Consider the following 144,179-nt stretch of genomic DNA (forward strand, 5'->3'; position numbering starts at 1 on the left):
GCCTTCAAGTCAGAAAAAAATGGAAAATAAAATGAGCAATGTGTGCTGTAGGAGTATAATGATTTGTGTTTTGTTTTTGGTTTTTTAACAGGATTTTGCAATCAGACGTTTAAAGAAACCAGAAAATTGTTTTTGAATTGCTTGGGATCTCTTAAATTAGGTAAAATTGCATTTTTACACAGAGGAGCAGTCCTGTCATTGGGGGTTAGGCCCGAACAAAAGCAATAATCTTCTGGGCCCGTATTTATCAAGCTTTTTAGAATTACTCCTAAGAACCCTGCTAAGAGTTGACTTGTGAGTAAAAAAAATATTTGCTGAAAGCTGCCCTTAAAAGTTACTTATCAAGCGTCTTACTCACACTTTCAGCGAAGTGTAGTACTGAATCTTAACTGTCACTCTCAGAGCTGAATTATGACAGAACTATGTGCCGTAAACGTCACTTCCGTGTCAATAGAAATGACCAATCACAGAATTTAACAATTCTTTCTAAGAATAAAGAAATATCTCAAAATTATTTAAATGTGCAATGGAAGTGTATATTTTCACAATATTCTACAAAACAATACAATACATATTGCTAATGAATCCAAAATAAATGTTTCCTTGTCATTTTTTTCAAGAAAAAAATTAGGTTTAAACTCGGCTTCCATGGTGGAGCGATGGATGGGAGAGAGGGAAAGACGGCAAGTGAATTACTGCAAAAATACACAAACGCTGAGGGTTTTATCTCTGTTGATAGTATTTGCTGATTGCGATTCTGAGGAGAGATTTCCTCCGAGGAGGACGCTGCACAGCGATGGAGTGCAGAGTGTGGAGTGCACATGAATGCATCACCTATGTATTATCGGCATGGAGCTCGTTTACCTATAAAAACCCCAAAATTAGCATAATTGTTTAAGCTGCCAGTTTCAAAGCATGTGAAAAAAGTAGTGGCTTATAATCCGGAAATTACTGAAAGTTAGAAAGTTAGAAAAAAGTCCCGGTACGCTGAGGGGTAAAATGTAAAAGTGCCAGTGGTGTGCCTAAAAGTGATTCACTGCCAAAAAGCGCACACTGATTGGCTGTCGCTGGAGATGTCTGTTCTGTTCCAGCTGCTTATACAGGGATTTACCACCATAACGTACAGATATACTAAACTGTATGTACACGTAACAATTCAGGCGCGTCTCTGGGAAAGTCTCGCTTCCTGCACGCAAAGAAAATTGTGATTTAACAAGAACAGATGTGCTGCTCATAGCATGTCATGTTGCATGTCATTTACGGGTCAATAATTTATGTTTGAGTTGTCTGGTTTACAAGTGGAAAACAAACTACAATCAAGATGATTCACCGTTGGGTTACATATTAAATATAGAAATTATACATTTCATACCGCTTGTCTTATCATCATTATTATTATTATTATTATTCATACGTGATACAGTTTAGCATATCTTCCAATTATGACTGTAAATCCTGATAAAAGCTGCTTCCATGGACGGCAATCATGTTTGGCACAGCAGCTGTACTTGTGCATACCGGCCCACTTAAAGCACCGGATACCTTTTGATCGGCTGCTAGTTATCAAACAAAGCTCTCAGAACATTCCCGCATGAGTCTCTCACCTTAGTGCCGCCCCCTGCTGGCAACTCCTAACCACTTAGAAAACCTCTGGAGGTCTTTTAAATATCTGGGAAATTAGGAGTGATTGTTCGACTTAAAAACCTTGATAAATAGCTTTTATTCTTAAGTTTGGGAGTAGGACTAAATTTCTCAAATTCTCAGGCCATGTAAATCTCGGGCATGAAAAGAATACCTCTTACATGAACGCAAGCACATGGCTGTGATTGACGTTGACATGATGAATAGTAGTTTGAAGAATGCGATGTGGCCTTTATTATCACAGTGTGTGGACAGCTTGTCTGTCAGTGATAAAGAGCCGGATATTGCGAGGAAATCTTTTGTACACTAAATATATGCTTTTCCAGTCTATAAAGAAACTGAAGATTTAATGTTTGTGTGTGTGTGTGTGTGTGTGTGTGTGTTTGTGTGTGTTTCTGTCATCTAGGCCTGCGGGAGGTGACTGTCAGAAGAAATGCCGGTCCCAGGTGTCCTAGTCCATCACCACCGGGACCATGGCGACTCCTTGGCCAATGAGAAAAGAGAGGTACTCCCATGCCTGCCTTGCTAGATGGTCAGCATCCTCCTTGATGCTCCTATGGTTGCCCTGGATGTTACTATGGCTGCCATGGCCGGCCCGAGCTGAACAGGTGGGCAGCGGAGGGCACGGAGGAAAGGTACTTCATGGTTCTCTGTCGTCTCCCTCATCTTCCTCCACCTCCTCCTCCGCCTCGTCTTCGTCCTCGTCCCCTTCGAGCTCTTCAGCATTGGGTTTCAACACGAGGCAGAGCGGAGGTCAGCTGGACTGGCTGCTGTCAGAGAAGGGACCTTTCCACAGATGTCCGGAGTACACAGAGTTCAGAGAGCGCTTTCAGCAGGGATTTTCTACCAGATACAAGATCTACAGGTGAGAAAGCACTGAATCTGTGAGTCTGTGTGAGTGTGTGTTGGAGCCTGCACATTTATAAGATTAGCCACTTGAGGGGGGAAAAACATGGTGCCATAATTGAAACTGCTGGGTGTAGTAGGTTATCTACGTATTTGTGAAATTAAATGTTTTCTCTGTTGTCATGTTGCTCATTAAGTTCATTTCTCAACATTCCATCTCATTCTTTTACAAGCATTTGCAATTGTGGCATTCGGTTTTATAGCTTCCCTTGTCACAGTCACATTGAATCACAATTCAGTCTTGTTTCCTGTGATGCAAAACAAAAGAAGTTTGTATTTCATTATTTATATTTAACAATTATTTTGTATTTAACCAAATTGGTCCAATTATAAGATGATCATGACTTTTAGATGACCATCATCCCCTTCCAAATGAAAGGTATTTATAACATGGAATCAAACAACTGTTGTTGACATTTTCATATACAGTTATTGGGATACAATCTTTGCAGAACAGTCTGTAGTGTCCTTAGCGGTTTCCTCACACAGATCTGCTGCCTCGCTGATGTCACTCCAGATATTGTTGTTTTCATGCTCCGGTGATGCTGCTCCTCCTGTAGCTCATCATCATCTCTGCAATCCAAAGCATTTGAGATGCAGAATCTTAACGCTTTGGAACGGCTTGTTCACAACAGTTTGCAACACTTTTTTTTACTCCCTTGGTATGAACACTGTGTCAGCGTTCATTGTGCACATCTGACATTTCAGTCAGTTCTCTCCAGATCATGACCAGCATGTTCCTCTTGTTTCTGAGGCCCCCTTTGCTTGATTTTTTTTTTTTCATTCCACATAATGCTGGGAGTTCTAACGCAAACATAAAAATAAAACTATGTCACTCTCCCACACACACACACACACACACACACACACACACACACACACACACACACACACACACACACACACACACACACACACACACACACACACACACACACACACACACACACACACAATATTTTTTGCGTGTTAAACCTTGTATGTTTGTGTTAGGAAATATTAAAGTTCAACTTACCCCAAATTTCAAGTTGCCACTGAGTTGCAATAAAGTGTTTCTTTTCAAAAGAAGTACAATTTACAAGTGAAAAAATATTGAATCTCAAGGCAGGCCAACTGTTCTAAGTAAGAACTTGCATATCTTTTGTAATGTAGCATCAGAAATACCACTCTGATTGTTTCTCCATCACAAAAAAACTATCCGTCTCGCTACTGTTCTGCCAAAATAAAAGGAAGAAAAAACTATCTTGAGGTTCACAGAGGTGTCTTATCAAAGTCCAGTTGAGATATTAAGAAAAAGGCCATCACAAACAAATCATGAAAGTTTTAAAAAGCCAGTCCTTCATACGGTAACATATCACCCAGCAAGCATGACCAAGTCCACCAATCACAGTTCAGTTCATTTGGCTTCTTAGTAGATTCATCTGCACACAATAAAGAATAAAAATACACACACTGCAGACAATCACAAATGGATAAAATCACTATCTTAACACAGAGTTGCTAATTTTCCTCCAGCAGGATACATGATTTATTTCTATTCCTTGTTTGTTCCAAGAAGTAGATACTTTAAAAACCTGGTTCTGTGTGATATAGTTGGTTTTTGGGGGGGTTTTTTTGGTTGAAGTTTGTTTGTATGTGAACAAATTGCAGATGCTGGCACCCACTCACCACAGGTTAATTATAAATTATTCTTACAGGTGTACATATTTAGTCACAGTCACATTTATTTATTTTTTTGAATAAAAAACATTCACTAAAGTTAATCCTGAGCATACTGAAACGGTGAGCAGCCAAATACAGACTGAAATGTAAAAGGATGCGTCACACACTAAAATATATCGGAAATTCCACAGTGTGCATGAAAATCTTGTTTTCAGCTTGTTATTGTTGTTTTTTTTAAATGCTGCACTTCAAGAAATAAATCATGAAGTAAAAATACACGACTCAATATAAACTTTTGTTTAGTTTTCTTACTGGTGGGGAAAAATGAAAACTCAACTGTTTCTCAGAATATTCTTCATTGAGACTAGTGGTGGTCGCAGCATCTAAGTTTAGAGGTTTGATTATCTGATTAATTTTAAATGAGCTGCTTATGCTTGCAACTTGTGCCCTCAGTTTGGGGGTAAAACGATTTTAAAGTAAGTTTCTGCTGTGATCCATGCGGTCTTTGCTAATTTATCAACAAAAAAAATCGGGCACTTCAAAGAGTGACTAAACATGGATCTGTGGGAATGGTAAATGTATTTTGTCTGGCAGATTAAAGGCATGCTTTAAATACCCTCAATGTAATGTGTGGATAGATAAAAGAGGGAACTGCTCATTTCCAGGACAAGCACAGAATGGAGTGCAGCAGTTTGTGTAGGCTGTGCTCCAATCATGTTTGACTCAATCCTGTTGACTTTTTGCTCTTCTATATGTTTGGATTCCCTCTTAAATACATATCCTGTTTCTGGTCTTAACCAATGTTCTTCATGGCGTTTTCTATTTTCTTTCTTCCTCACACTATCTGTTCAGACCACCTGGGAGTTGTGAAAAAACACCCCGGTGTGTCAACTTATGCTAACAAATACAATGTTTTTTTGAAACACGATCCATGTGGAAAACGTAGCCCACTCCTGAGCTGATTGACTTGACAAAATATGTTTTTTTTCTTTATGAGCTGCTATTAGAACTTGCAGGATATATGATAATGAAGTAGACATTTATGATTATTCTAGAGGCCTTCAACAGGTAACACAATGCATCATAATATTGTCTTTCCTCCAGTTCAACACTCCAAACTTGGCAATTTGTGAGAATTTCAAAGAAAAAAAGATTTTTTTTAAATAGATTTATTAAGCGTGGCAGACACAACACAGAGACCCTGAGATGATTGCCGGCAAACTAGCATTAGCTTCAAAACCATGCAGAGAGTGAGTTTGTTGAGAAAAAAAAAAAACATGCATTGTGTATTTGTTTTTTTTAGCCATGAGAAGATATTGTTGGAATTGGCTCTATACTGAGATTGTTATAGTTTTATGCGTTAATTGTCTATTTTTTTAAACAGAAATCTAGATATTTTCCTCACGCTTACTTTGTGCCACGACAAATAAAAACATTGACATTTAAATTCAAAGTTTATTATGGCACTACTGTAGCAGACCGACCGACTCAAAATGAAATTGGGCTGTATGTTGCCCCTGAACTAAAAATGTGTTTGACATTCCTGCTTTTACAACTCAGTTTTGATGGCAACTTTTTCGAGATTAGGAGGAGGGCAACTCGAATTTCATTTTTCAATTTGGCACCTTTGTGATAGTGTTGGTTCGATTTAACTTCACTATAAACAGATGCTATTAGAATTTCCCTCATTCAGAATAGTTAAACATGCAAGTGAATGAAGATTGTTCTTAGTCTGTAGGAAGTCTAAAGTGGTTTCATGTGTGTGTTGCAGGTTACCATGACCCTATGGGACTTCACACACTTTTTTTGTACCCGACTTCACAGCTATTGGTTCCACAAAACTCTCCCATGTCAGTGCCGTCACGTGGCAATACCACCCACAGGCGCGGCTCCAATGGTGGGTCTTGGCAACTTTACATAGTGCGTCAGCTTCCAAAGACATAGCATGAAGATACGCTTAAATATTTGTTTTTAAAAGAGAAAACAAGCAAACAAACAACAATTAGTACTGCATAATTTGTTAAATAATATCTGCCTGAATAATTTCCTGCTGTGGAGGACAGTGTGAACTCGCTGTGTGTGTGTGTGTGTGTGTGTCCTGAGGCTGTCAGCTGCGTGCCATAAATGATGCAGTGCAGTCCTGCACTAGGTCTCAAGTTCATGTCGGCCCCTGTCACCATTATCATTACTCCAAATTTAATGCCACGTGTGATAGATTTCCTCGACTGCAATCATGTACATTCTTTTACACTCCGGGATCTCATTTCCTTTCTCTCCTTTAATGTTCTGTTAAAATAGATTCTGTCATGACCATTTGTTCCATCGCAAATGTAAATTTGGATGAAAGTGATATTGGCCAATCATTCGTTCTTTCGGTTGCTATCGGAGCTCACTGTGACTCTGTTTTCCAAAGACATGCAGTACATTTTGAGGTGACTCATAGAGACTCTGACTCACTATCTCACTCCCGCCTTGTTTCTGGCTGTCTTTTTGTTAACACAGGAATAGTTAGCTGAACTTCACCAGCTTGTTCACAGTGAGATCTGCTCTTCGCCAGTCCCAGTTTTAGTTTCTTCTCTGTCAAGTCTCACTTAAACATGAAGTATTTTTCTTTTACAAAACACAATATGTCTTTTTTTTTGCTTCCATCTATCTGCCTCCGTCAGTCCCCACTGTCTTCTCTTCCTTTCCATCTCCCTCTGCCTCAACTTGAATGAAATGGAAATGACAGCATCACTTACAGGTGAAGGGGAAAGTAGTGTGAAATGACAGGTGAAAGTTTTGTGACATAAGTGGGACAGATTGTCGTATGACTCCGCTTTTTAGCTGCAGGACACTTTGAGTGATTCCTTATCACAACTTTTCCAGAATTTGTTAGATACTTGATTTGAAAAAAAAAATAAAATCTGAAAAACTCAAAGCTGAGACAGAAGACAAACAAGTGAGTAAACATAAAGCTTTCTCTTTGCTGAGGCATCTTGGGATTCATGAGCATTAGATTGTCGCCTTATGCAACCTTAGGTGGTCTTTTCTGATTTTGTGTTTACAGGTTTTAGATTTTTTGTCATGCTGCATGGTAAATGATTCAAAAGCACAAGTCCACCCCTGCTTTGCACTATACAGTTTTGCATAATAGTAAAAAACTAAAGGACAAGAGACATATGTACACCCAAAATGTCTTGTATAGTTATCAGTTGTTTAATTTCTGGAGAATCTCCATGCAAAAAACACTATACACAAGAATACTTACACAAGAATAATGTAAGATGTTGTATTTATATTTTCTTTATGCATGATGACAATTCCAGCATGTCTTTCCAACTGTGAAGGACAAAAAAGTTAATTCTGAGCTGAAAATAGATCACGTAATGCAGAAGGGAGCTCTCTCTTTAATTCAAAGCTTTTATATCTTGGATACTGTATGGAAATTACAGCAGTAGGCACTGAGTGAAACTCGTTTCAGTTTAAAATGATGAAAAAAACTAAAAAAATAAACCCAAACAACAATTTCAATGCTGGTGAAGTTTTATTTTGACCCTGTACTTGACTTTGGAGAAAAAAAGGAGAAAAGCACCACTGTGTTTTAATTTTAAAATGGTATCATTAAAAGAATATGACACCATTTTACGATATCCCACCAACTCCCTGTTAATGGCTCGGTCACTGAAAGAACCCTTCGCTAATGAGAACTGAACCTCTATACCTGTATGGATATATCATGCATGGAAAATTCAAACCCGCACAGCAAGAACATACAAACTCTTTACAATGTTCTTAGAATTCTTAACAAAAATGTAACATTTATAGCTGCAGTCACACTTTCAATTCACGTCACAGTTCTGCTGCTCATGCTTCAACTGACTGTAATTGCAAATATGAGTTGACACTGCTTTCAGGGACAATATTTTATGTAGTGTGAAACCACAAAGTTTGATGTCAACGAACTTGTTTTCTTGATTCACTGACTGTCGGCTCATATACAAATATATTCCTTATTCATGGTGTCAGCACAAAACAACATGATTGAATGCTTTGCATTCTCCTCTCAAGGCATTTAAAGATTAGTGCAATATAAGAGAAATTTTAAGGAAAACCTTGTACTTTTTCTGTAGTATTAATACTTTAATAACATTTTGAAGGACCCTTTTTCATCAAAACAATTTTTTATTTATTTTGAACAAGTAATACTAAATGTACTTAGGAACGAAGAACCTTGAACACAAACACGATCCTGCCGTGATGCAATGATATCTTACAGTTTTCACTTTTTTTGTGGATGCCTGCCTCCTCTCATTTCTCCTCCACAATTGGAGAGTCACTGCCACCCACTTTGTGGGTGTACTTTTGAACTGCATTTGTAAATTTCTGGGATTGTTTTTGCTTTTTGGTATGATTGCTGCATCCCCCGCTACCCACAACAACAAAACACTACTTTTTAGCCACCGCTTTTGAGTGAAAGTATCCTTCAAGAAAGCTGGCTCACTTCCTCCCAATTTGTATGAAAACAATGACAGTGACAGTGAAACAAGGCCGGCGGGGGCCTAACGACATTACAGCTTCAGACAGTGCCAGGCCAAATTAAATGACTTACTAAAAGCATTCCTATATTAGGCTTTGAATACAGATGCTCATATAGTTCAGTTTAATGTTTCAGCTCAGAACTCTTCTTCGCTTTTTTTGGTTCTTTCTTAATTATCGTACTTTACAAATCAACCTTCCTTGTGACGAAATGGGCCATTTTTACTGTGGTGCCATTGGAAATGCTAATTTGTGTAATGTTGAATGAAATGAGCAACAACATATTGTTTCTCCAAGATCTGATTAGAGATGACAAAGATAATGTTCAAATGACAACAAGGACAAAATGAATGGAGACTGACAGTCCAGATCAAACACATGATGGCGTGATTAGATTGGAATTGTTATGAAATGTGCCATTTATTTTTGAGATCACTGATGAAGAATGGCTATGTTAAAACGGGAAGCATTGTGACTCCATGACATGTACAATGCACTTCTCTCTAGTCTCTAATTGTACTCCAGTGACCTTACTAATGCTAATATCTGATTATCATTAAGGAAAATAAGTGCCAGCAGGCTTTTCCCTGCATTAACTTTCTACAGAGCAGGAGTAAAATTGGCTGCTCTCATTAGCTTTTAATCAAGGGTAATGGAGATGGGAATACATGTTAGCCACATTTTCCTGGGCTAACCCTAATCCGTTAAATCCTTTAATCTCATCATCGCCTAAGTTACATCAGCTAGCATTGCCTTAAAAAAGCTGGAAAACTATCAGTGGTTGTGGTCGGGATGTCTGCCCTGTAAGTTTGCTGCCTGCACTTGCATGACTGAAATCTGTGGCGAAGTAATTCCAGCTCCACACAGAAGGGCGATTTGGAGGCTCTCCATTGGTGGTTTTGGCATGAAAGTCACGTTGTTATAGCCCTACTGATTGGCCGTTAAAAGAATAATGCTGATGATCCCCTATGACCTGCACGTGACAGTGAAAGTTTAGTTCTCACAACATCTTGCAACAACTGTGAGAAAAGTCATACAGTTAAAACCCCAAGCTCTTTCGGCTGCAACATAATGTTAACATGATATATTTGGGAGTTCACAAAATGTTTTGCAACATTTGCAGTGGTTCAGGATTCTCTCGCTTGATTCACAGACACTCGCAGGCAGATTTTTAAAGATGTTGGAACATTCAGTTCAAGTTTATAAGAAAGGGCAATAAATGAGTACTCCTAATCTCATCTGGAAGCTTCTGCATCATAATAGGCTGATCTGACATGACGTGATGATTGCTGGAATGGATAGAACCACTGTTTTGGTGAGGTCAAGAATTATCGATTGCTTCTGGGATTAATAAAGTACTTTATATTCTGTTGGAACACAGTAAATATGTTATTGTATCTCTTGCTCGTATTGTTTTGGGTGAATGCTGTCCAACATGCATACAATCTCTAACTCGTCACATATTGTTGCAGTCCAGCGAGATCAAGATTTTAGGAACAGATGATTAGTTGACAGGTCAATGCCTGAGCAGTGCTCAGCATCACTACCCACTGACAGTGGCCTGATAACTAATGACTAACTGAGAAGATGTTTGCTTCAACAGGCTTTATGTTGCAAATTACAGGATTTATCTGCAGTCACATCCCTACATTACATACCACAGCAGGGTATAATGGTTACATGTACAATCTTTCTAGCTAATCACGGTTCTTCAGCAATCATTGATTACTGATATAATCAACACATGGCTATATTAGCCCACATGCAGAATTCTTTGTGGGGGGAAAAAAAACTGTTAAGGCAGCAAACCTTTTACAGTGTATATCCAATAAATGTTATTATTTTGTGTGTTTTATGGATAAACTGTGCCACTAATGGTTGACATGATGATTTAAAGGTTAGAATTTCACCATACTATATTTTCATGGCCCAATAAATGAAAAATATCACACAAAGAGACACAAAAATCTTGTACTGCAATTGGGTTTTATCCCATTTTCACTGGTTTCTGGAGACATATCAGTGATAACTCTACTGGATTGTCTGTTGAGCTGCTCGAATTTGCTTCAGCAAGTCATCGCAAATTGCACAAGGATTTGGCTGGTTTTTACTCCCAAAAAGTTCAAAAGTTTGCCTAATGAGTCACTGGGGGGAGCTTTCCCATTAAAGTAAACAAAGTACAATAAAATAACCTCAAAACCTGACATTGTTACTTATTTTGGACGACAAGCTTTATCATATCAAATAACTGTTGGAATGAATCACATGCCGTGTGAATACATTTATAATAATCACTCTAGTATTTATTGTAATCCAATAAAACTGAACAAATATGAAAAAGTACAGTGGTTATATGTCTAACCCACCTCTGTCTAATTGTAATTAATCTAATAGTAATTCAATTGGATTTCAAAATGCTTCATTTGTCCCTGAAGGGCAATTCATAAAGCAGGCAGACTGTGAACATAACAGATTCAAACATTGTTTAAGAAACATGTGTCGAAAGAAGCAGAAAAACTGTAAATTAAATAAAAAGAAAAACAAGTTAAGAAACAACAACATCAAAACAATGAAATGATAATGGTGTTATTTTAGCTGTCGTAATTGAAACTATGAACCATGAATAAACTGTGCACAATATGACAGGTGACAAGAAATCCATACAGTTTATTCACAGAGATGTAAAGTTCGAACTAAGTTGAAAAGCAATTTTATGATTGACAGAGTGAAGAAATCACTCAATCTAACTTTGGATATGATGATGTTCAGCCAATCAAATCTTACATCACGTCAAACTGCAGCAAAGACGAGTGAAAGGTGTCATCTGGTTGAATGTGACTGTGAGAGAGAAATGCACTGTGGGGAATAATCAAGCTCTTTTAAAAATTGCATCCGTCTGAAATGATAAAAGGATATGTGATGCAGTTCCTGCAGCGATAGATAGGGGTCTACTTTTGTTTTTTTACTTGTGCTTCTGTTGGACTTTGAGACAACAGATGAAACTGGGTGGGGGTATGTGAGCATGTGGAGTAGGCAGGGAGTTTCGGGGTAGCAGGGCTTAGATTGCGGACTCCTTCTGTGGCCCCTCACGTCGGAGATGCACAAAGCTTACTGTGAAAAAAAAACAGCAGGGTAGAAACAGGCCTGTGGTTCTGTGATGGAAACAGTCAGGAGGCAACAGCCTGCACTGTGGGGGACATTTGCCTCTCGTGTGCGTGTGTGTGTGTGTGTGTGTGTGTGTGTGTGTGTGTGTGTGTGTGTGTGTGTGTGTGTGTGTGTGTGTGTGTGTGTGTGTGTGTGTGTGTGTGTGTGTGTGTGTGTGTGTGTTGCAGCTGACCAACACATCTCTCACAAATCAAATCAACATAACACAAATGTGAGTCTCACACTGCCACAAACTGGACTGAGAGCCTTTGCAGTTCTCTTTGATGTGTTAACCTCTCTGTTTCATAAAGGGATGAAACAAAAGAAGCACCAACTGCTGCGCCCATTACCACTGGTCTCCAACACCAACTGGGTTCAAATGCTCCCAAAGAAGTACAGCAGAGAGAGAAGGGAGGTTTTACGGGAGTACAAAGAATAACACAAACCTAACAATGTTGAGAGAGGAATATACACTTTAGCAATTTTGTGTGGAAGTTGTCATAATGACAGCAAAATGTCCACAAGTGACCTGGAAAGAATATATTCACATGGCAGAGTAGTAAAATCTGCTTCCAGACCCCAACTCCCCCAATTTTTTATTTATACAAGGAAACCCCAAAAAACATGACGCAAAATAACAATTTTACAATAGGGATGATGCACACTGAAAGATGCATTAATTCATACATTTTGTCATTACATGCAATCTTATAGTCACTCAGATGGCTACCATAGGACGATATTTAGTATTCACCCTGTATATAAGGATATCTTAATGAGTACAGTCCTCTTCACTATCCTCTACTTAAGCTTCCAGCCTGGTAGAAGATGAAAATGCTACAGAATGTATATCTCTGTCTCTAATGAGATAAGTCCATCCACTGGTCAACTGCTGGCTTTGGGTCAAAATTCACTGTGGTCTATATTGAGTCTATCAAAGACAGGAAAAGATGTGGAATGTCAGATGGTCTATAATATATATTTTATGACATACCATATCTGTTCTTCTTGGGTTTTTTTTTTATTATGTTGAGGTGTGAGAATCCTCATTTTTGGACCATCCATTCTCTTATACAGTATCTTACACCTTGACCAAAATGACTTTCTATTACATGAGCTCATTTTTCATGAGAATTGTAGAGCATTGTTTTGCCAAAATGATGGAGTTCTCGTATTTACAGAAGCCAAACTAAAGAACCTAACACAAAGAACGCCGAATGACTTGAGAGAGCCACATCTCATTTCAAACTCTTGAATTATCGTCTCAGTAAGTTTGCCTTGTCCTGGTCAGTGTCGGCATTAAAACCAATTTGTCATAGGAGATCACTCAGCATCAAGCAGGACAAACTCATATGGATGTACCCCGATGTTGATGTTATCTCTGTTCTGTGCAGACACGCTGACACAGACGGCCTCCTTGTCTGTGCATACACTAACCAACTTTGTCTTCCGCTTCTCCAAACCTTTCCTGAAGAACCTTCAACGTCCCTCTGGGATGTTCTGCACGGTGCCTTCTGCCCTCAGTATCATTATACCAATCATTCCTGATGTAAAGTTTCTGTTAATGGACACAGACACAATGTAAACAATCTCCAGCTCGGTTGATGCGACGCCCTCGGATCCAACTTGGTGCTCAAATGCACACTTGTTTGTACACTGTTCTCCATTATCCATGTTCCTGCTTCATTTGGATGATATACACCCCTACATTTATCATAGCTGCTTCGTCAGATATACATCTTCAGTGTGGGAACACCGGGGATGTGGGTGTTTTGCTCCTCTCATGTATCTCAAAGGAAGGATGACTGAAAATCTTTGAGCCTGTATGAAACGCACCTAAATTGTTTGCCAGATTTGGATGCGAGCGGCATATCTTGCAGCACATTTCAGTACTTTTCTTCTGCTCCGCTCGGTCTGCTGCTTCTTTCTAGGTGGCAAAACGCCAACGTAGCTGCTTTAGTTCGCACAGTTCCCCTGCCTCACTGGTTTCACTGCAGCTATCATTGCTCCTTTGCTCCTGTTCCACCTGCTCCTTCATACCAGTACATCCTTGCTGCCAGCCAAAGTAAATGCTATGCAGCACTTTAAAGCTATGAAACAGTATTTCAACAGTATCTGGCACCTCATCATTACCCCATGAGTATGTGCATTGTACATTATGCTCAGTTTGGTGTCTGCTGACTACATCCAGTGTGTTCCTCTTTTTCTCAAGCTCCCATACTGTTGTTATGCAGAACTTGACACCGTCGGGTGAATATTAGACCTGTAATACAAGTCGACGCCAGTTTTTCATCCCTATCAACAAAGGAAAAAATTAAACAAAAGACATCCTATATTCAAACAAATCTGATATGTATTTTTTGTCACAGATAAAAACTTCTCAGAATTGGTGAAAAGTGAGTGAGTGTTGAATTAAGGCTGCTTTCAAAAATGATTGAAATACTCAAAGTTGTCCTGATATGTCCTGACAGTCGGCATCAAGCTGTGTCTGTCTACAACTCTGCCTCGCCGGATTTATCACAACACTCCAAGACACCTCGTCGAGCCTTATAGATTAGAAAGAGAAGATGAATAAGCCCACCGCGCTTTACCACTGCTGCTTGCAAGAGTGAAATTGTGTTACTTTAAAAATTATCAGCAGCCTTTGATAGTGGTTTTGTGATGGCATGAAAGCTGAGAGTATTTTTTTACTTAAAATTTTGCAAATTGAATAATAGTCAGATTAACTATTTGCATTGTTCAGCACCTCTTTGTGCATACAACAGATTAAGTTGAAAATTACACATTTTGTTTCATACATGGTGTAGCTTTAAAGCATCAAAATATAATTTAATCTTCTGTATGACAAAATATGCAAAATATGACAAAAACATCACCTACTAATGTACCTGATCATCAGCAGAATAAGCAGTTCACCTCAGCTTATCATACTGCAGAATAGAGCTTAAAAAAACCAAGGCTACATTAGAGACTAGTTTAATGAATTTTGCTTTTGCACTCGAGGGGGATGGTCATAATTACTCACGTAATACTTTTTTTGTATAAAGCCAAAAGGGATTTGCAAAGCAGCAGGTGAATGGGAGAGACAATTTGATCTTACATACTGAACGAATACAAATATATGCAATGCTCCATGTGAACTAAATGTCACTTAACCTTCCATCTCATGTGCTTGGATCTGAATGTTTCGAGTGTAACGAGAAAAACTCAACCTTCCTAGACTCAATTATTTTTTCAAAACCAAGAGTGGGACAAAAACAAATATGTAGTGTGTGTGGGTGTGTGCTTATGCAAATATCCTTTTGCATTTGGCTTTTATCAAGTTTCAAAATCATGAAAGTTCCTGTCAGAAAAAAAAAAAAATTCTCCTAAAAAGACCGAGTTCTTTAACTCCAAAAGTTTATCCAAAACAGACTGTAGAATTTAAAGGTGTATGCCACTTTAAAGCTTTTCAATGTGGAAATGTCACCCTGCCAGCTTAAAATGTGGCTTTATAAAGTTGTATGCTTATTTATTCTTTGCAGAGGTCAGGCTTTGAATTCATACACATGCACCGAGAACAACAGATTGTCGTGAGAAAACCTGCATTCAAACTACCCACAGTCCGCTTCTTGGTCAATGGCTCACACTGCCAGTCTGTTCCAAACAAACACTGAAAATGAACTGCAAATCCAATTCAAAAAATGTGCGTGCAACTCTACATTTTAACAACGCACAATGCTTTGCTATTTTCATTGAAACACATTTCATCCTCAAACTTCCCAACATATGGTTGTTAAAAGTGAAATATGTGACTATTTAATGATGAAAAACTAAGTGTTGCTAAATGGAGCTCAGTTAGATAGCTTGGCAAAAGTTAAATACCATAATTGGGTATTAAAATAGCCTTTTATATGGGCAGAGTTTTTCATCTTAGATAATCTATATCGGCATGCTGAGGAGTAAAATGTTTTAATAATACATTTATGAATGCAGTGTCAAAGATGCCAAAGGTGCAGTGTAATAAGGTACAATAATATTCCTCTGTTGCATTGTGCTACCAGGCAACAGAAATGATTGCTATAAATGTAAGCTGCTGAAGTACATTTTGGCCACATTTAATCCAGTAATTAGAAAGATAAAGGTGGGAATTGTATTTGCCCCAACAAATACAATAAAGCAAACAACATGCCCACACAGCTCTGAAAACACATTAATCAGCCATGTTAATTAAATACTCATGTGTGGGCTTACCATGTATAGGCTGTGTGTTTTTAACAAAGCCTTGTCTGAAAGCCTTCCCATTTTATCTGATAATAAGAAAGTAATAATATGACATCGTATGATCTTCAAAACAATTTGAAGCATGCATATAGTTTTGTCCAACACCAGCTATTTTTATTCCACAGTATCACCATGTCATGTAGTTATTGAACAAGTTGCTTGGACCACCAACTCTGACCCAATAATAAAACACGTTTGACACCAATGCTATGGAGCCTTTTAAACACAGCCAGAGGAGTCCAAAAGTGCCGCCCTTTACTCTTGCCATTCATTTTATTGACTGCACCATAAATGTTTGATTGATGGGCTGGTTTCTCAGAAGGTTGCCCATCTCAACATCTGGAGCAGCATGGAGAACTGACAAAGCCTGTTGGATGGTATTTGAATGGTCTTCAAAACCCAAAGCAAGTCCAGTTGCTTTTTTAAACAAGAAACTAAAGGTCTTTCAGGTAGTTTTAACTTCTTCCAGGGGCAAGCAGTAGATGATGCTACATTGAGAGTGTGTTGTTAGAGAAGACAGCTGCCTGTTATTAGTGATTTTAAAAAAAATCAGCTGTGAAAAATGTCAAATAATTCAAATACTTTCTTTATTTCACCTAAAATTCAGGAATCTACTGATATTCTGTGTCATACTTTGTGTAGGCACATTAAACTGGATACTGACGGCATTATGAAAATAATTGAGTGTGTGAGTGGAGAGAGGAGGAGGTGTTGAAACTACATCTCCAAGTTGTGATGTAAAGATTCCCAGTAGGTCTCTGTATGAAATATGCGCCACACGGTCCCTTTGACTGATGATCAGACACTCAGACTCAAACATGTACTTAGAAGTCAACATATGCATGTGTGTGCATTTGCGTATGCATGTATGCGTGTGTGCCTAGGAAGAAATGTAGCTACAAAAAAAAAAAAAAAAACCTAATAAAACATCAAAAAGAGCTCTCCGTCAAAGAAGAAAGAAAAGACGATAGATACAACACCGATGGGATGGAAAACCAGGCAATATTTTCCTCTTTTTTCATCATCAAAAGATTAGGTTTTCTGAATAAAACACTCCTCCACTCCCTCCGCTCCCCTCTAAAACAGACTTATTCAGATAACCACAGCAGCACATGCTCCACTCGTCTCCCAGTGGCCCTTCTTACTCTGTCTTTTCTCCCCTCTCTTACTCTATTCATTCGTTTCTTCTTTAACAAACATGCAGAACAGGGGAGATGATAAAATTCAAAGAAGCGGCTGATGCGATTAGAGTTTGAGTTTGATTAGCAAGTAGTTCACATCAGTTGGAAAAAAGGCTGTTATTAATATGATTTAATTTAATCACAGTGGGACATATGAAGATATCTCAACTTTGGTTTCTTTTGCGTTCCCCGTCTTTACAAATTTTAGCCAAAAGAAGGCAGAATTTATGCATTTCAAAGGCTTTTAAATGCACTGCTTAAACTTTTTGCTTCATTTTGTCAGTAGGTTTGAATAGAATTGCTGATCTGTTAACCATCATGTTGATCTTGAAACTGAGCTAATAATCAAACCAATAAATGCAGTTATATGATTTGTTATCTCACCAATATTAGAAAAACTTCACTTTATTTTAATGTTTTATGAACGAGATCGTTGGTTATCGGTTTGTGAGTTCCTTCGCATTCACTCAAGAGCTGGAAACGACTAGCGGTAAATATTATTGAACAATATATTATTGAACAATACATCAATTAGCAAGAGGTTATAGGATTGAATGTGACCATTGTTAGGTGTAGGTCAATTGAAGTCAGTTCTTATTTAAATGGCTACATTTCATATTTTTAAGTCGTAGAACTTGGGATAAAGGTTTTCTGTTTAATTGTGGGAGCAAATAAAATAGACTTGTATCATGAAATAATTAATTTGTCATCAGAAATATTCGGAAACTATTTGCTGAGAAAGGGCACTGCTAAATTAAATGGCAATTAATTCAAATTCTGGTTTAACGTGACTGTATTTCATAGCATAAGGATACGAGCGCTACTGAATCAACAATTAGCAGTGATGTCATCCATGTGATATGCACGCATCCTCCACATACTACGAAAAGTGTTCTTGTATAACAAGTGAAAAAAACACAGAAACGTATCACTATAGTATTGAAGCAACTGTATTATTTACCAATATGCTTTTAAAAGCATATTCTAGTTCAGCTGTCACTGACTTTCAGTTGCATCTGGTTAACAGAATTAGTGAAGTATCTCAATTGCAGGATTATTATGTCAGACTTTAATGGTGTCCCAAAACTTTTTTCCACCACTGTTTATACCCTTGATTCACTGCAAGTTTGAAAACACTTTGAAAAGTATGCAGTGGTGAAATGCCGGCAGCAGTTAAGCAGCGGGCAGCACAGTGGAGCTGCGGCTAACTGGGTTAATAAAGAGGCTGCTGATTACTGGTTGGCACCATGTGGTGGCCATAAGAGTGTGGGAAGGTGGTTTGAACCAGGGAGGAGTTCCCTTTTGAATTGAAATTGGAGGAAGTTATAGCGATGGACAGAAGCCAAAGGGCAAAGCTTCAGTGGAGTAATGATTCTTCCTCCATTTATCTGATCTATAAATTCCAAACGCTTGCCAGTAGACATTAACGATATAGGAGTATGACAGAAAAGCGATATTTGCTTTTGTAATTTGTGGGATCAACACAAAGAGTAGCACATTACATTCTGTTAATCATCATTAGTCTTAACATTTTTCTGTAATGCAAGCATGTGCCCATGTGTTCTATGTGTGAATTTATGTTATTGTAATTATACAGGCAACATAAAAATTTCCAAATGTGAAATTAAACTCATAGAAACCCATATTCAAAATGCTGTCTGAATCATCTGGAATTTGGGAGAAGTCTTCACTAACACGTTTTCTGACTTTTCAGAAAGAGCCACTGACATTTACACCCACATGAAAACACATAAAGCTCTTGGAAAGAGATCAAGGCGGCAGCGTTATGCAGCCTTGTGGGAAGGCTTTGACTGCAAACTTTTCTCTATCGAGGTTGGCCATTCCCTACATGTATAAACACTTTTGCCTTCACACATAGATGAAGCATGTCACAAGAACATGATTTTCAGGTACGACTCCAATACAATAGGTGCAATTTCTGGATCACTCACAAATGTCATACCTATTAGATTTTTTTCTGTTTTGATTAATTTGATGACTCATTTTGGTTGGATCTTCAGCCTCTTTCACATGTTTAGAATGTTTCAAATCCTTGAACGATTACAGGTCCTGTGCTAATCTCAGTTAAAAACGAAGTGCCCTATTTCATGTCCATTGCATTCTTGAGACGTAAATGCAGAATGTTAGCCTGCACTTTTACCTATGTGTTACTTATTCCAAACCAGAATACAGAATTGTTTAGGATACTGCTTTTCCTCTTTTCAGTTGTTCTGTTGGACAGTAGCTGTCATCTATCTTTAACAGTTTTTTTCACTACTGGTTGGAACAATATTGATAGCAATATATTTAGATATGATGATATTTGACAATGTATCCAAATAATGCCAATAAAGGAGAATAGGTACAGCTGAGAGGATTTGCTATTGATGCAAATGTAGCAAATTGTTAGACCTACCCTGGGTAGTGCTTGGCCTATTTTCAAAGGTTCAATTTCTTTAAACTCCTATCAATCCCCTAAAAATGCTTGTGACTGATAGGAGCAAATCAATACAAGGCAGAGCTAATAGCTGCACACAACTCAAGTTGATCTTGAATCAAGGTTTGTTATAATCAGATAAAACACTGATAACCCTAACCATAACCCCAAATAAAATCACCATGATTCCTGTTCTGATTTTGTTCTGTAAAGCCCGGTTTGTTTGTACAACCCTTTCCAGGCAATCAAAGTTTGTGACCACTTTAAACGACAGCAGGCTGATAAGTATGTTTCAAAACCTCATTTAGTCCATCTAACATTCAGGAAGAAAATGTTCACTTTGTTGTTTGGAGGTGGGTTATAAGTACATGTCAAGTCAGAAGTGCCATCCTTTTAAATTCTGTGTTGCCAGGTTTGTCCTCTTCAGTCGAGTAACGGTGCTGTGCACAGTGTTACCAATGGCAACTGATTCCAGAGAAGCCCCAGTTGGGTCTTTCACATCCATGTTCATTGGCATCTGATGTTATTTTAGCACTATTATACAAGCAGGTTGACAGCTTAGTGCTCCATGCTGTGTCTTATAACTGAATGAGTCACGATTTGGCAGAAAACAAAATATGCGAGGAACAAGATTTCATTGACATCAGTTTTTGCAACCCGTCTTAAATTCTGTTACAAGGATTTGCAACTGTGCCAAAGAGAATAAATATTGAAAATCGACAATCTACTTTTTGTCAAAACATTCTGTGAGACTATACATTAATCACATATTTTGTCAAACGACACAGGAAACAAGCAAATGACTTGCATAGTCTATACAGAAAAACAACAGACTTTTTTTTCTTGTTATTTCTCTTCCCATTTATAGCCTGAAGTTATAGCTGAAATCATTTTGCTGTATTATGTTGGCTTAGTTCAGGCCTCCCATGGTCCACAGACAAATCTCTGGATGGAATAAACTCAGTGGCTGTAGAAGCAAATTGGTTGTGAAATGACAGGCAAAAGAGCTCCTAAAAAGGCAATAGGAATGCAACTAAATAATCAAGTCTTTGTGTGGATGTTAGCAGGTCAAAAACACATAAATGGGGAAAGGATAGAAAGAAAGAGGTGCAAGGTAAAGAGGTACAAGGAAGGAAGCCATTGAGAGGAAAAAGACTGACAATACGAATTAAGAAGCTCTCGGTAAAGAAGGGAGTAGGAGGAGGGCAGTGCCTTTTTCTGGGAAAAAAGTAGGGAAGGCTCTATGAGTGTGTGTTTGCACACACACTCGTTTGTTTTCACTTCAGTGTGGGGGCGGAAGACAAATTGACCATATGGATAAGAGCAGACGGTGGCCAGGTTGTGCTAAGAACTGGTTAGGTCTACCACATTGTGTTGTTTGGCAGTACGCCTAATGCTTGGCACTCTGGGAACTGGCAAAGTAATGGAAACATGCAAACTGCCACAGCACTCACTTTTTAAGGCTTCTAGGACACTGTAAGGGGCATTTCCTGGCACTGTGTGACTTGATCCAACACAAAAAAACAGCTGTGGAAAATGAACTCTGATCAAGTATCTACATAAAAAAAGTCAAGATGACATGCCATAGTGAAGATGGATGTTGTTGAAGTTTGATCGGGATTGCTGTGTGATGAGTTTGCATTTTTAGATCTCCAAAAAAAGGCAGCTTGAAGGTGTCTTCCTCTTTCTTTATCACATGGAACTCACAAGTGATACTTAAAACTTTCAAGAGCAAATCTTAATTTTTTTTTTGAGTCTGGTATGAAAGCAACAAGAATAGAATATTTAAATAATCCTTCTAAGTTATTTTGGCTGTATTCAGGATCTCAGCTGCTACTAGCCAATGTGTAATGCATTAGGGTTCTAACTTTCTAAATGTTACCAGTTTGAAACATCAACTGCAGTAGAAATAATTATCTGATCCCCTGCTGAATTTGTTGGTTTGACTCCTAAAAGAAATTGATGAGCTATAATTTCTTTTCTTTTTTTTATTTTATCATAGGCTTATTTTAACAGAGAGCAACAGACTGTGAACAACAAATCCAGAAAAAAACCCCACAGTGTATAAAGGTGATATTTCATTTGATGAAATGCAAATAAACGTAAGTATTTAATCCTCAAGCAAGACATACATTCATATTTAGTGAAAAAACTCTTGTTGGTGACCAGAACAGTCAAATCTTTCTTTTTGTTCATGTTTGCAATCATCTCAGGAGGAATTTTGATCCACTCTTCTTTACAGATCTTCTCCAAATCTTTAAGGTCTTAAGGCTGTCGCTTGGCAACTCAAAGCCTCAGCTTCCTCCAGATTTTCTATGGGATTACAATCTGGAGACTGGCAAGGCTACTCAATTTGATGATGGGCTTTCTCTTGAGCCACTCCTGTGTTGCCTTGGCCATGTGTATTGGGTCATTGTCATGCTGAAAAACTCATAAACGAGCCATGTTATTGTTGAGGAAAGGAGGTTGTCATTCTAGTTGTTTTGACATTCCTTCATTGACACTTCAATGTGCTGAAGTGTTGTTGTACCCGGAGATAAACAGCCCCAAGGCATGATGCTACCACCTCCATACTTGACAGTGGGGGTCGTCTTCTTGGGATCATAGTCTTCTCCCAGACCAGACCAGACCATTTTTCTTTATGAAGCACTTTGACACAACCATGGCTGAAAGAAAAGTAATTGGGACAAGGAAAAAAGTCTGAAGAGCTATAACAGGGGTGTCCAAACTCCGGCTCGCGGGCCAAATCAGCTCTGCATTTCCAAAGGACGACCGCTCCGATAAAAAAAAAGGGATATATGTGTCTGTGATCACATCTCTCGTGACAGAATTTTCTCAGCCCTTCCAAGATTGAAATCAAGCTGTTCGCAACTCCCTTCATGATAAATGCAGATGAAGTGGAAGAGAGTCTGCAATTAGAACGTATAGAAATGCAGTGTGACGATTCTCTTAAAAATCAGCATCAGCTTTTCTCCCTACCTGACTTTTACCGGAGCTTGGAGGAAGACAGGTTTCCTCTAATGAGATGTCACGCAAAAAGAATGATGAGCCTCTTTTGGCACAACATACATATGTGAACAAACATTTCCTCAGATGACCCTGAACAAAAGCAGACTGAGAACTAAAATGACCAACGACCACCTCTGTGACGTCCTTCGCATCTCAACCACCAAACTGACTCTCGACCTGCCAGCCATCCTGCAGGCCAAAGCGCAAATTTATTGTTTCCACTGAATGCAAAAATGCACCCGTGAGTTCAAAATATGTCACACATTTAATGTGTTACAAAGCCCTATTACATAATAAATGTTATAATTCTATGTTGACAGCACTTTTAAAGCAAATAGTAGCTGATCTGTTAATAATCAAAACTTGTTTGCACAACAAGCTTGAAATATATAATATATAATTAGTTTTTATCCACATCCTCTTCTCATACAGGTCTGTCAAGGAAGACTATCATCCAGAAGCAATCAGAGGCAGCTATTTTGAGAACTGCCACCATTTTTTGTTCTAAAATAATAGAAATCCCATTCATGAAAAGTAGTGTTGTAGGTGAATTGATTTATATTACTTATATAAACCAGGTGATAATATGTATCACCTGTATAATATATATGCAATATATACCTAAAATCGAGTGAATGGACCTGCTGTTTGTGTACATGTCCATATAACAAGGACACCATATACTATTTCCAGTACATTTATTTACATTCAAGTAATTTAACTGGATGTGTCTTATTAGAATTTTCCTCACCACAATACAGACGTCAAATTTTCCAAGTCTCAAGATGCTGGAGGCTGTGCAGGATTCTCGGTCCAATCAGAAATACTTCAAATACTGAAAGTAAGCCTGACAATACCATACCACTTCGAAATGGTAGTATGAGGGAAAAGGGAATGTCATAATGGACATCACACGGAAATAACTCGGGTAATAATATCTGCTGCAAAGAAAGCCGTTGCAAAGCACTGGAGGGATCCTGCATCCCCCACAACACACACGGGATGGTATTGTCACTTTTGGAGAGATACAGCATGGAAAAAATAACTTTCTCACTTTGCCTACAAATAGATTCACTATCCTTTTGCGATTAATGTACTTCTTGGATACAAAGCCTATAAAATAAATTATTGAAATATTATCTTATACATTTAACATGTTAAAGGTTTTTCTGCGCTCATGCTACACCTGAATCTATTTCAATAAAATATGTTAGTGTGCGTGTATATGTATATTATTGGGCTACATGCCTGCATGCAAATGAGATGGCAAAATGGGCATGCACAAGGATATGGTCAAACTGTGATAATGAATGTTATTGTATCTTTGTATTAATGTGCCCATTCAATTATATCATCCCAGCTGGATTTAAACGGTGAAAAAAGGAAGAAACCCGAGCAAAAAGCACATTCTTTGGTACGCTCTTGACTTTTCTGGCTTGACAGTAAGACGACAGTAAAAAGCAGAATAAGTTGCATTTGTATGCTTGCCACTCGCACTCTCTCTTTCAATTTAGCAAGAGTCAATTTGAATTATAATTCCAAGGTTCGTTCTCAATTCACTAAGTGCTTGGTGGGAGTTGGTGGTGGAGGTCGGTATGGGGGGCAGGAAGATCCACCCGTGCCTCCAACAGTGCCTGATCTAATTTGGTTGAAATTGTCCCTATTACAAAATAAGAAAAAAGTACTTTTTTTTTGCTTTGCTTTTGGCTGCAGGGCAAATTATTACGTTCCCTGACAAAGCAATTTTGTTTGTCATGATAGGTTATGCTTAAGAGGCAGAAGAGGGACAAAGGAACAGGCAAACTGCGCCAATTGAGATATCATCCAAACTTTATATTTCAAACAGATTAACTTCTATAAATGCATGATGACCTTTCAATGGGTGCAATTAGATTCCAGTTTCACAGCAGTCACCGTTGGAACATCTCTCCAAAATCTGATTCAAAGTGCTATGTGTAACTCCAGCCATGTCAGAATCAGATAACACTTCATCGCCAGCTGCTATTGAAAAAAAAACCCAACATTTTATAGGACAGGAGTATTTGTCTACATTTGAACTTCTATTCTGGAAGAAAAGGTTTACAATATGTATCCTAATGTTGGTTAAAAACATGTGGTTAATACGTTAATCTCAAGATTGTACATTTCTGATCAAGCACTGTTTTTTCTGGCTTTTTATATGCCCAATTAGTACGATTTGTTTTAGTTACTCTTTACGAGTATAATGCCACTGCAGTTTTTGCTTAAAACAATATTTTATGCAAAATATTAGAATATTTGGATAATTTCTACTTTTTTCAAATGAAAGCCAAAATTCTAGAACAAGCTGATATCAACGTAACAAACGAATCCAGCAACATCAGTAAATAAATGGATACTTGAAAGTCCACATTTGATCAATGATTCCACATTCTAAATTAATTTTTCATTCATAAGTGAGCTGACGTTTTGTAGCTGACTCAAGAAGGTGAATTGCTCAACAGGCATGGTGACCGCTTCAACATACAAAAGCTGGAGGCTTCGTTGTGCTGAAGATCAGGTCTGATCTGAATTCCAGAAATGGTCTTGATATTCTGTAACATGCAAATCCCATCACCTCTGACATAGGCTGGAAACTACTCCAGCATTTCATAAAATAATGATTGATCGAATGATACGAATATCTGTAACAATATTGTTAAAAATCTCTTGAAAAGACACATGGCAAACTAATGTTGATGCATATTTTAACCCTCAAATTATTTTTAGCCAATGATCATATGATCATACGATTTAAGTGAGCATTTCAATACAATCGGCCCCATAACTCTTCAGAAACTTTTTTACTGGGTGATTCAGAGATACCTATGCACATCAATAAGTAATATCTCCTATGCAGTAAAAGTTATGAATTATGCAAGTGCCCATATAGCCGTGTCTTCTCAGAAATGTATTACTGGAAAGTGGCAGCAGTACCACATAGAGACAGGCAGAGCGAACTTCAACAGATTAACAGTGGCAGTGCACTTTTTTATGTCAAAGACACCCGAGATATTTAATCCCAGAGTCTTTCAGAACAATTATTCAACCAGAGAAACAATCAAATTGAGGCTTTCTCGTTCAGAATGAATTCATTTTAGTGCAGAAAGGGTTTTCTCATGCTGAAGTAATAGACCTCATCTCTCTGTTGGGAGCGAGACGGGTGGATGCAAATATTAATAAACCTAAAACCTAGTTTTTCCCGTTTTGAAGGGAAATAGGACACATCAGCCTCCTGTCTCTCTTTCTCTCTCTCACACACACACACACACACACACACACACACACACACACACACACTCAAAACAGCTGAAGTTTAACAGCTCCTTGATTCTCTGGGATGATACGAATACGGGCAGGCAGATAAATCTGCAATCGGATTCACAGCACGTTGCAAGTTCTCAGGGTTAACTTTAACTTGTTATTTTTTTCATTGCTTAAGCCAGCCTGTACAAAATATGTTATACTGATATCAACTTGGCACCTCTGAATCAACACCATATCAAGCCTTTATTATTTCAATTTGCCCCTTACCAATGAAGTCAAGGTAGAAGACCTTTATATTAAGTGCTTATCATGTTTTCTATTTAATTATGTCTGTATATAAATATAAGTATATAAATAAGTATATGTATATAAATCTCCCTTTAAAAAAAAAAAAAAAGAAAACATGGAAATCAAATATACTCGATCACGGCATGTGAATATCACTTTTTCATAAAGCTGTGAATAAAAATGTGTATGGTGTGCAAGGCCTTTGGAAAATGACCCATTCAGGACATAATTCTTTTCTTTTTTTTCTTTATTTTTTTTTACATACAAAGCAGTATATCATGTTTTCATATCATACAAATATTTCAAGGTCATTTAAGCAAAAGTCAAGAAAATAAGAGAGGAAAAAAAGACAAAAAAACAAAACCCCACAGCAATGAAATGTGGGCACCTTGAAATAATAATAGGGTCAGTTACAATAGCAGAGGAGTGGTTTGACTGATTTAAGGAATAGTGATAGCATGATTATTACTCGTGTTGGGTTTATTTCCATCTTAGAAAGGTTTACAGTCCCCGATATATAATTTGTGGCACTGGCTAGGACTTTCCTTAATTTTTGATCTGGTTTTGATAAATCTTTAACTTATAGATTAATCCTCTATGATAAACAGTCTGCAGAAAATTCCAAAACAAGGCAGGGACAAATATAACTTCTCTTAGACAGGGTGAACTAAAGCCTTATTCTTATGTGATCACTCCCTGTAGAATCATCAATTCATGGGGATTTAAAATTATTTGGTTTATTAGGTGTTTACTAGTCTTTCCTGGGTTTTCCTTTAGATAAATATGCACACACATTTTTATAAACTTGAAATAATGTAGAGCTCAATGTAATGCATAAACTATTCCAAATAATTTCTTAAAATGAATCATTTTTATTTTAATCTGAATATTTTGCCTCAAGTCTTTTCAAGCAGCCTAATGTAGTATGTATTACACTTAATTTTGACTAAAAATCAACAATTATTTAAAATTGCTGCAGTGCCATTGACAAATGTTGTATATATTTCAGTATCTCAAGCCAACGAGATTCAGCTGTAGTGTGACAAATTTTAAAAATAGCTGACAGAGACACTCAACCCAGATCTGCCAGCTTTGTAAGTAGGCAGGTGATACCTTTTACAGATTTAGGACACTCAGTGCAAATTTTACATCAACACCCATTAAATTGGTTTGACTTTCCCTCCACAGTATAAACTCAAAGACTTGGGCCTCTACTTTGTGAAAACTTTTTCAAAACTCTTGACTGCGTTCACCTCAAAGGGATGTCAAATCGACCATGGATATGTTGCAATGAAGTACAACTTCATGAATAGACTTTATCTGTCATCTCACGCCACGGCTCCCATTAGCTGTCATAATGGGATTGCCCTTTGGGGTCTTCTGTGGTGGATTTCCAGTTTAATTCCTTTCAAGAGATGTATAATGACTCTGATGGGAACAACTCAGACATCATTAAAAAATAATGCTCTGGTTTCCACCCTCCAACATGGGTGGTGGGTCTATTTCTAGTGGTTTCTCAAAAGACAGGAGGGCATTTTAATGAACCAAGATCCAAGGACAAAAAGATAGACTTCGTGATTTGGCTCTCTGGTAAAAAAAAAAAAAAACAACAACAAAAAAAGCAAAAAAAACTGAAGGAGACTACAGACCTAAGCGGAATAGCTTCATTTATTTAAATCATTTGGGAGTAATAACCTTTAGTCGATTGTTTGAAAAGACATGCTGTGTGGCAGCTTACAACACCCATATGACCAGGATAGCTCCTAACTGAGAGATGTATGAGAAAATAATGAAAATGTCAGTCATCATTCCAAGACTACAAACTTTTCTAATTTAAAGCAATTCAAGTCATTTTACATTAGCTCTTGACAGTGTGGGATTAGAAAGTGAATGCTCTTCATCCACAATGGTCACACTCTGTAGCTGGATTGTGAAACATAAGGTCTGCTGGCCAAAAGTAGCACATCCAGACTGTCTGGCACCCAGGATGACCGGCGTCCACTGGGTAAAAAAAAGAAAGAAAACAAAGACTGTATTGTGGATTTTCAGGTACAAACTATTAGAAATGTATCTAGCTGGTGGGGAACTGGAAAAAGATGAAAATGCCATTCTGGAAATAAAGAACTGGCAATAACTTGGATTTCAGCCTTTATATATACACACACACACACACACACACACACACACACACACACACACACACACACACACACACACACACACATATATATATATACATACATATATATACAAACATATATACATACAAATTCATAGGTTTAAGAAAAGAAAGAGTATAATGAATATAAGCATTGCCAGATGATTTATTTGCTGCTTTGCACTCAAACAAAACTCAAATTGTGTTTGCTATGATTGATAGGATGTAGTGCTATGTTTGTGGTATTCCTGCATCATCAATACTAGACTTCATATGGCACCTGGACTAAAATAGGTTTGACACCACTGCTGTACAGTATTCAGCTATGCAACAGTGTGAACTTTTTTTGATTTTTAGTCATATATAATAATGCTATATATGCTTCGCGAATACTATGAATATACAAGCTTAAGCCCTTCCTACTTTTAAACATTACTTTTGTAGCATTCATTTTACAACAACTGATCGGTAAGATGCTCCTTTAACTCCATTTAATTACACACGGGTAATGGATGCTGCTGACTTATAGGAAAGTTGAATGATGCTAAAAAGCTGCTCACACATGTGGTACTCGATGTTAATTTGCTTACCGTTCGGGAAAAGTTAAAGATACACAACATATTTTTGGGCTGTGCTGGTTTGTAAATACATGCAGATTCTTCTTCTTTTTATTAATTATTATTATTATTATCGTTATCATTATTATTATTCTTACTCTTATCCTGGACATATTTTAATCCCAAATCCAAGGCCACAAAGAAGTAGGTAGAATAAAATTATTACTTTATGAAGGACAAAAAGCAACAAAATGTCATTATATTGGAAGTTTACAATTGTCGTCATCGCTTTAGAAAAGTGTCCTTGTCACTTTCTGCTAAGTGTATTTTTTTAGATGCTCGTCTCAGCAGCAACTACGGCTCCATGAATATGATAAACACTCAGCAAAAACAATAAAAACATGTCAAGGATCAAGGCTCTTTTCCATGGGGGATTGGGTGAGAGCAGCAGGGGGTAGTTTTCACAGAAGCTTGGAAGGTTGTGCACCGATTCCAGAAATAACCTGTAGTCGTATGTGGGTCGTTTCTTATTAAGAGGTGAGACTGTACCTTATTCAGGTGAAATTGCTCATTATAGGGTTTTGTGCTCTCTTTGTTGGCCACATCACAAACCTCTCATTGCAGGTCAAAGCTGGGAACAAATAGGCATGTGGGGAACTACGTATCTCTCTCACTCACTTTCTCACCTTCTTTCCATTTATCTTTACTTTCAAGATATTGCATACAATTCTCAGCTAGATTATTCTTTCCAACTGATACTGTTGATTTGGGGGGGGGGGGGGGGGGGGGGGTTGTTCCCTGAAATGAACCTCTGGCAAAACCTATGCACACACACTCTCAAGATGCAAACTGCACAATCTACGAGGTACTGTCAAGATTTCACATTGAAGTGAGTGTCTTACTGTGTTTTTACCGTGTGATGAAATGGCGACCTGTCAAAGGTTAAGCCCGCCTTCGCCCAGAATTAAGCAGGATTAACTCCAAACCTTAAGACCCCAAGTGAGATATCGAAGACACTATTTACAATTCAATTAACTTTCAGCAAACCCGAGATTGTCAGAAGGCTTGTTAGATCAGGGAGTGTCTTTTTCACCATGTTGAGGACCGAAACAAAACTGAAATACTTGGAAAAATTAAGGCGAATAAAACAATCTACAGCATGATAATGCTGGTTTAGCATGTGTATAAAAGCTGTGCCAACTATACCAAGAATACAGATGTGTAAAAAAAGAATTAGATGGCTATGATTTTTAATTAAGATTATAACATCTGTTACCTGATAGGATTAAGCGCTGCAGCTTTATCTTCCATATTGACTGAAAGAAAAGAAAAAAACTTAGGAGACATATAAATGTTTTTCTGACTGATTGCTTGAAAGTTGGTCTGCTTTAGGCTGCGTACTGCAATCTGCAGTGATGATTGCCACTTATTTTAAACCTCAACTCTCAATCATGGTCATTTCGTATGCATTTCAAGCCTCTATGTGTACCCACATTGCACAGGTCATGAATTCATATGAATTTACACAATTCAGACAAAGTCAGTTATGTTCAGACTAATTATCTGCTGAAAGAGGCACAGAAGCAAATAACCTGTTTTTTTCCTCATTAGTTGTGTTTTTCGGGACATATCAATGACATAATTGGCAGCTTTTCCTTATAGATTATATTATGAAACTTAATTTTATTGCTGTGCACCAAAAAAGAAAGAAGAGCTTATCAGCCGATGGTTTGTTTTCTGTCATCACATCTGCTGTCAAAATGTGAATTAATTAACCATATTCTGTAGCTGTGATTTCAATAAAATCTTTTTTTTTTTTTTAGTTTTATTAATGCAGGAATAAACAAATGCATGATTCTTCCCACACTACTGTTCTATTGAAATATCATAACATAGGTCACATGAACAAATGCTTTTTCAAAAACATGCCAAAACCACCATCTGGTAATTACAGGATGCTTCTATTCCAGGTTCAGGTTATTGCAACCACCAACATGTTTTTGTTTAGAAACATGTAAAAACAAAATTCAGGCATATCCTACAATTAATATGAAAAATTATGGAAACGACCAGGCAGTTACTGTTGTAGATTGTCGGAAATAGGGAAATAAAAAGATACGTTTTCGCGGTGTGATCACAGCTTCAGGTTATATGGCATATGAAATAAAGTCAAAGATAAAGTTATAGAAGGAACTTTCTACAGCTTTCCATTGATGTGTGATGTCTGTGTCCACATAGACACCGCACGTTGAACATACTCGTATCCTTTTATTTTCAATGAAAGTACTGTTGTCCTGTATGCTGTGTACTTCCATCTGAACATAAAACAACCCACACAATAAATGTCTAACATTTAACCCCCTGCTCGAGACCACATCCGTGTATCCAAATGTTTTCAAATGACTAAGTTCTGATATGCTTCAAGATTGAAATACATCGCCCTGTGGTTGGCTGCTTTCGCAGTCACAGCTGCACTCGTGCGAAGCGTCTGGCAGATGCAGGGTGTATTCACCCCGAGAGCCTTCCAGTGCTAGCTCTCCATCTGATAGCTAATAACATCCAGGTGTGACTTTCCAATGTGCTGCAAGGAGGAACATCTAAGAGAAATGTGTGCATATCCAGAGACTTTTCTCCCTTTCATTTGTCAAAGCAACAACAAAAAGTAATGCCCTCTGCTTCAGTGAAACTGAGCGCCGGAGCTGCAGGTGCAATCAGCGTTGTGCTAAAACCTTTTAATTAACACCATCTATCATCATTAGCCAAACGGTCAGCCAGCAGTCTCACCATTAACTCTTAGAGAGCGAAGCGAGGAGAAAAGTAAATGATGCACTGTGCTTCTTTGCTTTCCGGCCGTGTCGCCGTCAGCCCCCCTCAGCCGTGCTCAGTCACTGCAGAGCGGCTCAGAAAACACATCAGTCTACATCAGGCCCATTTAATCAGCGTGCAACTACTGGCTGCCATCCTGCAACTCTTTGTACTAAATACTGAGCTAAAACCAATGCCTGCTGATGCATGTGATAGCTGCAGACTAATTGTAATAGTTTGCTGCATTCAAATGAGAGTGACCTTTGGTTTGGGATATTTGTCATGTAGCTGCTGCTGGGATTAGAATGGCTATATTTGTTACTGGGCTGACTTTGACCGTTCTGTTTCACTTGTAGTTGTAAAATGTTAGAAGTGCATGCATTTCAGTATTTAGGCAGTGTCACCCTCCTGCAATGATTTGAATTTAGTTGTTGATATATGGAAGTTTCTGAATAGAGGACAAGTAGAATAAAGACAAGATGTTAACAAGATGTTTAAAATAATTACCCGTTGTTGGAAGCCATGTTTCAAGACAGACTTGAGCATTATTCATATAAATAATTTGTTTTGGCATATTGTTGAATTTCACAAGTAGCCAGAGATATGTTTCAGACAATTTGTAGAAATTGCCTAACACTGTATAATGACACAAGAACAGACATTTCATAGCATTGCTGAAAAATTATATTTGTTCAATGATAAAAATAAAATTGGACATCAACAATTACAGATGTGTCATTAATGAAACATTGGCACATAATTTACTCTCAACTTTGTGAAGTTGTCATTTAGAGAAATTACAACAGACTTGAGGTCAGGAAATGTTGCTGAACAGGGCAGCCCTTCAGATCCAGGTCGCTCATCACTCTGCTTCTGGGTCACGCAGCCCAGACCGAGTATGGAGGTGGGTTTCTGCTTAATGTCCATTTAAAGGGCTGCTGATGGATGTTTGAACCAGATATGAAATACACACAAAGACCTCAGCTATTTTTTTTTTCTGTGTCCCATAAATACATGGCAGCTGGAATCAAACATCTTAAATCTGGGCTCATTTAATCTGGGCTCATTTAATCAAAGTCCAGCTTCCAGCTGGTGTAATGTCCATTCCTTTAGTCTCCTGACCCCAGCAGTTCTCCTCTTTTCATTGGTCTCTTTTCAGTGGTATCTTTACAGCAATTCCACCACGGAAGCTTTCGTTCACAGAGCCTCCTCCCTGCAGTGTGTTTAGATGTGTCTGCTGTTTGAAGCATTGATGTGGGCTCTAATCTGAGGTGCTCTTAATTGGTGATTTCTAAGGATGGAAACTTAAATGAACCCTTCCTCAAGAGCATAGGGAAGTTTTGGTCTTCTTTTTCTGGGGCGGTCCTCATGAGAGACCGTTTAATCACACCTTTGATGGGGTTTGTTTTTGCGACTGCACTTAAAGAAACTTTCCAAGTTCTTGAATTTTTTGGAATGACTGACCTTCATGTCCTAAAGTATTGATGGGCTTTCTGTTTTCTTCATTTCTTTCATGAGTTAGACTACCTCTGCTTCTTCAACAGATCTTTTTTTTTTTTTTTTTTTTTAACTTTTGTTATGTCATATCACAAATACAACATTTTCAACAGTAAGCCTTTAACCACATAATCTCAATGCTATTTTATGATATTTCCATCTGAATTCACATTCTCAAACTTATTCTGCAGCGCATCTAAAGTGTTTGGGTAAATAAACAGCCTTGGGTATATTGAATGAAACACAGCAGTGGGAATTCTTCAATGCATTGAGTCTTTTTGTTTCGATCAGGTCCGACTGAGATCACAAAAACACTACAGCACATACTGACATTTAAGTTCAGCTGTTTCAAAATTGTATATTAGAGTGTGATTAAGACTGATAGAGATGAAGCCATTCGAGAAAAGCGCATTTGATAGAATGGAAAAAATGCTGAAGCTATTTCATAACAGTGGTCCTAAGTGCCACTTGGTAACCTTGTAAAAGGGCCTCTTTATAATAACAGGTACAGAGAGGTGCACTAAAACTTCCAGAGTTGACAGGGTTCATTTATGCCTGTCTACTGAGGGGGTTTGTTTACTATAATTTGCTTTAAATTCAAAGCAATCCCTTGCACCACACAAATCACAGTCCCGGAGAAGACTTTCTTTTTTTTCTGGATTGTACCAGACTGAAATATATAGTAGTAATTTTCCTGCTGTTATTGTCCAACCAGTGTATTACAAATGAGGGGCAGTTTGAAAAATACAACGGTGTGTGGTTGCAGCAATCATCACAGATGGATCAGTGTGAAGGATGAGGCAGATATTGTTTTTACAGGGAGAACAAAGGGCAAAGCTGTACTGCTATCATATAGCTTAACGGTATCTGCCTGGATCGAGGGAGATGTCTTAGACTCTCTTCAAGAATACTGTGAAAATGCAGGTTGAAGAAAGAAAAGTCTTGATAGTGTAAGTATCACTGCAAAAATATCTGTATAATTTGTCACCTGGCAGGAGTTGGTGCTGATGTTTCAGGCTGTGAGAAGACAGACTGTATGAGTGAGTCTTAAAATCATAAAAGTGTAATGGGCTCACCAAAAAAAGTGACACTGTGCCTTTAGTGCTGCAACTGGAAATACAATTTGCATGTATAAATGGTTGTTTAGAGAATACATGTGTTAATTCTGTTAATTAAATGTACTGACAGAGTTGTACTTTACATGCAAAGATGAATAAATGTGGGTAATAATAATCATGTGTGACATTGATTCTACGAAGACAGCTAAGTATTCACCGTTTACCTTTTATTGCTGTATTTTATGCTGTTTCACAAATCACTTAAGAGATTTATAGTTTTTTTTAAGTGATTAGATTTCATTGCTGCAAAACCAGTCAGTTTACTGAGGACATATCATGTGAAATGATTCAAGTGGCAATGGGATATGGGAAAGCATCATTGTTCTTTGAGAATGCAAAATTAACAATTAAAATCTCTAAAACTGGAATATGATTTTCTCAGAATCTTATTTTTGAAGGAGAAAGACAATCAGTGCTGATGTAAAAGGCAACAAGAAGGAAAGAGAGCAAATATTAAATTACTGCTGAAATTAATGTACTGTATATGACAATGATTGTAAGAGCTTTATTTAAGATCTCTCAAGACAAATGACATCAAAGTTTTATGACAGTTTTATTGGATTATTCAACCAGAGAGTGATCTGGAATGTACGTTCCTCCAACAGGAGGAACGTACGTAGGGTGGAGTCCTGCTCCAAATTTGTAAAATCTCCTGCAGACATTTTTTGTTAATTCACATTGTGTGCATATTTCACGTGTATATATCATTATTACCCAGTCTGATATCTGACTAACTTATCATCCATTATTAGATTATGCCAGTCAGCATATTCTTAGTAAATGTAGTGAAGATATGGTTAGATAATAATCTGAGGTTTCAGGTCTAATTTGTATATTTCTGGTGTGTCTTTACCTTTTCAAGCCTTTAGTTTTCTTCCCCATTTCAGCAGGTTGTCTAAAGCCTTTGTTTGTCCTCTTTGTGGCAGAATGATGGCTTTTAGTTTCTAAATTCTGTATCTGTGGTGAATTTGCCTTTAAGCCTCTTGGTGAACAAAGCCTGGGGTATTTGGAAATAACTGATCCAGTTTCAGAAGACTTGCAGTGCTCTCGAAGAAAGTTTTAGTCTCGTCATCATCTGATACTCAGACGTCCCTCTTTGTGAAATGGGGGGGGGGGGGGGGGGGTTGTGACACATTTTGCGCAGTTCTGCCGTCTCGTTCTCCCACTTTCACAATCATCTTTAGTCAGCAATGTTCTGCTGGAAACTTTAGGCACAGCAATATTTCCAACAGCCGAACAGTGACAGCAAGTTGGTTTACTTGTGCAAGCTTCACCCTTTGTCATGATTTCCAGTTCAGAAAATATAACAAGCTGAGAGTCATTACAGTGGTTAGGCAAATCGGGTTCTTGTCTTGTATTGGTTCACATAGAGTGCAACATAAATCAATTCAATTCTATTAATAAATAATAGGTAAAATTAAACAAGTACTCAAAGTCAACCTAATTTATGTTTTCAACTTCAGCCATTTTTTTACTCACAAATAACACAATCAAAAGATCTGATTCATATAGATGAACAACAATACATCAATCTTTTTTTTATTACCAGCATATCATACCAATGCTGTCTGTAGGGCTAGATTATTTTATCTTCACGGTTGTGCATCTTCATCTAAGTGAAATTTTTTTTTTTTCGGACTGAATGAATCAGAATACTTCAACCACAATTGCAACTATATCCATCCACACAATGCTGTGGATGTATATTTACTGTATGTGCTGTAAGTCTCCACTAATGGCCACACACTGCAGAGACCCAAGCAGGCTGAGGGAAAAATCTAAACTTTCCCTTCCGCTTTTTTCGTCCTTTGTTTTTTGTTTTTTTTCACCCTACAAACATTTCTCTTGCAGCTCCAAACAGTGCCCTTGGACTCAGTTTCCCTGAATTGGCCTGACTGAACAATGTGGCTGAAGTTAATGATAGCTTGTACAAATTGCACCGCGTCTGTGGCCAGGCTACAAACATTAATTGGTGCATTATGTGTGAATGAACCTCCTAATGAAGGACTAGTTTGACCGTGTGCTCCCTAGGCCATTCCTTCTAACAAAAGCTTTGTCATGCTTGCTGCTAAATTGTTACAAATTTGAGCTCTTCTTTGAAGACTAATGTGCAACGTGGCACCCGGAAATAATTACAGCCCCATTGCTGGCTATACTGTAGTGCTTGCGAATGACCCTATGCAGATTTACGGTGTATTAGGGTGGGACTTGGTGTATTATATGTGTTCTACAGCAGCCCCTGAGCTGTCAACAGCGTAATTATAGTGTTGTGTTGTAGGTAATAGTAAACTTTTGACCACAGAAGGCACTGCAGGAGCAGCCTCTGGGAATCTGAGAGAATAATGCTGTATATGCAACTCCCTCTGTGCATGTTCCAGTCTTGAGTGTGAGTGCGGAAGAGAGTACACTCATGGGAACACAGTGTGTCACTGCTGGTATTTTGCTCATAGCAAATTTGAACACAATGAACTAATATACAACATTGTTTTCTAGCAAATGTATGCAGATGAGATGAATCTGGTCTTCCCTGTTCGTATTTGCATATCTTAACATACCTCAGGGTTCAACTGTGGCAGGAGGGGTAAAATTATCATCAGCCACTTGAAATGAATGCATTTTCCAGACATCTTTCAGCCTGCCACCGTGACTTGTTGACCATTTGTTAGGTAATCGCGGTTTCCTGGCATTTGTCTAGACAGCTAAAGAACTGGATTCACTTAAGGTCTACTATTTAAATGTCACTCAGTCTCACATATAGAGTGCAATTTATGTCATCACTAGACTTCAAATGAACTTAGCATTGTGGATGCCTCCAGTGTAACAGATCAGGGTGGTGCAGTTTTCTTTTTCCACCTTGTTTATGTTGAATAATACATACATTTAGCCATTTGGTCACAACTAAGCCTGTGGTAAATACAATATTCTTAATTTTCAACATATTTAAACAAAATGCCAAATAATAAAAAAGGTCAGGACATCCAAGAAGCGTTAAACAAGACTCAACATTTCTACCCACCAAACAAATCTTAATACTCTCTACACTGTTAACATGAACAAGTGCTTTGCATATTTGTTTTTTTTTTAAGTTTGCTAACTTTTTTCAATTTCAATTTTCAATTCAACTGAAATACAACAATGCAACTCCCTGTCACTGAGCTACACCAAGATCTCACATCATCCTAAATATTTCCCTCAGTTATTCCTATTAAACTAAATAATGTAACAAAAATGTTAGAGAGATGATGCCCAGATAGGTCAATTACTCATTGACTTGAATATTTCCATGGCCCACATTTACAATTTGATATAATTCTTTTTACCACTTTAATCGTGAGATATTATTGTGTTAAAAGTGAGCAAATAAAGCCAAAGTACCTCTGCACTTAAACTGCCCACATAATGTATTTCATAAAATATATACATATGGATGGGTGGATGATGTATTTATCACAAGTTTTAAAGAGAACAAATTCAAACTATTTAATCATCAATAATTAACAGGTAACTTTTTTTTTTTAACCTTCAGACCAACCTTTTTTGTTTTTTACAGAAGTGCAATGTTCTCAATTTTCTCTTACGACAACAATATTGCAAAACTTGGCAGGACAACATGACACTTTACTGTATATCACAGCTCTGGTCCCACTGAGCACACAGAAACAATTTGCTATGTTCAATGTGTTTTTCTTTTTCTTTGCCTTTCAAAGTTTTCTATATAGCAGCAACTGAAAGATGGAGTGATGGACTAGAAAATCAAACCAGATGATAAAATAAAGTCTGACCAATTGCGAGTTCAACTCTGATATTGATAGCACAAAAAATGATTTGTCTGGAGATGTTTTCTGTTGGTATGTCCGTGCATAAGAAGCCCTCGTACTCCAACACCAGTATAGACTGCAACTGTGCTTTTATTGATGTATTATTCATTATTTTCATACAATAGGTGAGACTAAACCTCAATTTAAAATGTGTTGTGTTAATTGTAATGCTAAATTGGACAAATATGTTACTTTTAGTTATGTTATATAATCAGTACTCAAAACCAAGAGCTATAAACTGAAAATTTGCACCAACTTTGCTATTTATGATTCACCCCTATTATACCCCTTATACAACTATTTGTATTGATGAAATAATTGCTTGGCTTTGTTTTGTGACATTAGCCACAAGCACAAATCTGTCTCCATTACTTAAGTTTACAATATCTTTGTAGATCCACTGATCACTACACGTTACATTATGTATCAAAATAAACTAATCTTTGTCTTTTCTCACTCGTTGCTCTGTATTACCTGCACTTGTTTTCATATATGGGAGTATATTGATAGTTGGTTGTAAAAACAGGCATTGTGCAACTTTTAACCTCAGTTTTGTTCTGCCTTTCCCTCCATAATCTACATAATGAATTGCATATTCATCTATTTCTGTGTTTGTCGTTGTAGGGAGTTCAGCCATTGGAAGGTGAACAGCCTGGCTACAGAGAAGAGAGGTTTCCTCAAAGCTCCAGTGCCCTTAGCTCCAGAGTTCCTACGAAACCTGCGGTTACTGGGTCGACGGCCAACCCTGCAGCAAATCAACGAAAACCTCATTAAGAAGTATGGGACCCACTTCCTAGTTTCTGCTACCCTGGGAGGTAAGGATGGACTGCAGGTGACACACACTCCTTTGTTCTCGGGTTAGAAAGTGTCGGAACACACCAAAAATAGAGGAGCTCCTAATTTTAACTCTCGGAGGAGTCACTGTGGAGCTACAGTTGTCTTGTCGGCATGATTCCTGAAAGGGGATATCGTGTGAAGAACAATTGCAACGATACCTTGTAGCTGCAGTTTTCAGCGAGGCTTGTTTCTCGCAGTGCTAATTTCCACACTCATCCTTCTCTTCGACAAACATTACACGCACCTGCTGAAGCCTTACAAAGCAGAAGAGGGATTAAACTGACCTGTTGCTACGTGTGGGTCTCTCTCTATTGGATTTCTTTTTAGCCTCCATCCTGGAATAGAGCAGAAACTCACAAAACAGAAATCGCCACCAGTATTGATTGCGCGTGCCTCACAAAAACAAGTCCAAGGCCATGTGTAACATTCGGGGCAACAACCTAGTGTTGTCGATACACTGCTGATCCCCGTCATCGCACGGCACAGCCCTGATAAATAGGTGCATATTTACAGTCGGCTGTGTTTACAGGACAATTTCGGGTAAATAGTATGAAGATCCATGTCAATAGATTCAGATGAAGATAGACAAGTCCAGAATACTCAAATTGATCAACTCTGTAAAATAGAGACGGTGAATAAAAAAGGAAAGGATTCATGCAGAAGTGATATAGTAGATTTTCAATTATGATAAAACAAAAAAAAATAGCTCATACATCTTTTCCTGGGTGTGTTGTCAGAGGCTTGCTCAATCTCTCTCTGGATATATGCTCTTCACATAGCCGACCCATTATGTGCAGTGTTCCCTAAGAACCACTCTGATATTTGCATCCACAGACGGCGAACATTGCTGCCACTTATCACTGGATGTATGCGCTGGAGCAAGAGCGTGGGAGACGGAACAGAGATGAATGCAGTGCCAGAGACTGATAGTTAGACTCTATATGTAATTAACAGCCCAAACTAAATGGGCAGAGCCAGTCTGCACAATAATTACACTCAAGCAGAGAGAAAGCCCACATTCCCGATATCTAATTCCTGCTTTTTTCCACGACTGTGTTCATTACAATCTGGCTGGTTTTTTTTTTATGTCAGCCTCATCTGCTATGGTTGTATTGATCTGTGATGTTGATTTTGCTAAATAGTTTAATTGAATACAGTTATCTAATGGTTGTTACAAATAGCCTGTAAAACCCTCAGAATATTCAATTTAGCACTATTAATGCACTGTATCGCTTTCAAAATCTTCATGCATGCATTTTTACAATACAAAAAATTCAGAAACATGCCGAGTGTCACAGTGAACTCGATACCCACAATTGTTAAAACCTGTGTTTGTCTCTTTGTGGTTCTCTGAGTGGCTTTTAAAGCCCTTTGGCGCTCTCTGTGATTAATGGCCATTAATAATAGAGTGCTTTGTTGGAGGCTAGGAAATTGTGATTTTGGTCAGATACAAACTAAACAGATGCTTGGCTCCATATTTGGAAAGAGCACGCATCCTGTAGGTGCCTGATTTAGATTTATTTCCACATAACATGTTTGTTATTTGTCTTGATAATTTTTGATTAAACAGCATATTAAATTATTTACTTCAAAAAGCCTCGACTATATCTGTGTGAAGTAGTTCCACTCTGTGTATTAGATTTTCAGGATTGTCAGACCTTGTATTAGTAGTATATTAACAAGTATTTTGTATTTTTAGCAAGATTCTATGGCAATGTTTCTTTAAAATAAGTCATATTTTGTAAAACGTGCTTTAGATATAGTCAAACAATCCAAGCAGTAAATATTGTGGTCCAAATACCTTGTAATATTTGTATGATTTTATGATAATAGTTTTTACACAGCTCAGTCACAGTTTTACCCCCTCCATGTCCAAAGATTTAATTACCTTAAAGCTTCATAATACTAGTGACCATAATAGTTTGGTTAATATAATATGTCCATGCTCTAATTAAAGCACTAAATTGCAGAAAGAGTTTGTGGGTTTACTGAGTTAAAAAAAGTAAATGATTTTTGCCTCATTATTCCCGGAGGAGGGAAAAAATCATACTGTTATCAACTCACCTGCCAACATACGACTGGACTAGATGCTTTTTCCCTATTATAATTACTATACGTTCATTAAAAAAAATCCCCAAATCTGTAGTCTCATTGATTAAAACACTGCCTTCACAAGCAGGTGAGCTCATTCTTGTACTATTGAAGTAGTCTCATACCTCCGGACAAAGAAGGATGCAAATGGGAATGGGGCAAGATTAACTTTTGTATACTTTACTCAGATTTCATGATAACTGCCTGCTTGTTAACAAATTGAGTTTGGATATACTACAACTCTCATTTTAACACAATCTGTGCAAATTTCACACAGAAAATTCAAGTCAACAGTGATTCAATTATTTATACATAAGTCATTAAGTCTGTGTAATACTCATTCAAACAGATATTGAGACTCATGTTATCATTTTAAAATATTCAGCTTATTTCAAATAATAAAGACTCTCCTGATTTGACTCGTAGTCTGAGCCACAATTTAACAATCTATACATTGAAAGTACTCGTATTTTCTACCTTTAGTGATGATGGCTGCACAACTGACTTGATGAAAGGGAGTGAAGCCAAGGTACATGAAACCTCATTTGCATTATAGCGCACAAACCGCAAAACCACAACGAGAATTTCAAGGTCTGCCAAAAAAATGTCAAGTACAAAACCAGAATGCCACTTTATGAATCTTCACTCGGACTGTCAGTGAAAGAAGCAGACTTAATTGTTCATAAACATCAGCTTCATTGATTGATTCTTGATCCACAGGAGAGGAGTCTTTGACAATTTTCCTGGACAAGCAGAAGCTGAATAAGAAGTCGGAAGGCAACAGCAACAGCTCTGTAGTGTCTCTGGAGCTGCTTCATCAGCTCGCAGCTTCCTACTTCACAGACCGGGAGAGCACCCTGAGGCGACTCCACCACCTCCAGATCGCCACCTCTGCTATTAAGGTACTGCTCTCCCTCTCACAGCGAATGCACCGACCGTATGTTCCCAGACACAGACAATTTGCCTCTGAGCACTGCAGAATAAAATATTTCCTTCAGCATATAGTACATATGTAAATGGAATGTTTATATAGCATACATACTGTATATTATACACTTTGGGTTGAAATTCTCTCCATTCACAATCCGACTAAGCATTGATCAACAAAGATATGCATAAATTAACACTCCGATATCTCTTTAAAGCGTGAGATTTTTTTTCAGATTATGTTACTTATATCAGTCCTCATTTAAAGCACAGTCGTTGCGCTGTAACCCAAGCTTCCCAGAAAGTCCAAATATATATTTTTTTTTCTCAGTGTATGCCTGCATAAGTATTCTGGACTGGGTTGCTGGTTTGTGTGTGTTGTCTTTTGTGTATGCATGTGCTTATATAATACATCAATATTGTTGAAACCACTTCAAACTCTCGATTTGAAGTGGGTTTTATATTCCTTCACAAAGCTCATGAGACACTTGTTTGGTTAATTCAGTTGATTTAGTGACACACTCAACCATCCACTCACCTTGATGCAGTGGATTATCATTGAGCCAAAACCTACCAACAGGTTTTTGCTTATTCTTGTCATAAATAATTGCATAGAGTAAACCAAAAAGCACACAAAACTAAATCCTATTATCGTCTCAGTGTTCCTATCTGATTGTAATACATTTTCTTTGTGCTCCTCCTCATTGGAAGAGAAGCAAAACCTGTGCAACACATTATTCTCCTCAGAACAAATCTGTGTGCTATATGTGATAGCAGCAGGTGTGTAGGTGGCTGGATCAAGCTTCCACGCTTCAACTTAAAGAGAAAATCCAATTGAAGTCATTGCGTAGTACCAATTTTACCTGCACCTTTTAATCTGGTGGCTCATTTTCCAAGTGCAACCACGGCATGCAAAGGTGTGATTCACACACAGACAAGCCACTTTCAGACATTAGCTTACTTTGGCACGAGGGTTTTGATTGGGTGTATGAGAAACAGGAAACACAAAGGCTTCCTTAACTCAGAGCAAATACAATGTTATCTTCTTAGAATTAATTATGGAGTGAAACCTTAATCGCTTTAATATATTTGTGTTTGCCGGGAGTGGAAGAACAATGAGTGACTGCTGCGCTGAAACAATTCATGGTCTTTTGCAAAAAAAAAGTGAACAATGGAGATAAATATGCAAGCGTCGACTATTAAGATCTTTTTACAAAATCAGTTAGCCTGCTTACCATCCATGCAGTGATAGTATGAGAAATCTGCTCAGGCAATTTGCAGCACAATTCAGCTATAAGCCATTAGTCCTAATTTACTTTGGAAGGATATGATAGTTTGTCAGATTTAGCAGATTCAGCTACTGAGTGGAGATGTTGAATCTCAAGTAATGCAGTGTTACAAAGAATATATGTGTGAGTTGTTTTTTTTTTTTGTTTTTTTATCAGAATTATCAGCATATTTGAAGTAGAACCCTTGAAGATTAGGGAGGAAGATAATTATAATGCCCTTACTTCAGGTAAAGAGGACAATTTTGAAGGTGTCCTAATAAAATGAGGTTGGGTTATCATCCTGCCATGTGAAGAAACACTGCACCTCTTTTTAGCATAGGCGCAATATTAGAGCTTCATTGCACGATAATACTGAATACTGAGGTTTATCCTGAGCTTTTACCACACTAACCCATCTTCAATTTACATTACATGAACAATTCATATACTGAATAGCAGTTAACAAAGCTGGTATAAAGTATAATTCAGTAGGCCACCTTTTTTGTGAGCCTCGGTCAGGCTATAGAGAAAATAAATGGAGGAAATCGGGTATCGCAATAAAACGCATGAGTAACACTAACTGCCAGCATCAAGGACACACCAATGACTCTCTCAAACTTCTTTCAAGAATGGGAAGTTCTTCCATCAGCTCAGACTTATGTATTTCAGCAGTTTTGTGGCAGGGGAAAGAAGAGCTCCAGTGTTACTCTCGATGTACCGCATGCCAGCAATGAAAGAAACCATACCCCTGGGGATTTGGACTGAAAGGAAAAAACTCTCAAAATTACACCTTATATGGCTGCTGATCTCAGGAGGGAATTTTGATATATACAAGGAAAGACACAAATAAGACACAGCTATAAGTAGATATGATAAGGTCATCAGTAGCTTTCGTCCTGTTTTGCCTGTTGGACATGGAATGTCTGCCAAATGTATTATTTACATATCATGTATGTAAATCTACGGCTGAAGCACTTGGCATTTAATATGCTGGACTGTGGAAATAGTATTATGATTGTACAAGAAACAATTTGAATATTTTGTTTTCATACAAACCACAAAAGCAGTTAAAAAATAAATGTTTGAGAGGTGTTGAAATCATTAAGTAAACTGGTCAAGATGTATAAACATACAACCGCAACAACTCACACAAAGAATAAACATCATGGAAAATACAAACAAATATAAGTTGATGCTGGTGAGTGTTAGAAAACTGCAATTCTGCCATGGAGAGGTGCATCTCACATACATTGAAAAGATATATACTTGTTTGATGCTTTCTCTTCTTCAGCCAACAAGTGACTCGCAAAACAATAACCACCACCCATCGTGATACTGTGCATAAGGCCGTGGGCTAGTCACAGTTTGATATAGTTGGTACAGTTTGATATAGGTGGTGCGAAGCATCACTTCAAATACTTTAATAATAAGACTAAAAAGAAAAGTCACTTTGGCCGACAAAAACGTTCATAGACAGAAACCTAAACTGAGTCAGTATTCAATTGAAAGTATAAACTTCAATCTGCGATCCAAATTAATTCTCTTTAAAACAAGGTCAAATCAACATTTTTATTTTGTTTAATCAGAGGGATTACAAATAATACAAAAAATGAATAAAAGTGCACATATTGTGTACATGTCACGTTACTGTTTATAGGATTGTATGATGTATATATTTTTAAATCTTTAAATTGTTATTTTTTAATATACTGTTACATGCCTTTTGCACTGTGGGTCTGAGAGGACTGAAATTTCATCTGTGCTGTATGTCATGCATATTAGCACACTTGACAATAAAGCTGACTTTGACTTTGACATATGAATTCGTAAGTTGGAGTAGAGTACAACAAGCCAGAAGAATCCAGATTTGTCCAAACGTTCAGTGATTTACATGCACGCACACACCCTCTCACACACGTTCATGTCAAGTTAACAAAGAGAGCAACTACACCGAGTGAAGCCCATGTTTCTGCTAAATGAGGGTCGCTGTATGCAGGCCACCTGCCGTGCTATGTTCTGCCACATCATCTTATCATCCAGGAGGAAGCCACACTGAGTGGGATGCTCTTGACCTGTGTCCATGTATGCCTCTGGGCGTGCTGCAGCACGGAGTCGGAGGCGGGAGCAAAATGCATTATCTTAATCTCCAGCAATAAACTGAAGGGAGCTCAATCACACAATCCAGTGCAGACTGCAGTTCTTCTGAGAGACAAAAGAAAAAAAGAAAAAAAAAGAAAAAGACCATCTGGAACTAGAATGTGTATCATTTGCTCTCCGGGAGTGAAAGAGAAGGTAGGAGCTTTTCAACACAATGCAGATGTCAAGAGCTAAAAGCAGCTGAACATCTGCACAGAGATAATTCACTCATCTATAAAAAAAAAAAAAAAACCTTGTACATGTTTTATTGACCAAATAACTACCGACAGTAGCCAGTTTCGTTAAGGAATCTCCACACTTTTGTGACAACATATCATTTTAGGTATGTTTTATGTTGTCAAAATTAGATTTAACAATACCATTGACAAAAAAAATTACTCCTTCATGGTGAATTCAGCAGTTTATATGCCCATATTAACACTCTGATTGGTATACTATGGAAGAAAGTCAAGTACTGCATCTGACTAATCACATTTCCCAAAGAGTAAGGCATTATTCTATATTTTCCTAATCTTAGATAATCCCATGCTTATGCTCAGTGTAATCTCATTACTGAACCACTCTCCTACCCTGTCTAATGAACGAAAGTCCATTTTTTAGACATCTGTGAAAAATAGGCTTTTAAATGTACAGTGGAAGGGAAGTCATATCATTGAACAGCTTTGCATGACAACATTTAAAAAAAACCTAAAATAAATAGTATAAAATTCTTCATTCAGTTCATTTTCCCAGCAGCTGGATGGTGAGTGTAGTGAATAGCAGTCTTCAATCTATTGCAAAAGACCTTCAATAATTCATGTTTCCATACACTGTGAATTTGCACTGTGCATATCAACACATTTAGTCAATCACTTGGAGCCATACTGCATTTGCTACGATTAACATCGTTGCAAATGACATGCTTACATGTGATATTGTACAGAAATAATTTGGAGGCTATAATGACCCTTTGAGGGAATGTCATAATTTAAAAATAATTATTTGGCAAATTAATGTATGGTTTTGGCAGGGAAAGTCAATAATTAGAAACAGAGTACCCAGAGGAAATCCACGTGCACACAAGGAGAACATGCAAACTCCACACAAGAAGACCTTCTCACTGTGAGGCCAGAGTGATGACCATGACTCCACCATGCAGCCCACACTAAACAACATTTATTACTATAGTCAATTCCAAATTATATATATATATATATATATATATATATATATATATATATATATATAAAAATGACCGAGCGAAGATCCTGTGGGACTTCCAGATACAGACAGACAGGATGGTAATGGCGAACCAACCAGACATTGTGGTGGTTGATAAAGGGCAGAGGAAAGCCGTGGTGATGGATGTAGCAATACCAAGTGATGGTAACATCAGAAAGAAGGAACATGAGAAACTGGAGAAATACCAAGGGCTCAGAGAGGAGCTGGAGAGGGCTTGGAAGGTGAAGGTGACAGTAGTGCCCGTGGTAATCGGAGCACTCGGGGCCGTAACCTCCAAACTGGAGGAGTGGCTACAGCAGATCCCTGGAACAACCTCGGACATCTCAGTCCAGAAAAGTGCAGTACTTGGAACAGCAAAGATACTGCGCAGGACCCTCAAGCTCCCAGGCCTCTGGTAGAGGACCCGAGCTTGAAATAGAAAAACAGGTGACCACCCGCAGAGGGCGAGAGGGGAATAAAAAAAAAATATATATATATATTATATATATATATATATATATATATATATATATATATATTAAAAAGTTGACCACATGCCATTATCTTTGGATCAACAAAACGTGTTTGGATTTGGGGAATATGCATTATACCCTGTTTGCATAATGCATATTGTAAAATGTATAAATAAATAAATAGATAAATAAAAACAGAATGGTCCAGGTTGAACGCTCCGCTCATTGAAAGGCTCTTGGGAGTTTCAAACAAAGGCAGAGGCGTGGGTGGCAGCTCTCAGGTGCTTTGTTATTCAACTTCTTCACAGAAGTTCCAAAAAAGCCCGGTGTGTATTCAATGCGATACGGCTGAAAGCTCTGATGCATTTATGGTTACAACAGACTAAGTGGCATATGTGTAGGCCTTGGGATATGAAACATAAAAAATTTTTAAATTACAAACAGCATTTAAAAAACATACAGCGGCCTGATGCATTAAAGGGACTGTTTGGTGTGTCCTTTGTGTTTTAAAAACTGTGGGCTTGAAAGTAACTCTCCAATTTGTATTCTGCTCAGCTTGGGTGTGTATTAATTGCCGTTTCAAAAACACAACAAAGCTCCTGAACTATTCCTCTTTTGTAATACCCAGTGAAATCCTTGGTTGCATTTTTGTTACACTCATTTACTTAGAAAACAGTTTGGAACCCTAGCTCGTGATGCACTTGAATGCATCACTCAACGCTGTCAGCTACAAAGTGGCGTTTTAACTTTTCAGCTGCACAGCCTTGTTGTTTTCAGAAATACTGAAGACCGCATCTGAGGTGGTACACGGTGCGCCCCCTGTTGAGTTTGCGCTCTGGGCAGCTGCCCACTATGCCCATAGCAAAATCCGCCACTGCTTCTGTTTTTGTATTGGATATACTTGATAATCCTTCCAAATGTGTCAAATATATTTTGAAATCCAATCTTTCAAATCAATAATGCCGGGGTTGCAGTTTTGTGGACGAGTTGTCCGTTTACCCTGGAAATTGCTTACTGCCTCCCTAACACATGGGAGGTGGTGTTATATGACAAAGGTACGCAATTTAACTGGACTATTGTCTGTGTTATGCTCAAACATTTAATCAATTTCTGATTGAAACCATGCCCCATTTCGACTGTTCCAAGTCACACCCCTCTCTTATCAATTCATCAGGACCAGTTTTTTGTTATCTGACTGCAATAGGCTTCCTCAATCATCCCACTGACTGTTAACTCTACATGCATGCCACACATGCATTTATAATATATTGTAATATCTAGATGTATGTATAATGTGTAAATTGTCTTGTTTTTAATTCATGTTTCCTATAAACACCAAAACAAATACCTCATATGCTAATACCTCACAATATGAATCTGAAATCATGTTGCCTCCATGGTGATAGGCACCAATATGTATTTCAGTTTGTCAAATTGTGGCCATTTCTAATTGATTTACATTGTCATAGAACAATAGCCAATAGTAAACTGAGAAAGCAAAGTGTGTCTCCATGTTTAATAATATATGTATTTAGAACAACAAAAACAAAGACAATTTAACCTCTGTTTGACATCTCGGTCAGGATTTGCCATGGAGCTCTACTGCATTGATATCAGTTGAGCTGATGTGTTTATATGTGCTTTTAGTCCTACATTAGTTGAATTAATGCAATCAACCACTTGATTCGTTTAATCTGAATGCCACTGGCTTTTATTTCATGGAAGAATTAACTCAAAGACCAAGAATGTACAAGTGTTGTTTTCCTTGATAGCTTTCGTTTGCAAAATTAAAATTTCACTTCATCTTTAGTCTGAATACCCTGAGAGGATGAATTGTTCCACAGTCAAAACAACAGAAGAATGGGCTCAATACAACCCCAGTGTGGCCTTTTACCCTCCCATAAATCGTCTTTCACTTCCCATCTTTATCTCCCACTAATCTGTAAAATCATCTCAGAATTATTATTAATTTTTTTACCCTGTTGTTTCTTCAAACAGATTTGACATTTCTTGTGCAATGTCAGTGTGACGATGTGAAGACCATGGCTCTTTTAAGGAGAGCAAATTTGCAAATGCTGCATCATTTACCAAATAGCTTGAATTAGATGGAAAATGGCTTTGCCAGAGGCTCTATCCATCTTTGCATTCAGTTATATGCTGGATATCCACTCAGGAAATTAACTATTTGTCAAAAGCCTCCTTTTTTTGTACCCTCTCTCTTGTGTCTTTATTACGTTTGCTTCTTATTCAATTTCCTTATTTATTCCTTTTTTGCCTTGCCTTTTACATTCCTTTTATTCTGTCATTTTCTCTTCTTCAATTAACAGCATTATAGTATTTCACATGTGATCCTCCAGATACTCCGCATGAAAGTTTCCATGTAGTTGCTCCAGAGGAATGAACATGCTGGGTAGACATTTTTGCCTTGATGGGTATTTTATTTATCTCCAAAGAAGAAATCTGACCCAAGGACTCCTTGGGTCTGCTTCCTGTTGAAAGAAAGTTCTCTAATTAAAGCCTACTGAAACAAAAATACAACCTAAAATGTTTCTTTCCATCTGTCACTATTTTAAAGGAAGTGTATAAGGGAGCCAGTCATGCATCAAATCTATGTTGAATGTAGACATGTAGTAAACCCATTATCTAAAAAGGAAAGATTTGCTTATATACATCATAGACAGAAATTAACTTTGCATCTGTCAATGAATTGTGTAATTTATTTTTAATAGTAGTCTATAGCATTAGATAATATGGGGTCAGAATCCATAAGTTATGTACATACATAGTTAAATATACACAAAACAATCACAATGTGAATGTGAGCAAGTTGAATGCACATTGAGAGCCTTTCAAAGAAATTAATCTTATTGACATTATGATTGGTGGGGAAATTATTGTGTGGCATTCACCAAGTTGTAATAAACTGCAAAAAATGTCAAAATGTACTCAAAACTTGAACCAATATTGTTTTTTATTCCTTTATCGTTTTTGTGGGTAGCCCTTTTGTCTTAGAGTGAAATCATCCCTGGTTCGAATCCAGGTTGGGCTTGAGGTAATTTCTATGTGGGATTTGTTTGTTCTCACTTTACATGCATGGGTTTTTTCAAATCAAATCAAACTTTATTTATAGAGCACTATTGCTACATACATACATACATGCAACACAAAGTGCTACATATAAAATAGAAAAAAAATACATTTCAGGATACTCCAGTTTATTCTGAGACTCCAAGTAAATTTTATTTTCGATTAGTGACCTTATTATGCTAGTATGTGGACGTGTGAATGCTTGAAACTGTTCCTCCACCTGTCCAGGGTGTTTTAAACTTTGTTAGCTGACAATTTGAATAGGATAAAATGCTATTAAAGATGTTTGGATGGTTATTATTGATACCATTGCAGTAGGTTTATATATCCATTTGTCCACAAGATTCTCATCTCGTCACATATTCTTTCTTCCATTACTACAGTTCTGCAAAGACAAAGCTACATTTGTTAGTCATACCATTTCGGTATCACAGTAACCATACTTCCCAAGTGATAGTAGAATAATTATAGTTTGTAAAAATCATTAAACTGCAAGTATTGCAATAGGCATCAATACAAGACAAATAAAACTGAATATATTCATTGCATTTTCTAAATCTTGACGCTTTGTAACACAACGAAATATAAAAGAGGAGGTGTACTGGGAGATGTGTTGTTTGCTTTGCACCGTGCATGACAGATGCGTCAACGGGTCTGAAAGAGTGGGAGGCAAAAAAAATGTTGTATATATTTTGTTCTACCTTTGAAAACTGGAAATATGTGTATAATAATATTGTTTGAAGGCACGGACATCACTTTTACTGGTTTTGAGGCATCTTGATCTCAAATATCTGATCCGCCTCTAAATATGCCTAATTTGCAGACATCAAACATAATATATAGAAAAATACTGTTTTCCTCTCTAGCTCCAGAATGCTTCTTCAAAGTGTGAAACCGTCTTCACAAACAATTGCACCTGCTTGCATTCTCACTTTTCTCTTCTTTCTCCCTCCTTGCTCTTGTTCTCTGAAAACAGCCCACACACTGCAGCCAGCTGCGGCTGCAGGTGTGGGAGTGAATCAAAAGATGGGGATAGTTTTCTCTGCTGTCAGAGGGCTCTGCCACATCCAGTCCTCTGCCTGCCTTCACACACTCCACCTGCTACATGCTGTGTAACAGTCTGCCAGGAACAAGAACAAACATCTGCCTCATTCACAGCTAATGTGGCATTACAAGATGCATACCTTCATGCAAGTAAATAGCTCTGTCCTTCCCCTGTTTCCTAGGTAACCGAAACAAGGACCGGCCCGCTCGGCTGCAGTAATTACGACAGCTTGGATTCGGTTAGCTCTGTGTTGGTGCACAGCCCAGAAAATAAGATCCACCTAAAGGGTAAGGCTGGACAGTACACTGACACCCGCATTTATATTCATTGTAAATGCATGCACACAGCCTTGGCCCTCTAGAAGAGATCCACTGACTGAATAGGATTCTACACACACACACACACACACACACACACACACACACACACACACACACACACACACACACACACACACACACACACACACACACACACACACACACACACACACACACACATCTATCTACCACCCTGCCTAGCCTCTCACCTCCTGTGTGTAGTAGTTGGCTGGGATGACCCTTTACTTTACGCTGCGGTAGTTTATATGTCTGTTTCTGCTCGACTGGCTTTCGGTCTCAAGGGGAATCTGTTATCTTACCAGGCTGCAGGTGGATCGTATGCGGCCCCGCTGACCTCAGTCTAACCTCTGCACTCACACCTGCTGCGCTCAACTCTGAGAGAAGCTGACGTGGTAACACATGGGCTGGCCTCCTTGTTTGAGTAGCCTCACAACCAAATTATCACTAAATCATTTTGGGTGAGGAACAGGAGTGGAGGTATAAAGCCTCTTTTTTACATCCAATCAGGTTGCAAGAAAAAACAATCACACTGCTTGTTAAATGTGCAGCACAGTGTAGTGTTGTGTGGGAATGGACTGCTATTTTAAGTAGTTGTTAGTGAGGATTAAGCCACTAGTTAATGGTACTTTTATTCAATAATCACTTCAGGCATTTATACAACACACAGTTAAGAAAACCTGGTTGACTGCCTGTTTCATAGTCTCGTGAGTTTTGTTATCACAGCATTTACAGTACAGACTAAAACTCCCATGCCCTTGCTTTTTCTCCTCTTTATCCACACTGAGGCTGGCTGCCAAGCAGTGCTGGATGCTCATAGTGACAGAGAGCTCAGATTACAAGTGACGAATGTGAGTACCGCTCTCAAGTCAGTACCTGGGGGTACGACACTGTCACCAAGCTGACAGACAGCAGCAGGTCTGTTTGGCTACCTCTTATATCACTAATAATAGTACATGATTGGAAAATTACAAAACAATAAAAGAAACTTGTCCTGCTTTGTGATGTATCCAGTCTGTGCCGTTAAGTGCACCTTTCTGACAGATGTTAAACAATGTTAAACAATTTAGTTTATCCAAAGAGGAATACGAAATGTATTTACTTACTGCCTTCATTGGATAAAGATGTGTAGGTGAGGTGTTGTTACTCCAAACTGAAATAAGTCAATGAAAACATAGTATTTGACAATATCAAGTTTTCTGTTTTTGTTTTAATCTTCTCAAGTGAACTGTTTCCATACCTCTGGAAGCAAGCTGGAGATGATTTTATATATTTAAAGTCAACTGCTGGGATTAAACTTTTATATTTATTCAATACCTCAAGGTAACATTTTTCTGATGATGAGGGGTTAATAATGTCAAACCCATTTAATCTTCTAGGGATAACAAGATCAATATCCCATTTCATCAGGATAAAGGACACCCGTTTACTCGTAGATAGAAGGTTACACATAAAATCAGACATGCTTACCAGCATCAAGGTGTCCTGCTCACTCTACATGTTTTAACATGAGAACCAGCATCTCTATAAAAGGGCACACGCTTATCTTTACAGTATGATTGTTTTGAATAACTCCCACTGATGTAATCATACATGCAGATTTGTTGTCACCTCCATTTTCAAACCTGAAAATTAAAACTACATCTATTCCTGGTCATATTCACCTAAGAAAAACAAGATTTGAGTATTTATCTTGTTTTCTAATTATCATGTATCATTTGCACACTGGTTTTTAATTACTGTCTGGGAGCTTTTGGAGATGTGATGAGAAATAGGGAACAGATCTCACCTCATGGCTCCTTCATGTCAGCAGTCATCCTGGTGGCATCTGCAAGGTCGCCCAGTCTTTTGTGACACTACATCCATTATATCCACACTCAGATTTAACTAAAGCAATCAAACACACTTTGTATATAATGTGTTTTCAGACTGACCTCAGCGATTAATCCATGTTGTTTGTCCAGATAAAACAAATGCGAGCTGGAGGGCACAGAGGAGTATGACACATTTGTCAAGCATAAAGCATCAACCAACATGCACACAAGTTAAACAAAAAAAAGAAACATTAATTTAGCTGATGCCAACAACACTGATAAACTGATCACATAATGGCAACACACTTCAGTGATATCATCTCACAGCCTTGAAGTAGTGACGCTGCAGCTTTTTGTTGCTGGGATGATTGTGAGCCAAACATTTATGGGTGGTCTCAGGACAACATGTAAATCTAAATGACTTCCTGGGTCCAGGCTCCATTAAGAACAAACTTTTTTTATGCACATTATTCACAAATCTATTATGCAGTGTGTATGAATGATGACAAAATTAAAAGAAAGAAAAAACACTGGCTCCAGTGAGGTCATTCATATGTCAAGACACACAAAATATAATGTCATCATCACAAATCTACAGCTACTTCATATGATGACTTCACACTTGTGAAGCAGCAAAGTGTGACTTCTGCTCATCTGGGTCATTTTTATACTCCCTGTATTAAAAGTATGTATTCAGCCTCCTTTTACATGAGTCACCACAGCAAGACGTTGCACTGTGAGATGGCTTTCTTGCATTAACAGGCAGACAGTGGTGTATTGATGTATTAAATATTGATGAATAATTTTAGTGTTCAGATATTGTGTCCAGGGATACATTTCTGGATATGATATCGCTGAATACAAACCCACAGTCTTTGCTCCTCACAGATCCACCTGAAATGTAACTATTCAAAGCAAAGAAAAAGTTTGTCACAGAGGCATACGGGCTTGGGAATGCTGATAACATCACAGTGGCTTGTTTGATGATGTTTTGCAGCAGCATGATTCATTTCTTCTGCAGTCCTGTTTAATAATATAGCAGATTCCCTGCTGCGTTCATGAGAGGGGATGATAATAATCAAGGAAAAAGTGCCTGTTTAGGCTAATTGGTGTTTTGCACGCACATGGAAATGATATTGCTTGAATCAGCCACCTCCGGAGCATACATTTGACAGTAAAAAAGACCCATTTACTGAGATAAGACATGTTTGTCATGAGATAATCTCAGATAATTGCAATATTATGTGTTTGTTATAAAGTAAAGTCATGTTTAGCCTCGGTGAGGTTCCCGTTGTCAGTATTTGACATATTACCGAGCCTGTATGGCTTACTTTCCCACTCATGGTGCTGCACATAATGCTTAAGATTAGTGAGTAATTTTCTTTTTTTGTCCCTTATATTTTTCACTTGACTTGAATATCTGTTTGCTTCTGAGGCAATGTTCTGTCATTAATAACTCAGTAGCTGATTCAACTTCTTTTATCACTACTTTAATCCCTGCTACACTAAAATGATGACCACAGCTTTGTTGAAGATTGTAGGGTCTCTTGCAGTGTGGTCTGAAAGTGTGAAAGCGGATACCGCTGAAGTTCATATTTAATCTCGAAAATTAAACATTATATAAATTTATTCCTCTCTGTTTTGAATTGCTTTTTCTATGAGCCACAGTATGAATTGTGGAGAAGTGTCAGCTCCACACGATTCTCTGATTGTTTGTGTTCAAACATCCAACTGAATGCTCATTGGAGCTGGAGTCAGGTGACTGGATGGAGTTCAATGACAGTCGGCATTACTTGTTCAGCCGATTGGTCTTGCGAAGCTTTAAGCTGTATTGTGGTTTACTTTTGCTGCATGTTTTTTTTTTACATCAGTAATGTAACAAGATGGCATGTTTGTGAATTTGTAGCTGAAGTCTGCTGGAGTGTGCTGAATGTAGCCAGATAAGTATCATAGGCTTGATACGCTGCGGTATGGCCTCCTGTTGATAATTTATATACAACCATCAGTTATGGCCTCAATTTCCAAGCATGTATCTCCCAGTGAATCAGACTTTTTTTTTTTCTCCGTCATACACTGTTAAATCTGGTATGATTTTCTTCAAGCGCACAGCCTTGTTTCGCTTCTGAAGAGGTTGTTTGGAGATGCAACTTGTCCTCCCAGACTACTCATAGACAGGACTCTCACTGATTGAAGTCTTCCATCTATTGTATTGCTAAATTTGTATCTCTGATTAGATTTCTTTTCTATTTCCTAGGAAAGCTGCGTCTTTTGTTGCTCAGATGTTCCTCTCTTTTGGTTTGCCTTGTTGTGCTTTTGTTACAAATGAATCAGTTCCTGCCCACCATGCAGGAATCTTTTTTAAAATGTTCAGTCTGCTCACTTTTATTTTTGGATTTCCAATTGAACGCCTCATACCCTTACTTAGTTGTGCTGTCATGATTTCCACCACTTAGTGAATAATGTTCTGCTGGGAACTTTAGGGATAGACATGGTTATATAAGGGAAACAATGTTTGCAAGTTGAATTTGTTGAGCAGGCATTGGATTGGCTGCTCAAATCTATCTCAGTATCATGTTAACATCACCTCAGTGAAAGAATGCAGCACAAGCAATTTTTACCTTTAGTAGAACGTAGTTCATACAGTCAGTGCTACAAACCAGTTAAATTTCTTACCGAAAAATAGTCAATCTGAGGTATTTGTCATTAATTTGCATAATATTCACTGACAGTGAAGTTTCTGTCATTGTCAAACCTTTCACTTTCTCAGTTACATGAATAACTCAAAGGTTTTCAATGTGATCTTAGGGTTTTGAATCTCACTGTATATATGATTATCATTAGATCCACTTTTGCTCTGTCATGAAACTACTTTTAGTTCAAGTTTCATTTTATGCACGATATAGTGGAAAAATATCAAAATCCAAAATCTTCTCAATTCACAGCTGTGCTGTTCAGTGTCACTGCAATATAAAACCATCATTAGAAATATGGGATATCAGAATATATTAAACATTTCATCGCAGATCAGTTGTATGGAACCTCATTGGATAGTACAAGGGCATACAGTGATACAGTGGTAAGCAGTCTACCCTCATGGTAATATCTAATTTCCCCATGTGGAGTTTGCATGTGCTCCTTATGCATGGGCTTTCTCCGGATATTTCAGGATTTATTCATTTCTGCAGTCCTGTTATGACCCGGCTCTTCGAGGAGAAGGTGTAGGCCCACCTATACCTTCAATCACTGGGTGACTTTGGGTGAAGTGAGGGTTTTATTGGCAGTTCTTAGGCTTATGATATTCAAACAGAAACCCAAGACACAACAACACAACAACACAACAAAAGGAGGGCCAAACAGGTACTGCCCAACAAAAAGGGAAAACGGGGGAATTAATTGTTGGCCAACTATACAATGATAGAGTTAATATAACAACAAGGCAGCTTCTCCTCGAGAATGCCATTAACTGAAGTTTCAAACAACATAAATCTACTATACACAAGTGGCAAACTGGAAACAAACAAAAATGCCTAATTAACTCAAAACAAAACAGCTGGTACCTTCACCAAACTGCTGGACAATCGGTCACATTGACGCAAGTTCAACAATCAAAGACCGGAGTGGAGACAAGTTCAAAAGATCACACATAGTAGTTCAAACACAGACAAAAGAGGCAGACTGAGCAGACACTTCCCACATCAGCCAACATGAGGAGTCTGCTGGAGCTGTTTAAATGGCCTCAGCTGGTGGGCGGAGCTGAGCCAATCAGCCGCCAACCTCCAATCCACATGCTCCACATCAGGACAAGAAGAGGAGGAAGTCAGTGAGGGTACCTCCAGTCAAACAACACACACACACACACACACACACACACACACACACACACACACACACACACACACACACACACACACACACACACACACACACACACACACACACACACACACACACACACACACACACACACACACACACAGAGGTGGAGGTGAGGCCATGCAGCCTATAGGCTGTAACAAGTCCAAAAACATGCATTTCAAGTGATTCTGTGTGACTCCCTGTGTTTGCTCTGTGATGGACTTGTGACATGTCCAGGGTGTGCCCTGTCTCTGTGCACAATCAGCTGGGTTTGGCTCTGTCCTTCTGTGACCTTGAAGTAAACAAAGCATGATAGGAGATAGAAGGATTGTACAAATGTATCTAATGCGGTGGCATGGAGAAGAATAGGCACATTGTGCCACAAAAAAGGATTGTGAATAGAATGTAAAATACACAAATAGAATAAAGAAAAATAATTGCATATCAAAATACCATTATCATGAGCCACCTGGCCTTGTTCAGTTCTTTAAGAGCTATCATATAAGGAGTAATCACAACAGTTGGTCTGTAGCCTCTCACAGGAAGGAAACAAACACAGACCAAACTTTCCAGGCATTCACATTAGGTCTCCAACAACGAACCCATAAAATGGATTAAATTTGATTATTAAAAGTGTTGGCAACGAAATTCATTATCGATTCGTTGTGTCGCGCAATTTATGCACCACTCGGCGTTTGCTCTCTCTCTAACATCAAAGTTGCGGCGTGGCACTTGAGCAAACCGGCTAGCTGCTGTAGCACGCTCCGATGCTCAGGAGGCGTTGGAGCCGACTGGTGTTTGCGTTCGGAAACAACACGAAAGTTGCGGTGCGGCACTCGAGCTATATATATGGTACATAATGATTTTATTGTGGGCAGTGCAGGCCCAGATGTATAAGAAGCAGGCTCATAACGGTAAGTTTGCTGTGTGAACTTGTGAATCACATGATCCATTGTATTATCCCGGACAAGAGCAACTGCAATGGACATGCACAAATTTCACTACACACAGAGTGCATTTGGTCTTGATTAGAAACTTCAAGCACCTGTAAAGATGTACAACTGTGTCAAAAAAAAGTGTAAAACAAAAAACTATGATTAGAGATGATGTACTGATAATATGTCATTCATGTAGCCATGCATATTTGTTTATTTATTTATCCTTTATTTTACCAGGTAAAATTAGTTAACTGGTTTTCATTTTCAATAATACTGGTCAAGAAGTGACACATTTTTTCCATCAATCTGTTATCTTTTTTTTTTCTTTTTTTCTGTTAAACCCAAGTTTGCTTTTTGTTGCTTTACTCAATGTATTCTTCATACAATCGGGCTATGTATGTCTTTCAGAAGTCAGTGGCTGTCAAAACCTGCTGTTAAAGGAATAACAACCATTGGCAGAAGTATTTCAAATGGCGAGTTGCTTTATGCTTCATCCTGTGTTGAAAGAAACAGTGTGACCAGGGCTACTTGTTATCTCACTGGTTGAAGGGCTCTTTGGTGAGTGGCTTTAGATTATGGTCGTTTTTTGTGACACATACTCTGAGACACCAAAATGTATTTTGCAGAACTTTGAAGTATATATAGTGGGTCATAATTTATTTGTATTTTTTTTATTCGCATTTGCCAGGTTCAGCCCGATTAGGGAGTTTTTGTCACAAATTAACGTAGATATTGCTTTTAGGTTGACTGTGTCTCAGCTTATACAGTTCTTTTTCCATAAATATTCATTTGAGATTGTGTGAGTGATGTGTACATTTTCATTCCATTTAATCATGGTATGTTGTATAATATGTGTTTGATATTAATTTTGTAATAGAAATAACCAGAGGGTAAACCTGCTACTCTATTCCAGGCAATTAACTTGATGTTTTCCATGTTTGGTTTTTCAGAGCTCTCTCAGGAGCCTGATTGCCAAACATTAGGTGATACAAGGTGTATTGGAATGTGTGGCCACATGTAAAGCTAATGTTTAATGCAGGTACATTTCTTAAAGATAGCTTTTTGCAGTCACTATCCACAACACGGCATTGCTTGTCGATGTCCTATCATCAAAGCAAAAACCAATTTGATCAACATAAGGCCTCATTGGCAAGGATCCTGTGTAAAGGGTGCAAGATTGTATGCTAACAAATAAATTGTGCCTTGTGTATGTGTTTTGAAGGTGATAAACAAAGGAAAATACCATAAACGAAATCCCGCAAAACAGAAATGATTCAAATCCATTTGTTCCTGTTTCCACTGTAAAGACAGTATTTACTTTAACATGGAGTAACTGTATGGAGCGCTGAGCTCCCACAAGCACAACCTGATATGTGATACCATGGAGTTGGATAGGTTGATGGAGAAAGATATCAAAATTACCAGAGTATTGGAGGACAAAATCTAAATGAAGCAAAGCAAAGCAAAAAAAAAAAAAAAGGTGAACTAAAAAAAACTAAACTAAACTAAACTGGAAGATAATAGGTCACAGAGTGAGAAAAGGTGTGGAAAAAGGAGTGCAAGAGATTGAGAAAAACTTGTAGACCTAGGAAGAGACACAACAATAATATTTAGTCAGAAATAGAGAGAATTATAAAGGGCGTGAACTCATTTTGCATTCATCTTTTAGCATAAACTCCAAACAACTTTACACATTCTGGAACACACACCTGATATTCATGAAGGCAAAGACACTCCATGAATTGTTTATTTTGCACAGTTAACACATTCATTCCTCAGTCTGTCCCATTGATAAATTGTCTGTGTGCATGCTATATAAAGTTAGGACCGATGTCTATACGTCTAAATCTTAAGTAGATCAGGCCCTTAGACTCTGTATTTCTCAGGCCAAGAGTAAAAGTATTTTTAGCTGTCATTGGACCGAAAAGTGTTGGATTGCATGTTGTTGTACGAGTGCAGAACTGTAAAGTGTAGTACTACGATTTCTCCAGGCAAGCAGTAAACCTTCTCACTGTTTTATCTTTTTCCTGAATGCTTCAGTGTTTCACTGTCTCTGATCTCTGATCCCTGATTCTGCGTGCGTGCACGTGTGCGAGCGCATGTGTGTGTGTGTGTGTGTGTGTGTGTGTGTGTGTGTGTGTGTGTGTGTGTGTGTGCGTGCGTGTGTCGAAGTTTTGCCCTGGTATTGTTTATGTTTTGGTGCAAGGAAGAACACTTCTGGGGTACCAGCAGTGACTCCTGTTTCCTCTTCAGTGATGGTTGATCAGAACAGCCTTACTTTAGCCTTCAGACAGAGTAATACTTTGAAATGCAATTGAAGACTCAGTATGTGTGCTTTTCTTTTTGCCCTTAAAATGAAAGCCTTTCGAATATCAGTTGTGTGGATTTTTTGAGTATGTGAATGTGTTTGAGTGTAGGAGGTGTATTTGAGTGCATCTGCAACACATCAAGAGTCTCTGAAACAGAAAATCACATTGCAGTATGCCAGAGTGTGTGGGACAAGGACTCAAAATTCAAAAAGTAGTGCAAAAGTCAGTTTAAGCAACCTTCACTTACTTTATTCACCATTCGAAGAAACAAACCCCACTTTCTATACAATACCCACTTTCTACACAATACCCTGTGTGAGCAGATGCAAGATGCTGCTGGAGAAAAAAAAAAAATTGGGCTGAAATTCTGCCTCAAGGCAAGTGTAGGTCTGATGTTCATCGAAACGCAGGGTTGGAGAGGACATGCCATACATAGGATTGATCCCTCAGGCAGATGTGGAGCTCGGCTACTCTTGAGAGAAGGTTCAAAAGGTCCTACAGTGCTGGAATGAAAATAATCATCTGCCCATGTTCCTTGGATCTTTATTCAACAGTCTTCAGTTGCCCCTAGTGTGAGATCGCTGTTTATCAGTAATTGTTACCAAAATGATGTCATGATTTCAATACATTTTGTTTAAAAAAAAACAACAACAAAAAAAACAAGAAAAAACTCCACATCTGAACTGCTTCTGCTCAAAACCATTGTAACAGATACACATTCATGCAGTGCGGCTATCTATTTGTTTAACTTGGAAAAACAACCTTTTTTTATTTGCATGGCTTTCATGTTGACCGTTTGGCTGCCTCAGTAAACTCTGCAAGAGCAATGCAACATGAAGAGCATAATGACCGGCCTCTCATATCAGCCCTTTCTGCCCACAGCAAACCCTTCATTGTCACAGTCACACAACAAATGCTGCACTGTTTTTTTCACTATCACCACAACGCATTGCTTGACTTTCCAATGCGGGTGGATCAGTGAGTACTTCAGCATGTTGGTTCCAATGATGCTGTGAATAAGCTGAGAAGCCTTATTTTCAGTGTCGTGTTTGAGCGTTCTTTGCCAGTATTTTTGTCTCAGTTATCAGAGCAAGCTATTGGCTTACTTTCTCTAAAGCAGTACAAAAAGTTTCTCCTTCGATTGCCTAATCTTACCTCCTTATTGTAAATTCTTAAAAGCAGCAACACTGCATTCACCAGTGACCTGTGGCATCAATTGTTCTTGTTAACTTTACATTGTAATTTCCAAATTTAGCAAAAAAAGGTTTTTGATTTGACCCTTGTTCACTTTTTATTAGTCTTTTTCATTTTAACCACTGGGAGAAAGAATGATCCAATGCATAATGAGACTGGATGGAGTTTACTGATCAAATGTTGCCAAAAACCAAAACAAATAAGGTTGAAATCATGCATGCAGGTTACAGCAATGACAGTATTTACTCCACATAGTTTTGATGGGAACAGCTGGCTATTGCCAAAATGGAAGCTTGAAAGCTACACATACACTGCCAATAGCAGAGTAGGGTTGATGCAACTCGGACCTTTGGGCAGTGGTGCTAACCACTGAGCTAACTGTGCAACCTACAAGAATGTCACTGAAAGCTTGACCGTTGACTGCTTTAAGCTATTTTGTGCTCCAGCGGGATCAGAGGAACTGACATGTTTAAAAACAAAAAATAGAGAAAGAAATCTAAGCCTTCATTTTTCAAGGTGTGAAACCCTTTCGAGAATATCTAGGCATTTTGCCAAATCTCGTGATGATATCTGACTACTATTCTGTAGCAGCTCTAGCAAAACTAGCTATTGTTCATGAAAAGAAACAGCCTAAAGTCTTCACTATATGGGCATGCAATCATCTTAAGAGCAATAAATAGTAAAAAAAAAAATAAATCTACTCATGCCTAATATAAAAAGAACCCTGCTAATGGATTTCAAATGGACACAAACAATGTTCGTCTGCTCAATAGTCACCAACACTGACTAAAACTCTACTTTGTTTTCCAAGTTGCTTCATATGGTAACTACTAGATTTGATGGCACAAACTGTAATCACAGTAGATGTAAATCAATAGGAATAGAATGCGCTTCCTGGGAATACTGGGCTGATCAACCAGCAAGCCACAGAAATCAAGTTTAACAACAGGCATTGTTACACTTTTGGATCAAAATAACAAAGACCACAAACTACATTAGACCTTGGCCTGTCTTCTGCACTGGCAGATACACAACTGTCAGTTTAGTGTACTTTGTGATCTTGTGGACATTTTTAGCCTCAAACACAGAGGTGATGCCAAAGAGTGAAGGTAGTCCATTTATTTGCAGCCTTTATGGGCTTTTGCACAAACCTTCCTGGTAACCTTGTTGCACATTACCCACTTATTCTGTTACCACATTCTCTTCTCTTTTTAGTCCAGCAGCTACATAATGACAAAGCCTTGAATCCGTCCACAGCCTCAGTGGCCCTCTTACATTTCGTTCTTACCGAGAGGCCACTTTCATGAGGACTTGCACAAGGTTTCACATAGTCCTTGTGCATCATTATAACCGATTACAATCATAGTCTCCTCAATACAGGTTAACTTTGATACCAACACACTTTGTCTGAATACAAAAGGTATCTCAATGCCAAGAAAAAACTCCAGAGAAGATAATATTGTGGCAGATGCATCTTCCCGCAGGTCCGGACACAAAGGCACAGAGTCAAGTTTCCCAATCACCATACTGCTATTGTCATCAATCACCAAACACATCACACACACACACACACACACACACACACACACACACACACACACACACACACACACACACACACACACACACACACACACACACACACACACACACACACACACACACACACACACACACACACACACACACACACACACACACACACACAGGCTCCACTGCATGGTGTGTTTCCTTTGCCTGTTACCCATGTGACACTGTGGCTCCTCCTTTATGGACAGAGAGGTGATCAGCACCGAACATGAGTCAGGTGCGCTGCCTCTACTCCTCTCCATCAGATGTGTATCCAGATCCTTTTGCAAAACATTATTCAGAGCAGTCTTGACCATACTAACGAGCTCATGAATATAAAAGCACATCCCATAGGATTAAACGCCACATAATCTGACAATTTAAAGTAATAATGACTGACAAATTATAGTTGTCTTCAATGCCAACTAACAAACCCTTCCTTTATTATGTTACATTCTGTTAGGAGTTTAATGAAGAAAATGTTAGCCTTGAGTAGATCTTCTTGGAATGCAAAATCAAGTTATCTCGGTACAGTATTATAACATTTTCAACATGAAGCTTTAGGTAATTAGTTTGACTTCTATGTGATGTGAGCACAAAGATCTAGTTTTATATTATCATTCAGAAATTATACAATTTCCTAATGACTGGGTGGGCTTCTTAGAAGAACTTGAGGAACCCTCTGAGAGATAGTCTCCACAAACACCCCACAGGAACCTTTCAGATCTCATTGGGAATTCTTGCAGTAGCAGGGGCAAGGACTTGTGGACAGATACTGTACAACACTTGTAGGTTCCTGCAGGGTAAGAGGGCTGTCAAGTGCCTCTCTCTGCTCAGGCCTAGCTCTGGGCAGTCATTGAAACACATTCTCTGTACACCAGCTGTCACTGTGTAACGCAGCATATAAATCTTTTGCCAAATTCTTCGACAGCGCCTGCTCTGATACCACTGCTCCAACTGCCGGTCTCAGATGTAAAGGGTGTTTAAAGATAATGAGAGACATCATTGAGAAGGAGGGGAGGGGGTGGGGTGAGGGTGGTGGCTATTGCCCTTTAAAGTGAAAGACGTACAGCACCTAACTGACTCCACACCGAGCAGGTCTTTTCTATTCCCAACCTTCCTGCCCTGCATTTTGAATACATCCACAATGTAGCTCAACCTTTCTGAAAGAGAACAAAAGCATCTTGGGAGAGCATGTAACAACCCAGAAAACATGCTGTGGAAAATGTGCATTTCAGTCTTTGCAGTCCGTCAAAAATGTTCAGTGACAGTCAGATAAAAATGTCAAAATTAAGAAAGAAATGGGTGTGTGTGTGTGTGTGTGTGTGTGTGTGTGTGTGTGTGTGTGTGTGTGTGTGTGTGTGTGTGTGTGTGTGTGTGTGTGTGTGTGTGTGTGTGTGTGTGTGTGTGTGTGTGTGTGTGTGTGTGTGTGTGGGTGTGTGTGTGGGTGCGTGCGTGTTGAAGCATCATGAGTCCAGCCTATGGACTCTACTGTATTTTGAAGCTGGGTCCATGTCAACACTGAGGCCTTGAGAGGAGGAATATAGTCCAAGGGTACCAAGTCCATCTCCTTTCCAGCCGAAAGTGCATTCCTGTGTAGTAGACCAAGCACTCACGAAAGTATAGTTTTAGAAAGTACACACACAAACACACACACATACACTGATAGCAGAGGGGATGGTGATCATGGGGGAGGCTTAAGAGCTTCAAATTGTCCAAAATGGAAAGTGTGTTCTCTGCAGGAGATTGAGAGATAGAAAGTGAGGAAGCCATGGGTATGCTATTTCTGGTCCACTGGGGTGATCTAAATCTGTGTGTGGATGGAAGCAAAGCCTCATGGGTAATGACCCTAAAAGCCACCATCAAAAGGCAACACCCACTAGCTTTTTTCTGAAATTATTGGTGGGCACCGGAGACAGGTGTGACAAAGAGATAAAACTGGAAATGAAATGCGAATACTGAGATCTTTCTTTAAACACTGCTTCCACACACAGTCACAATTTATAAAGGTCACACAAGCCAAGAAAGACTTTAATCTATAATCTTATCACAATCCAAAATGTGCTTAGTTAGTCCAAAGTTTGACACTTGGCTCACTATCTGTATGTAATTAAACTTTGTAACACTCACAGTATGGATGATTGATGACTGTTTGATTCATTAAGTGATTAAATGATTGTCTAAATACTCCCTCACAGAGCAGCATGTAATTAATAAAATGACACCGATGTTAGATTAATTAGAATTCAACTTAAGATAGGTTATAAATCAACTTGGAATACTGAGAAAGGTAGCAACCTGAAGCTCTGATAATGAGAGACTATTTTATGTGCGCTCCCTCTTTATTACCATGTTCTTTTCATAAAGATACACTCTGTCCCAGTGGTACATTCAGGAAAAGGAGTTTCTGAGACAGCATTAGACAATGATACACCCTATTTACCAATGTGGCTTCTAAATTTCATCCTCGCCTTTTCCTTGTGCATTACTACAATTCTTGCTGCATTGTCACCTCCAACTGTCAATCAATGAAAGCTGTGATACAAGAACGTGTATTGGGCATTGATGTGTAAAGAGTCACATAGGGGTTCCCCTTTGTTCTACTAGTTTCTGTAACTTGAGTTCTCAGTTGACATTTTTTTTATTGATTTTTTGAAAACATGAAGTGTACTCCTGAGGTTTGGCAAAGCTGACAACCACTTCAGACCTTACGATTAGAAACTCTGCCTTCAAAGATGTGTAAAAACTACTTTTCGGGGCCACATAGAAAACTAAAGCTCCCATTGAGGATGTTTATCCAAGTGGAACATTACCATCATGGCAGATGTTACTGGGGTGTTTTTGTGTATTTTTCTGATGTCTGTGTTTTAATTCCCAAACTGCTCTGTTCATATCACCAAATGAACAGAAATGAATTGTATACCGTAAGTGAAGCCCTTTTACCAATGACATACATGGGATACAATGCCAGGACTGAATTGTTTCCTTTAAACTTGCTGATGGATTCCTCTTTTGGGCTACTTATTATGTCAAACCACTCAGGTTTCCCAACAACAAATAAAAATATTGAAGAAACCAAATAGTGTATCCAGTGTATATGCTACAGTATCCTCCTTTCAATCAGTATGCTCCAAGCTTCACATTGTTTCTTTGAAAAACAATGAGCCGGGTATTATGAAACCCTCAAAATACATTAACATGGACAGAGCATAACCAGGATACTCAAAGAATATGTGATTGGAATAGCAGTAAGCATGTCAACACACCCAGTTGGAATTTGAATGAGGTTCCTTGACTTCTGAAGATAAAATAGAAATGTTCTTGTTTCGTTTCATCCTACTAGTAAGCAAGCTGGATACACTGCAGAGAGCCTGATATATCTGCTGATAGAAAACTTTTTGGAAGTATAAGCCTCTGATCAGCTTTCTAAGTTTCATCAGATACGCAGACACTGTTTCAGGTCCCAGAATATGGTATCACAGTGATGAATTACAGACCTGTAAAACAAGGATGAAATGAAGACACAGTTTGTCGTCTCGGTTTTCGACTGTATTCAGCAAGTCACAATATAATCACACAATGCACATCTGAGTGTCAATTTCCGTCTCCCGTATATCACTTTGTAAGAACAAGCTCATCGTACCAATTACACCGGCAATGTGGTGTGTTTCTACCATCTCAAATAATGGAGGATTTTCAAATACTTCATTTTTGAAGTTAACATAAGTGCATGGAAAACACTGTCATACTTTCTTCTCTTAGTAAATCTTTGAGCAAGTCTTGGAAGTTTTTCAACACAATTATTAAAATTCTAACTAATCGCAAACAAAGGAATATCATCTGTAGCTCGCTTTTCCTTTTGTTCCATACATCCATCCTTCCATCCATCCATCCATCCATCCATCCATGTTCTATACCTCTTTCATAAAGACAAAGTTGTGTTGGTAATGGTAATTATAAACTGAAAACTAAGACTTAAGTCCCCATCATGATGTCAAGCATAAATCTGAAGGAAAAATAAATATATAAAACAGCACCCACTCAATCAAATCCATTCATTAGCGAGTCTGTAAGCAGGCTTTAAATCTTCATACACTGACGTTGTGAAACTTATTCTGAAAAGTCTTAAATCATCTGCCAGAATCAGTCCAATAAAAATAAAGAATGCACTGGTGCATATATTTCGGTCATGCTAGGGTTAGTACTCCTTTATGTTGAAGCGATTTGCTCAGTAGCTTGTTTTTGTCCAAGGTGGGAACCCATGAAAGTGAAAAGACACAATGTTCCATTTATTCATCATAGTTTATGTGGCTAAAGTTTCAAGCTCACCATGATCTCACAGATCTCCTGATGTATAAATACGAATGTGTTTTAATAGGTTGTCTTTCTCTCTGCATCTCTGTTTTTATGTTTTATAATCGTATTACTATTAATTTTAAAGTAAAAAATAAAAATACAGGAAATTAAAAGGAATGGTCACTTTCCTGATGAAGGTTTAACATGAATTGGTAAAGACACATTGTGACATTTTAACTTTCTTTCTGCATAAGCTATGCTTAACATAGAGTTGCTGCTCACTGAAATTGGCAGTTTCTTGTAAAAGTTGAAGAAGACACAGTGATGTGCAAACTTGATTGACTTTCTGCTGAAAAGTTTTCCTGTTGAAATGCTGGAGGATGTGACTCCTTTTCAGCTAATAATCCTTTCTAAGCTTATGTGCATTGAACAATTCAAAAAGAGTCAGGATGAAGGCCCTTTTTAAGTTAAATCACTCTGCCGTATCATTCCCACCTCACTAACATCCATTCAGCCTTAATTGCATCTTTGGTGCTTGCGTGTCTTTAGAGGATTTTGAAAATACCAGCTCGAGGCCAATGTTCACCATAGACACATTTTGCAGCACATTCAAGTGTGTTTTTATTCATTTCTGATTAGCAGATGTGAGCTGCATGTTGATCAAGGCAAGCATTTTCAATGTGGGACTGCAGCTACAACGTGTGTGTCAAAGGTGAGGAGCAGCAAGGTTGAGAGGAGGTGGAGTCCCTGACAAATGCCTGCCTGAAAGCCAAGCTGAATAAAATGCCTTCATTTTCACGCTGCACTGATGTTATGTTTTCTTATAAAAACCGTCCATCCACCAACTTGTATTAAATAGAGAGAGCACATTGCTGTGCAGGCTCCAGGTTGATGCGGCTGTGGCGTGCCGTGGATGGCAGCTGCCTCCATTGGTGTGTGAATGCATGAATGTGATGAACAATGTACCGGTAATGCACCTAGGGGACTGCTTACGCAGTGGAGAAGTGCTATGTAAGTGAAATCCATCACCATTTAATGTGATCAGTATCCACACCCACCAAAAATATATATTTTGTTTGTCAAATATTTACAAAGAATAAGGAGCAGCCCTACACACATTAACAATACATAATGAAATAAATAATTTTCATACATGATACACAGCCTCAGAACCTTTCAGTTTTTCAGTTAGCTCAATACCTTCTATCAGTCTCTCTCTCTCTTTCTGTGTATATTTGTGATTTTTTTTAAATTTATTATTATTGCTTCAAATCAAAATCCATATCAGAATTTGTATGTGCAGAAAAGACTTCTTTGCTTTAAAATAGAGATTTACCCAATTTCAAATAATCAATATTGTTTCATCAGTCTTGGCTGACATTAAGCAAGAGTTAGGCACATGAAAGAAAACATTTTTTTTTTTTTTTTTTTTTTAACTAAGACAAGATCCTAAGGGAAATGATTAATATCTTAATAGTGCTATGGAAAACGGAAAAGGAAGCAACAACTAATTACCAGCATGATTAAGAACAGTGACCAACTAAAGCGATGGTCACAACCCTCCCTGCGTGTTTTTCGTCCATATGTTTTTTGGGGAGGCCATGGCTGCCATGTTTTTCTGAAAACGTGGGGAGGGAGTGACAAGAGCAGGGATGGAGTACATCAATGCAAGGTGTAAATACATAGCCCGCAGGCCACACTTGGCCATGAGCAGTTGCGTGCATCATACATTGCACAACTGGTAAGTGAGTTGAAGGTGCTCACATCTACAATTGCCATGTTATCCTATGGAGGCCGTACTTATACGTACCGCTCATGTACGTTGTCCTTACTCACTTGCATGTTTTAAGTACGTGCAAGTGCGATGAACGTGAGTTTTTCCAGATAGAGGATTCCCAGATAGAAGACTTATTCTAATCAGTGAATTATTTGTTACATTTCAGTGACCTAGGATAAATAGTGATGTATTTATTGCACACATAGTTTAAAATTACAGAAGGGGAAGTGAAAAAAAAAAAGCGGTCTTTACATTTTCAAATAAATGTGAGAAATCCAGAGAAACGTGTGTTGTTTTCATCATCATGACACATTTTTTGACCGATGCAATAAATACATTTATAGGGATTACTTTTGATGAAAAGCTCGGCTGGAAGCTGCATATAACAGCATATAAAATATTGGTATAATGTGGTACATTGATAATGATTATAAAAGTGAACTAACGGAGGGTGAATGGACAACTCATCCACGGATGAGATTTCAGATTTTTTGGGGAGAAAATAAATCTTGTACAATGTAGTTTTACATATTATTTCTAATTGATATTTTATATATATTTAATTTTTCTAGTATATGCCCATATATATTTACCATAGTATCATATGACTTTGTTTCTCACAAAGAATAGTCTTCTTTGCGCACAGGACGCCCCCCCCCCCACACACACACACTCCAAAACTGGGCATACACGTTCCACCTGGCTAATGACTGTATCAGTCATATTTAAATCATGTCTTTACACCTTTACAGACACACTTTGAAATCCAATCCTTCAAATCAATAATTCTGAAAAAGCATGTGACGTCGCTCTGAGCCCGGCAAACTCAGGATGTCAAAACGACAGTTTAACCTGAACGCATCACTCAAAGCTGTCACCTTTGAAGCTGCGTTTTAACTTTACGGCTCATTTGTTTTCAGAAATACAGCTGCTAATGTTTACCATTCATCCTTGGCCAGTGAAATGTTTCATATAATTCACTTAACAACATGCTTTATTTATTTTTAAATTTTTTTGCTTCCCCGGTGCGATTTTAAACTAAGTTTAAAATGTAAAAGACTCACAGAGTTAGTGCGTTGTGTGCACATTGGCTGTAGAAGGCAAGCTCATCACCCGTACAGGGGTGAATCCATAGCCTGAACGCAGCAAAAGTTTCTCATGCACGAAAAGTGCTACGGCGTGTCTGTGTACTCCAAATCCATACGGAGGGATGGACTCACCTCCTACGGATCCCCCAATTTTGGCCACGTTTTTGCAGGTGGACAGCATGTACTTGCAAGTCTGGTGGGTTATGATAGTCTCTTTAGGAGAACTGTTGATGATGCTGGAAAAGAAATCTAGGGTCCAAAAAACAAACTAGTGTAAGGAAAGCAAGTACAATAAGGTTTAGAGTTGGTAAAGGAAGTGTGCCAGTCAGTAAAGCAGTCAGCAGACAACCATTGAACTAAAGTTAAAGATAGCATGAATGAGACGAGGTTAAAATGACACTCAAAGTTGAGTGATGAGATCACTGTCTGTCAGATAATAAGCCAGAACAAGAAAGACAGTTACAGTAAGGGCAAAGTCAGAATTCTTGGTCTCTTGGGCTGGAGAGTGGCACGTTTGTGAAGGACGGGTCATCCTATAAAAGAATTATTAAAATGTTAGAAAGAGCTCAACATCCACTTACCTATCTTCTTTTATACTGCTTCATCCAGTTCAGGGTTTGGGTGCTGCTGGTGCCGATCACAGTTGATGAAGGCAGGGTGCACACTTTTTAAGTTGCCGGTCCTTCACAGGGCACACACACTCACTTTCACAACCTCAGACAATATTGATACAAAACAATGACCCTCAATGCATGATTGTAAACTATGACAAAAAACATACAACCAAAGAGAACCCTCTCCACACTGATAGTTAGAACATTCAAGCAGCACACAGAAGGTCCCAGGCATGTAATTTAACTCATGACCTTTTTGCTATGATGCAAGAGTGCTAAGCACTACTCTAACGTGCAGCCCGAGACCTCAACAAAGAAATTGTAAAGCTTAAGAATAGCACCGCTTGTCTCTCCATCAGGAGCCGATTGACGCCGAGATTAGTAATTCTCAAACAAAATCCTCCAGCGGTCAGACAATCCACCCAAGAGGTTCCACTTTAAAAGATTGAATCTTTTCAGAAAGATATACTGAACCAGACTAAAGATTTGAGGAAAGCATGGCACAAGCTCATGCAATTGAAAGTGAAAATTTCGCAAAGGTATCTTTGCAGCTCCAGCAGATTCTGGTAATGATCAGAGCCCCAAAAGAAACTTAAGGCAGTGACAGCAAAAAGAAACACAGTACAGAAGTGAGAATAGAGAAGGGCAGTAAGCATCAGTGGCCATCAAAGAGAAGACTGGTAAAGATGAGTAAATGTAAAATTAAAATGTGGTTATCTCATCCTGTCACTGTTGACAGGATTTGGTATGTGTCATAACCATAACTCTTAGACTGTTAATGGTATTTGTAAAATACTAAAACTTTCAGAAGCAGACAAATAGAGCAGAACAATAGATAGACTCGGACATATTCATGGTCCAATCACAGTCAAGATTGACCAGAATGTCACTTTTGTTAACATGACCATCAAAAAACAAAATAAAAAATGTCATTTTGAGTAACTTCCAAATAGTGAAAGCTGAACTTTCCTCGGAAAAATATGTTCCCATTTACCCGACAACATTTCAGTGAAAATGCATCTTTTTGTGTTTTTGTTTCAGAAAGGTTTCACGTTTACACAGCAATATTATGAAAATTATGTTCATTTACACAGAAATAGCAGAAAAGCAAATGACAATTCTCAATAAACGATAACAATGGCCAGTACTAGTAGGACAATCGTATGGATAAACAACAAAGTCATATTGTCATTCTGGGTTACTCTCAACTATAAAACTACAAAGTCTCAGGAGAATATGCACTCGGAGTTACAGTAGTCTGGAGGTTGCTATTGTTTTTGCTGTCCACCTCATGCATATCAAGTAGCAGTATTTCAGAAAAGTTGTGCTGTCTAACCATAGATGGAGTCATAGTATTTTTAGAAAGTCCCACCTTTGGAACTATTTTCAAAAAGTTGTATTTTCAGTGACTCCGAGCACTGATTTTGTGTAAACAAACTCTCCAAAGACAACAAATGTTTTCCATTTTCACTTAAAAATATTGTCGTGTAAACAGGACCTTGAACACACTCAATTAGAGGGCAGCAGAAATAAAGAGAGAGAGGGGTATTACAACAGAAAAGTCGCCACAACAATGACGGAAAATTGACTTTCTGTTATAGCCCTTAAATCTTATGAACTAACATGAAAAATGTTATCGACTATAAGCAGCTGCTGAGTTCATGCAGTCTAAAAATGTCTGCAGTAACAGCGTTACATCAAGATTTCAATATGACCTGGAGAACCAAAGCTGTCAGTCTGATCCGCACTTTGTTGGAGTTCAGGAGTCTGCTGAAGGGACTGATGTAATTGGTTTCATGTCCCGCCTGATTCTGTAGCTTTTGAGACAGAATAATTTTCTCACTCCGCCAATCATTGAGCAGGCTTATAGCTCTCTGACAGACTGACAAAGCGATACAGCTCGTCTCCGGCCTGTTATGATCAAGCTCCTCAGCCATGATATTCTTCATGATGAAGGTAAAATCTTTCACCTTAAAATAGGTGAAAAGAAACTGGAATATAATGGATCTTGAATCTTTTCAGGCTTCTGCACTAAATTGACCAAAAGATGAAAGACATTCAATGCTGTTTCATCGAAGCTCGGTGTTCTTGATTCATTACACAACAAATTCAAGATTTTCATAAAAAAAGTACTCTGGTAATTAATGGCTAAAAGGTTGTCAAATTAAAACATCCAGTATGTAAACATTTGAGATGTTATGAGATCACTCAAAAAACAAACTTATGTTGAAGAGAAGCCAAACCAAATTGGAGATGATGATCATTGCATTGAGGTTTTAGGATGATCAGCCTACTTCACTTTACTACATCAGTTTACTTATGTTCTCGCTGCTTCGATAGCAGGTTCCAGCCCAGTTCCACTATGAGTCTGAGATATTTTTACCCTCCTCTTAAGGACAACCCATAAGTTCTCAACAAGTTTCAGTCCAGACGACTGTGGCTCATTAGGAAGATCCGGGTCGAGGAACGACTCTCTCCTTCTGTTGACACAACCTTGTTCAAGCCACCGAACCTCCATGTTGTCGAAGTGGAGGTGGGAGTGCCTCACCTGAACCCTGTCAGTGTTGGTGTGTGTTAACAATGTGAAAACTCTTATGTTGAGGACTGGTAACTGTGCAACAATGTTTTTGTCATAATTAGTCCATGTAAGACACTCCTGTCTTTGCCTCTGACTTAATAATGGGTGACAATAACTGTATATCATTGTCTCTACCATATTGGATCATCAACTTGTCGAACATTCTTTTCTATTTTCTCAGGCGTGTAAATAAAAGGTTAACTAAAGCATTTAGCTTTTTTTTCGTGATATGTGTCACATAATGGTGATTTATTATTATGTGACTTTAATTACATAGACATAAGAGACTACCGATACCGATACTACCACTACTTTACAGAATGACAGTGTGAATACAACTGATGGAACAAAAGACAGAAAACAAGACTACACACTGAAGAAAAACATCAACAAACAATGAGGTGGAAGAGCGATAAAGTGCCGGCTAAGGGGAAGAGCGTTATCTTGCTGTCTCCCAAACTGAAGACACCCCTGCCAGATTGGGAACTAGCAAGCGCACACACACAAACACACACACACACATGCAAAAACCTCAAAGCACCTGCCAAAGCATGGAAGAGGAAAAAATGTGACTAATTACATCTCTTTCCAAGCCATTGAAAGAGTAAATACCAAAGAAAAGACATGCATATTCATTGCAGGGCGCAGCGGGATTGACTTGGCTGTTGAAAATCATCCAGAATGAGATTGTGAAGCGGAGAGAGGGGAAGCTTTTGACACAACAAATTGATGATTAGTAGACAGACCGAAAGGGAGACAGACATGGACCAACAGACAGGTTCAGAGAAGCAGCGTGAACGCCACACAGCAAGACTCATGAAAGCTGCCTGCTGGTTTCTCAGAGATGATGGGGCACTTTTAAGCTCACACATCCACTTTTGTTTAATAAGCTGTGCAGTCAGGAAACTTTAGCACTAATAATTAATATATCACTGTATTTTCACTCAAATGAAATTTTTGAAAGGAGTGCGGTGTTGAAATGTTATGTCACCTGCTGTTTAAAGACATAAAGTCAGAACATGTTTCCCACTGATTGAGCGTATCCTTGACTCTACAGGTTGGCTTTTCAATTAGTACATTGTGAATGGATTCTTCAATGGCACTTTGGAAACTACAAGGACCAGCAACATTGTATTACAAATTTCTATAACCACCCATTTTAACATCAGCGCTGTAATTGCATTTATTTCCATCACCACAATGGACACATTTGTCCTCTCGTAGTCACACATTGCTGATTAATAGAATTATGAGACGACAAAACTGATGTGTATCTTTTGCTAATGATCATATCTTTGTGTCATCATCCTCTTCCTCATCATCATCTGGAGAGTCACATGCCAATACATTTATTGGCCGTAAATTATGGCACACTGACCTTGGATGCTAATTTGTTATGTTATTGACAAAGTTGTGTCATATTCAAGACATTTTACAAATGGAATGCACTCAATGATAAAGAGGGAGTGTTTTATGACTCAGATCTATCCTATCACATTTTAACACATCAATGCACAACTCATGTGCATGAGGAATAAACCAGATTAATTTGAGAATTAGCCAGAGTTACGTAGCTTAATCAACCCATGGTCATTACTGACATCATGTATCATCTAAAATGTCTGCCATAATGGTCCATCCATCCATCCATCCATCAATCCATCCATCCATCCATCCATCCATCCATCCATCCATGATGAGTTTCGCCCCAAGAAAGACGATAGATATATTTAGTAACACCTTATACGTATAACTGAGTCTCTTTTGAGCTTTGTCTCTCAACATGCTCAGTAATACAGGTTATAGTAATTACAATTCAAGGCCTCAAACAACTTCAAAACATCAAGCCGGTCCAGTCACCTTCATGGCCAAAATTGGGTCTTTTTCCAGTATTAAATAGCACACATGAGGCAGTTTTGCCTTGAACTACCTATAATATCTTCTGTTGAGCTTTGTAAAATACAATATCGTGTGGGAGCCTCTTCTCTCGAGTTCACAATTGTACGCTTGCTATGAAACCTGTCTCTATTTTTTGAATTTTGTTTTCTTTGGGGTTTTTTTTTTGTTTTTACAAGAGTTTATCTGAAGATGGATGGATAAAATGTTTTTACAAAGCCATGCATATAACACAATATAGACTAAGATGACAAAAAGTGAGAAAACAAACTTGTTAAAAATGCTGTGATCATGGTAATAGATTTCAAAATGATCTTCTCAGTAATCGTTTCATTAGATGTTCATATAAACTGAAACTCTACCATCCTCTTTTGAAAACATAAAAAAAAAAAAAATACCGAACACATTCATGCCTTGATGATAATTTGTGGATCTTCATTACACAGCAGGGAGAAGAAATAATGAAAGCTGCTGAAAGGAAATAACCTGCGTATGACAGGCTAAAACAGCAGGTTGTTTATGGTGACTGCTCCCAGCACTGGTGGAATATACTCCTGGGTGGGCTTCTCAACTTGCGTAACACATAGATGCATTCAAATACTGCCACGAAAAATGAAACAGACGAGAAAGTAATTTGAACTGTGCCATTCCTTTGAAGCGGAAACACACACACACACACACACACACACACACACACACACACACACACACACACACACACACACACACACACACACACACACAACCGATATACATACAGCCAGCTATTATCTGTTGTCGCTTCTATTAGCCTCTGTCATGATAAGGCATGTTATTAGTGTCAGTGTCTCTATGCAGTATTCAGTGATGGTACACAGGCTGTGAAGTAGATGAGCATTTTAATGGATAATGTTCCTGTGTATATATTGAAGCTTCAATTAGAGTTGTCACCTTGGTGTCATAGATTGTGGATACAGGGTATATTTTAAAATGGTATTGCATGGTTAAAAATATGTCTGTTGAAGATCTGTTTGCAGTAAAATCATGCCTTTTTAACAACATGTCTGTCCAGCAACAGTAATTCAAGCTTGCGATGGCTTTGACTATACGTTTATATAAAATTACAGTATGCAACATAATATTTTCAACACTCTAATCTGTGGAAAATCCTGTTTCATGTAATAATTGTATTATTAGCACACATTACTGTCACAGTGCTTTCAATACCAATTGATCATCATCTAAGGCAAAAAAAACAAACATGTAACAGTGCTTTCTGAATATAAATCAGCATGAAAAGGAAAAAAATACCATATTCTGAAAAGTAAGATATATATATAATGTATTTCCTTGTCTTGTTTTAATTTTCAAAGGTCTGCAAGATGTCCTGCCAGAGTTTCTGCGTGGGCGTTTTGTGGAAGCAGCCCTCAGCTATGTGGCATGCAACTCAGAGGGTGAGCTGCTCTGCAGGAACAATGACTGCTGGTGCCGGTGCTCTCCTCGCTTCCCAGAATGCAACTGTCCCTTCGCTGACATCAAGGTCATGGAGGAGAACCTGGACAAGAGCAAAGAAGCCTGGAACAACTTCAACCAAGAGTTCATGGAGTCAGGTATGAGCTGCAGCCATTTTAGGCCATGCCTGAGCATTAAGCTTTAAAGAGACTTTGAACGATGAGGGTAGTGTCTAAACTGGGTCTGAAATGTTTTGTTTCGTAACCATTTTCTCTCATAATGTTTATATTTTCATCAATATATGATGATTTTTACGTGGAATTTTTTGATCACGTGGAATCAGAATCCCCATGATATAGTCTCCATGACTAAGACTCCTGTTTACACAACATTTTAAAGTGAAAATAGTAAACATTTGTTGTGCTTTAGGTGTACATTTACAGAACCATAGTGCTCAGTCATTAAAAATGCAACTTTTTGAAAATGGCTTCCAAAGTGGAACTTTTTGAAAATGATTCAACTCTGTGAAAATGGGGAAGATGCAACTTTTCAAAAGCAACCACAGCCTTAGTAAATAGTTATTTTACTCATGATCAAGTAGCTCGATCATAACAACAATAGCAGACTTCCAGTCCATATTCTCCTAGAACTTGCGAGTTTGAGAGTTGAGTCACCTGCAATAGCAATCCAATGCCGTCATCGACTGTATGAGTCTCTGTACTTGCCATTATTGACGTTGAAAACGTATTGTGAGGTATTGTAAACTGACGTCTTTCTTTCCCAAATGTTGTCATGTCATTGCAAAACCTTCTGAAAGGAGTGACCCCTGAAACAGGGCCTGAGATGGGCTTGGGATACTTGTATTGTGAAATCCAGTCACTTGCGCAACAATTTAAAGAAACACAATTCTTGAAAAAATGAGAAACAAAACCAAATTAGACATTTTAATCATCCTTTTCCAGAGGTACAAAACAGCATATGTTATATAAGGAGGTGAAAAAACAGGATTTAACTACCATTCAATACAAATGTAGTTCAATCATGATATTAACAAGGAAGAATTAAAAAATATTTTTCCTGCAAAGCACAAACTGAAAATAAGCTTTTTCTATCCCCCGAAAAGCTACTGGATTTCATTTACTTCAACAGGTGTTGCTCATTGGAAAAATCACATTGCTTTCAATAAGTGAAGGAATAGGTTGACTTTATAAAGTAAATAAAAAAAAAAAAAATCCCTCCTGTTATCTGTGTTAAAGCTGCCTGGTTATGTACTGACTGTATTACAGTGAAATAAGAGAGATGGGCTGCGGACAGCTGGACGCGTACTCATGTTGCATAAGTTTGTGTGGTTCCAGATGTAGCAGGTGGGATGGTGACGATTTATTGCTCCAAGCTGGATGCAGTTTATTCTCAATAACACTCTGTTTATACAGCATGTACCTGTGAAGTGTTTTTGTGACTATGTTCATAAGTGTTTGTGAAATAACTGACAACTGACAACCAGGGACGAGCGATAATCTACCTGGGTAACAACTGCTGCAGTTTGATATATGCACATCACATAACTTCAGCATGCTGTATACCACACATTTTATATTGCGTCTGAGATCATTTTTAGTTATTTGGTATGAAGCCTCTGGCGGCAAGCAAGCAAACTTTAGATTGTAGTAGCAGGTGTTGGAAATCTCCGCAGGCTGAAACAATCATTGGAACTAATGTTGGCACCCCCTCATTCGGCGCAGACATTAGGAGCAGCTCTATGTCAATTGTCCCTGTCTTTATCCTGTGTTTTTGACTTGCCTTAAAAGATCAAATGGGTTAAGTGTTTCTGTTTTAGCACTCATTGTCTGATGTGGAATGACTATAGAAACAAATCTTTTTTATTAAATTTAAATATGAGGCCCATGTGAGATGCTCATATCATCCTTTTGTCTAACCTTACACACCTCAAAACAATAAAACCGACTACATGTCACACTAGAAGAGGGTAATGAGGGAAGTACAAATACTATAATTATTGACGCTCAGAGTTATACAAGAATAATACCTTTGAATCTACTCACAGACGTGACAGATTATTTGCCTTTTTATGAGATGTAAACTATACTCTACAGCTGTCTGACACCATCCTACTGAACTAAGTTGACTATATTAGTGGATTTTTTCTGAAATAAGATAAATAAGAATTCACAATTTTCTTAACTTATTCATACTTTAAACCCACAAGACGTAGAATATGACTGAGCTGATTCAGACCTTTCTTTCTGGCTCCTTCGTCGAAACAGCCAACCAAATTATAAATAATGCAGCATGTCTGTGAAGACTCTTAAGTCATCCACATCCTCCGATATGTGAATGTATTATGAAGGTTTCATCAATTCTTGCATCAGAAGGAATGAAGCCTTACAGATAAGTGGTCAGACCAGTTTAAGACTTCAAGCAAGGTCAGTTGTGTTCATGGAAACAATCTCTTGTCGAAGTAATTTTGTGTTATGACGGTGAAGTCATACATTTGTGTTAACATCCTAGTTGTCATACACTCAAGGAGGCTCCATCAGGTGTACTGGGAAACTGATTCTCCGGAAGCCGGATTTCTTTATCAAAACTATTCATCACTGACAGCGAGACACAGGTGTGTCATGTAATGGTGGCGCTGATGCAGAACCAGTCGGGCGTCACTTCCTAAATTGGCTGAAGCTTTTTCTGGGGGGGGGGGGTCTTTTACTTTCCTTCATCTCAACATATCACAAGCCGCCTGTTTTAATGACTTTGGAAGATGTAGGCAAGATTTAATTGGAGACAGGTTTCTGGCAGCTTTTCATAAAGTTTGTGTGTGTGTGTTGTGCGTCTCTGCAGAGTTCAGGTGATTGTGCGCGAGCTGCCACTTATGTATAAATTGCTTGGTGAGTGACACGGGGGAAGTAAACAGCATTTTTCTGCATTCTCGTAGCTTCATTTTGACAGCACCTGACTTTGCAAAGTTGCTGCTTATTAAGTTTTTGTAAAGATGCACAGTGTTAAAACAGAGGGAGGCATGTAATTGCCAGGCTTTTCTTGTTTGCTGACGCTATAGTTTTTGTCAGGAGCTTAACTTTGAGCGGTTTGTCATAAAAAATGAGGCCTTTAGTATTTTCAGAGGCTCGTGTGTTTGAGTAATGGGCTAAAAATATCAGCATCGGCTCCTCACTTAGCAGCGCACACATACAAGGATCGACAACAGGCAGGCATTTACTGTACAGCCACTGGCATGCCTCTATTTGCCGGATCATTAAAGTTTTATCTAATTTCAGGAAACACGCACACTCTACTCACACGTCCACACACTTGCTATTGCCTCACATAGGGTGAGAAGAGATGAAAAATGAATGCAAAAGATGAGACGAGGGTTATCTACATAGCAAATATTGTTTGACTTTCACAGCGCTTTGTTAGTATTCATTGTCTCTCTCCCGCTCGCTCTCTCTTCCTAGTTTTTTTTTCTATCTCTGCCCTCCTACTGAATCTCTTCAAACACACACACACACACACACACACACACACACACACACACACACACACACACACACACACACACACACACACACACACACACACACACTGGTTTGTAGCTTCTGGGGGTGCCTCGGAAGTTGGGCTGAATCGTGTCTGCTGGGATCGGCTGATAAATTTATTGTGGCGAGAGGAAAACAACTGGGAGGATGGTGTGTGTGATAGATTGTTCATGTGTGTGCCAGAGAGGAGAAGGAGGACAAGAGAGAGACTAAATCATTGTGTGCGCGAGAGGAAAAAACATGGAGAATTATACCCTCAAACCTTAGACACTCACCATTTCAAAACCAAAGACTAAAAGCTTGCTCGATAGCACTCGAATACAAATCAGAAGAAGTACCTGCTCTGAGGTTCTTCTCTCTCCTTTTTTGCATAGATCTCAGCTTTGGTTTGTGGACAGCATAATGTCCTGGGAAGGTGTGAATAAGTTGCGTCAGGAACATCACACCTTTGGTTTTGTGAAATTGGAAAACACAGCCAGCTTCAAAGCTCGCCACCAGATTCCTTAATAACCGGCTCTCTGCGCTGTGTTTTCAAATCGCAGTGCCAAATTCACAATGCAGCACTGTAATTTACTTCTCCCCTGTCTCACACGTTGATGTCGTCTGCGAGCCTCTTGGCTTAACAGAGCAATGCTTACTTCTGCTTTCCTACCAATTATTGATGTGTAGTCTAAATTGATTGCAGGTAGTAACGAAAAGTACAGAAATGTTCTAAAACACAAGCTTGTATTCTAAATATTAAATTAATTCCCATTGGGGTCATTTTTTTTTTCCAACGAAGCAATATGTGCGCTGACAATTTTTGAGATTTAAATTAATAAATGAAATGCTTCTTTCACAGACGAAAATGCTCCATTAATTGGATTGTAGATTATAGATTTGTTTCCATGTTGAGCATTTCTGGAAGCAAAGCAATTTTTGTTGGACCGACTCCAAATACATTGCAATTTGCATGTTTACTCACAAAACAACTAAAACTGCAAGATAAGTACATTCTATTATCAAGTGGAAAGTTGCATTTAGGTAAAATGAAAATTACCCCTGTATGGCCTTTGTGTAGATTCTTTTCACAGTATTGCACAGCTCATTGCTCAAAGCAGTTGGTAGTTTTCCGGTGACCTGTGCCGAGTCGTCACCTTTGAGTTTGGAACACTGACTTCAGGAGATAATGAACTAAACTGAGCCAACACAGGTGACACAACACATCCCTGGCTCACAGGTGGAAATGCCAACTTCAAGAGCCAATCTTATAATGGAACTTCTGCTCGAGGTGAGAATTAGCATATCAATTGCATGTTCCACCCAACAAGCAAGCCACTAAGCCGGATCTGTAGGATATTACCTCAGCCGATGTGAGGAATGTGAGTTCTCGACCACCATACATGTTGCACAGAGTGAGGAAAGGGTATAACGAACAAATGAGGTCACTCATACATGAAACATAAGACAGGGCTTTGTGGTAATTAAGATTCAATTCCCTGCTCCAAGGGGGGAAGGAGACAGTGTTAACTCCCTACTGAGAGAAAGGGAGCTTGAGGAAAAAGGAAAAACCCCACAGTAAAAGTGAGTCTTTCATGTCCTGCTGTATTCCACTCATGTTGGAGAGAGTAGTGGCGTGCAGATTAGCTGTAAAGCATTAGCAGGATCAATCTTCAGGTGCTTTAGGTTTTATTATTTTGCTACCATTACATTTTAAAAGAATTGACATCAGCTTGCAATCTTGTTCAATATTTTAGTAGTTGAACTAAATAAGCCTCTATGAGATTAATTGTGACCATTCTGAGAGTTTTTTCATCAGATTATCCTATTTCAGACAGTAAAAAAAGAACGTTCACACTTCCTTTCTTCCTTTCACTTATTCTTATCAACTGCTCACATATTTCTTTACTTATTTCTATGGTTTTTAGCTGTTCTGCCAAACCTAAAACACAAAAGAACCTGCATGGATATTAGTGTATGACTGTCCGGAGGCTCTCTGTATCTCTTGGAATATGATAAAGGGAAATCACAGATTATGGCAGCCATTATTATGCATATCGGCCACTTTCATAATTCTATACCACCGTTACATTTATGTCCTCCAAACTGACTCACACATTTTTGCTCAGATTATAATGTCCTCTGTAACAATCAGCCCAGCTTCAGATGCTGTAAAGTTGTTGAAGGTCTTGACCTGTCTTTGTTTACAAGAGCAAGAACTGCTTTCGACGAGCTGCAGGTTCCATAGTCCTGCTCATTAGTGCATTAACAATGAAACACTTCATGTCAACCATGACCAGACGAAATCAGACAGCCGTTTTAACAATGTCACCAGTGTGAGGAGCCGCTATACCTGATGAATCACTGCACTATGTTAATTGTATATTCTGAGCAAGCAGAGCTCATATGAAATGGAAGAGAGTGGTGATGTGGCCATCAGGGTGGATCAAAAGGAGAAGTAACAACTGAACATAAAGCACAAATGAAAAAAAAAAGCGTTTTTCGGACTCTTGCAGGCACGCAGACACACTCAACCCAGTCCGACCGTAAAACTGGCAGAATGCAGGTGCACTGCGACACACAGCTTCTTTCGTACAGACCTTCTCCATTATTATACATGAGCTGTGAAAAGTTTGTTCACAATGGACACGTTTAATTCCTTTAACAGCATTGGCACAACAGCTTCTATAAGAAATCGTACTCAAATCACTGCCCCTCATGCTTATACACAGTAGAAGCAAAGGAGCATAAAAGTAATTTGTAAGGACTGATGCATCCCTTGGTGCTGACGATATCACTCTTCATGGCTCAATTATCCCTAAAATTGAGTCTAGTTTTGTAGTCAGACCTAAACAAAATAAACTGTTCACCTGAGGAGGGGAAGTTGCCCTATATAAAGGTCTCAAAAGGTACTTGGCTGTTATTGAGAAACTTTGAGGTAAGATCAGGCAAAACCATTTACATTGGCATTAGAATACAACCTGTGGATGCAAATTGAACAGTTTCTCCAGTCAATAATAATAATGATAATAATAATAATAATGCAACCACTCACATTCATACCTATGGGTGAATCTGAGAAACCAAAGTACACATCACATAGTACACAGAGAGAACATGTAAACTCCATCTTGCTATGAGGTGGAAGTACTAACCACTACAACAGTTATCTCCTTTTTCCAAACACTGAACTCAGTCCTCTTTTAAGCCATAATGAAAATGGCATGAAGCCGTTTCAACATGTATCCAACTATATAAACTTATTTTTTGTCTTCTTTACTAGTTTAGTCCCTCAGCAAAGCTCCTAATGAAATTATGAGCACAATAAAAGCAGTCTATGAAAAACTTTAGAAAACATTACAACTTCAGTAGACTTTGACTCACAGGCATTGTATTAAAAAAATTCCATCTTGCAAGTGTCTATTAAGACAAACTGACAACATGTTATTTCAAGGTGTTCTTCTGAAATTTCACTGGAAACAATAATCAAAGAAAGATACTTTCTTGGTTCTTTTAAACATTCACATGCAATAAAACATTGTTTCATTTTGTTTACATTTATGATGAGTGGCAAATTAAGATAATGAACAGCAATTCTCTCATTGATACAGTTGGTGGAAATACAATTTGAATGAAACTATAATCACAGTCTGGGTGTTTATATTTACTTTTACAGCCGTTATTTTCTTTTGAATAGTCATTTTGTTAAGCAATACACATGCTGTATTTGTCTCTCTTCCTGTATTGTGTTAATGAAAAAGCTCTTCTGCAAGCTAACAGGAATCTGTGTGATACTTGGTCCCACCTACAAATAGTCCTGGCATGACTTCCACTCAGTCCTATCAGGACCCCACTGCTTTGAATCTCTGCCCATTTCCGCCTTTATTGCCGTCATAAAGCATTCTGTCTCGAGGTGTAAATGTAGCACATGCACTTCCTGGATTTGTCAAAACAAGGACGGATTTTTCTCTGTTAGTTGCAGAGATGAATTTCCGCTTGGCTGAAGATTTGGCAACATTTCCCTGAACTTCTCTTTTCATTCTCTTCATTTATTTCACAGAAAGGATACATTTGGCATAAGTGGATTTTTTTCTCCCCCTTTGTTTTTCGTTACCCTCTCACTGTGAATATATATATATTCCCACACACACATATATATATATATATATATATATATTTGTTTGTATTGTTTTTGGTTACAATATCACACAGAATAATTATCACCACCTTCCTAAGGAAAGTCTTTTTACATCCTACTTAAAAATGTTTAACTGTACTGTTTATACAGACTGGCTTGTTTGTTAGACATTATCAAAATTATAAATGCAAAACCTGAACCTAAAACAGCGTTATTCACTATTATGAAAGAAAATCCAATGTTTTTTTTTTCATGTTGCAGAGGAGCTGAGTAAGGTTACTGGCAGAAAACTGATTTTAGAATCTGTGCTGACAATCAATCAACCATGAATATAACCAAATACACTTTCCACCTGCTCACAGTTCAGATATCAAAACAAGTGTGAAGCTGTACACAAAGTCACGAGAGCTGCTTGTTTGCTAGTTTTAATTCAGATTTAAAAAAAATAATAATAATAATAATTGGTTTGAATATTGTTTATTTGCATGTTGTGCTCATGTTAAACTATCAATCATATGGATATTCCATGAAATTGATCACTTCTGAATCATGTAAAGTAGTATTTCTTTGTAAATTTCTTTTTAAAAGAAGGCAAGAGTTTTCACTCAACCCTGCTGAGAAACTTTATTGGCCTGCAGATCCATTCTTGATAGGCTAGCACAGATTTGTATTAAATAGCTCAAAAGGAGCTGAAAACACCAGCACTTCTGAATCGCTGGAAGAATCTGACATTTGATTACAGGCATCAAATCACTGTTGTACTTATTTGTTTACAGAGAAACAATTTGAGTCAATTTTGATGAAAGGAGTATTGAAAGAAACAAATATGCATTACCATACACACTATAAATACAGTAGACATATACAAGAGAAAAAGATCCAAGCTGCCCCTATATCTTGACATATTGATGTCTTTGGCCCTTGGGATCTCACGTTTAGCATGAGCTGTGAAAGGCTGAAGAGTATGGACACCTGGGTTTGGCTGAAGGCACATAATTGCTATTTTCAGGGAAAGTCCCTCTGCAATCTTTTTCAAACAAATGGCTGGTGGCAGGAACAAAAATGTCTATTGAAAGCTGATGAGATATTTGGACCGAAGGCTGAACAGCCATCACATTTAATCCATGGAGGTAGAGAAGTTATTGCTTTATTTTTATTGGAATTGACTGTCTTCCAGAATTTTGCCACATCACACAGGAAGATTGTATCTGCAAGTAATATTCAGGCTGGAATATATATATATATATATATATATATATATATATATATATATATATATATATATATATATATATATATATATATATATATGTCTAGTTTTGAAAACGATCTTTATCTAATCTCGAATTCTGGTTTTTGTCCCCACCAGTGTATAAAAGCAATACGTCTTTCCATACTTTTTGGGAAACAAGCATTACAATCGCACAATAGCTTCTTGCATGTATACTCTCTTCTCAGCTATAACTATCACTTGTCTCATCCTAACCATTACCCCAACCAGCCACAAACCTTTGGCTAGCCTTGAAATATATCCTCACTGAGAAGAAGTATTGATTTTCCCTAGAAGTACCAATGATGTGTGCAAACAGATCTCAGTCCCCGCAACATCATAAGAAATATGTATTCATCCACATACAAACACACTTAGAAATGCAGCTCTAATGAATTTCATGAAGGCCTTACTGAATTTGTGGTTGCGTCTCTCTCCATCGTGATGTTATTCAGCAACTGAGTGATAAAAGATTAGGTGTCTTGTCTTTCCAAGCTTGAACAACACAACAGAGATCACAAAAGAACCGCAGCCATTACTGATAGAAAATACAGATACAGAGTTAAAAGCTTTTTTAATATATAGGTTAGATGTTGTCTTGACTATGGGCATAATTGAATTTCCCGTTTTTTGGGGGGCATTATTATAAAAGGTCCCATTATCAAAATGTGTTCATTCATTTTGCTTTGGAAAAATGGAACAGCATTATCAAACTGAGTTTTTGTCCATATAATGAGTCACTATTTTAAGCTGTCTCTTTGGTAAATGTTTTTGTTGTTTCCTGCTGTCCTTTTAATCAGCATTTATCACTCATTGTCATCTGCAATTAACTGTGTGTCGGTCAGATATCTTGGCTTCACTGGTTTATGCCCTCCATTACTTCTTAAGCATCTGAATCAGCTGAAGTAAACAGAGTAATGTTTGGTCTGCTCAATTCGCTGCAGATAGGTGTCTGCTACATGCAAGGAGTTGTTTATCTATACAGATAATACAAATTAAAAGTTTTGTCAGATTAAAATGGTGTATTTAATCAATGCTATATACTAAGGATGATCAAAAGGCCCAAAAGGCTCATCAGTTCTGACTATTTTGGCAGTTCAGTGTTTCTATCACGAATCTATTAATCCCTCAAATGAATGACCTGTCTTATCGCAGTTATCAAACTTGGTCCAACTGATTGTTTGAGAGATGAGTGAAACAAGCAACCCTGGTCAAAATAGAACACTCATCAGTGGACAGAGGGGTTCTGAGATACCACTTGTCCCAAATGTGCAATGCAGTCATTTGATCCACGCAAAGATGATTGCCCTATCACCCAGAAAAACTCCTGACTAAAAGTATCAACAAAATACATAATGAGGAACCAACTAAGCCAAACTAGAGGTGAAAAGACTTCAAAACCTCAAGCAAACTTAGCATAATATTTCCAGTAATCCATGTCATGCTACGTCCAATTCTTACCAGGCCTAATGGTAAAACCCTTTAAAACTGGAGTGCCATCACATTAATGAGCTGAGATCTACCATAAAGAAACAAATAAAAAATGTCAACACATACAGACTGTTTATATAGACTTTTTATGGTACTTGATGCAGATCTTCAATCACAAGTGGACTGTTTATGGCTTTGGTTTTCTCTTGACCTTTCTTCTAGTACCTCCACAATCCAACATTTATAGTTGGCTACAATAAGTACCACAATCTGAAGATGATAGAGGGTTACCTTGACGTTTTATACATATCCTTGTATTCACACTGCAGAATGAACCCACCCCACTGCATTGTCTTTTTTTTGGGGGGGGTGGCAGCTATGCACTCTCTCTTTACAGGTCTGGAAGCTTGATGTCCGCTCTCGTCCCTCAATAATTAGAAAGTGACATAATGTATTTAAACAATGAATCATGTGCCATATTAGGCTACTCACTTGAAAACTAAACTTTGACTGATGAACTAATGTACTGTATGATAAGGGAACCATTGGCAAGTGAATTAACAACTTAAAGCATATGCATGGAAGCAGTATATCTGACTAAGTATATCCCTTAGTGGAGAAGAAAATGAACGCCTGCCGAGACCCAAAGGTTTCAAGTTGACAAATAAATGAAGGCACCTGCTGCCTCACTGTGACTTATAAATTACAATATGTACTTTACAAAAATGGCCTCTTTCTCTCTAATAAAATGTTGTTTAGCTTGTTGCAGATATTTGTGCTGCAGTAACTTCAGGGTTTTCTGTGCAAAGTGGGCTACCTGAAAAAAAATTTAAAAAATCACCAGCATGTCAGTAATGCAAATTTATTGCGCAGAGATTTAACCTGTGCAATTTGAATATGCACACTAAAAGGTACTGTGACTGTTCCTTCTTCAGATAACTAATATGGTACTATATAGCATTTCACAAGATAGAAACACATCCGTAAAGTATACTTGTGTCGCATTTAGCACGTAGCCCCTCGTCCAAGTATGATATTGACCATGTCCTTACATAAAAGTCACTATTTTGTTTTCATTGTTTGTTTTGTGTTTAATCTGTTTTATGTGTTTTGTTACATGACATTGCCTTTATTTATGACATATTAGTTAGTGCTAACAACTACACAACAGTATTATCACTTTAGAGTGACAAAGGCATGGGTTCAGATGTTTATTTCTGAGAGGAGTTTGAATGTTCTCACTCTGTGTGTGTCAGTTTGTTCCCACTGTTTAAAAGCATGGATATTTGGTGACTTAATTAGCCGGTTTGAGTGTGACTGAAATGGCTAAGTCACTAAATGGGGATTTTGTGTCTGTGATGAATACATGAGCAGGCCGTCAATCTAACACAAATGAAAAATTACATTCTTCATCGAAGTTTTAAACTTGTATCTCATCTTGCATTCTTTTTGATGTTTCATGCAGAGAATTCACTCATCTTTGTTTTATTCAGTAGTTTCAATAAAATTAATGTGGTTTCCTGATGTGGTGAGATATAACTAAAACAGCAGGGTCATTCAGCTGCATTTGAGCTCAACTGAACATTTAGTCAAGGTGCATTTCTTCAAAAAGTGGTCTCCATTTGATCTACATGTCAGAAGACTGTTAGTATTCAGACATGCAGTCTCTGGTTCAAAACAAACAAAAACATCAAAAATCCTAAGACAAGATCAGAATGTTTTTACCACGAAAGTAAAAAAAAAAAAGGGGGGGGGGGATTACTTCATCTTAACTGTTTGCACTTTCTTATAGCAAAAACTATCTGTCACTTCGTCAGTGGCTGGAGTTCAAATCTCATGTGATTCTTTTTAATAATACTTCTATTCTGTCTGCATAGGTCAGGAGTTGATCTGCTTCCTCAACTCGTATCCCACAAAATCTCCTCTATGTGACACAAATGCAGGCATTGATGGGAAAAGGTTGAGGAGGAGAGTGGAGGAGGACATAGCGTGTGGGCAGTCGTTTTCTTCGTATGCGTGTCGTGATGGAAAAGAATTATCTCCCAAAAGACTTGACCGCTGGCATCGGCAATCCTGCGCAGATGTCTGTGGAGGAGGTTTTGGCGGTAGGGGAGACTGAGGGTGGCGGATTGGAGGATTATGCTGAAAGACAGAGGCGGAGAGATGCTCTGGAGCGACAAGTCGACAGACATAGATAGGTGCAGTTTGATTTTTGACAGAAACAAAGGAGCCTGAAGCAGGGCAGAAAAGTACCAGAGGAAGAAGATCCCCCAAAGGAAAAGAAAAGCTCATCAGGGTTGCTCAATATGCTTGCTTCCTTCCTTACTTATGCCACTTTTCAGTCTATAAATAGCCCAAGGCCCTGAGCCCTCAAGCTGACAAATAGGCAAGCAACAGCAGTTCATCTCAGGACGTTGCTCCGGGTGAGGTGAGGTGACGTTGGGGCTCGGAGAAGCATGACCTGGTAGTTATTAATCCTTCAACATGTGTACAGAATAAAAAGGAAGAGATGGAAAAGAGTAGAGGAGTAAATGAAGAAAGAGAGGGAGATGAAAAGGGAGGACATGAAAGCGGTGTGAACGAGAGATTAGAGGGAAGGAGGGGAGGAGAGGAGATGAAATGAAGGAGAGAGGTGGAGAAAAGTAATAAACAGACTGAGGAAGATTGCTGCTTGGGAAAAAAAAAAAAGTATAAATCACCTAAAGGAGAAATATGAAAAATGAGGGGTGGAGCAATTGAAAAGTGAGAGACATGACAAAAGAGTCAAACTAAAATTGGATAGAGGAGAAAACCCCCCTCTATCTTGGATTCCTTTTGTTTAAGGTTTGTGACAGTGCCACACTTGCAGATTTGTTTTAAATCACAGAGCCTGGAGAGTGTTTCACAGCAGGTGATCAGAGGAGACTGCGCTGCAGGAAGCATGCTCACCCACACATACACACACTACTTTACTCCTGATTCCCCATCTCTTCTCCTCCCCTAGTCTTGGGTAAAAACTCTCTTCTATTCCTGAAGATAGAGAAAAAAAAAGGTAAGAGGAGGTGCCGTCTTCCTGCCCGGGGGGGGCGGCAATAGAGGAGGGAGCAGTGTAATGAACACTTTCTTATCGCTTCTGCCGCCTCACTTCCTGGAAACAACGTCCGTGAAGCGTAACTAAGACGGTGGTATAGAGGTGCAACAGGGATGCATCATTTACCAGGTAACCGCTACTGCTGGGACCTTAAGATGATGAGAGTTTGTTGAAATCTCTCACCACCCCACAGAAGTGTGGGTAGCTCCACCAGGCAGCAAGACTGGGATATAAACCTTGGGAGAGTTTATCTTTGGCATGTTAATTTGTAAACATGCACTTGGAACTTGATGAGGGAGTTTGTTTCGTGTCATCTTGGGACAGTGGTACAGCTGATTGCAGATTTAGAAGTGCATTTTTACAAGAGAACGGGGACAAAAGGCAAACAAATCTAACGTGAGCTGTTCCTTTGTCTATGAAAATGCATGGATAGAAAAATGACTGAATAAAGGCATTTATTCAGTCTGATTTTTTAACCTTGGGTGTGGGGAAGTATGATCAGAATTGTAGATGTTTTGCATGTGGAAATATGCAAATCAAACTGGTGTGACTTAGAGTTACCATCGTCAAAAATAAATACAATTGATCATCATTTATCATCGTATAAACACAATTCTATAATAGAAATTAGTATCACAGCAAGATATTCAAGATAATAACACCAATTGTATGCCTGAACCGGTCCTATTTAGGTGTGAACAAGCTGTATGGATCAAATTAACCTGAGTCAGTGAATTCTTTTCAAAAACTCTAATTTCGTGAAAGCAGTGATTGCGCTCTTTGTTGCTGTTGTGTGTTTCCCAGCTGCTGCCCTGACTGGCTGAACTGAGACTCTCCTGATGCCAAGTTCCAATGTGACTCTCCAGAGACTCAATTAGAAACAGCCTATCAAATGTCATCACAGCATGTCTGTGTGTGTGCATCCTTGTGTGTGTCATTGTGTACTTGTCTATATCAGTGTGAGTCCCAGCTGCATACAACCACACACAAGGCCTCCCAGTTAATGAGGTGCTCATTAACGACCCTCTTCAGCCAATAACAGGTTTTTTTTTGTTTTGTGTTTTTTTAAATGTTATTTTCAGGGCCTTGTAAAGTTCATCTTCTGTAAAAGGAACTTTTACAAGGTGAACAACTTGAGAGTCATAGGGGAGGACACACACCAATAGTTATATTTGAAAGAAATGTAATTTATTCAGAGGCGGAGGCTAAACTGTATTGTGCTTAAAGTATGAAGCCCTGTAGCCTGAACTTTAATGATTTGAAAAGTGAATGAGTTTAACTCAGGAATTGTATCCCAAAGCAACTATTTCAAGGTGGCCTTTCACTAGTATAACAGCGGTTTTACTGTGGATTTGTTTGAGTGACAGTTTGCTTGTGATCGCTCATGATGGTCAATCAAATAAATACAATAACATCTGATTTAATTCTTTTCAATTGAGACATCAGGCTGCCCCATTTACATAAACTCTGAATTAAATGATCAGATGTATGCACCAAGGATGTTGCCTCATTCAGTCAAAGTACCAATCCCATGATGCTTTGCATAGTGATATTGGCTGTTTGTGACGTGCACATAATCCCACGCCCAGCTTTTCCAAGATGCGTGCCAGTACTGTTTTGTCAACTAGACTAATGGAGTTTGTTGTCTTCCTGGAGAAATAGAAACGCTAGTGAATCCGTCTGCTCGTTCAGGGTTCGGAAGTCAGCAAGAAATGAGCACACTGTGGTCCATTTTTTCATAACAGGTGATGATTTTCCCAATTGGAAATGCACAAATATTTGAAAGTGGGACACAGACTATTGTTTTTATGGACTCTGATCAGATTTTAAACAAGGTTATTCCAACACCTTGAATCAGATAGACTGAATCTAAACAGACTTTATTTGATGAACTCTACATTTCATTTGGATGAGCATTTAATCTGCTCTTTTATGGTCCACAGCAAATGACACATTCCTAAAAGGTCATTTGCACGGTATTTCAAGTTTTTCATTTGACAAAACAACAAAGTTATTTATTTATGTTTTTTTTTTTGCCGTGCAAAGCAGAATAGATATTCTTCCAATAAACACAATTTGAATGTTACCTTTCAAGCTAACACCCATACCAAACTGCTTCACAGTTTAAAAGAAAAAAAAGAAATCTTAAGATGCTGAAGGTTAGTTGCTTCAGGCTCTGACATAGTGTGTCGACTGTATTCACAATCAACTCAATCATGGACTGAGCCCTTTATTACTACAGCTTCATCAGTCTCAGTCACTCTGTAATCCCATTTCATTAATGATGCAGCTAATTCATTAAATAGATTTTTTTATCTATTTACATCGGCCTGTAACTCAGTTAAGTCAGTCAGGAGACACAAGTCATTACAATGACATGATCACCTTTCATTTCATACCAAATGACATGGGGTATTTATAGACCCTCATTACGCACCTCAGCAGTGACATCTTATTGGTAGGAGATAATTGGGACCAAATTCTCTGTTCATAAATTCACAATGGGCTCTTCATTTGGATTTTTTATTATTTCCCTCCCATACAAAAGGTTAAATGTGGGAGGGGGTGGGGGGTCCTTCATTTCTTCTGTGCAAACTGACCAGTGCTAACACTCTCCAAATCCCTTACAGCGATTTCTATCTGCCTCCTTCTCTCAGCCAATCTCTTTTAATCTGTCTCTCCTCCTCCCAACCTCATAGCCCCTGTGGGGAACAAAGTAATTCCCATTGCTCTGGTACAGAGAGCTCAGAGTGCTGTCTAAGCCTCCTGCAAACAGCTCCTACCTTTACTTTGCCCTGGGCCCCTAACATCTCCAACATCTCACAGGAGAAGGTGAAATACTCCTTTGCTCCCTCGTCCTGGGAGAACAAAGATGTATAGCTCACTACAAGCACTTCATTGCAGATAGACATTCTCACCTGTAATTGCTGACACGCTCACCATAGGACACCATCTGTTCGGCAGCCTCAGGACTGGGCACTGCGAGCAATGCTTTGATCAATAAAATAGAGCCTACATTGGGCATCTTAGCTGAGCACGATCCGAGTAGTTTGAGCACATTCAAGCCATTAACATTGCAAAGGGTTTCTGTAACAGTTGTGCAAACCCAAATGTTGTGTGAGTACTTAAAGACATCTTTTACAAAGGCCGACTTTGTGTTCGCCCGTGTCTTTGTATCTCCTACATTGCGAGTGCGGAGGGTTTGGGGTTCCTGTGCTTTCGAGACGCATTTTATAAAAGCCTTATTATCAAAGCACACATAGGGGTTGAAAAAAAAGAAGAAAAAAATGTCGAAAGCTGACGTTTGAGCAAGAAAAAGATTTCACCTCTTGTGTTCAAAGGACGAATGATTTAAAAGCAGCTTGTAAGGATCACAAGGTGAATGCTCACAAGGATTGGAGACGAAATGGCTTTCTTTTTAGGCTGAATGAGGAGAAAGTCATTCTCCAATTGATATCAGTCAGTTCACTTGATGCACAAATTAGCGAAACTTATCTAATTGTATATCAAATGCCTCTTATGTCAACAAGATGACGCCAATAACTGTAATGAGAACAATGACTGCTTCTAAATGCTCTCTGTTAGCAGCTTTCCCCAGACAGACAGGCTTTATGTGATGAAGTCTACATTTCATTTAGATGAGCATTTAATCTGCTCTTTTATGGTCCACAGCAAATGACACATTGCTAAAAGGTCATTTGCACAGTATTTCTGTTCATTTGACAAAACAACAAAGTTATTTTTTTATGCATTTTTTTGCCATGCACTGCTGTTAAGCAGTGATGACTTTTTAAAGAAAGCAGAATACTTACTTCCAATAAACGCAATTTTAATGTTACCTTTCAAGCATAACACCCATAGCAAACTGCTTCACGGTTTTAAAGTAAAAAAAAGTTAAAAAAAAATCTCTTGCCTCTTATGTCAACAAGATGACACCCATAACTGTAACTCGAACAATGACTGCTTCTAAATGCTCTCTGTTTAGCAGCTTTCCCCAGAGAGTAATTATAGTGGAAAGGGAATTGAGGAAGCGAAAGGACATAATTGTAACTAAACCTGTTGATATAACAATCTTCTGTCATGTTCAGCTTGGACAAATTATGGTCGGCAGGACACACATACACATGCACACTCTCATATTGTTTGTTGATGGATTAGGGTTTGTGAATTTGTTTTGTGAATCAATCAATTAGCGTGCCATTGATCTGCCGACTGAAGTGAAATAGCGTTGTGGAAACCAGGTGCAGTAACTGTTGAACGATTGAAAATCGTTCATAAAAAATATCATTGATCTACAATATTGTTGCACTTTTTCTTTTATGCTTTTGTGTTTGAGTCATCATGTAAACTAAGTCATATTGGTGTAACCTGCTATATTGAAAATGTTTCAAATCTTGTCATGAGAAGTTACTGTTTAATCCACATAGGTTAACTCCACAATGAATTGTACAACAAGAACCAACAAGTAACTGTGAACCCAAATTGTTGCGCAAACGAGTCCAATTATAGCATGTCTATTAGTCTCAGCTTGACATAAATATATTTTTCTTTCTTTAAACCTGACCACTTAAATAGCAAATATAGAGTACTGAGTCTCTGCCTCTGCAAATTGATATTATCATGCTGCTAAAACCCACTAAAACTAAGTCCTTCGCCAGCTGGTGCATTTCCTTTTTGTTGTAATAGCAAGTACTATTATTCACATTAACTCATAACTTGAGTACCCCCTGCTCTATATATGGTCGGGATTGGTGATTTAGCGATCCATCTGATCTGATGAGCTTGTGACATTGTATGCTGTATTAATTCAGTTTGAAGACCTGTTGCAGAGAATTGTTTTGGGTTTTTTTTTCCACTTAAAATGTCCACCGTTTTAAAATCAGCAATCCCTTGAAAACCAGCAATGCAGCAAGATGTGTGGCTTGTATATTGTGATATATTTGAAGCTATACCCAAAATATGTAAAAAAAAAAAAAAAAATTAGTACATAATAAGTACATGATAAGTACAGTATTGGGATCCCAATGAAGCATTAGCAGCTACCATTTAAATTATCTATAATTGCTGGCATCTCTATACATTTGGCTTCATAACCTTCACAAACAAAGAAACACTGTGATAATGCTAAAGGTGTTAAAGCATAAACACAGCTCTCCCATTACTTGAAATCATTTGCAGCTTGAGCGGGTGCACCATTAAAACCCATCTGTCTATAGACAAATATGCAGCGTTGGCCCATCTGCGTTCCCAATGCTATCTGAGACCTTGGGAGTATTCAAGGTTAATGTCCCCTTATTAGGCATAGCCACCGTGCCCCACAATGGCTTCCCCTTAATGTATGAGGTCTGCATGTTAAGGAATACCTAGCACTGGTTAAGTAGGGATTTGCCACCATGCATCTGTCCTCCATTTATCCTTTATTAATAATGAGGAAGCAGCTGCAGGCTTTTTCATGTGCTGATTGGTGGAACCAAATATACTTATGCTGAAATGGTTCATTTAAAAAGAAAGAAACACTTTCAACATAAGTAAACATATAATTCCTTTGATTAATTTGCATATCAATGATGCACATTGTATTCTGTAAAATATGTTACTTAATTAATTGTTGCTACATGCTTCACTGTACAATGATTATTCAGAATAGTGAGATGGTGAAGAGATTTAAAGTGACTATCTAATACCTTCCAGAAGCACAAGATTGACTAAACAGTAAAATCAGACAAAGAACGAGTTCTTCCTTCAAGACAAGGTTCAGTTCTCACTGACAGAGAGAACATGTGATTAAAAAAGCATTACATTTACATAAATGTTCAAAATGTTTCAACAGCATTGTCTTAATAATGAAATGCTAGAGGTAGTGAGTGTGGAGAAGCTTAGTTTTCTAATGTTCTCTCCCAGTTGGCCAATCATAATGTGGAAAAGGTGAAAGTTGCTGAAATAATCAAACCTGAGTCACCGTGGACTACATTTAAAAAGCTTTACAAGGTGTCGAGGAGTTGTTGATATTGACAAACTGTAAATTACATGCAGGTTACAGAGCACATATTCTCGTTTTCTTCATCTTCACACATAAAACATGAAAACTGACAATGCCAGTTGAGAACTTGATTTAAAGATGCCATCTCTCCTGAAACAAATACAAAAGTGCCTGTGCTTGTTCTGAATGGTCATATATTCATGACCATGGAAGTCTACTGTCACACTAATGGCGCTATCAGTTTCCTGACCTTTAAGATGAAGATTTCATTCTGAATTCTAAATTTACACATCATACAAAATACCCTGAAACTCAAAAACAATATTAGGAAAAAAAAGTCTTACAAATAAAGAATTAATGTCAGTTACGTAACAAAAGTGAGGATTAAATATTTCAAAACTCTAAGACATTTATAGGGCAGATTGAGAGCACACTGAGATAAATGTTTGGATATTCTCCTGGTTGCTGCTGATCTCCAGCTCTAATGCAGAGGATGACTAGTTTCTGGAACCACTGTGTGAAGGGCATCACCTGTCTTTGAGGATGTTGAGGGGGCTTAAGATGGCAACATCATGTCTATCACTTGGAGAAAGCTCAAATCTGGGCGATTTTGCAGTAATGTTAAGATTGCTTTTTCCACCTCCTCAGAAAGGCCTTTTATAACCTGTCCCTAAACAGTACTGGCTGAAACTACGGTGAGTAAAACTCACCTGTTGTCCATGTTGTTTTGAAAGAATGAATTTACTAAGCAGCGCCAACTTTCCTTATGATGCATTTTAAATATAGATTGTACCACTTTGACAAGTTTAAAAGGGCATAGAGCAGATTGACACAGGGTTTTGATAAAGTTCACAATATGGTTAGTCAAATTAGTTCATGTGGATGTTGTATTCCACATTCTCCTTCAGGGATTCTGTATTCCTTCATATGAATTTGACTGTGAGGGACTGAGTGGTCACACCGACTCGGGATGTGTTCGGCCTGGTTGTGGTCGAGTGGAAGAGGAAATGATGAGGTTGTAATCGGCTTTTCAAAAATGTATTTAGTTTTATCTTAAACTTTCTTTTTACAAGAGTTGACAAAGCATTTACCTCGAGCCTTACAGCTAGCTGGCTGACTCAAACTTACTCTTTCAGTCTCTCAGTCATCTCTGACACTGAAGGTGTGCCTACTTAAATAACCCCGGCCGCACCCTGAATTGGGCCGATCAGGACAGGCTGGGCTGAAACAAAATCTAAGCGGTATTCCGACCATCGTAAATTAACATCACTCACAAATTGGAATAATAAATGTACATAACAAACATCAAATAATTATCGCACTCAAATTATATAGAGTACACTCTTTTTAATCAGTCACCAATTCCCCACTGCAGTGAACTGAGCCACCTGCCATCAGACAGGCAAAATACTGCTCCTGCAGTGGCACGCTTGCCGCAGAGGACAAGTCTGATGGAGCAGAAGCAGGAAGTGAGTTTTGTTGGAGTCTTGCCACTATTCAGCCTGAATATTGTGTACCACTGAAACGAGGCTCAGTGGGTACCTCACGACAGACCCAGGATGTTTTTAAGTACTGTCAGCAGTGATGACGGATGGTTTCTCAGTCAGTCTTGGGGCAAAACGTAGGGCGATGCACACTCCAGCCCCACCCATGCCAGTGTGGGTGAACCAACGCCACAACCCATCCATTAACACAAACTCCCCATGGTCACAGGCACTCCCTCCTTCATCGTTCTCAGGTGAAAAACACTCAACACTGTGTGCATGTGTTCCAAAGTCTCTGTTTACAATGAAAAGGGAATATCACCCTCTCACATTGACAAACAAGGTTTGTTGGCCCTTTCATATTCAAACTTTGCTTTATCTTTTATAGTTTACTTATTGAAAATAGCAGTACGATGGAAATCACTCTTGCTTTTTTCCTTTGGAAAGATTGATAGTGTGTTATGGGTACTTACGAAGTCTGCATTATAAGCACTGTGCTTTTATAAAAGACATCTCTTTTACAAATGCCAGTGGGTCTTCTGCGGCATGGTAGTGACATTTAAGAAGATGAATAGATAAAAGGAAATACATATGGAAGGAAATCTTTCTTCAGCTCTTTTCCCACATCCACTTAAACGCACAGACACGCGGTTCACAGACTTGCCTTTATCTTTGATGGGCCTTGTCGTTACAACAGTGTCTCCTCATTTGATCGAACCATCTCAACTAATGGCCTGATTCATTACGATCTTAGATAACTTGCGCTAATTACATGGCCATGCAACCACATTGAGCTTCAGATTGAGCATGCATCTTCTGGGTGACTATAAAGCATGAGTGACATGACATGTAAACAGGAGTATTTCATTGAGACACGTGTTACTACTTGTGTCTACTGTGGAGAGATTGGATGGGAAATTTGATAATATGGAGTGGAGTGTCACATCATCAGCAATGTAAAAAAAAAAAAAAAAAACAAGATCAACAGAAGGAAAAAAGAAAAAGAGCTCAACCTAAAAAGAGGTACAAAAAGGAAGCCACTTCAACAGTTGTGTAAATCTCACTATGCCTGGTAAATCAATCTATTAGCATATACTCCTCACGGTATTTCCTGAAAATGTGCTAAACAGATGTATGTGTTATTGTTGTGCATCTATTAGATGCAGTCCTTGTCAATAGATCAATACCCATGCGTTGTTGCATGCAATATCACATTTGTATGCATTGCAAACGTTGACTGAATCACTAACCTTAAGCTCATTTTTATGGATGCCCTGAAATCATATGAGTCCTACTTGTTTTGCACCACAGGTGATGTGGTCCCCAAAAGCCTGTATGATTCCAGTTTTCAGCCTCCTACAAAGCGAGACGATTAAGGTCACATGCACGCAAGCATGCGCACAAACAATGATTTCCCTCATCCTTCATCCACACACCCTTCAATTTATACCCCACAGTGACACCCCCTACAGTCTTTAGGAAATAATATCATGAAATGTCATATTGTCACGCAATATCTCAATCACGGTAGATAGCCAGGGACGTGAAATAATAATGTTGTCCCATTCTTTAACGGGTGCTGCTCAGATGCCCTTGAGCAACCTGCACCTGCTCCAATGGAGCACTTCAGCAGATCACAGTAGGAGGCCGCTGTGTTACTGGGAAGCTCCCATCAGCCAACTGTGCAAGGCCACAGTTTACCCGACACCTCCCCAGTGTGTGTAGCCATGTAAGTGTGAAGGACAACTTAGCTGAAAAGAACATATGTGTTCTGTCAAACTTCCATGGATAAAATGAAGGAAAAAAATGACTGGGAGGTTTTCCACTGCACTTTGTCCATTATGTCTATGCTATGGCTCTAGCAGCAGGAATCTGGGAGGTAGTTCATCTTCAAATGGTTATGCTAAAGGCACAGCGGCCCCCCGGCATGTTTGTTTCAGCCATGGACAGCCGCATTTGACCTGAAGGATAATACACGGCCGGTGCAGAGTGATTTTACTCATCTACACTATAAAGGCTACAGGAATTTAAAGGCTTGACATGCCAAGATTGAAAATGTCTCCATTTATTATCTCTATTAGTTCAATGAAGCCTGGCCGGTGCATCAAAACACGGAGATGAAATAAATCCAAGCAAATTTTAGTTGCACAGTCCAAATAAAGCTAAATTTGACATACTAATTTGCATCTTTTTAAACCCCCAAAGTACTTTTGGTGCCGATACATCACTTAATCTGATTTAACAATGCATTTATAATTGTTGACATAGCAACAGAATAGCGATGTGTTTATTTTAGGGACATCATTTCATTTTTTGTTCAGTTTCAGTCCTCGTCTACATTCACTGTCAGGCAGACTAATGAAGAGATATAAATTAAATACACATTTCTATATCAGTCACTATACCTTTTGAAATAAAAGAGTACAGATTGAAGTGATAGTTTTGAGATTGTACACTCGGATTCATTCTCACTCTTGAGTAAAGCCATACACTGAAAGCTTCTTTTTATACTATTCCAACACCGTCGAGCCTTCACTTTTTATGCTTCATGGCCAAGGTGTTACTCAAGGGGTTCCTCTGTATGAAATATTACTGAGTAGTGTTATTATAGAAAGACTCAAGTCATAACACCACTTAGCTTTTGTGTTCAGTTGACAAAAATGAAAGGTTCTTCTCGATGGGCATATACTATGTAGGGGGTGCTTTGAAAGACATTATTAATGGTGTTTATGTGCACAGATCAATATTTTTCTTAAATATTGAGTTATTTAATGCAATTTAAAATCAGACTTTGTGAAGTTAGTATCATAACCCCCTTCTCTTCACTCGTCTTGTCGATAACTATAATCATATTTATTAGCCTCTGTGTCTCATAGGTCAAGACACAGGAAGTATGGGCTTTTATGCAACCTCACCAACCTTGAATAGAGGAAATGGTGCTTCTAGTTGAGATTGATCGGCTTCATGACATAGTCGAGGCTAAAGGTTCGTCACAGAAGCCTTTTTTCATGTTGCGATCACACACTGGAGTCCAATAAGCGCACACCCTGAAGGTATTACTTCCCCAACGTGTTGTGCCTGTGCACATATTGGTTCCCAAACAGAAACGATTGTCATTTCTCACTTAGACATGAGGGTTTGCAAAGGAACACCAGGTGATGTGTTTGAGTTGTAAAGTGTAAATCTGTCACATATGTTTGAATTTGTGTGCCTCGACCGGGACACGTTTCAGTTCCATTCAGCTGATGCTGTACCAGGGCGAGGACTGGTTGTCTTCAGTGACTTCTTGTGGCTCCATGTTACAATTCCTCAGGCGAAAAAGGCAGACTTCCCCTGCAGCAATGCCTGCCATGGAGGGAATTGGTCTGTCGTTTGGTCCATTTGTATTCCACAGAAAGCTGGAGCCTCGTGATTCGGGTGAAGAATTTGAATGAGAGCTGTTAGTACATGATGTCCTGTCCTCACATGGGGTATGGTAAAGCTGTGGAGCTACGAGCTTCGGCCTTACATTTTAGAAATGTCGTAAATATGTTCTATGTTTCCATATAATACATGAATAAAAAGAAAAACATAGTGATGTTGCTTTCAAACATTTCTTTTTGTAATGTTACAAAAACGTATTTAATATTTCTGAGGTAATTCAAAACTCAAGAAGTTTGGTATACTTCCAAACAGTGACATTTTAAACTGTGGCATCTGAATCACTGCATGATAGTTTCCAGATTTTAAGGCTTGTACACTTAGGATGATGACGCAAATCAATTTAGACTTCCGTCCCTCCATCTTTTATCCCCCTTTATCCAAATACCACAATTACTGCCATTTTACAAGAACTACTTAGCATAGCCTAGTAATGCATGAGTACCCAGAAATTCCAAGAATGCACAGGATGTTAATGCAAACACACAAACCACAACTGGATTCAAACTGTGACAATCTCACTGTGAGGGGAGGCACTAAATACCAAACAAGTGACAAAGTGACAGACTATATTTCAGCAACTCAACTTGGGATTAAAGACCAAAGACAAATCATGACCACAACTGATCAATCAAGCAATTTGTGTATGTATTTCACTGGATACTGTGGAAAACATGAATTTTCTCTCCCGCTGCTTTCCTCCAAAGGCTCCATCTCTATGTTAATGTACCGGTTATATTTCCCATTTGGAGCATCGTTCTAAAAATATGATACTGAAATTCAGGTCACCGCTTGATCTATGCCTGAAAAAAAAAAAAAAAGGTTAGGTCAGTGTCTGAGGCAACGCTGATGGCGAAGCTGCAAAGTTCTCACACTGCTGGGATTTTGAAATGTAATCCAAGCGCAAGCAATAGCGACATGGATGTCTTCATCAAACAATTAGACAAGGACTTAGGGGTTGGAAAATAGATGGGAGGAGAGGTCAGTTTCTGTTTTAACTGAGATAATGAGTTTTCCATTTGAGAAATATGTCTTTAACTGCATGACTCTCACAGACAAAAACCGTGTGTTCTGTTTGTAATTTACATGGTAAAACACTGGTCGACCAAATTCAGCAACACATCCAAAGACTTTTATCTTGAGATAAATGCAACTTTAATTACACTGTTAATAATAGATATTCCACTATACAGTTGCTCAAGCATTTATGAGAACAGCTTAAGTAAAGCACAGAGAGTTCTCTGGTCTTCTTGAAGACTTTTAGACTAATTATAGAAGATATGTCTGGAAAAAGTGCAAGTCTTTAAGGGATTATAGGCTAATCTGAAAACAAAAAGAGGCTTATTTTCTTGTGAAGCAACTCCAATTCAAGTGTATCACAGTGACTAATTTCCCACTGTTTCTTTCTACCTGATCATTTTTGACACAGATGTGATACAGTAGGTGCATGAAGCTTATTATTGTTGTTTACGAATGTGTAAGATCATGTGTAGTATATTGTGCTTTTCCAGTGGGTTCATCATTACTACAATGAAAACAACTCCCCCCCGTTCTTCAAATTTCACTGTATTGATCTCTAAAAAAACTCCCAAAAGCATTTTAATGCGTCATTACTGAGTATATGAACACAAAAATCTCCCATTTACTTCAAAGATCCATGCCCTTAGTAAGTAAAGTGGTTTTGAAAATACTGCAAGGATATTCCAAGAGATCAGTCAGTCTGCTGAGCAGTTACCAAACTTGCTTCAAAAACTATTTGAAGGCTCTTTTTTTTAAATCAGGCAAAGTATAGAGACTTCCAGACATGAAATCCTGCCTGCTAACTATAGTATGAGCGGCAATGTCAGCGATGTATGATGGATGCCACCTTTAATGTGTTACAGACTCTTTGAAGTGACGGAGATAGCAGCTTTCTCGACAGCTTTGGACCCTCTGTTTTCCGCCCCATCTCTCCCAGCTGGCGCTACTGCAGTGAAAAACAGAGAGAAACTGTGAAAAAGAGAAAGACAGAGGCAGAGAGAGAGAGAGAGCTGCTACATTTGCCTGAAGACATCCCAACTCCAACCTTATTGTCTGTCATGTTTGCATTTGAATTATAAGCACAGAGGAAGAAAGATGATTATTGAAGTTGCTGTTGCGAGAAATCAGGTGGGATTTAATGAGAGGATCCTCACAAAGATGTGACTGACAGATGGGGGCACTGCACAGGGGAAGGAAAAAAAAAAGGCATGTTAAGAGAAACGAGATGTTCCAGACACCAGTGTTCACTGCTACATATGACAGGCAGTTGTAAACCTATCATTTCTAATTCTAGGTCTGACAGGGACACTATGACACTGAGGATATGCAAGAGTTAGAGCTGATTTATGTACATATTTTGACAGAACATCTTAATTATACGCAGCGTTACAAAATTCCAATGTGAAAAATAATACTGATGTGACATCAACACATATCAAAGACAGAAGTGACAGAAGCAATCAAGTTCACAATCAAGTCCAGATTGTTCTCGGTGGGGGGGGGGGCATTTTATTTATTTACTTTTCACTGGACACTCAGATATCCTCTCTCTTTTTGAAGAAAATTGATGACTGTTGTGTGACCGTCTGTCTCTCTGTGTTTGCTGTGTGACGGACGAGTGACAGGGTGTGTCCTGCCTCTGCTGATAGTTGGATTTGGCTCCGGTGCTCACAGCCTTAAGTTTGATCAATTGGAATAGACTATATGAACAAATATAAACGTCCATGAGATCGCCTCATATTTGTAACCTTTGGTCCATTTTCCATCATTAGACTGACAACTTGAATGATCAATGGAGTTGATGCAGCTCCTCCAAGGTCATGGCAGCAGATCATATCACGCACGCCTTTGATTTAACAATAAAAAATATTCCGAGACTAAAAATAATGTTTACATTCTGTTTCCAATCAACCGATATGCCAATAAATGATTTGATTCTGAAAGTTCATCTTCATAGTACAAGGAAATGCAAAAAAAGTAATTCATTTATAAATCAACGAAATAAATATTTTTTTATTACTATAGTAAAACTGAAATCACAGCATGGATGCCTCCTATTCACACTATTTTCACATCAAAAGGATGAAGATAAAATAAAGTGAAATAATCGGTACGAGTGGAAAGATATTGGAATCTGCTCGTCTTATAATATGACAGTTCATTCAAATCATAGGAGGAACTGGAACAATGTGACTGACTCACTCAAGCTACACCCCATAGCGGTGAACACTGAGTTTGACCGACATCACTCTCCACCATGTTGTGCTGTGTATGGCTGCCTGGGCTCTCAAAATACCAGCTCTGACTTTTCAATACCTCACGTCCTTGTAGGGTGTTAGCTAAGTGACTGGCTGGCTGAGGCCAGTTCATCTGTCGTCTCTGCTCCATGATGACATGAATCACTAACTCAGCTCAGAGATTGAGATTTCGGGGGCGCACGGTCGCCCATTATGGAAAATAACCCCCCTGGCCTCTTTATCTGATAGATTTTGAGTGAGCCAAATTGTCCATAAATTTAAGACATGGAGTCATAAATGTCAGGAAAAGGGAGGAAAACAGACAGACAAATTCCCCCAGCATGATGGCAGTGCTAATGATTACTACTCAAGAGTGTGTGAAGAGAGTGAGGGAGATGGAGGCTCGGGCAGAAAAATGCTAAGGGAGTGCTGGCATTATACTGAGAGCGAGTCTAGAGAATTTAAATAAAACAAATATCAAGACAGGGGAGGTGCTTGCGTACATGGAAAATAAAAGTGAAAATGTATGTGCAAATGATTGACGGGCACAAGAGCAGTAGCAAGCTCGCTATAGCATTGAGATAATTGGAAAAGGTATGTGTGCAGATTAGAAATGTGGATTTTCCACCGTGCCTTTGTGATACAAATTCGGGCAGATTTGTACATGGAATATTCTAATGGGCTTACTTCATGAATCAAAGAAGCTCACATGAGGCCATCTGGACAGCGATATTTGTCACTGTGGTTAACAGATTGAATTTCAGTATTTACACAGATGAACAATAATGGTCACATTCTGTGTTGTTTTGTAACTGAGAACTGATCAGCTTGTTAGTCATCAGTTTTGTTTCTAGCTTAGAAAAAAAAAAAAAAAGATGTCAGGGTCAGACATTCTCCATCAGACTTATGCTGTGCAGTTACTCTTTAGCTGCATAAAATAAACAAAACAAATGTGAATTGTCATTGAGGTCCCTGGAGAGGTTTTGTAATGTAAGGACACACATGAGGACATTAGGTAAGACTAGTAGATTATACATTTATCCTATTCATAGATTTTATTTGCATCAAAGAAACATTCTCGGTTATTTGACATGGCAATACTTCAAATCCAATTAAGTAACTTTCTTTACAAGAACACACGTTTAAGATACTTTTGGTCAAACTAATCCTTCTCCATGCATCTCATAGGACCAGAAAAAAAAATAGTTGCAACTGATCTTGTTAACTGCTTATGTTCATATCAGACTTCATAAAGGGCTAGTTGTAATACCTAAATCGTTTTAGGAAATGTCAGAGACACAACAGCAAGAATGTTATCTGCACATTCCCAATGTAATCACCACAATTACGGTCAGTATAGAAACAACAAAAATATATTATGATTATAGACTGAATCAGACTTTTACTTTCCAAACAATCTTTACATAAACATACCCTGTGAATAATATGTTATCTGGCAAACTGTAGTTTATATTTAATCATTTTGTGTAAGACAAAAGATTTCTCTTTCCGTCTCATTCAGGTGACGGTATCTTTGATAGTCCAACCTTGTGAATAAAACTAAAATCTTCGCTGTGGTATAATTAAGATTACATTTCTGTAAATTAAATGAAAAAAACCAACATTTTTATATATATATATATATATAAAGAAACACGAAGGCCAAAGCCTTTGCAATATTGACTCATAATTACTTCCAATTCATAAGACATGTGAAATGCTTGTGATTTTGTAAATTACATTTTCATTTGACCACAGTGATCATTGACTTTACAACACTTTGTTTCCACTTCTCCTCCTCCACTGCTAAAACTTTTTCATGTGTGATTTAAATCCTCGGTTAAATCAAATATACATATTTAAAGAACAACAGACTCATTTTGTGTACAGCAACTTTAAAGTTTCTCCTGAAAAAATGCCAGAGTTTGTGTCCTGGGTGCTGAATACAATAAATTCAACTTACTTTTCTTTGTGTTGCATTGTGAAGATCAGTAAATGTGAAACACAACAAGCACTAAAAACAGGCTAGCTGAGTGATGCAGCCAGGGAGCAGAGTAATAACAGTAAATGCTGGCGTACTAATTCGATCTCATGTCAGTATTGAGTAGAAGAGAAGCTACGGAAACTGGTGAGAGAGCTGCAAGGAGCAAGAGATGTAGTGAGATAGATGAGAAGTAGCAAGATAGAAAAGTCAGCAGAAGACAATCTTGACTTGGTAGTCCAGAAATGAAAGATCACATAGAGGAAAAGAGGCAGACACACACAAAGGGAAGGATGGGGAAAGACAGAGCAGTGTGTCATCTGGGATCACTGAGCACTGTAATAGGCTTGAGTCTCGTCAGTTGGGCTCAGCTCAGGTCGGCTTGGCTACAGATTTCCACACTGTCTCGCTGCCAACAACAGCACGTGGGAATATGATTCTCCAGCAAACCCTGAACAATCTTAGAAGGTCTCACTTAGCTGTCTTTGGGAGGAAAGGAAATAAGTTCAAGTCTCCCAGAGGCTTCTTGCTGGCTTAATGTTTGCCCACTGATTCATAATGGAAGTAAAATGATCTTAACACTGGAATGCTCCCGGCTAACCCAGCACGGGGTTCAAATTGTGTCCTTTCTGCCAACGCTACTCTGACTATAATTAACACCGACTGGGTCCAATTCTTTTAATGTTGGAGATTCTAGACAGATGCGCTCTGTACGCACACGTGCACACACACACACACACACACACACACACACACACACACACACACACACACACACACACACACACACACACACACACACCCACACACACATGATTTCTCTCCACATTTTGTTTGTGGCAGAAGCCACAAAGCAACTGCAGTTTGTAAAATCCTGTTATATATAAATAATATTTTTAGCATTATATTCTGAATAATATAAATAAACTGAGGCAAGTTTTACGGAATTACAGCTCAGAAATTAAATAAGCTAAAAAGTATACTCTTCTACTTTTGTTTAGTGTTAGTATAGGAACGCAGTCAAATAAAATGTCTACACAGTAAAAGTGTCTTTCCATACTGCACCATCTTTGCTTCTATCCAAAGCATTGCAGGTGCAACCTTTCAAAGCCCTTGAATAGTTTATTGAAACAAAATCCAATGCATTCAGCTGGCTTGTCAACCACCCGATATAATTGTATGGTTAAGACATTTGTCATTGCATACTCCTGACATTTGACTGGCTTGGCCTGGTGCCGTGGATTGCGTCCAGCATGTTTGTCTTGTTTCTGAGCAGAATCTTATATCCGCAGGGAGCTGAATGTTGAACCCCAAATATAAGACGTCCTCACATTTCACGCTTATTGGCAGGAAAGAAAATCTATCTAATCTTCAGGCCAATGTCGTAAATAAAACCTTGTAAATTTTCCACACACCTGCTGCAACAGATGACGATCCTTTCGTAAACGACATCCTCACCTGTTTTTTGGGCTGTTGCATTTTAAAAGGACGTCGCACCGAGATGAGTAAACAACCCTTCTCCATTTCACCCTCATGCCTTTTATTGGTCAATTCACCCATGATTAAAGATGCTCTTTTATTTTGTTTGGGCTTCAATGGAAAGAATTATGACCTAAATAACAATAGCCATCTGTAGGTAACGGTATATGGTTTACCGTCTCACAGGTAGTGTTCTTTAATGACAATGGTGCCAATGATGCAACAACGAGTATGATGGGTTTCTAATGGTGAGATGAATGAGTATAACTGCAGATTGAAGCACAGGTGTTTACTCTGTAATGGCAATTCATTAGAACCTAACAGCGTTTTTTTTGTATTCTAATGACACATGAAAACCCCCTCCAGCTCTTCGGTCATTATCTTTGTCTGCCACCTAGGATAAAACAAAATGCGGTAAATTAGTTTCGATTACTCAAAATGGTATTGTGGTAAATGACATGATGAAAAGCTCTAATTTTGTTGCATTCTTTGGTTAACTTCCTTCTTCCGTTGTCTTTGGTACACCCTCTGCAGATGAATTCAAGGCCTTCCTGAAGCGCTTGCCGACTGACCGGTACTTGAATGTATCCTCCATCGCCAAGTTCTGGTCTGCTGACCTGTCTGTCCAGAAGCGCTATGCCCAGCTGGAGTCCAGCACTGCCATGGTCCTGGGAAAAACTCAGAAGATTGTCAGGAAACTCTTCACGCTGAGCAAACGCTGCCCGAAACAACCCCGCATCAGTCTGCCCCGAGAAAGGTAACACACTGTTAGACACCAACAGAAAACAAACTAAATAAAAGGGGTATGATTTGTGTATTACTGCAAGTTAAGGCGGCTGCTTTGTGCTGATTCATTACAGCTGTAGGCTCTGTAACAGCCGGCTCAAGTGGGGCTGACAGGGAAAAGCCTCAGATATCTTTCTGGAAAGAGCTCAGATTTGAATTGAAAACTCTTAAAACCCTCAAAAGCTATACACATAGGACTGAGAGAAACATAACTATGGGGTATACACTTGGTCCATTTAAGCGGATTCTCATCCAAAACATTTGGTGACTGCTGGCATCCCGATTCCATGAGCCTCAGCTGTGGGCCATCCCGGACTGCACTGAAGTACATGCAGCATGTCCTGCTGCGCAAGATATCTTTTTGTTATTTCTTTACTCAAGCAACAGCAACACCAGACATATAGCTTTACCCAGTATGCACATGATTTATAACACACAGTATAAGCAACAACTGCATGCAAAAAGGATTTGACAATGCTGTTTGACCTTAAATTCTGTGACATGTTCAGTGGCTTGTAAAGTGGTGTTAACTATTATTTTTCTACACTGCCCAAAGCAAATGCATATAATAAATGCGATAAAAAAAAGGAAAGAAAAAAACCCTGCAGGTCAATTAACCATCACTGAGAAGAAAATAAAACTAAGCCTCTGTAAAACTGTTACATTTTTATTCTAGCACTTACCATGATTGCTGGTCATTGAAGTAAACAATGACCGAGACAGTTTTCTAGAGCCTCGCCCCGCCTTACCCCTCTGAGCTTCTTCATTCATACGCTCCTGCTCGGTGCCTCAGGTCAGCTGACCAGCTGCTCCTGGAGGTACCGAGGTCCAAACGGAAGCTCAGAGGGGAAAGAGCCTTTTCGATTGCCGGTCCTAACCTCTGGAATGCCCTCCCCCTCCCTGTTAGACAAGCACCCTCACTGTCCATTTTTAAAACTCGTCTTAAAACCCATTTTTATTCTTTGGCTTTTACCTCAGCGTGAGACTCTGCTCTGGTTTTAGTGCCTTCGTTTTTTGTTATTGTATTAACTTTTTATGTTTTGTTTATTGTTTTACCATCTGATTGTTTTTATTGTTTTAACTTTTTTATTGTTTGAAATAAAAATATAAGAGGAAAAATAAAAACATTTAAATGTACAGCACTTTGTCTCAGCTACGGCTGCTTAAAGCGCTTTATAAATAAAGTTGGGTTGAGCCTATCTTTGACTACTTGATGTAACTACAGTTGCAAATATTAAGACATTTAAGCTCCAGAGAACAATAGCAAAAATTGATTGATGTGACCTTATGAGATAAATTAACACTTGATTAAATGAGGATAACAAATGGGTCGACAAATACTTTAAAGTTGTTTTTTTTTCCTAAAGGGATGCAAGATAAAATCCATGGTCAAGTTACATATCGATCTCAAAGCACCACCGGTTACTTTTTGAGAGACACGGTTGGTTCTGCAGAAGGAGACCCAGGAGTTCTTAACTGTTCAAAGATAAACAAACAAAGGTTTGAATTGAATTCTCTGTATATATACACTGCTTCAAGGAAAGTGTCCTTTGGGCTGATGAAAAAAAACAAAAAACTAGAGCTTGTAGGCACATCATAAGGCCTCTGTTTTCAGAGATTTGGGGGGGGGGGGAAACTGAGCCATCTGAGAAAATAAGGATGTGAAGGAGGTGTGATTGTGTTTTGGGTGGCCTTACCTTACAAGTGTTCAGTAGAAAATTAAATCTCAAGCCATTCTGCAGACAAAAGGGCCAGTGTTAGAAATGATAACCCCAAAGCTAGAGTTATGAGCATAAATACAGCTCAGAACAAAATACTGACCAGTTCCCAGTTATAGATGCCAGTCAACATTAGTCCTTAAACACAGATCAAAAGTTTTGTGACACAAATATTGCTTGCGTATGAATTAACTTAACACTAAGTGCAGTTAGCAAGGTGCAACAGGGAGTCGTACTCTTGAACTGGTCAACAACCAAAACCAAAACTTTATTGGTGCACAAACAACCAAATTAATTGGTGTGTTGTTGTCTGCCTCTGTTTGCCCTGTGATGGACTAGTGGCCTGTCCAGGATGTATCCTCCCTTTGCCCATAGTGAGATCCAGTGTTACGCTATCCTTTGTTTGGGTATTTGTTAGCACACTGCACACATAAATAATATGTGTTTGAGTCCGTGCTTGGGGGATTTAGCCTTTTTGGAGTTTAAGTTTTGTTCATGTAGTTTATTAATTTTAAGACTGGATGTTGTTGTGTATAATATTGGTCTCTCTTTGACTTGTGACCCATCCCAAGTTAGATATACTGTATAAAACATCGGTGTATGGATAGAATAAGAGCAAGAATAAGAACAAGCACATGAAAATACATCCTGCACTGTTGTTAATTATTGGTACTGGACATGCATCCGGTCCAGGTAATGAGCTGACGAATCAACCGGAATGGATCTTATTGAGTGATGATGGTGATTGAGATGGGTTTTCTAAGTGTAAAAGTGTTGGCAGCTGTAAACAAATTTGCTGTTGAGCAGTCGGTGCCACTGGAAAACAAGAAAGATGCAGCACTCCTGTTGAAACTACCCTGTTCCTGATCATTCGACGGTCTAATTTACTACCCTTGCTTGGGTAAATTTTACACATCTGGGAGATTTTTGAGCAAGAGACCCTTTCAAGTTTCAGTCAGCTGTCACTGCATGGCTCTTTTCTTCCATGGTACTAATGAGAGAAACAGTGATACGAGTGAAAAAGAAGGCAGGGCTGGAAACTGAATAAGAAAGAAAAAAATTTACTTTTAAGAAATGCAAATGAAAAAGAGAGACGAGAAGAAAATTCAATACAGGGATGTATGTGGGAGTTGGAACAGAGGATTGATGAGGGGATAAAGACTAAAAGAGGAAGAGAGGGGTGAAGAGACGATTGGTCTTGTTACGGTTCGGAGGGCTTTTTTTTGTTGGTGGTGGTGGGGGGACGTGGTGTGGTGGCATGCTGTAATCAAGTCCTCTCCTGGACTGACAGTTTGGCACTTGTTTACAGAAGACTTTAATTTGCCTGACAGTCCTTTCCCTCCACCGATCACTCCATCTCTCCTCGCGCCCTGTCTCGATTGATGTCTTTATTTCTCTCCCTCCACCACCTTTGTGTTGCTTCTCTCCCGATGTGTCGCCTCTGTCAATCACAGGCTTAACCCAGTTTGTACCAGCGACTGCTGCTGGAACTGAAAGGGTTCCCCATTTTCTTGTGTAGAAATCCATTTGTTTTGTCATCATTCCTTTTTTTTGCCTATTTACACAGCCCGAGGGGGATGGAATTGCCCGAGAATTTGGGCAATGCTGTGTGTAATTTTCTGAACTTAGCCTGGGGACAGAATTTCTGCAGAGCCACATTCCAATCTGAACTAGTTGCTGCTGTTACTATTTCAAAGTAGACCTACATTTATGTCTGCATTATCTCTGTGACGTGAATACCTTTACATAAAGGTGTCAGTGAGGCTATTTGTGAATAAAATATGCCAAACTATGAATCTGGTTTCTTGAAATGGAAAACAGAAACACAGTTAAGTGAGACCCTCCTTATTTAGAATTAGAGATTGTTCTTTTGTATGCAGATACGTTCATCTTTTTACCCCCTGAGCCCAAGATGCATAATTCACGTCAAAAACAAAATATCAGTCCATTCATAGTTTGCTATATTAACAATTCACTTTTTTTGAGGTGAGCAGTGAGGTTGGTTGTCTAAAAACCAGCCACAATCAGTGATCAGCAGCTACAGTAAAATCAACATGTTGTTAGCGACAGGGATTTTGTTTTCATGGGACAATAAAGATGAAGTAAATTATGAAATGCATATATTTCTTTTCTTTCTGAATTGATGTAACATGCAAGTAGGAGCCCTTTTTGTATGGGTTGTGATATTTCAAAAGTGCCGCAGGCAAATTAATTTTAATTACAAACACATATCCACTGCCGGTCGAAAAATCAATATATTAAAACTCTGATAGCTGGAGGGAAAGGTCACTGTGTCCTTGTGTTCTGTTTCCTTTCATGAGAAGTCAATCCAATGTCGTTAAAATATTTGAAATTGTACTAACGATATGCATACGGTTCATGGCAGCTTTCTAATTATGGTCACTATAGGAACTGTGTGAGGTATGAAACAGTTGGATGCCCCTTAACCATTCAAAAATATTTATGTGTGCCTAAAATGGAGTTGTCAATCTTTCGACTAAATCAATTAATTGAGTTATCACTATAGTGTTTATAAGTCCTTTGTGAATAACAAGTCCTTTAAAGAGATAATGGCTTTAGAGAACCTGTGGTGTGGGTTATGACCGGGATAAAGCGAGGAGTAAATAGTACAGGGCTGAACTGTTATGACATACTTTCACGATCATCTTCGCAGCCCCAAAATTGACATTACACATTGGATGTTGATGGAATCACGATCAGAGTGTTTGCCACTGCACGGTCTTTCCCAGGGAATTTGGGCCAGCATACAGGGAAAGCTGGAGATTGAACTGATAAATGTGCAGTTACAGAATGACCCACATTACCAGCTAAATTCAAACACCCCTAGCATTATTTGAGCACCTTGTGTGTGGTTTGATGTAGCTGCAGGGTGCGCTGTGATTAGCTGGGTTGGACAGTGCTGTGGTCCCTTTGTTCTGCTGCCGGGAAACTATTACATGATCGGTTTCTCTGATTTGTCATCAAACATGCTTTTTTCTTCTTGTAGGCTTCATTCAAACTCATGTTCGTTTATTTCCTCGTGTGACTGAAAGTTTCTGATAACTGTAACTATGTTATTATATTTTTAGTTCTCAATTGTTGTTTTGCACCTTGTTCACTGACCCCATCATAGACAAAATCAGTTTTCTCTCTGACCATGCAATGGCACTAAAGGATATAATTTGACTTCTCTGCTTTGCTTGAATGTAGGTCCTGCAGTTCATAACTCCTCTGTGACTGTTTTTATCTGGCTTCTTATTTTAATGTATCTTGGAGCCTTTTGTGTAACATGACATTGTATTTTCTCTCTTTCAATTGCCTCCAGAGTTGTGGGCCTTGACAACTGCTGTTGGTGGAGTTACTCAAAGTAGTCACCTATTTTACATTGATAAAATATAGATGGTTCTACACCATGGGAAATCTGTTTTCCTTGCTTTCTTTCGAAGACTGACATGATGAGATCGAAACCACTTTAATGAATGTCTCTGGAGCTGGAGCCACACAATTCGTTCAGCTTAGTTCAATAGAGTGGATGTAGGTGGAAACGGTCGGTCTGCTTGTTTATGGCATGACAGACACTAAAACTTATGAGAGCTCAGATGAGACCACATCTATGCATCTTTAGGCTGAGGAATCTCTCTTAATTAAATAGATTTTGGCACAAATTTAAGATATTGTTTTTACTTAAAAAATATCTCAAAAGCACATAAGTGTTTTAAAATGTTTGTCATAATTGTAGCTGACTTGCTGTTGGGCAGTTATTGTTACTCTGTTCGTCACTAGTTTTTTGCAAAGTGACTTTGCTGTCCAAAGACTTACTGACTGAAGCATGTATTGGATATTGTCACACTTGTCTGCCTTTGGCTGAGACAAATATCTGATAAATCTTTAATTATATATATATATATATATACACACACACACACACACACACACACACAAGATGATTATTAAATAAGATTTAATTTACTTCAGGGACCACAAACCATCCAATTTCACCCCAAGTGGACCAGACTGGCAAAATATTGTCATAATAAACTTTAAATTTACACTTCAAAGTTTTTCTTTGATCGTGTAAAAATATAGACAATTTCATCACATACACTTCAACCACAAAAAACAGTTAGTACTGAAAAGTATTACAATCTCAACACAAAGTAAATTTTAATGAAACGTTCATGTGTAAAATTTTATGAAATGTGAAAATAAAAAACATGGATAAATCCTGCATAATCACCTTGCTTGCTGACCTCTTCCGGTCAGTTTTGGACCACGGGCCTTATGTTCTTTGTTGTAAAGTGAAAGTGAAGCTTAAGTATGCTTGACATCAAAATAGTCATCCGCCCTGTGCACTAGGCTCAGACCCTTTGCGGGGCTTTTCGGGATCGTTACATTACGTTATGGAAGTACACCAGGAGTGTAGTATGGAGGCAAACGTGCATCACCCGCGGCCAAGTATTTTGGCTGTCTTAGCGTCCGCTCAGCTTTAAATTTGCCAGGAAAACCTGTCCGTTGTCCATGTTAGGCAGGTTGTCCGCTTATCACGGTGTGTTAACAGTTAAATATGTGTTGGTGCAGTGACCTATCCGCTCAGTACAGGTTGTCCGCTCTTTCTGGGTCCCCTCATCAAAGGTTCTACTGTACTTCAAAAAAAAAGAAGAAGAAATGGAATAATAAAATTAATTTCTAGTATTGCTTTGCTGTTTCATTTGTTGGTTTATCCACTAAACTGTGTGCTTCTGTTAACAAATCAAATTCAGGAGTAAAGCAGAGAAAATTCCGAATCTGAAATCAATCTTCTCACAGTTTGAAAAAACAAACAAAGAAAAATAAATGTAACAAACGAGCAAACACAAACATGTTTTAAGACCTGTTAATATTTTACCTGTTAATATTTTCATAGGACCCTCACAAAGAAGTCCAATAACAGAACACCGCTCGGGTTCAGAGCGGGGAGGCCGTTCCTCCCAATCACCCCCTTCCAAGTCTCGCTGTCATTGCCCACGTGGGCGTTGAAGTCCCCCAGGAGAACAATGGAGTCCCCAGTTGGGGCACTATCCAGCACCCCTCCCAGGGACTCCAAGAAGGTTGGGTAGTCTGAACTGTTGTTCGGTGCATAGGCTGAGACAACAGTCAGAGACCTGTCCCCTACTTGAAGGCGAAGGGACGCAACCCTCTCGTTCACCGGGGTGAACTCCAACACATGGCGGCTGAGCTGTGGGGCAATAAGCAAGCCCACTCCAGCCCGCCGCCTTACACCGCGGGCAACTCCAGAGAAGTGGAGTATCCAGCCCCTGTCGAGGAGCTGGGTTCCAGAGTCCAAGCTGTGAGTGGAGGTGAGCCCGACTATATCTAGACGGTATCTCTCAGCCTCCCTCACAAGCTCTGGCTCCTTCCCCCCTAGCGAGGTCACATTCAATGTCCCAAAAGCCAGAGTCTGTGTCCGGGGATCGGGTCGTCGAGGCCCCTGCCGTCGACTGCCACCCAATCCACAATGCACCCGACCCCTACGGCAGCCTCTGTAGGTGGTGGGTCCACAGGAGGATGAGGAGGAGGGGCCCGCGTCGTCCCTTCGGGCTGAGCCCGGCCGAGTCCCGCGGGCAAGAACCCGGCCGCCAGGCGCTCGCGTGCGAGCCTCCACCCCGGGCCTGGCTCCAGGGTGTGGCCCCGGCTGCGCCAAACCGGGCGACGTCTCCGTGCTCCTCTTGTGAGTGTTCATGGGGTCTTTTGAACTGCTTTTAGTCTGACCCGTTGCCTCGGACCTGTTTGCCTTGGGAGACCCTACTGGGGGGGCAAGCCCTCCGACAACATAGCTCCGAGGGTCATTCGGGTGCTCAAACTCCCCCACCACGATAAGGTTGCAGTTCAAGGGGGAGCAGTTACAGTCAGTTTTAATTTTCTCTAAATCATTGTTTTACACACAACTTTACCACTGTGCTTCTCTCCTTCCTCTGCAGGACTGTGGGATTCTGGCTGAACAGAGCGCAGTCCCTACTCTACTGCAATGAACATGGAGTGTTGGGCTCCTTCACCGAGGAAGTGAGGAGCTGCAGTTGCCCTGTGGAGCAGCCCGCCTGCCAGGGAGTCATTCCATGCGTGATAGGCACCTCCTCCACCTCTTGCTCACTGTGTGCAACTGACAACGCCACCCGCTGTGGAGCCTGTCATCATGGCAACCTCCTCCATCTTGGTTCCTGCCGGCCGAGCATTGCTGCATCCTTGGATCATTACCTGAACTTTGACTTGGACATGCCAGACGCTGAGGTTGTCATAGCTTAATATATTTACTACATATAATTTCTAAAGCTTTGGTTCTCAAACCTCTATGGAATGCATTGTACCTCTGATTATGTATCTAATAACATGAACAAAATCCAAAGTATACCTTTATACTACATCAATCAGGACACAAGCAATGGGAATGTAAGTGTAAAAAGCTGCAAAAGTCAATCCATGCAGTATCCCAAACAAAGGAAGAAAGCTTGTTATATGGAGCTTTTTCAGAATTGATTTTACTGCAAACAGTTTGAGAGGAGAAGTGTCATGTACCAGTAAAAATGCTGAATATATATATTTGCAAGATGTGGAAATATTTAGAAATGTTTACAGAGTGTTACTCTGGTGTAACCGCTGAACAAAAGTTTAATATGTCTCCTCAGCAGCTTCCTGATTTTGGAGATATCAGAGGGACGAACAAGATATTACAGAAAGCTTTGAGAACCACTGGCTCAATGATAAGCCTGTTATTATTAGAGCCAACCTGTAGAATTGAATGCATTCTCACAGTCTCTTAATCCCTCTTCAGGTGAAGTACCTACTTCAGCGACTCGACAGCCGAATAGAGGTCCACGCCATCTACATCAGCAACGACGTCCGCCTGGGAAGTTGGTTCAATCCTGCCTGGAGGAAGAGGATGTTGCTGACACTTAAGAGTAACAAAAATAAGTCCAACCTCATTCACATGCTGATGGGCATTTCTTTCCAGATATGCTTGACTAAGAATTCAACTTTGGAACCTGTGCCTGCGATTTATGTGAATCCTTTTGGGGGAAGTCATTCAGAGAGCTGGTTCATGCCAGTGAACCAGCCTGACTTCTCTGACTGGCAGAGAACTCGACTGGAAGCCGTCACCACAGCACAGTGTTACAACTGGACTCTGTCGCTGGGCAACAAGTGGAAGTCATTTTTTGAAACAGTGCATATCTACCTGCGAAGCCGCATAATCACAGATGATCCAACAGTGAATGAAACTCTATTCTATGAACCCTTGGACCTGGATGACCAGACCTCTAATATGGGCTACATGAAGATCAACACACTGAAAGTCTTTGGCTACAGCATGCACTTTGACCCTGAAGGCATCAAGGACCTGATTCTCCAGCTGGACTATCCTTACACGCAGGGGACACAGGACGCCGCCTTTCTCATGTTGCTGGAGATGAGAGACCGGATTAATCGGCTGTCTCCACCGGCACCGCAGCCACTAGACCTGTTTTCTTGTCTGCTGCGTCACCGCCTCAAGCTCTCAGCTGGAGAAGTGGCACGCATTAAGGACTCTCTTCAGCTCTTCAATTCCAAACTTCCCAACGCTTCTCCTGAACCCGAGCTGGCTCAGCTGTGCAGCTAGCAAGTTTAGCACAGTCACCAGGTTAAGGAATGACACCACCCTGAGAAAGTGGACTTGCTGCTTCAGGCACAGCTTCACTGAGTTGGCCTCTTGGATTTAAATTATCTGGATTAACAGAACATCCGACTCTGAAGGCTAAATGTTTGGACTCTCCTGTGGACACATTTTTATCTTTGACAAACAGCATCATGTCCTGGACTTAAGAGAACTGTTGATCCTTGGACTCTCTCCCCAGAGGCTGTGCTGTACTAGCCCAGAGGCTTACTTTTGCTATTACTGCCCAGCTTTTGGCAAACTTTGTGACTGGAAGTGGATAGGAGGCTCTCTTTATAGGGACAGACTTATGTAAGTTGGAACTCCAGAGAAGATGCCATTAAGCAAACATAGGACCTCTGCCTAACAAAGATAAAGATGATTTTGATATGTAAAGAGGAACTCTTAGGGGGTCTTTTAAAATGAAAAATGGAAGAGGATTCCCCCTTTTCTAATCCTATTTTGTTTGGCTACAGAACTATCTTGGGAAGGGATAATATTATATATGTGGTGAATGAGTTGTTATGTTATGCTTAACAGTTTAAAATTTGATAACCCTGAACCCTGTTGCTGTCTTTGAATATTTCTTTTTAACCCCTACCGTCCATTTTATCTGGCATTTGAAAACTTGTAAGTATCTATGCTTAACATCTGAGTGAGAAGCCTGTTAGTGATGTTCTGTCCTTGGTGGCGTGTCTATACCAAAAGAAGGTGAACACATTGGCAAACTGAATGGCAAAATGTCGTAAATATCTGTTTTATTTTCTTCCTTCTTTCGAGCTGAAAATTATAGAGAAATCTTCTGATGTGGTAACAAAAAGGTTTGCGGATATAGCGCTGTAAATAATGCTCCATCTAACCCCGGGTTGTGGACAAGTGCACATTGCTTTTTAGATAACCGAGTGCAAAGACCAAAAAAATGTTTATAACAGAACAAACTCATGCCTTATATGGAGAGTCAATGTTAAGATAAGAAGCACATTTAGTTTCTGTGTTTGGTTTCCCAGCGAAGGTTGTATTGCTTTTATATTTCAATATTTCTACCAAGACAGAACAACAGACATATTCTCCAGACTACATGGTAATGTGGCTTATTCATGTAAATGCCAGTCACACTTTCTGCAGTTCCTTGTTTTGATTTGTTGTTGTGAAACTTTTGAGCCACTATTCACAGTGCACACCAGTACTTGCATACTGTAATTGTTCTGCAAAATCCTCCAATTAGACTTTCTGTAAAGCAGGACTTCGTTTCTCCATGCAATTATGTTTTTTTTATGGTTTTGGTTTAGTCTCAGGTTAATTTGTATTAGTTTTTTGTTTTGCATTTTACATACAGGCCAAAAGTCAGCTGCAGTTACCACAATAACTGGGGTAACAAGGTTTCTGCCTGCAGAGCAGTGATGGTTTTCTCAAGAGTTGCAATTTTACCAGGATGATACTTGATATGATTTTACATTTGCTTCACTAATTTCTCACTGAAAGTCAGTAAAATCTTGTATGTCATTTTCAGCCGTTCTTCTGTGCTCAGCTTGCTTAAGTAAAAACAAAGTGGTTTATCTATTTCAGAGCCTTTTCCTTGTTTCTGAAAGAATGCATGCAACCCTCAGTGGTACAGGTTGATGTATAAAACTTTGAGTCTTTTGTGCAAATGTAAATCCATGCAATTTAAAGAGAATATGGGGATGTGCAAATGAGCACAGGTGGACTGGAGGAGAGGATGCCGGTACGATTCACGAAAACATGAGCGAGAAGAAGCCAAATGCTCAGTCTTCCCTGTTCTAATCGAAAGAGTGCAAAACTCCCCCAGCTTACCCGGTCTTCCAAGGTAATTCCATGTTTTTAATTGCAAGGGTTTCATACTCAATCCTTAGTTATTAATATAATTCTGTTTCCTGCTCGTACACTCAGGCAGCCTTATCAACGAGGTAACGACTGCCTCAAAGAACTCAACATTTTCCAACTCTGTCACAACTCTGAATAGTTTCATTTTATATCAATAGTCACATGTTTCATGATAAAGTATCAATGCAAAATTTGGCCGAGTTGCAACATACACTTTTTGCAAATCAAAAGACTTCTAATTTATTTATATATTCAATGTTTCTGGTGACTGGTATTCTGAAAACCAAACATTTCATTTAGAAAGTGTAATTCATTTACTTTTAAACTGTATCTTGTCATGCTAATCATAGCCTTAAGGAACATTTCTCCAGCTAAACAAACATTTTAATTAAGAGGGGACTGAGGATGTTCCAGGCAATATCATGTTTTTGTCTTTTTAGCAGGTGAACTACCTTTTAGTTGCATGAAAAAGTGAATGACCACAAACAAATCCATCCAAGCTACATTCAAAGTTGATTGTGAATATGTCTGGACTCAAACTTCAACTCAAGGCAGGAGTTTGCAAGTAGAAAATGGACAAAACTACACTCCATTTGTGTCCTTGGGTCAGTCTTTATCCATAACTTATTAATTTACCTGTTGGTCCAAATTTGGTTGAGAGAAGTCATGAACATAAAATCCCGCTCGATGAACGCACTGCTATCCAAGAGATTATTTTCTTTGTACTTCCTTAAGTTGTTCTGCAATTGGGAAATATGTCAATATTGCACCTAAATTGCTGATGTGGCATTTGGTTCAAATATGATTGTTTTAAACATCTCACAGAAATACTCGGGCTACAAAAAGTCACTTGTTTTTGATAGAATGGATGCCCAAACTTCCAATTACCCACAGCCTCTCATAATAAGATGAATGTCCTCTAATATAGGGACTGCAGTGTTTTTTTGTAAGATGAAAAGCCAATTTCCTGGGTTGTCACGGTGCAAACAAGAACCAAACGCACACTGTCACATTACATCAGGCTGCTGGTTTATCTGGTGGAGAGAGAGACAGGTAGAGTGACAGAGACACTGAGGAGAGAGTGCTACACCGGCCAGCTTGAGCTGCTATTTTTTTCCCCCCCTCTCTCTGCGCCATAATGAGGTGGGGAAGGAGTCACTCTGCATCGGGTTAATAAACAGTTATTCATCTTCAGCATGGCACCCAGGAAACAGGAGTGGGTTTGCCCTTGGGCTAATCTTCAGGCCTGTGGAAGACAGCCAATCCATCAGAGAACTATTTAGACTGAATAATGCAAACTTTCTGGACCTCCCAAAGAAACGAGGGGAAGAGAGAGAAAATGAGAGAGTGACAGAGGAGAGAGTGTGATGTGAAGGGAGGATAAGGTTGAAAGAAGTAGAAAGGAAGAAAAAGGTGAGAAGGATTGGCCTGCATGTCCTGCAGTGATTTATGATGTTTGGAAAATCAGACTGTTTGAATTAATGAGGTAGAATTGGTGAAATCGACTGGCGCGTGTGTCCGTGTGTGCGTCCATGAATGTTTCTGTGGTCATGTATCTCTAGGTCATTTGACATAGCCATCAATAACGAGTGTAGATTTGAATGCTTGAAATTGCCTTTAAATTACGTTTTTACAGATGTATCCACAGAAATTACTCATGTTCGGAGACGGTGGGAGACAGACGTGTTAATGCAAAGTTAGAGACCATCTGACCTTGACTGGTAGAGGCAGAGGTGAACTTATTTACACTTAAGGTGTAAATGACTGCAAGTGTGTCAACAACAACATCACAGCTGACAGATCTAAATTCAGGTCTCATCCAGCTCATCAGTTTCACATGACGGCTCACAAACATCCCCAAAAAGATAATTGATTCCCCCATATTGCTTCCCAAGACTCACTTGGCAAACACATTCATTACATCTGACCGAGAGTAGACAAGGTCATATTCAAAATTCACCAGTGTAGCGGAACGCTTTTTCCACATCAGCATTTTGAAGACAAATTACAATGAGAAATAAAAGGTTTGGTGAAAAAATATAGATGATTTTAGCAAAACGAACAAACATTTTTCATGAAGAAATAAAAAGCAACATCACTAACTATCACGTTTCAATACCATTTTATTGGTACTTAAACCACATAGTGAGAATGGCATCATTTTGTGCTCCAGTTTTGGGGCTTTCTGTGTAGAGTTTGCATGTTTTCATTTTCTCTGTGCTCCAGTTTATTCCCAGAGTCCAAAACATTTATAATTTCCAGCTTATCGGTGACTCTAAACTGCTGGTAGGTGACCCATTTTCCCTTATTATGATTTCAATTTGTAATTTCTACCGACAAAAATAATTGGAAAATACAGTCAATATATGCAAGACATCGAACGGCTGTGTGGAGTTTCCAACGTTGTCCCTGACCATACATGAGATTTACTCTGAATATTATGGTTTATTCCCAATTAATTCAATTAAACTTTATTTATATAGCTGCAAATACAACACAGTCATTTCTATGTGCTTTTTACATAGAGAAACCCAACAGATCCACGTGAGCAAGCATAGCAATGACTATAAATGGTGATATTTGTGACTGAGTTTGTACAAATCCAGCTCTGTGCTTGCCCCTTGATGGAAATATGTGCATTATTTTTTTATTGATGTATGAAACCAAATAATTCCATGTGCATTACAGAATAATGGGTAAAATATGTTGCATAGTTTTGCAAATTGATATGCCCTAAATGATCTCTAATTAAACATTACACACTTCTTTACTGATGTTTGCTAAGGATATCTTGTTACTAAATTCTTAGAAAGAGTCAACATTTCTTTAGATTTCCTACATGGAGAGTTTAAATATGAACAGAAATACCTCCCCAAAATCAAGAATATAATAGGTGTAATGAATTGGTATAATATTCTCTCCAGAATATTAGAAGTCGATCACAACGTCACAAAATCTGTTGCTCCGTTCCCAACACAATTTCATCAAGATGCCCAGCACAACTCACCAGCTTCAATCCATCCATCCATCTTCTTAACCACTTTTTCCAACTTACGGGTCACAGGGGGCCCGAGCCAATCCATTACAGGGCAAACACAGACAGAGATAGACGGTGACACACACTCACATCCACACCTGTGGACAACTGACAGACATCATTTAACCTCAAATTCATGTGCCGAGACTGGTGGGACTGAAACAAGACAGCCCTGACAAAGCCACAACACACACATAGGGAAAACATGCAAAATCGAGAGTGCTGCCCATTACCTAGCTGTGCAGCCCCAGATTCAATCAACTCTTCCAGGTTTACTCATCTGTCACAGACACTTAAGAAAGAGCTCCATGTTTTAGTCTAAAATGTGCTTGTAATTTAAGTTTTAGATTAGTTTTTAAGAGGCTGAAGCATATTGAGTTTAGCGTTACTTGCCAAGATGAACTGGTAATGTTCCCTTTTGCATGTTTTTGGTTTTAGAAAACAAGTTGTCTTTAATCTCATTTACAATCTTGAGGCTTTTATCAAAAGGTAAGTGTGAGTTTTAGATTTCTTCCTTTTTTCTTGTATCATTCTGTTGTTTTGTTTTTATGTCTTTAAACTTCCACTCATAAATTCAAAGGAAACTGGATTTCTTGCTGCCTATGAGGTCTATTTCAATCTTTTTTGCTTATCCATTTTCCTCCCCACTTTTATCATAATTACCCATCAGGCTTTTAACCACAGCGACATGTTTTTTCGTCATTTTGTTTGATGATTCCTTGGAAAGCGAGATGACTCTAATGGCTCATCAGAATACATTTACATAATTATTTTCCTTGCATGTCTTTGAGACTGGATAGGAGTACAGGTCTTTCATACATTAAAACTGGTTAATTTAAGCTCTATCATGATGCAGTATTTAAAATAATCTACTTAACTTACATCATGATTTATCAACACATTTTTTTTTATACCAAGCGTAGCCAGAATCTATGAACTTGTATGTTAAACAGAATAATGAGCTCCATATATTGCACATATTTTCTGACTGACTCGAGGAGTCATATTAACTACCAATAAAACCCTCAATTCACCCAAACTCACCTGGTTACTGTTACCGTCTACATCGACATCTTCCACTTAGCAGAGCTGGGTCGTGACAGGAAGTTGTGTTCAGGGTGATATGCAGTGCTAGTTTTTCGCCACACACAGTGTTTTGCATTTAGTCCAAAAAGTTCAGCTTTGGACTCATCTGACCAACCTTCTTCCACAGGTCTGCTGCGTCCCCACCATGATGTGTGGCAAACTGCAAACATGACTTATTTTGCCCTTGTTTCTACAATGCCTTTCTTCTTACCACACTTCCATATAGGCCTGATTTATGACGTGCAATTGTCCTGTGGACAGATTGTCCCACCTGAGTCGTTCTTCTCTGCAGTCCGTCCAGAGTTACCACGGGCTTCTCGGCTCTTTCTCTGAGCCTCTCTCCTTGTACAGTCTGTCAGTCGAGGTGGACGGCCATGTCTTTGTAGGTTTGAAGTTGTGCCACATTCTGTCCATTTTTAGATGATGAATTGCACAGTGGTATGTGAGATGTCCAAAGCTATATATGTTTTCAACATTTACTCCACAGAACAGCTGGATTTATATTGCGAGATGAGATAGCACATATGTACATGCTCTTTGCTAATTAAGCGACTTCTGAAGGCACTTGGTGTCGCTGCTTTTTATTTTTGGGCTGTCAGAGTATAGGGAATACTTTTGCACACCACACTTCAGCCTTTTACTTGTCAAGTATTTTTAAAATCACTTTACTTCCACTTCACAATGTTGCGATACATTGTGTTTGTCCATCACATTAAATCCTAATAACAGCCATTTGCATTTGTGGTTGTGTTGTGACAAAATGTGGAAAAGTACTAAAAATACTAAAAATACTTTTGCAAGCCTCTGTATGTTCATGCTTTACGAATAGTTTTATTAACATGTTGAAGGATGTTGTAATATTGAGCGTGACAGAAAACAGCCCACAGTGCCACTCCAACATGAATGACCGATTCATTTCCATTCAAGTATCTTTTTTTGTTAAACCATAGTTTGTTCGGTGCTTTGAGAGATTGCCACATTGAAAATAAAAGCCCCACTCTTTTTGTCCCCTTATTCATTGCAAGCAGCATCTTTACTATTGATCTGTTCATTTTGATGTGGTGTTGTCGACTATTTCAAGTCATTTGATTTTTCAATTACACAAGCAGATAGCAGCATGTTGAGGTAGTATTTTTGTTTGATTTACTTTCGCAGTGAAAGTAGAAATAGAACAGTTTAAAATCTGTCTAAGTGGAGCATAAACAGTGCTTGCAACAACTCCAGACCAAAGGCCCAGAGGGAACGTGTACAAAGTGACCATTTCTACTAATGACCCTCAGCTATAGCAAACTTTGTGCTTTTTTTGTCTTCGTGCTCTGCAGTTTCAGAACTCTTTACTTAAATTCCCTCTTGTCCTTTACAGTTTCCTTCATTCCTTTTCCGGATGTAGGATGCAGAAATACTAATGTGAATTGCTTTGTGCGTCTCCAGAGGGGAACTGTGTGTGCGGAGTTTGGCGAGCAGTCACAGGAGTCAGTATCAGTTGGAGTAGGAAGAAACAAGTGAGCTTACCAGACTTTCTACTGAAAGCTATAAGCCAGTAAGCTATATAACCCTCCACACGCTTAACACACCTGACTTTGTGATTGAACTGTTGGTCTTCTGAGTAATGAAACTGTCAGAAACACAACTCAGAAGACAAAGGAAATGATGCCTCTGTTTCTGGTTTTTTCACCTATAACCTTCAAAACATTGTCCACTTCAGTTTTTTCTTGCAACATGTTTTCTTATAGGTGTGTGATTGATTTCATTGTTTAGGTTTGGAAATGGAAATCAGTGATATGAGACAAAAAGCAGCACAACTCTTGATACAAAGTTTTAAAATGAAGGTCTGTGTCGTGACGATTCTGACCAGCCAGTCTTTCTAAAACAAGTTATTTTCCTGCTGCTATTCTTCCAAGTCACACTTTCAAAATCACATGACATGACATTTTCTCATCATTACACCCCACCAAATAATCTTTATGCATGTGTTACCACTGAATCAGCCCTGATCCATGACCTTCAAAATCAAATGTTGCTTTTATTCCACTTCTAACGTCTGCTAGTCAATCCATCTCCTCTCCAACTTCCCCGAAAAAGAGTTGCTTAATCGTTCTTTCAGCTATCTACTACTCTACTCTACTCCATCACCAGCCGCATCCACACTCCAGGGATCCCACTTGCCTCACCATTCATCTGGGTGATCTTCAAAAATCTGCCTTCATTTCATCTGAATGTGAAACACATGATCTTTCCTTCTTTAACAAATTCTCCTGAGCAGGTCACAAACCTCACAGAAGAGCTCTGAATGTGATTTTCCATGATCTATGATTCCGATAAAGAACGAGGACAACAGCCACATGATTTTTCTGCAAGAGCAGAATCTGACCTGAACACCTCTTACTTTAAGTTTTTTCAAATACCTACATTATGACGTTAATGGAGATTTTCTGCAAACTAAACAATTTTCAAGTCTCTTCAAAAGTGGATGTTTACACTCCACTCACCATCTCATCTCTGAGGATTTATTCAAGATGCACTTCAAATAAATTAATCCACCAAAGGTTTGGATCTCAAAATGCAAGGCAGCGGGGCCATGTGAGGACAGCAAAATATAGGATTATTATACAAAGTTCAGTGCATCCTCTTAGTTTTAAAGACCTTGCTTTTAACATGTTTGTCTATTCTTCGAAGTGAGGTCAAAGTCTTCTTTCCTTATCAGTATCAAACTGTACCAGGGTTTAGATTTTGTGACAAAAAAGTGATTTCGGTTAGTTTTCTCTGAGCACTAAATGGGCGTGAGAAAAAGAAAGGCTTTTTCTTCTTAAGCTAATGGTGGGAAGTGCTCCAACGTGGATGTTTTGCCAGCTCTAAACCTTTGAGCCATCACTGGAATGAAAGACGCCGTTCACATCCAGAAGCAGGAGATTAGGAACACTGAATGCTGTTTGTGTGTCCAGAAATGGTCGCATTTGGAACCCTAAAGGCAGGTGCTGGTCAGTTTTAGAGTAGGAAGCAAAAGGGCAAACATTGAAGGGTGACCTTAAAAAGTAAGGACTTTTATTTACTTGTTTATTTTTACTCACAAGAGATGTCAGCATCACACTCCCAGTAAGGAAAGGACATGAATTTGTTTGACTTTAGTCATTATAGTTGGGGTGATTTTGAAATAAATTGTGCAGTTTGAGGACCAGGCTCAGCAGGTCTCTAAGCAGCTGGTTTACAGGGGGTCACCACAGCCATTCAGCTGCTTGCTTCAGGCCAGGCCTCTGGCATTATCAGACTGACCTTTATAAACAAGTGGGGGAAGTCAGGGTGATGTCTCTGCATAACAGCTTGTACACATGTGGTTCTTTTTCCATTTATCAGTTTTGCCGCCCTGAGGAAAACATACCAATTTGTGAAAACTGCTGGAGTTGCTTTCCATGGCTCGACAGCATCACAATCAAGTCTGAGAACATAACTCAGGGGGTCACAGAAATGGTTATGGTTGGACGTGGCTCTTGCATATTTAATTAAACTTAAGCTGACTTTGTTCTGATGATTTACAAAAATATAATATATAATTATTCTCCTACATCATTGTTGTATCAATGCTTTTGCAGCTTGTACGATTTTAGCACTCTTACAAATGCGTCATTTAACACACTGCAACATAGATTTAATACATTTGGCGATGACTACATGCATGATGTCAACCTCCACTGAATCTGTAGTGATGTCTGTAGACATATGGTGACAGCAGCTGCATCATGCCTGAATCCACCCGGACAGTGACGTATCAAAGTTGTTATCAGTGTCATGGTAGGATCTTGAGAATTTAATTCATGGACAAGGTGTCTGCTGCCGCAGCTCTTTTAGGAATACTACAAATCATTTTTCTGCATTTCACCTCTATTAGACGTTGTCAAGTTGTTCGGTTATTGTGCCGGTGTAGGGTTGATCTTCATAATCCACCCCATTTCTATTTGTTGGTGAGTCGGCGGTAGCTGTGCAGCGTTTCTGACTCTGTCAGAAAGTATTTCAGGGCGTTTGCGGTTGTTCGACCATGACATCAGCAGTACTTGAATCCAACGCAGTGTACTATACAAAATAATATCATAAAATCAGCAACAGATTGGCCCATCTTCAGTCTGACACAGCCGAAATAGCTCTTCTTTTTGTTTGTAGTGAACACTAAACTGTTATAGAGAAAACCATGTGGTATGGGTTCCAATATCCTCAGAGGAGCCGAATCATTTGAAGAAAGCATGCCGTGTTTAACACTTTGTAAGAAGTGTAAAGCGTCTGTGTGACTGAAGGTTTCCATAATTGTTAATGAATTACTTACTTTGCCTTTGTCCCATAATCTAAGTTATATCATGGGCACTGCTCTTGTATCGTCAATGAGCACACGATAAAATAGAACAATGCACATTTCATTCAACATCATCAAAATTCTCTCTTTAGGTCTTTACACTTTACAAGTCATGTGGTATTCACAGTCACACACGTGGAAACAAAGCTGCCATCCAAGTGGTTGACAGCCATCACGAGCGACTTTGAGATCGAAGCATCATACGCTCAACCACCTGAGCCGCAGTGTTTCTTAAGTTTGTCACATTATAATTATTAATGTGTCATAGATAAGAAGCATCCTGATGCTATGGTGAGAATAAATGCAATGAGGTTTTTGACAGCATGGATTTGAAGTGCTTTTGAGGGTTAAAGTCAACCTCTCACTTATCACCAGCTCTTTACAGTGATAACGTTTTTCTCTATTTTTCATTTAGCTTATCTTCAGAAGGGTCATTTATCCATGTCACTAAGTGGTAACTTGAATCTGGCCATTGCTGTTGCATTCTGAAATGAAGTGGAAACACTAATCTTTGCCCTGACCCCAGAAGGGAAAAAAAAACACCTTCCAAAGCAGAAAAAGGCAGCAGACATTAAAAAAAGAAAAAAATATATCAGTTTGAAGAGAATCTTAGATTTATGAATGATCCAAGTCACTGCAAATAGGTTCCTAACATCAACCTTTTCTTTGGAAGTAAGATTCTGTCATTTTACTTAATCATGATGAGTCAAAAGTGAAGAGATCGTTCCCTTTTTTCATGTGTTTTAGGGTTTTCTAAACAATTAATTGTGCTTATTGAACCATTTTACTTGTGGGTACTTGATAATATGTCTACTTGTTATTGTTATTTTAGACTGCTACAACCAAATAGCTGCAGTGAGAGGTTCATGTTAATGTCTTCTTCCTATATTATTAGAACCAGGTCTACAGAAAATGGTCTTAGCCTGTGCTAGTTGTTGCTGTGAACAACAGCATGACAGCTGGATTAGTCTTGACAACTGGGCAGAAAGTGCAGTGTTTATAAATGCACAATACCTTAACTCATAATCTGCACTTCTGCATGTTTTGCACACACTGCTTTAAACTGGTTACCATGTTGTGTTCACAGTAATCACATATATACATTGTCAAGTTGGTAAACTTTACACTAACTGTAAAGCTTGTTCCCATCAGAAAAGGCAGCTTTACATTGCACAGCTATGAAGCTAAAATTGCACCACTGTCTTTTGATTCAATTATACATAAATTGCAATTTTCCAGATAGCCATTTAATATTTGATTTATTTCATACTTGAGAATATATTGCTCATAGCCTTTTTTACGAACAATATACAGCATTTGAGTGTCCGAACTGAAAGATTTCACTGGTGCTTGAGTTTTAATTTAGTGCTATTTAGGGTCTCTGAATCATGCATGCTTCTTAACCAGCACAGAACAAACATACTAATGATGATAAACGGCCTGAGAGCAACACCAGTTTGTTCAGTCTAGTCCAATAAACAAGAATATAATTTAGCAAAATTTGCTTTATTTTCTATTAAATCACAGAACGTGGATAGCAGCAGCTTAATTCTTGTTTTTTTTAGATAACAGAGATATTACCTTGGGATACAGATGAAGTTACTTGCTGTTCAAAGATAAGGCCACTGATGAACTGCTGGAGTTTGAGATAAATGGGTAGAAAGTACTGCGACAGAGAGGATGGGAGGTTGGAATGATTGGGTATCATTTGGTTCCGGAGGCCACTAATATACACTGCGAGGGGAAACATGAAGTCTGTCCCTCTGCTTTTCTTTGACACTTTCTCTCTTTGGTTTTTGCAGCTTGTCCACAGTGTGTCATCCTCCACACAGTGAAGGAATGACGGACAGAAGGAGTGTGCTGGGTGGAACAAAAGAAGAGAACAGGAAAACAAGAATCTCAGACAATGAAAGGATGACAAATTGAGACGGAGGAAGCGGCAGACAGGCTGGCTGACATGCAAATATTCCCCAGCGAAAGTAGCAGTCCCCTGCGATAGTGAGTCTCTCATTTGAGTGAGAGTCTGAACAGAGGAAGATGGCTTACAACAGAACAGGACAGGACACTTTATCCTGTTGGGCAGAGCGAAGGGACCGCTGCCACCATTTAGAGACAAACAGAGCCAGATATGAGGGTGGAGAACTGTCATTAACACTTGTTCGCTGCACTCACACTTACTGTACTTTCACAGCATTTGGACAAATACAGAGAATATATAATTCTGGTCAAATTATCTATTGATAAGTTGAAAGAAAATATAAATCAAATTAATGAAGTGCTACAGGGCAAATATGGGCTGATCCCAGCTTCTCATCGGTAAAGATCCACTTCAGTTGGTATGGAAACGGAATATCAAGCATTTGCTTACACAATGCGTGGAGATATGAAAATGGACTAAAGAATTCCAATTAGTTTCTTCATATTTTATTGATTCACTTAGTCCTCGGGGATGGTCTCGATTATATAGTGATGTTACATGCTGTAGATGGGGTCAGCATGTTCCTGGAAAGAAGACAGAAATGAGGACAGAGTGTACCACTGTGATTAGCAACAAATACATAATCAACCTCTTCAAACCAATTCTGGCCTGAAGAAACAGACATATGACCTGATTTTGATGGGTAATGGTCTTTTCTTTTTCTTTTTTTTTTATTGTTAGATTTCTAATTTTCGTTTAGTCTGTGTCCCTTCTGGAGTGATTCTTGTCTCCATCTCCAGCCTGGGATTAAGCCCTCGGCACTTCTATCTCCTCACACATAGACATTTATCCAATCAGCCATTTGGTGCCACTATGTGTCCCTGGATCTGGAAGGTGTGTTTATTGGAGACATGCTGATTTATTGGACCTGAACACTGTTGTTTAAAAAGGTATTTTGAGGAGGCAAGCATATATACAAATGTTAATTCTGCTCACAGATTGCTTTGTTTACGTACCACTACATCGACTCACTTAAGCAAACTCATGGCTATTCCTTCGAGATGACACGGGGGTGGGGGGGGGGGGCCTGCATTAACTGATACAATCTACAAAAATGAGATATTCTAATGAAGTTACTGCCATTTTATGATGCTGAAATGTCACAACTACAACAAATACATTAAAGATATTACACAAAGTATGAATTTCAAAAACTTGTACTTAATGAGAAATAGCCCTTGTGAATCTACCACATAAGAAGAATACTATAAACAAACTTGGCCGAGTGAGGAATGTTCCACAACCTGAGGATCATTAAGATTTTTGAGATTGGTCTTGTATCAAAGTAATTTAGCACAGTAACACAATCGCCTGAGTCCTCCGAAGGAGCAATGATTGATAACCGCCTTAACTTAATGAGCTGTTCTTCCGTACATCGAGGTTCAAGGGCTGGAATAGTATCAAATGTCCACTTCCATCACAATAAATGTGCTTCCGTCGCTGTTTTTAATGCACACTTTCAATTTGCCCCCAGAACCTAAAAACAAAACAAGGCCCCATCACTTGATTTAGGAGAAAAATGATCAGATAAATTTCTGACATCAGCCTTCTATTTAGGAAACTGTAACCTTTAGGTAATGAAAATATCAAGGAAACACAAATGTCGTATTTCTGTCATGGTTGACTTTTCATCATTTGAGACTGACTGATGCTCTTTTTATAATGTCATGTCATTGCGCCCTATATTTCCTCCTCCGAAGGCTTCTTTTCTCATGAAAACAAACTCTCAGTTGGGATTCTGGAAGCAGTCATTCTCTCCACTGAAAAAAATTTACTTTTGAAAAAAACCTCTTCATAGCTCATTACTTTACTTTTCCTGCTACATTTTGATATTTATATGGTGGTTTTGTCTTTTTCGTTGTGTCTCTATAACCCTTTATGTATCTTTGGCTCCAGAGTGGAAAGCTGCTAATCTGCAGTTATTAAGCTGAGCTATCTGCATGCTGCTCATCGTCTCTCTTGAGCTGTGCTTTTCTTTCTCTGCTGTCCTTCTATCCCCAATCGGTTGAGGCAGATGGTCTCCCACTTCTGAGTAAGGTCCTGTAGAAGGTTTCTTTCACTTGAAAAGAAGTTGTTCTTCCTCAGTGGCACAAATAGTGTGCCACAAAAAGCCTGAACACTTTTATAGCTATTGTATAGAAAAAGCTCTAAACGAACACGGAATGAAATAGCACCTTTCACAGACGTGTCGTGCTCACATATGCTTTAAAAAAATACTTGATTCACAGGTCACAAAACTGACTAAATGACTCCATTTATTTTTACAAATATTCCCGTCTTTGTTACCGAGGCTATAATTATCTGGATTAATCAAACGACAAGCTCTACAGAAAAGACATTGTTTGATAAGGGAAGAAGTACTTGTAGATACACCATAATATATAGACACTAAAATTAGACTTCGGTTCCATCAAATTAGATTTTTCTTCTGTTCTTTATTCATTCACATTAATGTCAAAGGACATGCAAATAAAAATCTGTCAAAAGCTGCAGAGAGGTACTATTCTTCTTACTAGTTCTCCTATAAGACACTATTCCTGGGAAATGCAACAAAAAAAATGGGGGAATTTTATCGGCCGCAGCAGATACAATTATGCTTCAAGCAATGATTGATGCAAACAATTATCACTCTCCAAGATTATGTCACCTTTTCAAAAATACAAACAGAAAGAAGAAGCTGCACTCGGAGCAGTTTTTTCTAACTTTTAACATTGCAAACAAGGTAACTAAGCTTATTTTAAAAGACTAATCACATATTCATATTGACTTTAATAGACTGGAAATAAAGGATTGGTTTGTATTATCTGATTATAAAGTGTGATCAAAACCTGGCTACTTTTACTTTATGAAGCAACCTGACATCTGTGATATTATGTAACATCTTCTGGTAAAAAGGGGAGAAACACAAATAAAGACCCAACAGACTCATGTTCTCTTCTTTGCTAGTATCATATTTCTTACAGCTCTCCCTTGAAGCACAAAAGGCCATCAAGGTCTTGAGTTTTTCCACTTTTTCAGTACATGTAGTCATTAAAAGTAATCAGCATGCAAATCATTTGCAAAAGCATGTGAAGTCATTTTGTGCTTTTGGGAAAAGGATTGACCAACAAGCTCAGTCAACAACCATTTAAAAAAAAAAAAAATTCTAGCCAAAGGCATTTAGATCTTTCTCACATCCCCATTTGCCTAGTACACAAGCAGCTTTAGGAGTCAGGATAAGGGCGAGATAAATGCGGAAATATTTGATAGCCCATGACTGGCAACGTGCAAGAGAGGAGCACCAACTCTGACAAACGTTTGACTCAGATATATTGAACTGAGTTAAATCTGTAAAGACTAGTGATAACAGTATCAACATTAAATCAGTTGACGCTGTTTCTTATTGCTCTCCCTATCTTAATGGGGCAGAAACCAACTACAAACACCCCACCCCCATCCCATCCCCACCTGTGAAACACAAAAACAGCTCCTACATGCATCGCTTGAAACGTGACATGAATTTCCTAGAGTGCTGCAACTGTCCTTGAGTTCGACGGGTGTCTTCTCCCTACTGAATGCTGCAGTAGCCTTCATACATATTTAAGAAAATTCAGATGAGGGTTTATTTTCTTGGGTGCTTTGGGGCATTATACAGTTGAGAAACTGATGACCTGTGACTTGAGGTATGACTTTCTGTCACAGGGCGGGCAGTCTCACGCCAGAACGCTCCGATAGTTTTGAGAGTTTGTTGTGTCCACCGCAGGTTCACATGCCAGAAGCAGCAAAAAACCATCATCCTGCATGTTTACCATTGGCATTGTTTTGCAGCAATGCTTCATAAGTTAATGGAAATTAAACAATTTGCCAAAATCACCAGTTTTCTCCACATCTGAAAAAAATAAAATAAAAAGTGAGGAGTGTTGAAATGGTGCAAGCATACACAAATTCAACTTGCCCGTTCAGTTCATATCTCATTTTTTTTGTTCCTGTTTAGTCTGGGGTTTATTTCAGTCTCGTGGCCATGTGCAGGAAGGTTGGCTGCAATTCCATGAAGCTTGGATTCCTTAATTATATCTTCCACTGCAGTCTGAAGAATGTCAAGCTGCTTGAGAGGGTCTTAAGTGATGTTCGTTCCACATGCTTCTCTATAATTACTTACTGATCTCAGAAACCTCTCTGCCATGCTTCCTGGATATTTAATGCTCAACAGGAAGAGAGTATTGTTTCAATGAGTTGTCCACAAACTTGAACGTTGTTGGGCAGTGTCTTATAAATCCTTGTACCATGCTTCACTTCATGAGCTGTAATCATATTTCACGAAAAATGATGACATTTTCTGGATGACATTCACCTTCATGTTTCCATTTTTTTCTGAAAACAAATACTGCAGAGTAGAACCCCACATTATCTCAAAATGAATATGTCAATCATTCAAAGTACTATGCTATGCAACTATAACAAAAACAGCTTCAGTTTCTCATAGACTCATCACATACAGTAGGAGAGGTCATGGGAGTATAAACACAATGTTTGTGTACTCCAGATCAAAGTGAGCTACATGTAAATCAAGCAAAGTATTTAGGAAATAAGACACACACAGACGTAATCAATCACATGATTAATGGACTCTGCCGAGTGGTGACAAAGTTAAAGAGCTTGTCCTCCCGGCAGACATCAAGTGACCTTGGTATTGTGGCCATGTGGCTACTAAGTTACAAACTAATTTGGATGATGAATATAAAATATATAAAGTCAAAGACACAAAAAGAACAAAGACATTGAGTGTTCTTGTATTGACACGTCGTAAACTACCATGAACTCTTCCGGTCTTCTCCTGCCGTATACTTTGTCTTCCAGTGCAAGCAATTTTCATCCATTCTACGATCAAGTCTAAGGTTTCATATAATATATATACATATAAAGTTACGACGGGCTCTGCTAAGAGAAGGTGTAGGTGTGGGTCGTAACAAGTTTATGAGTTTGGGTGAAGTGAGGGTTTTATTGGCAGTTCTTAGGTTTACAATAGTAAAACAGAAACCAAAGACACAGCAATAATACAACAAAAGGAGGGCCAAACACGTACTGCCTAACAAAAAGGGAAAACGGCGGGGGAGGCTAAATATACAATGACAGTTAATATAACAAAAAGGCAGCTTCTCCTCGAGAATGCCATTAACTGAAGTTTCATCCAACACAAATTTACAATACACAAGTGGCAAACTGGAAACAAACAAAAATGGCTAATTAACAAAACAAAGCAGCTGGTACCTTCACCAAACTGCTGGACAATCGGGTCACATTGAGTAAAGTTTAACCCAGAATCCAATATTTATAGATCGTAGTGGAGCTGAGTTCGAATTATTGCACAAACTCGTTCAAACACACACCAAAGAGGCAGACTGAGCAGACACTTCCCACATCAGCCAACATGAGGAGCCTGCTGGAGCTGTTTAAATGGCCTCAGCTGGTGGGCGGAGCTAAGCCAATCAGCCGCCAACCTCCAATCCATGTGCTCCACATCAGGACAAGAAGAGGAGGAAGTCGGTGAGGGTACGTCCAGTCAACAAACTTACTTTAACACAAACACACACAGGGACAGAGGAGAGGCCATCCAGCCTGTAACACCGCATATATACCGTACTTTCCAGATGATAAGCTGCTACTTTTTTTTTTTTTTTTTACATGCTTTGAACCCTGCGTGGACGACCTGGCTTTTTAAGGGTTAACAAGCTTCATGCAACTGAGCGATTGCTTTCAGGTGCATCACATAATTTATTTCTTTTTCATTTTTCCTTTTTAAATTTTGTGGGTGTGGCTGGTATGTGCTCAATAGTCCAGAAATGACAGTATATATTGCAACATATATATATATATATATATATATATATATAGATAGATAGATAGATAGATAGATAGATAGAGACTTGTTTATAGAAATAATAAACATTAAAATATTTGACTTTCCATAATAATGATGTTAGATCACCTTTTTTATTTTATTCAAAGTATTTATTTTTTGTCGAGCCAACTCTACATGACTTGTTTGGAAAAATAAATAAATACAATCACATTTGACTCAATGTTAGTTTTCTCTTTCCTTTAAAATAACTTTTAAAGAAATTTAAAGTTGGAGGGAAACCTCAAGTTTTCTAACAGACTGTCAAAATAATATAATGCCTAAATAGATGCGTATTACTCAAGTCTCACATGCGTCTAAGAAGATGAAAAACAAGTATCACAACGAGTGATAAGTGTATACAAAATAGCCTTTCAGTCTTAATACTAAGCCTTTAACAACAAGAAGATCACTTCTGAGTATCTGCAACCCGGCACTTCCCTCCTATCAGTCTCTCTAAACACCGCTGGCACTCCACTTTTTACCTCACTCTAAAAGAGCAATATTTCTTGTCACAGTGAAATAAAGTTTAGAATGGATTATTTACCTTCCTGCCAAAACTACTTAAAGCTAAACAAGAAGTCAGAGAGAGAGAGAGAGAGAGAGAGAGAGAGATGAGAGAGAGAGAGAGAGAGAGAGAGAGAGAGAGAGAGAGAGAGAGAGAGAGGAAGAGAGAGAGAGAGAGAGTGAGAGAGAGAGAGAGAGTGAGAGAGAGAGAGAGAGAGGAGAGAGAGAGAGAGAGAAGAGAGAGAGAATGGATGAGGGAAATGTAGACTGTGAGGAAAAAAATGTTGGAAAACAGAAGAGAAATTGGCATGCAAGCATTTGTCCATGGTCGGACAAAGATCAGTGAATCGATAGGCTGATGGAGGGCTGACAGAATGACAGCTCCATGCTGATCACTGAAGGACATCTAGGGGAGGCGAGAGAGATGCTATAGCACAGGCAGAGAGAGAGAGAGAGAGAGAGAGAGAGAGACAGAGAGCAGAGAGAGAGCGAGAGAGAGACTGACAGTGAGCAGTAATGAATGATAATTGTGCACCATGTTGTCATATTCAGAATATAAAATCCAGCATTAATCCCGGTCACATTTTCAGAGCGCGACATATGACAATCTCACTTTTAACAGGCAGGTTATGTGAGTCCTTCTGTGAACTCATTATCTTCAGACCAACTCTAAACTCACCTGGAACCACTTGTCTCACTCAAACTGCACCATATCCATAACTACCGAAAAAATTAGGTTCACATAGTGTTTGAGGACTCGCTTTTTCTCCCTCCAAGGATAAAAAGTCTCCATATCATGACTGTGTAAACCGATTACAGTCCCCGCAACATTATCTCTCTCACACACACATGCAGGGGACTCACATATGCTTTGTCTGTCTTCTTTTGGTATTTGCAGCGCTGCTAATGTACAGACAGTGGCGCCTGATGATATACATGTATTGATTTATCCCTGTTAATAGTCTACAGACTAAAAATGTCCAAAATCGCCTGTATTATTTGTGATAGTCTGGATGACCCATACATGGTGCACTTGCTCACTGAGAATAACAGATCTATAAATATTAAAACATGTGCTACTTGCTACTGAAACAAAGAATGAGATAATTTCATCCAAATGGCTGTTTTCATTCCAGAATATGAACTCACAATCTATTAAACTTGTTCATTTTCAACTCAATTTATGAAACCCACTTTGGTCAGTGTGGGTAATTCTTTTCTTTTTTTCCCCTCAAATTAACCTATTTTATAATCACTTCACGTCAGCTGAGAGTCTATTTATGTGCCCCAATGTTTGTTAACTGTTTCTGAGAGGAACCAATGAAACAGAGATGATCTGTTAAAACAATCCAAAACAGCAAAAAAACAAAACAAACAAAAAATACTTATTGCCTCTCTTCCTCTGTATTTACACTGCAATGTCTTTACAGAGTTAGGTAACTCCATGAATGTAAGTGAGAGAAGACAATGTCAAAAAATGACAATAAGGCACATGAGATTATAGCTTAGTATGAACTGAAAAGCAATATTTAATATATAAACTATAATTGAAGAATTTCACAACAGAAACAAAAGGCAAAAACAAAGGCATTTTTTAATATACATATGTCGCATAAAACAAACTGTATAATGAATGGAAATGGACAAATTAAACCGTGTTGCTTCAAACTACTGAAAACTGCTGTGGCTTAATGTGTTGATATGCATGGTCAATACATTTGGAGTCAAATGTCGACATTACAGGGATTCATCCATTGACCGCAATGAATTCTATGCTTCAGATATACAGTATATGCCAGTCTGGTAAAAATAGACCTGGCATGCCAACGTAGCAGAGTGGGGACTGGAGCCAGAGTCCCAGGTGGCTGAGAGACCTGTTGGACCCATTGCACTCACAACCTGCTTGAATGGCAGTGAATAGCTTCCGGCAGTGGCAAAAACCCAGAACACGACACAAGGTGCCATTGACATCAGTTCACAGCACAAAACTTTGGTGAGCAGGTATCTTGTGTAAACAGAACACACAAACGGGGTGCAAAAGGAGTGTTTTGACACATCAGACCCAGAGTGGTATTTGCATGTCTTCACATTCAGCGGTGATGTGTCTTAGAATGCTTTATATATATAGTTTACAAGCATCATAGGTGACATATCTATGACCTCAAACCTTAACATGTCCAATATTAAACTGGGTTGCATGTGCAAATAATTCTGATTGTTAGATTTAAAGCCTGAGGCTGTTTTGTGTATTTTGGATCTGACAATAATCTGCACAAGTTCAATCAGTAACAATTCTTATAAAGCATCCAGAAACAGATCTGGTCTGGATAGATACAAGACACACTGGGAAATAGTATTACTATTATTTTTTTGGGACTAAGAATAACCTTACTTTCCACATCTCCAGGACAGAATGATATTCAGTAAAGCTTCCAACAAGGATAAAAAAAAAAAAAAAAAAAAATATATATATACATGTGTATATGCACTGCAGAACAGCAGTGGGGACAGAGGTTAGGATGATCACCTGTGCCACATTTGATGGACACTTGTGCAAGTGGCTTACCATTGGCCTCGAGGGTGGTTTTCTACAACCTCATCGAGTTTGCAACGAACGCTCTTATATATATATATATATATATATATACACACATATATATATATATATATATATATATATATATATATACATATAAATAGGTGTCCGCCTGCGGTCACCTATTTTTCAGGGAAAGCATATATATATATATATATATATATATATATATATATATATATATATATGTATGTATGATCCACTTCTAAAGATTCTAAAGTACAACTCCATCAACAACTTTAGCAAATCTTTCCAAAATGGCATTTTATTACCAGTTACATCCATCCCTGGATGAAAAAATTTATTTTCTGCACTGAATTAATTCATGAATTGGTATATACCAGGACAGTTGGTCCAAGTTTGACTGTACCAACTATGACTAGTTATGATACATGCTGATAAAGTTTGACTTGGTGTTGTGCAAAGTACAGTACAAGCCAGCAGCTTGGCTCTGTGTTGCAATGTCTGACATCACATGGACTGCCATAAATTGTTGCAGGCATTTATGGTCCCGAGTGAATAAATCCTTCTTGCATCATCTTTACACTCCCCCTTCAGTTTCCTGTGCAAGCAAATCTAATGACTTACCACCATTTTCAAATAATCTATCAGAAAAGAGTTTAAACCTGAAATATGTTTTAGCTAATAAATTCAATTCTGGAATTTGTGATAGTGGAGTGCAGGTTGGGATGATAAACTGCCAGAAGGAGAGAAACATAAGGGAAGGAGGAAAGAGAAAAGGCGTTAGGGAGGTATAAAAGTTGTAGGAATGACAGAATTTGCTGTAAAGGTAAAAAAAAAAAATGTCAAAAAGAAAACAATAGAACTGCAAGGAAAGGGGAATTTAAAAAGTGAGAGAGGGAACTCAAATCAAACTGGGAGATTGGTTATGCCATGCCTGCAAACAGCAACACTGAAATCTACTACAGTGAAAAACAAAGGGGCAAACAGCAAATGCCAGCAAGTGTGAAAGGAAATGATTCACTACCTCAAATCCTGAGGAGAAGAAGTGGAGGGGAAGATTGCCCTACAGCAATTTGTTTGTTTCACTGACGATAGTGGATGGAAGAACTCAAACCTGGTAACACGATGAAATGTGTCTGAATAATTGCAAGTCATCATTTCATATACGCAGAATATCACCATCAAACTTTTCATGAAAACTGAGTGTGATATTGAACATTTTTTGACAGAATCGTTTTAAATTGAGGCAGCCAATTTAATCTGTCATTTAGTAAAAATCGTATGGAAGCTCAGCAAAATAATTTATAATGCAAAATATATTAGCAATTAAAATGTTATGACAAGATTTGCAATGTTAATTTTACTAAAACATGCTGGCAGACCTGACGTCTACAGTGATTTCTCATCTAATCTATTTTAATGTCTGTAAGATTTACATAGTTGAAGGCTTCATAAGAGAGATTTACATTGAAGACCTGACAAAAACACATCCCAATGAATGGCTCATCAGCTGCAAGCTGAAGGTCATCAGCAGGGAACGGGCTGACACATGTTTTATGGGTTCACCTCAAATACAACTTGTCAGGAATCAGCAGAGTGGCCAAGGACCTGTTAGTGATAGAAACACTCCTCATGCCTGCACAGCAAGTTCCAACAGAACCCAACCTTGCCCCACATGAGCAAGCATAAACAACGGTAGAAAGGAACAACTTTTAACAGGAACTTTTAATTATCGTTAGCCAAATATAATCACACTTTTGAGGGCCTTAACAAACATAACTTTTTGTGAATCTTTGCACAGGTCTCCAGGTCCTGCAAAAAAGTTTATAAATTTGGGGAGTTACACACAGACTTGCAAAATGACTCAACGGCACCACCTGCAAAATTAGAAAAAGGTAGCTCCAGGATCCCAGTTTCACCTCAAGCTACGGAAATTTGCACACATATGTAACACCCCAAGGTGCACAGAAAAGTCTCTTACACACATACTGAAACCTCAACAAGAAGTCTGCAATTTTGAAATATATATTAGATTTTCCCAAATTTTGGGCCAAATTGAATTTTCGAGAGAACTCGTCCGAGGGGTAATTTCAAATGACCTGAAAATTGTTGTGGTGATGGAATAGGGATTGGTGAGCGAACCGTATCAAAATGGCACCAAAATATCTGAGGGCATGGCCAAAAAAAGACATTTTGCCATAAAACAATAAGTGTAGTATAAAGTATTATACATGATGGCTAACTATACAATGATGGATTTATTATAACCAAAAGGCAGCCTGTCTTCTAGAAAGCCGTGAACTAAAACCAAAAGGAAGCATCTTCCCTAGAAGGCGGCTCACTAAAGTTTCCAGGCCAAAACAAAGAAGAGGCTTCCGGAGTCTGTTCACCAAGAACAAACTCAACACAGAAAAGAAGGCCAGAGGAACAGTGGAAGAGGCCAATAACATTCCAGACGTCAACGGACTTCAAATCAACAAGAGAAAGTCAGAAAAGGAGATAATGAACCAGGGGCCTCATTTATAAAGCTTGCGTATGCACAAAACAGGCCCTGAAAGACACGTACGCCACTTCCCACACAGTTTGTGAAATAAAAAAATACATTTTACAGGAGAATGTGCTTACTGGTACGCAAACTCTGAACCTGGCACATGCACACTTTGGAGACGTGGAACCTGGCAGCGCTGATCGTGAGGTGGATAATTGAAGCCAGATACTTCTCATACATTTAATGTCTTCAAATATCTGACTTATAGATTCACGTAATCATAAACAGCCAACCTGCAGTGGTATAGATGTTTCATTAGTGGAACATTACTACTGAACCAGCAGCACCAAGAATTGACAACTATAACGTACAAATATACTAAACTGTATGAACACGGTAACAAAGTGAGTCCAATGCCGACACTCAACAGGCTAAAAATATGGACGAGGCACTTTGCATTGACCATTTATGGTAGAAAGTGGGTGTGTCGAGGGTGGGAGATGAACTGCGCAAGCTTCCAGGTGGATTGTGATTTATAAAAGGAAAGTGCGTGAAGATGTACGTACGCACGGTTTTATTGATCCAAATTTTTTGGGCCGCACTCCATTTTCAAGCTTTTGGGCACACGTACATTGCTTGTAGGAATCCTATGCAAGGTTTTATAAATGAGGCCCCAGATGTAGCTGACAAGGAAATGGACAGAGAAGGAACTTAAAAAGAAGGGACAGGGTTTCTGGCACAAGTTCTACAGAAAGGGGAGGAGGCTGCAGCAGGATCACTAATTCAGTAATTTTTCCCCACCATGGCAAAAACATTGGGTTTATGGTCTTCATGTAATCTTTACAGCCCTTCAGGAACTCCTAATCCCATTCCAAAATGTTAGTTTTATATATGTGCCCTGGTTTTCCTACAATTCAGATTGCAAACCAAAAATTTAAGAAAATTCAAATGAATCTCAATGAATCATATGGGTTCATGCAAATGTTCACAACTAATTCTGTGTCTTTTCAACTTCGCTGCAATTCACAACAATTGCAGGTTGCAATTGTTGGCATGAAGACTGTAACTTAACTACTTACATGATGTACTGTAGTTTTGTAGGATTGATCCAAACAAAACAGCCAGTAAAAATGAAAGAATGTAATTTCCATGTAATTTACTTCGTAAATCTGTTCTTGAAGATAATTGCAATCCTAAAAGTAACATTTTAAAGTGAACCTTCCTACACCACATGACTTACCATGTTCACATACTGCTAACATGATGCTAATTCAGCAGTCAAATGAAAGAAAACAAGACAAATCATCCACCAGAAAATAATGCAACTTTGGTGTTTATGAAAGCAACACCTCCTTACAACGAGCTCACAGCCACTGCGCCCCATTCTTGTCTCTTTGGAATGTGTTAAACAAGAGAAAGACAGATCATTAAATAAATACAGAAAGTAATTGTGTCACACTGTAAAGGTTTAATTTAACAGGAATTAAAGGAGCGATATGAATTTATTTTGGTAATTATTTTGGTACAAGTTTAAGTCTGTCAAGATCAGAAAATTACAGAAGCACAGAAAGTTTCAAACCAAATTTCACTTCAGAGCTATTTAAGTTGAATAAGAAAATGCTTCACGATGTTCAGTTTTTCACATCCCAAATGAATTAAACTGTACTACACTGTGTGCTGGAGGTTGCTAGATCACTTATTGAATTTCTTTTGTCATGAATGAAAGTGTAAAAAAATATCCAAATTCATTAAAATGTTCTTGCTTATATCTTAAAATCCAGCCTCTCTCTGTTATTCCTTCACATTCTTTCATTTAACACAGTACGGACTGATGAGCATCCTAATAGATGCTCATTTGCTAGTCCTAATTAAAACTGTATTTCGAGTTTACTTAATATACAAGTAGGAAAAGAAGTGAAAAGTTGTGATTAGTCTGTACAGAATTATACACAATGCTTACTGCTTTTGAGAATTTAATATTTACAACACCACTTCATCATCACATAGGGTTTCTTTCTTGCTCACATCAGCCTGATGAAACACCTGCTGATCAGGTGTTTAATCTAAACTGAACAAGGCTCTTTAACTCATGTCATGGAACAGGAAGTTTAATGTAAATACACTGAATGTGATCAGAGTGACCTCAAACTTGATACGCTGCATCAGAATCCGGCCCTCATCACAGCCCTACAAC

At 38.6% G+C, this 144,179-nt stretch overlaps 1 protein-coding gene across 1 annotated transcript; it reads left to right on the top strand.

Moving 5' to 3' along the window:
- Positions 1-2,114: 2,114 nt before the first annotated feature.
- brinp2 (bone morphogenetic protein/retinoic acid inducible neural-specific 2) lies at positions 2,115-118,240 on the top strand (the record flags this gene model as incomplete). Its single annotated transcript, XM_080503675.1, has 8 exons — positions 2,115-2,506; positions 38,912-39,102; positions 41,936-42,117; positions 51,554-51,659; positions 76,991-77,227; positions 108,644-108,866; positions 116,571-116,877; positions 117,419-118,240. The coding sequence occupies 8 exons, from the start codon at positions 2,115-2,117 to the stop codon at positions 118,238-118,240; spliced, it is 2,460 nt and encodes an 819-aa protein (XP_080359801.1).
- Between the last annotated feature and the right edge of the window lie 25,939 nt (positions 118,241-144,179).

This window comes from Blennius ocellaris, assembly GCF_963422515.1.
Source record: "Blennius ocellaris genome assembly, chromosome: 10".
In the NCBI taxonomy this organism is placed as follows: Eukaryota; Metazoa; Chordata; class Actinopteri; order Blenniiformes; family Blenniidae; genus Blennius; species Blennius ocellaris.